The sequence below is a fragment of the Aedes aegypti genome, chromosome 2 (genome assembly GCF_002204515.2).
Source record: "Aedes aegypti strain LVP_AGWG chromosome 2, AaegL5.0 Primary Assembly, whole genome shotgun sequence".
Taxonomy (NCBI): Eukaryota; Metazoa; Arthropoda; class Insecta; order Diptera; family Culicidae; genus Aedes; species Aedes aegypti.
Window position 1 is genome coordinate 96391248 of NC_035108.1, and position 106291 is coordinate 96497538.

Genomic DNA, 106291 nt, shown 5'->3' on the forward strand with positions numbered 1-106291 from the left:
GCAGCCTGATCGCCGCCACCTGGGTGCCCTGCGGGCCCTTTCTATGGTGGATGGCCTTACTGGCTACGTCGATGTCACACTGCGGAGCATGCTCTTTGAGGACAGCCGAGACCTTCGCTGCATCGTTGACCTCATCCAGAGAGTCTGGAGAGTCGCTTCTGCAGTCAGAGATCTTACATCAACCTCGTCGCCAAGTACTTCTTGTGCCAGTTGCTTATAGACTGCACCCTATTGTTGGGCGTTCTTTTTCAAGACTAAGATCATTTCACCAATCCTAGTCCGCCTTATGCTCCACACATCTGCGCACAAATGGCGGAACACTTAGATACAAGAAATGAATGTTATGTTTGAATTTTTACTTATAAAGGATTAAGAAAAAAAAAAGAAAAGTGCAAAATAAAGTTTCTAAGAAGAGATCTACTACCAGCTCGGATTATAGGACTTCTCGCCGTGTAAAAACACCACGTGTTCCTTTCACGAGCAAGTGTTCAAACAAACCACACATACAGCACATAAGACTTGAAAGAGAGACATCTTTGTGATATCCCTCTGAAGGCGCATGCTTTCCAGACACGTGCGAGAGTGGCACCTACACATTCCCAACATACAACGGCGGTCGAAGCACATCGTAAACAAAATAAAGTTACTCGGTACCAACGACCAACAGGTGGACTTCATTTGTTTTCATCACCCGAACTTCTGTAGTATTCTCCCTGTTATAAATGGTGAATATCGAAAAGGATATCAACTTGGTATAGGGAAGGTGTACCGGTATTCACCATGTACCAGTTATTCGCCACCCCAGATTTTATACCGTTTTACTTCATATATGGTTGCCAATTGTTTAGTGTTTGCTAAATTGCTTTGAGATGATACGGAAACATTCTTGGAAACCGCAAAATTTTCTCAGAAAATAATAGAAAAAAATCATTTTCCTTAAACTTTTTGCTCCTTTGCACCTATTTTTCGCCACCTGTTCCTGAATTCGCCACCCTCCATAAGAAATCAACGTAAGTGGCGAATTCAGGAACCGAAATTAAAATCGTGGCGAATACTGGTGCAAGTGGTCCAGTATTCGCCACCACCATTTTTAATACAAAAACAAAGTTTCTGATTAGTTTTTATATTTTCCCTGCTGAGCATGGATTGAAAGCTTTCGTTTAATGTCCAGACAGTAACCAAAGGTCTTTTGATTTATAAATAAACAATATTTTTCCTTAGGGTGGCCAAAACTGGTACACTTACCCTATAGCTACACATATTGCACACCACTGTTGCTTTAGAAAAGGGGATAGAAGGATATAAATCAAATTGTTAAATTTGCATTGAATCTTCGCGTTCGCGTTTGGTTCTTATGCGTAGTCTGTGACGACTGAGCTCTCACTGGTAGACCATGTGACGCGTATATACAGATGTTATCACTCTACCACTCGTCGAATAACGACGTCACAGCATTTCCTCGCCAGCGCTTGTACTAAACATTACAAAAAGTTTACGATAAAGTTCTACTGGTTCTACTACTGTGTTCTCGAGACAGGTGTGTGTAGGTATAGGTGTACGGGCTGCAATCACTGACCACACGTTTCAATAGTGTTTGAATGTGATTTCCAACCACTCTCGCTCGCCACTCTTATTGCGTTGATATAGGCAATATCTCTCATCGTCGTCCAAGTGATGTCATGTAGATTTTTTTTACAGTTCCGCCCTTGTCCTAGGATGAGAACAGTTGTGTATTTGATGAATTAAGTGAACTGTGTTCACATCTGCATTTCGTTGTTTATTCAACATCAGAGATATGGCGTAGTGAATGCTGGTTTCAACAACAACACAATATGACGAAACTGGAAGTGACCAACTCAGATTAGTAAGAAGTCGAGAATGAGTTAGAAACACTTTATGTTTATAAATAAAGAAACATTTAGGTATTCAATTTGTATGTATTGTTACCAATGCTTCATTAGCACATTGTGATAAGATTGAGACTCTCAGGTGATATCTACAAACATCGCGTCATTGTGTTCTCTGAAGAGTGCGAATCTACCAGTTTCAGTGTGCGATCAGAGTGGACTAGCGAGCATTAGCAGAATGAGTGGTTCCAGAACTAAGATATTGCAGAAGCTGCGCAGTCATAGCAGCGACGTCACGTCTGTTGACTTTTTCGGCAATTCGCTGCTTGCTACAGGGTCAAGGTAATATCTGCCAGCCTCAAGGTCACCACAATGTCTGATATTAATTATGAATAAATTGAAGCAGCTATCACGGGTGCATTATAATCTATAATGCAACAAACGTCCCTTTGGGAGCCAGCGTGAACTGTTTGCCGATCGATTTGTTCCGGTCGCAGCTTTCTTTGAACGTGTTCACCTGTCACAAATCCCATATACCTAGCGAAAATGAAACACCATCAGCTGGTGATATCGACACTTTATTCCATTCTTTGTATGAATGCTGGTTGTCCCATGCGTTACTTTCTAACAAGTGAATCCAGTGCACACTGGTCCAGTAAGCTAAGTTAGGCGGACATGCTTCACAGAATATGTTCAGAAATTCCAATACTACAAACAGTACCGTAGCATGCAGTTGGCCAGGTTGGCACTCGCCGAGGGTGTCAGCCTTTTGGGGGCGCCGAAATGCGTTACGCATTTGGTAAATATTGAAAAAGATTTATTAAATAAAATCGCATCTTAAGTCGCAATTTTAAAATAAATTCTTCAACGTAGTAATGGAAAATAGAAACAACTTTTGATTCGCTTTCAGAAATTATTTGATATTTAGGATGATTAATGTACATTCTTTTTAAAATTTAATATTAAATCACAGACAAACGGACGTAACACGTAGAATAAATCACTATCAAAATCATAATCGGGGGAACATATACGCCCAATGCTAAAATCGTTGTGACTTTATTATCTCAGTTATTAAGAAAGAAGGGCCGAGAAAAAGTTTGTTCGGCAAAGTTGTTTCTATGAACATTTGCTACAACTTTGATGAATTTATCAACTTAAATTCGTAGTACTGAAAGTGCCGAACATATCTTCTGAAGCAACTATGGCTGTAAAATCAATAACAACTACCTCATGTCCGCCCAAATCAGCTTTCTGGACCAGTGTGTAGTGGGAGCAAACTGCGAGGCAAATTATTCTCTTGAGCTTAACGCAAATGCAAAGAATCGATATTGCTATCTACACTGGTTCTATTTTTAATAATACCAATCATCCAGCAAAACCGTTGATGGGTTGTATCTATATTGCTCGAATCACAATATGTAATTTCCCTCGTCGTCTCGATGTGTTGTGACACAAAGATTATGGACCGATAAAGCGCAATCGGTTTATAAATGTTTGCCTCCGTTCGTGTAATTAGCAAGAGAACGCACATTTAGCGCTCTTCAGTAGTCATCGTCGTATGGGAAGCACCTGGCGGTGGGTGAATTATGTCCACTTGTTGAACGTGAATTAATTCATGGTGCGTGTGGGAGATCTTCTGGACATCGATGAGTAATTCAGATAATTACGAAAATAAAGTCAAACCTTTATGAATCGATACTAAAGGTATCATCAAATTTCAAAATTAGAGACTAGTCATATTCGCATCGTCGTGAAAATTGCGTCTCTAGTTAGCCTAGTGAGGAATTCTTCGGATAATTATCACTGAGACTGCGGGTCCGATTCTTGTCCAGTCGACGATTTTAGCTGTGATATCATTGTGCTTGCCCCCTATACTTGAAGGACAAAAACTCCTAACTGTTTTGTTGAATAGGCTAGTAACGACCGAGTGTCTTAAAAATAAGGACTTAAGAGACCTTAGGTATGAAAAGACCTTAAATCCTAAATCCTGAAAAGAACTTTGATGAATGATGATTCTGTAAAAGCGTCTGATGAACTCCTGCAAAACTTCTGGACTCTTGTGAAAGTCTTGAAGAATTCTTTCTTTAGATAAATTGCTAATGTTATTATTAATAAAATATAGCAAAACTGATTCAGCCTTCGCTCACGAGAATATATACCAGTACCAGCTCTACCTTCAAGAAGAGAGTCATCAGTATAACATAGTATATTATTTGATGTACTTCTTTCCCAACAGCCAGTCGTCCACTCGTCCCGTGAAGGGAAGTGCTTGATAAATACCCTGTAAGAAAGGTGACAAGTAATTTTGAAATAACTTAGAGCTAGGACAAGTTTGTCCTAAATCACCAAAAGTGTAAACAACGAATACAGTACTGGATGTTTCTCCAGTTGATCCAATACCCATAAACAGTAAGAGCAAGAAAGTGCCTCTTGTTCAATATGCATGTGTAGTGGTGCAAACGTCGAAAAGAATCCCCAGCGCTGCCATGGGAGTCGTAGAGAACGCACCAGATCTCGCCATCAAGCACATCTAAACTAAAGCAAAAAAAAAGACGTATGTTTCCTTAACATTTTCAGAGAAAATTTGTTGAACAACTCCAGTAATATTTTTGCTTTCGAAATTAGCATGGCGGTAAAGGAATCTGTGGAGAAACATTTAGCAAAATAACTTGGAATGGTGAAGGGATTTATTAGGCAGTTAATAAAGAAACTTGTGAAGATCTTACTCAAAACATTTTTTGGTCAATCATTAACAGAAGCCATATTCTGGGATTGAATTCTTGTGCAATTCCAGGGCGGATTCCCTAAAGGCTTTCTGGCAGAATTTAGGGGGAATCCAGAAGCCAAAGAAGAAATTCTGCTAGAAGATTGTAATAGAACTTCTTGAGAAATTTGTGTATTTTTTTTTTATTTTTTAGAAAGATTTCATTTAATCTGTATCATATCTTATCATAATCCAAAAAGCAACATTTTGAATAATTCTCGGAGTTTTAAAAAACTGTAAATTCCTTAAACGTATGTTTCCTAATTTCTAAAATCCATAAACAAATTGTCAAAGTAACTTCCTCCAAGATTTAAATTCAGTGAAATCTTACATTACGAGTTTTACCATGAGAGATCTTTGACAATGTTCTTGAAAAATACCCGCCAATGTTTTCACGTTAAACTCATACAGTTCTACCACTTACTTGATACTTGATGGGCTACAATCCGCTACGTTGAATCTACGCCGAATGGATAATTCTTCTCCACTGGGCTCGGTCCTGAGCCAATCGCTTCCAGTCGCCCTGAACGTTAAGTGCCCTTAAGTCCTCTTCAACTGCAAAAAGCCAACGTGTGCGCGGCCTACCACGAAGCCGACGGCCTCGTCCGGGTTCTCTACTGAATATTATTTTTGCTTGTCGTTCTTCCGGCATTCGTACCACGTGACCAGCCCAACGCAGCCTGCCGTGTTTTATGAGCTTGATAATATCCACTTCTTTATATACTTGGTACAACTCATGATTCATGCGGCGCCGCCAGATGCCATTTTCTTGTTTACCGCCGAGTATTGTTCGCAGCACTTTACGCTCAAAAACTCCAAACGCTTTCCGGTCGACCTCTTTTAACGTCCAGGATTCATGGCCGTATAGGGCAACCGGAAGGATAAGAGTCTTATATAGCGCGAATTTTGTTTTCGTCTGCAGGCTACGGGACTTAAGCTGGTTACGGAGCCCGTAAAAAGCCCTATTCGCAGCTGCAAGACGCCTTTTCACCTCGCGGGTAACATCATTATCGCAAGTCACTAAAGTACCAAGATACACAAATTCTTCCACTACTTCAAATTTTTCACCACCTAGCACCACTTCACTACCAACGTCACGATTGGAACCACGCTGTCTACCAGCGATCATGTATCAGGTATCAGAAGGCCGGCTCCAAAGGCACGTTCCCCGCCATTTGGGAGATTTGTGCCATCGCCATATTTGAGCCTATTTCATCATCTACCCGATGGGAGAGGAAAGGGAAGGGAAAGATGGGAGGAAATAGGAGTGGGGTCCCTTGAAGAGGGAAGATCGCATAAGCGAAATGAGAGCATGTAGCTCCATACCACAATGGGTTCGAACAGCGCCCTAAAAAGGGCACTGCAAAACGCATGAGCGTAAAGAGAGCCTATAGCTCATTACCACAGCGGGTTGATCCTGATGATTCAGGCTTCTGAATTCAGTTTCACTTAGTAAATGTTTACCAAATAATTGGAAACGCATTTGCGCATAAACTGGACAGTTGCATATCAGGTGATACGAAGTTCCATAATCGGAGTCACAACTATCACACACAAATGAGACAACACGCTGAATATTTGCCATGTGATAGTTGAGTCGGCAGTGACCTGTCAACGCTCTGACAAAGAGACTGCAATTCTGCTTTGACAGATTTGTTAAATACTTCGCCACCCTTGGAGATGGCTCAGTTATGTACAATTTTGTTTGACGACACGACTCCAAACTATTCCAATATTGCTTGTGCTGAGTTGCAGCTTTAGAATTAATCTGAAGCTTCACCCAGCACTTCGAAATTGGAATAGCCGGCTCAGGGCCAATGAAGTCATGCGATGCTCCATCGCGAGTTAGCTCATCAGCCAATTCATTTCCAGCGATGGAAGAATGGCTAGGTACCCATACAAGGTTAACAGAGTTGACTGAATTCAGTTCCTCAATTTGAGTTCGACATGCGCTAACAAGCTTCGACATTGAGTTGGCCGAAGCAAGAGCTTTTATAGCAGCCTGACTATCTGACATACTTTACAAACAGCCAGACGTCCACTTCTCCTGTGAAGGGAGTTGTGTAGAAAATTTACCTATAAGCAAAGTGACAAGCAATTATGAGATCACTCGAAGCAAGGACAATTGTGTCCCAACTCACCGGAAGTGGAAACATCCGAAATACTAGGATTTCCAATGGACGGAGAGAATCCATGGAATTTGGTCACAACCAATTCCCAGTGTATGTAGCGATGATCAGATAATGATTCATCATCTGATACATGCCAATTCGTCAACTTGTGACTGATTCTGTTCGAGCAGAGTATCATGTCTAACACTTCTTCACTAGCAGATACCATGAAGGTTGGGCGATTCCCTAAAATAAGTAATCCAAGATTTGAACTACTTAAGCACTTTATCAGACTGGAGCTTCTCAAATTGATAGCTGATCTTCTCCAGATGATGTGATGAGTATCAGCATCACTGCCCACACGGAACAGAAGGCCTTTTCATAGGCAGTGAACAACTCGTTTGAAATCATCCATTGGGATGGTTCATCATGTGGTAAATACACTTCATAACGAAAGACGTATTTCCTATTGAGGTCACCAACAGAAACATCAATTGTGACAGCACATACATCTCTGGTTGTTAACTCAGAAATGAGTGTAGCAATGATAGCGCTATTTACGAGCACGCATGCACGAGGCATGGCACGCGAGTTTGCCATTTCATTTTTCTGAAAGTAGCAAAAACTGGGTCCACAAGGTTACCTAGATAAAAGTTCACAAAAGTAAGGTTTTTGAACTAGCGCCATTTGAGCTGTAGCATTTGCATGAGTCTACAAAGATTGATCATTGCTGATATTTTATGCTGAAGATTGGTCTAACAAAGCTATCCTAACCGTAGCCACTACCCAAACTAGACAGGGTTAAGCTTTTCGCAATCTCAGAACGAAAAAGACCAGCAGCGAAAAAACCATATCGGTATCTCTTAAAAGTCGCCAAAGGCGAAAAGCACAGAACACACTGTGTAATACGCATAATGCGAAACCATAGAGGTGAAAATTTAAACTAAGTTACAACGTATTAATAACCCCACCCTTATTTAGCCTCAGGCTTGAGACTGAAGAAGGGCAGCCGATTATCTCGGAGAAACACAAGGTCACCTGCACCATTGCTCCGGGTAGCACAGGAAGGGCATAATACTGTAGAGGGCGCCCTGGTACTCCACAGGCTCCGTTTGCGGTTAGGTTTTATTTAGACCCCCCTAACCATTCATTCTTAGGCACGGTAAGCTTAAAGCCACATGAATTAGGGGTCACCTGTTAGGTGGACTTTTACCACCGGAACAGGCAGTCCGTAGTGTTAATTCTTAGCCAATTGAAACAACCGCTACCGACACTACGCGGCTATCTAGGCTGATCGGGAAAAGGAAGTTAACATTGATGATTAACTCCTGATGTGCCTAAACAGCCCCCACGCTCAAAAACTCCAAACGCTTTCCGGTCGACCTCTTTTAACGTCCAGGATTCATGGCCGTATAGGGCAACCGGAAGGATAAGAGTCTTATATAGCGCGAATTTTGTTTTCGTCTGCAGGCTACGGGACTTAAGCTGGTTACGGAGCCCGTAAAAAGCCCTATTCGCAGCTGCAAGACGCCTTTTCACCTCGCGGGTAACATCATTATCGCAAGTCACTAAAGTACCAAGATACACAAATTCTTCCACTACTTCAAATTTTTCACCACCTAGCACCACTTCACTACCAACGTCACGATTGGAACCACGCTGTCTACCAGCGATCATGTACTTAGTTTTGCTGGTGTTGACGGTAAGTCCAATCCTCGCTGTCTCCCTTTGAAAAGGCACGAATGCCTCTTCTACGGCTCGACGATCAATTCCGATTATATCGATATCGTCCGCAAAACCCAGGAGCATATGCGACCGGGTGACGATGGTACCGCTTCTTTGCACGCCCGCTCTCCTTATAGCTCCTTCGAGAGCAATGTTGAACAAAAGATTCGAAAGCGCATCTCCTTGCTTCAATCCATCTAAGGTTACGAAGGAGGTTGAAGTCTCATCCGCAACCCGCACACTTGATTTCGATCCATCCAACGTTGCACGAATCAGTCTAATCAGTTTCGCCGGAAAACCGTGTTCTACCATTATCTGCCATAACTCATTTCTCTTTACTGAATCGTACGCCGCCTTGAAATCAATGAACAGATGATGTGTCTGCAAGTTGTATTCCCGGAACTTATCAAGGATTTGTCGCAAGGTAAACATTTGATCCGTCGTTGATCGGCCCTCACGAAAACCAGCTTGGTATTCGCCGACGAAGGACTCCTCCAGCGGTCTCAATCTGTTGAACAGAACACGTGACATTATTTTGTACGCCGAATTGAGGAGCGTTATTCCTCGGTAATTGGCGCACTCCAATCTGTGGCCCTTCTTATACAGAGGGCAGATGAGGCCCTCCAGCCAGCTAGCAGGCAATTCTTCTTCCTCCCATATCCTTAACAGAGTACGGTGCAGCATTTCGTACAGCTGCTCACTACCGTGCTTGAAAAGTTCGGCCGGGAGCTCGTCTTTTCCAGCAGCCTTACAGTTCTTCAACTCCTTAATCGCTCTTCTAACCTCATCTAGCGTCGGGGGCTCCACAGCTTGTCCATCGTTGCTGATGATTAATCTGTTCTCAGACGCGCTCGTGTCCTCTCCATTCAACAATTGCTCGAAGTGTTCTTTCCACCTGGCAGCCACCAAGATTTTGTCTGTCAGCAAGTTACCTTCGCGGTCATTGCACATGACGGGAGACGGCGCAGTTTTTCTCCGTACGCCATTGACAGTTTCGTAAAATCTCCGCATATCGTTTTGTTCGATGCTGTTTTGCGCCTCAGTAATGATGTCTTCTTCATACTGCCTTTTCTTTCTGCGGTGGATTCGTTTCTCGGCTGCTCTAGCTTCCTTGTACCGCTCTCTATTCTGCCGGGTACCAGACACTAACATCCGACTTCTGGCAACATTCTTCTCATCCGTCACATTCTGGCACTCCTCATCAAACCAACCGTTTCTGGGTCGTCTCTGAGCAGTACCTATCACCTCTCGCGCTGCTGTGCTCATCGCACCGTGGATAGACTCCCACAGATTGTTGAGGTTTTCGCATACGTTGTATCCCCTTATCCGCTCATCAAGCTTCCGGCGGTACTCGTCTGCTACACCTTCTGTTGATAAGCGCTGGATATTGAAACGCAACGGTCGCTGTGTTCTTGTGTTCGCCACGGTAGACAACCGTGCACGAATTTTACTAACAACGAGATAGTGATCAGAGTCGATGTTTGGGCCTCTAAAGGTCCTCCTAAAGTTCTACCACAATGATTAAAAATACTCCCTCAAAAATGTTTGTTTGGTGTTTCTGCAAGTAGAAAAATATGGGTTTCTACATCAATCTGTTCGGCATAGTATCATGAAATTTCGGAATTCAGGCCAAACATTTTCTAAAATGTTAGATACAAATACCTTCAGTGAAAATTCCATTGTTGTGATTTTTATGCTATCATTTTGCAACAAAGATATCAACATCAAATCAACAAATGTACAGAGAAGTCGCATAATAATGAACGCACTATATAAGGTTCGAGTAGACCACGGTTCGAAATCGGTATATCTCAAAATCCAGATAATTTCGAAACATGGGGTCTTCAGTAAAGTTGTTCAGGAGGTGAAGCGCTATCTGATGGTACCTCATTTAATTCGGAATTTCACCCCTAGGTGGCACTAATCTCCACTATCACAGAAGGCCGAATCACAAAAGGCCGAATCACAGAAGGCCGAAATTTTAAAATAAATTTTAGAGAAAGCCACATATATTCAGCTCATTTTTCTACAACGTTTGTTTTGCAGATATTTCAAGATCCTGACCATTTAGAAGGATGGCGTGTTCGGCATAGATCTTCAGTAAGTTAAGGACTATCATTGTTCGAGCTAGTTGATTCTAAATTTTGCCACTAGGCGGCGCTAGTGAGCATGAAACTTTTGTTTTGCAGATATCTCAGGAGCCTGACCATTTAGAAAGATAGCGTTTTCGGCAAAGTAGTTCAGTAGCTCAAGGGCTATGATTTATTTCAACCAAGAAATAGGATATTTTGCCACCAGGCGGCGCTAGTGAATATGAAACTTTTGTTTTGCGGATACTTCACGATCTTAAGATGTTGACTGTTCAGAAAAATGGCATCTTCGGCAAATTTGTTCACAAGCTCAGGGGATATCATTATTTTACCCAATCTCGAACTTAAAGGATTGACCAAAGAAAGCATTTGAGTTACTGAACAACTCAGCCGAAGACGCCATCTTTATAGGTGATCAGGCTCCTGAGATATTTGCAAAACATATGTTTTATGCTCACTTGTGCCGCCTTATGGCAAAAATTTGAATCAACTAGCTCGAACAACGATAGTCCTTGAATTACCGAACAACTTTGCCGAAAACGCCATCTTTATCATTCATCAAGTGCTCATGATCCTGAGTTCTGCAAAACAAAAGTTAATTGCTCACTAGCGCCGCCTAGTGGCAAAATCCCAAATTACTTGGTCTAATAATGATAACCCTTGAGCTACTGAACCATTTTGCCGAAAACGCCATCTTTCTAAATGGATATTCGCAAAACTAAGGGTGTTGTACAAAGTACAACGCGCGACTACTCGCGTTACAATAATTCGCGCGACAACCGGAACACCAATTGCAGATTACAACATTACAGAGACGAAGAAAAATTAACAAGATTTTTAAATCCTACAAAAATCGTTTAAGCTTTTCTGTGAGGTATATCCATATCGCTGGGAATTTCGTAAAAAGTTTCAGAAATTCGAATTTTTGAATTTTTTAACAGGAATTTAGTTAACTTAAATTGAATTTGCCCTGGTAGCCGTAGCGTTAAACGCGCAGCTATTCAGCATGACCATGCTGAGGGTCGTGGGTTTGAATCCCGCTGGTCGAGGATCTTTTCGTAAAGGAAATTTTCTCGATTCCCAGGGCATAGAATATCTTCGTACTTGCCACACGATATACACATACAAAAATGTTCATTCGGCAAAGAAAGCTCTCAGTTGATAACTGTGGAAGTGCTCATAAGAACACTAATCTAAGAAGCAGGCTTTGCCCCAGTTGGGACGCCAAAAAGAAGAAGAAGAAGAAGAAATTGAATTTGTAATTGTAATTGCTCAATCCACACCCAGGCAGACAATTATCCGCCAATCTAGACACGGGTTGGGTGAGGACCTACCAAGCCTCCCCCGTTAACATGTCCAATACCGTTTAGCACACCGGGATCTTCCACAAGCAGGCGCCGGAATTAAAACGGTCCCACAAGTTTCAGATACATTAAATAGATATAGTCTTTCTGACACCAAACCGAATGGCGCCCTCCGCTTCACCACTAGTACTGACTCCCTGCACGCCAAACACAATATCGAAAGTAGCGCGTTGTATAGCAAATCAGATGATTTATACAGTACACCACCCCCGACACTATGCCAAACGTACAGAAAAGGCAGCGCCAGTAAAAAAGCGGAAGGCGCGCCACTCGATTTAATGTCAGAGGGACTATATATACAACGAAGAAGAAATGAAAAGATAGAAGAGGTGGTTCGGTTGTTAGACTGCTGAAACAAAACAAAAAAACAGAAACAAAATGTTAACATGAAAACGGGGTTTTATAATTGATAAATGTATCGATAGTTTCTCATCTGTTACGTTTCCTTATCGTAGCGCATTTGATTGTTTCCATCTCTAGGATGTTTGTCTCCGCTCGAGCATTGAGGACCATGATGAAATGAGAATATCAAAATGTGAGCATTAGTGTTGATCTACTAATAAAATAATATAAGGCCGCACGGGACTTTATTATAAACACCCTATCCATTTGAAGAAGCAAATCTCAAGAACATCTCCATATACCGATGCGAAAAATTAATCATTATATCAGGGTGGCCAGTGAAAAGTGAATTTAAAATTCCCGGTTTTCTCCCGGTTTTTTCCCGATATTTCAAAAATATTCCCGGTTTAATTGAAATCTAAAAAAACGTAAATTACAATTTTTACCATTTAAAACGACTTCAAGTACAAGTTTTTTGGTCATTCACCAAAGCATTCCTATTAAGGTTAGATTGAAATCAGATTTTCTTGCATCAAAAATTGTGCCTTACTGTTTCTACTTAATTTCAATATATGGAACGATATTTTATCATCGGTGGATTTGATTTGTTATGAAAATGTTTAGTGTAAAAATAATGACTATAACTTTTAACTAACACACAGTCTTTAAAGACTTAAACGAGTTATCAATTGTCAATAATTTCCCGATCATAAGAAAATAGAGAGCCTCTAACGGAATTTTTTTTGAAAAGTTAGGTAATTTTTTCATAAGTTCATTCCGAAAAATGATTTGAATGATGATGATGATGATGATTATGATGCCATAAATTTTAGCAATAGATATAAAAGTATCAAGTAGTGGGATTTTTAACTAAAATTATTTGAAAGTTGTAGAAAGTTTTTGTCGCGAATTGCAAACTTTTAAGAGAAATGTATTTGATAGCATCCAAACATTATATTTTGAAACATGAAATTCTTGATTAAACGTTATAAAAAAATCATCATTTAAAATTATTTTCTCAAAAAAAAAAGGTTTTAACTTGTTGTCCAATTCATTACTGTATTAGAAAAAGTTTTCGTGTACACTATTTTTTAAAATATCGATCAAATCAGTTCTAATTGAAAACATTTCTATAAAGATTCTGTCCCCATATACTATCTCTGACATTATTGATTAGCTTGGGATTCAAATGTCAAAGCTATGGTAAAAAAATGAAAAAAAAAATGGGAAAATTGTTAGAACGTGAATTCAGCATATAAAATGTTTCCGTAAGTTTATTTTTTGTTAAATTTTGATAAAAAAAATAAGTATAGTAAGAATGACCCATTTGTTCCAAAATATATTTAACATAGGCGAGTGCTCGAGACTGTGAATAATCTCATCCATTGTTGACGTTTTAAAAGCATTCATTGCAAAGATATTCAACTCGATAGCTGCATGATAAAATTTAATGGTTTGCTTGTAAGGAGAAACTAACAGATGAAAACCACCCAGAGTCTGAACAGATTAAACAGTAAAAATAATAAATAACATTTTTGTTTCGTTTTCATTTTCAATTGCGAACTACCCTAACATGACACGATTATTTTCGAATTTTTATGGGCCATACTGTAAGTATCTTTAAAGGGATAATACTGGTTGAAACGTTACGTTGTATGCAAAATTTTCCCGGTATTAATTGAAATTCCCGTATATTTCCCGGTTTTCTCCCGGTGATTTAAAATTCCCGGCTTTTTCCCGGTTTTCCCGATTTCCCGGTGCGCTGGTCACCCTGATTATATTCTATATTTGTAGTATATACAACCCATAAAATGTTCAGCTTCATCGGTTTACTAAAACTCGAGACTGCAAAGTTTTGATGATAATTGTTAGAGTGAGACAAAAGGTAGGGAAAATAACACGGTCTTCCGTGTCACCTTAAAAAGCTTTTCATGTGCTTTTAAGTCCCCGAGTACCTATCTGGTAAACTCCTACGCAATTATGTTTTGTCCGCCTATACGTTACCTAACACACAATCTTTATTTAGCAAACTATTTGGATCCGAGATTTAAAGTGCAAATTTAGCATGTTTAATAAACCAAGCATCCAGTTTTCAGTTGAACAATGTTGAAGAAGTGTTATTTATACCAGCTATATACAAGAATTCACTATTAATGTTCTACACGGATATTAAAAATTTTCAACGCGGATTATGATACTTCAGTATTCGTGCTGTTGTATCGGTGTATGTAGTGGGAAACCGTGCTTGTCGTACATAGTATCAGCTTGGTGGTTCTAACGGTGAAAAATCGCACGACGAACGGAAAGTTGATAATCTATCAGCCTAATTTAATAATACCTACATTGGCTTGCAACAAACATTTTGATGTTGAGATATTGAATTGATTTGCCTAATAAATGATAGTTTCGACAATAGTCACATGCTTACCGTCCCATATGACAGTGCTGATGATTCTATTTTCTATCGCTCATCAGTTTCGCGCTTCCCGGCAGGGACTTGGTCCTCTGTACCCAATACTCTGCTGTTTCTTAACTTCACGCAATACATTCTTTAGATGTGTGATATAGTTTGCGGAATATTATGATTTGTTACTTCATTCAGATGAGAATTTCTGTTATGGTACCATATTCACATATCATTTAACTCCCACCTGGAACAATGTGATGACATGCAGATTTAGATGTATGTATACGATCTATGAGGGATTCCACGGAGGCATGCAAGTCGATTCTGATCGACCATTTCAAAAATATCTGAAACTTTGCACAGTTTTTCAGTTCCATCTAAATCGTCATTTTCCGATATCAAATCTTCAAGTTGAGTCACGACTAACTTTTCAAAAGGGTGTATGTGAAAATGGTTCAAAAATATTCAAAAAGCTGCACAGCAAAAACGGTTCGTTCGATTGTTAGACAACTAAAGAAACAAAGTTAGACAACTAAATAAAGATTCCAAAAAAAAAATACACACAGTAAAAAAAAATTTTTTTTTGCATTAAAAAACATCATTTTTGTCACAAAAACTCAAAAAACAAAAATATCTCAAAACCCTATCGGAATACCAACGTAATTTTTTGAGGGAAAACGGTCCATTATATTAGCTATCTACCATAAAAATTTGGTGATGGTAAGCCAATAAACAAAAAAGTTATGACATTTCAAATATTTCACAAATTTGACACTTAGTGAAAAAAAAATTTTTTTTTTTCATTGTTAATTTTTTTTAGGACCGCGGTTTGTTGCTGAATTTTTTGTTAAGGGTACCACATGAGGTTAACAAGTTGTTTTCATGATATTTTATTTAATTATTCATAACTATTATAGCATCTATTAGAAAGTTAGACGCGATCCAGTGTTGTGATCTAAAGTCTTGATAGTGTCATATTGTTTATTGTACGTAACTGAAGAAAAATTCTCTCAATAGTGTTGAAACCTTTTGATAAAAGAAACCTATAAGAAATCTAATATTGAAGACAAAAGCTACAAAAAAAGTTTTCTATACAGGTATACGACTAGTTTACCTGCAAAAAGTTTACCTCGTAGAGAACAAGGCGGGTCTAAAATTTTTCTTCAGTCAAGCAAACGACACCAAACTAGTCAGTAAAAACTTAAAAGTGATTTTGTTTATTAAAATCTAACGAGCAACATGAGTAGTCGCTTTCTCAACTGTTGCAGGCCGTTTGCAGAAAAAAAGTGTTCGAAAGAGCTACGAAATCTCACTGAAAGCACCATAGATAAACTGAAAGCGGCTGGTTATGCTCCAACGTCTACATTGAATACAAATTTACGCATTTGTACGTCCTGCCGTTTAAACGTTGACAAACGGGCAATCTGTACATCATCGGTGGATCAGGTTGCAGGAAGTTCGAAAACAACAACAACTGAGGAATTACTAGATGCACCGACAACAACTGAGGAGTTACCAGAAGTACCAAGTGCAGATAGTCTTGCCACGGTACCATCAGCGACATCTGTTTCAACAAATCAATCAGAAGATGAGTGCATCCAGAAGGTCAACATCGAACGCTTCAACGAAGGGATAGCTGGAATAAAAGTGACTCCGATTAAATGGACGAAGATGGGTTACGTCAATTATCCCGAGAAAAAATACCGTGAAATCAACGAAGCTGTACGAAGAAACCTCTTCAAATTAGGACCTGAGGATGTGGAAAATACAGACTACGATGAGGTAATTATGAATATGAAGGAAATGTTCTCGAATCTAGCCACGACAAGGAAAGAAAAATTATTGATTTTGTCGATGCTGCCAAGCTCGTGGTCTATTCAAGACGCCAACCAATAGAAAGTTCAAAACCAATAGAAATACAGCAAAAGAGGCAAAACAATTCAAAAATAACTGTCTTGCAACCAAAAATGCTAGGTCGAGTACTTCATTAACAGATGAGACAAAAGAAAACGATTAATGATGACTACTTTGAAAGAAGCGTATACACGCTTCAAGGAAATTAACGAAAATATTAAGGTAGGTTTTTCCTCATTTGCAAGCCTTCGTCCAAGGCAATGCAAGCTTCTATCCAATTCAGGAACACATAATGTTTGTGTGTGCACAACACACGAAAATATTAACCTAATCTTACATAGTTTGAAAAGAATCAATTTATCAAAGGATATTAAAATGTTAACTGGTAGTCTTTTGTGTGAAAATACAACATCAAATTGCTATCTACGATCTTGTTCGGATTGTCCAGATTCTTCATCATTGGAAAATACTTTATTCGCTGAGTTTGAAGAAAATTATATTGATCAGTTATCATTTGAGCAATGGGTGACCACGGATAGGTGTGACCTAAAAACTATTGTAAAACCTGTAGATGAGTTTGTGTCATTTTTTTGCTTGAAATTAGAAAGTTTAATTCCTCACGACTTTATTAAAACAGAGCAATCCCGCTTTTAAAAAAATACGAAAAATACATTACAAGATGGTGAATTTTTAGTCATTTGTGATTTTTCTGAAAACTATAGCTTTGTATTGCAAGATGAAGTGCAGTCCCATCACTGGAACGTACAACAGGCTACAATTCATCCATTCGTTATTTATTTCAATGGAAGTACGCAAATTGAACATTTTAGTTTTATTGTAATTTCCGAAGATTTAAGACACGACTCAGTATCTGTAAATTTGTTCATTGCCAAAATGATTAACTTTTTACGCGTTGATAAGGATAAAGAAATCAGAAAGATATATTTCATGTCTGATGGAGCAGCATCGCAGTACAAAAACCGTAAGAATTTTTCGAGCCTATGTCAATTTAAATCAAAGTACGGAATTGATGCAGAATGGCATTTCTTTGCTACGTCACATGGCAAAGGTCCTTGTGATGCTATTGGAGGAACCATAAAGCGCATGGCCACAAGAGCAAGTTTAGCAAAAGAACGTGAGCATCCAATTAAAACTGCAAAAGAACTATTTGATTGGGCGAATCGCAGAAAAGAAGAAGATTTAACAAAATTATCATTTTGTTTTACTACTACTGAAGAGTACGAATTAACGGCATCAGAGCTCAGCGAGCAATATAATAACGCGAAAACGATCCAAGGAACCCAAAAATTTCACTGTTTCATTCCATTGTCAGAAAATAAAATTAAAGCAAAACTATACTCGAACTGTACTGATAATGATGCAAAAGTGTTCGATATTGTAAAAAAATTGAATAACAATAAATAAATAAATAAGTATTAATAAAATGTTTTCATGATCTCATAACGCATACCCAAATCCAAAACTTTTAAAGTTTATATATAACATTTAGAAACTCATCGATCATACTCTAAAAAAAATATCCTGGTAAAAAAAAAAATTATTTTCGTGTAATCTGTTAATTCATTTTAATTTATACATATATACATATACATATAATATTTATACATATACATAATATTTATACATATAATATACATAATACTAATGAATACATGAAAACGACTTGTTTAATTCACGCAAGACCCTTAACAATAAAATCAGCAACAAACTGCGGTTCCCGTAATAATTTACACCGAAAAAAAATTTATTTTTTCTACTAAATGTGAAAATTGTGACATGTTTGAAATGTCATAACTTTTTTGTTTATTGGTTTACCATCACCAGAATTACGTTGGTATTCCGATAGGGTTTTGAGATATTTGAGTTTTTGTGTCAAAAAATATGTTTTTTAATGCAAAAAAAAATTTTTTTTATTGTGTGTATTTTTTTTGGAATCTTTATTTAGTTGTCTAACTTTGTTTCTTTAGTTGTCTAACAATCGAACGAACCGTTTTTGCTGTGCAGCTTTTTGAATATTTTTGAACCATATTCACATACACCCTTTTGAAAAGTTAGTCGTGACTCAACTTGAAGTTTTGATATCGGAAAATGACGATTTAGATGGAACTGGAAAACTGTGCAAAGTTTCAGCTCAATAGAAAAAAATGAATTAAAAAAATTGGGGTGGGTAATGTCTATTACATTACCGCGGGGTTGACGTAGAACTACGATGATTAATAATTTGATTTGTCATGTGCATGAATTTGTAAGTGTACTAGTTTTGTGTTGTTATTGATCGGATGAAGTTTTCAGAAGTTAACTCTTTTTAAACTCATTTTGGTAGTCCTGAAAAGAACCATTTGTCGTTCTGTGGTTTCGAGAACCAGTGTATGGTGTTCCAGAAATAATGCCAGATGATTAAATTTGTTTGTTTGGTCGTTGCTTCCTTGTGTTGCTTGGTTGGGTGATCGGTTTCTGGCTCCAGCTGTAGTTCACCAAACTCCTCCAGTAGATTAGATGTTTGATAGCTCGGGTGCTTCGATCGTGATAATCGATTGAATCGGTCCAGTGCTTTGGTCTGTAGCAATATCCATTGCATGAGCATTTAGGCTCTGTACATTGATACTCATCAATATGCAGGCTTGGCCGCTATGATCCAGTATTTCACGCAGTTCGTCTCAAAGCGTCACTAATCGATGATTGCCTAAGCGCTGCAGCTCATTCCTCAAGTCAACCCTTGGAATTGCTGCCTTTGGCGTGATGGAACTGGGAAGAATTGGTAGAGTTTGTCAAAAATAGTCCTTGCAGTGAAGTAACCCGCGACAAACCAATATTTTGAACTCTTATAACTGTTTGCTGGTTTAACGAAATTCCTTGAATGGCACCTCAATTGAAAGACAAGACATCAAAGGGTCATGTCGTTTACTTACTGAATCCCACATACCTGTCCAAATAGTTTAATAACTGTTTTAAAAGAGAACGTTGATTTCAAGCAAATCTATAAATAGTGGTGCTAGAGAAAATTTGACGTCATTTGCTTTCAATTCTCCGCTTCGATCGCATCTCAGCAGGCAACAGATCGTCTTGCTCTGACCGGGCGTGCTTCTCAGGCACAGACATCGACAGCGAGGGACCTCCCCGTTTGTCTTGCTTCGCTAAAATCAAACTGTCAAGCGAGTGAGAGAAGAAGCCGTCCGAAGCCAAAGTCATCACCGCTGCCGCCGCCAAGAAGAAGAAGAATATGAAGCAGTCCACAGGAAAATTTGCGGTCGAACTGTGAACACGGTCGGGCAAGTCATTCTCGCTTTGTGCTTCACCGCTTGTTTGCGTTCACCCAGCCAACGTCATCGCCGCCATCATCAGATTTCGACTTAAGCCCGGTGATTCACTACCTGTTACTGTTGTGCGCCATCCATGCCACGAAACTTTCGGTTCGTCGTATAAGCAAATAACTTGCTCAAATTTATACATTTGAGTTGAGGATTCCCCGTTTGACCATGGCAATCAACTGATAACATCCCGCAGTGTTATTTATCTGTAAGAGCATCAAAGCTAACAAAGCCATCGGCCCTTTTCAGGGCCATCAAATTAGTAGAAAAGAGTTAAAAGAGAAATATTTCCGACTTTATATATGACTTCTTATATTCCTAAATCAATTTCACAGCTTCATACAAAATTTCATTTGTCATGAATAATTTATGACTCAACATTTTGAGACTGTAATCGCGGACGCTGCTGCAGTGCCATCGGGGTGAGTGCTCAGCATTCCACAACAATGGTAAAATAGAGTGGCATTTCCAACAGCGTCTTTGATGTTCCATATTTTGTGGGAACACAAAATATAGGGATCAGCAAAATTATCACATGTAACAAAATTGTGACATATTAAGAATGCTTTTGAAAAGACATTTTCATTGAACAATTGTAATAATTTTGGCACCCATGGATCAGAAATTTACCGTCATAATAAAGAAAACTATTGATTATCAATATCTCTTATTGAATATTTAGTTAATGTCAACCCTTCCAGCAATTCATGTTCGACCAATTTCTCACGCATTAGCATTCTCCGCAATTTTCAAGTAATTCTAAGCCCAACACATTATTGGCACATACCCATTTCCCAGATTGGTCAATCAGAAAGCGAAGAGCACAAAAGGGAGGAGCATCATCTGCTATTCTGAGGTTATAAAACATGCTTCCTTCGTCGGATTCAGCTTCATTCTAATTCCGCTTTCGAGCTGGTAAGAGCTCCTCCGAACTTGCTCAGCGAGAAGTACCTCGCTGCTAGAAATCTGCTGAGCTGTCATTCTTCAAGCTGCCAATCCAGCATCTGGTCTGTGAAATCGCTCAAGATTTCTAGGTTGACCGATCCGCGCTTCTAGATTTCGCCTCGTGGTAAACTCGTGGTCACAGCATCCAAGCTAATCGGCCCTTTTCAGGGCCAACATACGTTCATAAAACGGTTTATTGGATGATATTTACTGATTTATCTATAATGGTCTAAATATCGCGGTATACTACAATTTGGTTCACATAATTTACCCCACATAATTACATGAATTTGAGAATTTACCACTGCAGCGCCGTCGGACCGTAATAACATCATGCTACTCAGCATTGTATGGTATTTCTAACAGCATCTTTGATTTATCATATAATGGGGGAACACTTCCTAAATTCTCGAGTATTAAATTGGAAAATGTATTAAAATTGCGACAGATTTTAAATACTGTTCAATAAACTGTTTCCTGACCAATTGTAATAAGCAACTATTGATCTGAAATTTTTCTACATGTTAGTCTATTGCGTTAATCTGAGAAATAGGCTATATGAAATTGATGTCTTGGCAAGGGATGTACAAGATGAGCATTATGTATTAATTTTCCAATTTCCGTACTCGAGAATTTTAGAAGCGGGGGCCGTGATGCTCGGGATGGATTGTCCTCCATGACTGGCCCTGGCTGGAAATATTCGTGGGGAAAAACTCGACCCTTTGCTGCAGGAATTTCATTAACAACTCTTTGGTAAAGCAGAAATTTTCCGAGGAAAAGTCTGCTAAAAGTGAACTTTTTCAAAACAACTCTTATTGATTGGAATATTTATCAACAACTCTTTGTTAAGTAAAATCATCCTTAATAACTCTTTGCTCCATCGCCAAACCAAACCATTTCATTGAATTCATCAAGTACAAGAATATGAATGGTAAGGAGAGGCAGATGGTGTATATTTTGCTGGCGTTACTTTCCAACAGGTCGCCGGTTGGCGCTGACTACTAATCCGTCCACTGAATGATTTTCAGTTGTTGCTTTCGCTCTCTGGTTCCGTTCGCTACTCGCACACTGCTGTGGCTTTCACGCGCTCTTCTTTGCTGCTCCGCTGCTTGATCCGTTCGTTATGCCGTTCGATTTGTGAATGAGCTGGGAGCAGAACAACCAGTGGTTTTATTTGCTCGAGCTTCGTTCACCGATGGCGAGTGGTGGGGCTCTCGCTTGGTTGTTTCGTCACTCCGTTCGCTACTCGCACGCGATTGGTTATTGCTTTCGCGCTATTTTTGTTGATGGTGTGATTCTTCGCTGAGAAATAAAAACTGCAACTCTTTTGATTTTTCATGCAAAGTGACTAACTTTGATAAACTATATCTCAGTTATTTATGGACTGATTTGAATGAAATTTTAACAGAATATCAGAAATAACTTAAATTTTAACATATGTTTTTGAGTGATTTTTAAAATCACACGTTGAAAAGCAGTAACGGTTTGACAAAAGTGAATTTTTTGACGATTTTTTATGATTGACATAACTAAACATATTGAAGGAATAGCTTCATGGTATCTTCAGAAAAGTTGTAGATTTTGACGAGATGAATAAGTTTGCTGAAGACAGTTTTTGTGTAAGGCTATCAGATTTTAAGATAAAAAGTTTTGAATTTTTCGTCGAAAATTACAGTTTAGTCAAACCGTTATTACTTATAAACTTGTGATTGGAAAAATTTTCAAAAATATATGTTAAAATTCAAGTTACATCTGATGTTCTGTGAATGTTTCATTCGAAAATATTTCCATAAATAACTGAGATCTAACTTACCAAAGTTGGTCATTTTGTATGGAAAATCGAAAAAGTTGCAAATGCATGCGAATAAGTTGGGGCCTTCCTTAGCCGAGTGGTTAGAGTCCGCGGCTACAAAGCAAAGCCATGCTGGGTTCGATTCCCGGTCGGTCCAGGATCTTTTCGTAATAGAAATTTTCTTGACTTCCCTGGGCATAGTGTATAATCGTACCTGCCACACGATATACGAATGCAAAAATGGAAACCTTGGCAAAGAAAGCTCTCAGTTAATAACTGTGGAAGTGTCATAAGAACACTAAGCTGAGAAGCAGGCTCTGTCCCAGTGAGGACGTTGATGCCAAGAAGAAGAAGAAGAAGATGTGAATAAGTTCTCTGTTTATTCGACAAACAAGCTTAATATTTCATGGGTACACAACAGCAACAGAGTAGCGTACACAGGGATTTAGTTGAAATCTGGAAACGTAGCTCAATCTTGAAATCTTGAGCGATTTCACAAACCAGATTCTGGATTAACAGCTCAGCAGGCTTCTAGCAGCGAGGTACTTCTCGCTAAGCTCTTACCAGCTCAAAAGCGGAAATGGAATGAAACTGAATCCAACGAAGGCAGCATGTTTTATAACCTTGGAATAGCAGATGATGCTCCTCCCTTTTGTGCTCTTCGCTTTCTGATCAACCAATCTGGGAAATGAGTATGTGCCAATAATGTGTTTTGCTTGGAATTACTTGAAAATTGCGGAGAATACTAATGCGTGAGAAATTGGTCGAGCATGAATTGTTGGAATGATTGGCATTCCCTAAATATTCAAAACGAGCTATTGATAATTAATAGTGTTCTTTATTATGACGGTAAATTTCTGATCCATGGGTGCTAAAATTATTACAATTGTTCAATGAGAATGTCTTTTCAAAAGCATTCTAAATATGTCGCAATTTTGTCACATGGGATAATTTTCCTAATCAAAGTGTTCCCATAAAATATGGAACATAAAAGGCGCTGTTGGAAAAGCCACTCTATTTTGCAATCGTTGTGAAATGTTGAGCACTCACCCCGACGGCACTGCAGCAGCGTCCACGAGTACAATCTCAAATGGTTGAGTCATAAATTATTCACTACAAATGAAATTTTGTATGAGGCCGTGAAATTGATTTAGGAATACTAGAAGTTATAAATAAAGTCGGAAATATTTCTCTTTTAACTCTTTTCCACAAATTTGATGGCTCTGAAAAGAACCGATGGTTTTGTTAGCTTCGATGTTGTTACGAATAACGGCTCGGACCAGCAAAACTCAGGGGGCTTCTGGTATTTGCTCCTAACGGGATTGCTTCTTGACCACCAATGATGATTTCATCACGAGTCGAAATTTCGAAGCGCGGGTCAACAGCTCCTCGGCCGATGAAATTTGCGGCGGCGATGACGATGGCTGGGTGAACGCAAACAAGCGGTGAACCACAAAGCGAGAATGACTCGCCCGACCGTGTTCACAGTTCGACCGCAATTTCACCTGTGGACTGCTTCCTCTTCTTCTTCTAGGCGGCGGCAGCGGTGATGGCTTTAGCTTCGGACGGCATCTTCTCTCGCTCGCTCGACAGTTTGATTTGAGCGAAGCAAGACAAACGGGGGCGTCCTTCGCTATCGATGTCTGTGCCTGTGAAGCACGCCCGGTCAGAACAAGCCGATCTGTCGCCTGCTGAGATGCGAGCCAATCGGAGAGTGAAAAGCAAATGACGTCAAATTTTCTCTAGCCACCCCTATTTATAGATTTGCTTGAAATCAACGTTCTCTTTTAAAACAGTTATTAAACTATTTGGACAGGTATGTGGGATTCAGTAAGTAAACGACATGAAGCTTTGATGTCTTGGTTTTCGATTGAGATGCTAATCAAGAAATTTCGTTAAGCCAGCGAAAAGTTATTAACGTTTAAAATATTTCATGCCAACGTAACGCTCTTGGTTTTGAAATTCCAATTTCACTCCTGTATAGAGAAGAGAGACGTACTTCTACGTCAAAAATTTACCAAATTTTGGTGCTGTTGCTTGGAGTCACTCCTATGCCTAGTTCGGCTCTGATCGACAGGCAATCAGTGTATTCAGTTTTTCCACTAGCTTGAAGTGATGAACGTTTCAAGACAAGCTCTCCACTATATCTGCTAGCAATCACCGGTCGTCGATAGACATTTCGGTTCTTTTCTGCTAAAGAAAGATCCGATTGTGTGCTTTTCAATACAGCTGGAAAAACAAGAACTACACCCAGCACCAAATAGTATGTAACTATGAGGCGGACCGGGAAGTTTGATGAGCAATCCCCACCAAATTTTGTACACTGAGGATACTTCGCTAAATATTTCCATACGATCGTTCTTATGCAATACTTCAGAAAAAATCTCTTTATAAAAACCATACGATCTTTTTTTTTTGTAGCACTCCGTGCGTTTGGTCACTACAATGCCGATTATCATTTTTTTTTAAGGCACTCTGTGCTCGTTGGCACTACTGTGCCGGAATCAGTTGATCTGTAGCTTCTTCTTTACCGATACAGATCTATTTACATCTTATTTTTCACTCTCTCCTACTCTTCTACTCTCACACCGAGCAGGTAGGAGAGAGCTCTGTTGTTAGTGAGGCTAGCTGCCTGCGAAGAGGGTCAGTTTGTCTCAGTCACCATCTGATACTGACGGAGGATGGATGTGCTCCCCAAAGCACGGTCCTCCGTGAGGCGTCTTCTGGTGGCTGGACGGTTTTTTTTGTGGAGGGGCTGGGAATCGAACCCATGACCTTCCGCTTATGAAGCGAAAGCGTAACCTCAAGGCTACAGACCCCCTTGCCGATTATCATATCATCTTACAGAATCTATTTATATCCTTATTGCTATCTCTCTCATACCGAGCAGGTAGAGGAGAGAGCTGCCGTTGGTCCAATCCATATCCATATAGCCGTAGTCCATTGGTGTGCGGTGGTTCATTTTGCCATGTTTCCGTGTCGTGTGAGGCAACAGCCTACAAAGAAAGTCAGTTTGTCTCAGTCACCATCTGATACTGAAGGAGGATGGATGTGTTTCCCCAATACACGGTCCTTCGTGCGGCGTCTTCTGGTGACTGGACGGAGTTTTTTTGTGAGGGAGGATTGAGAATCGAACCCATGACCTTCCGCTTACAAAGCGAAAGCGTAACCTCGAGGCTACGGGACCCCTCCTAACCATACGATCTTATTATGAACCATTATTGCCAAGAATGAATCGCTTCATTGGCTTTTAATCTTCTATTTCCCATGGTTGCTCTAAACTTCCATTGATTTCCGACGAACTCGGGACAAAACGATTCTTACACTCATTACTTCGTGATAATTTTTCAAATTAACTTCCGGTATTTTCCTTATAAGTTCATCCAATGTTTTAAGAACTCCTCCAAAATGTTTGTGCAGGCCATAATGGGAAAACAATTTGGACACAATAGTCTATCCAAGGCAGCAGATAGCCAGCTGTAAACGCGCAGCTATTGAACAAGACCAAGCTGAGGGTTGTTCGAATCCCACCGGTTGAGGATCTTTTGGTAAAGGAAATTTTCTAGACCTCCCAGGGCATAAAATATAGTCATACCTACCAAACAATATACACATGAAAAAACATGGTCAATCGACAAAGAAAGCTCTCAGCTAATAACTGTGAAAGTGTTCATCAGAACACTAAGCTGAGATGCAAGCTTTGTCCCAGTTGGGACGTAACGCCACAAAAGAAGAAGAAGAAGTCTATGCAAAGGTGTAATTTAAATCCATCTCATTTTTTACTATCTTCCAGCGACAAAACGGTTCGCGTCTGGCGTTGGGTGGCAGGTAATGGATTTTGCGAGGAACCGTTCTCACCGCTCCTGGGCCACAAGTACGGAGTGACGAGCGTACGCGTTTCACCCAAGGTAAGAAATGGATTTCGGACCAAATAACCGGGACATTGGAGGCGTCTTATTCAACAACTTCAATTACTGTATTAGAAGAACAAATCCAAATACTCACGTGCCGTCGGGTACTGCTCCTCGATTTGCCGGTACTTGTACGCGTACTTGTTGCGTTCCTCGGGCATCTCCATATCGTTGTAGAACGTGGCGAGGAAAATATACACATCCTTCACCTTGACGTAGCACTCCAACTTTTGGAAGTGCTCGACGGCCTGCTCCAGCATGGGGACACATTTGCCGATTTTGGCAATTTTGTTGGCGGGGCTTTGCTCCACGGCGAGGATACATTTCACGAACAGAAACAGGACCTTGGCCTTGTCGTAGATGCCACCATTGGCCAGGATGTTCTCCAGGCAAGTTCGGACGGATTTCAGTGCCTGGTGCGGGAGTTTCATCGTCAGGAGAACGTGTGCGAAATGCATTTCGATGAGGGCCTTTTCGTAGTCTAGGTAGTTTTTGTTGGCGATGGCCAGGGCCTCGTTCAGGACGTTGACCACCTCCATTTTGGTTGTGGCAGGGGTAAGAGTGAGCAGGTGTGCGGTTAGCAGAAGGGCCCTGGTTCGGGTGAGAGGCTCTATCGTGTCGTCGTCGAGCAATTTACGAAGTAGCAAGTCAGCGGACTTGACGTTGAGTCGAGCCAGCGCTAAGCGGGCTCGCTGCAGAAGAGACAGATGTTTGTCCAAGGTGTAAAGTTGGTAACACGCATTGCTGGCGTCAGTCCACTCTGCTCGGAAAATGGCCTGCATCGAACTGATGAAATGGTCGACGGTCATCCACGATTTCGACAGCGGATACCGCGGGAATCGCTCTCTGGTGTGCTTCAGAACAATCAGAGCTAAATGAAACTCGCCTTGAAGCGCTAACCAAATGATCAACGAGCAGAGAGCTTGGCAAATTCCTTCGCCATTGTAGGTTTTACCCAATGATTTCAGATCCGAGTTGAGCAACAACTGCGAACAGAGCGAGGATACTTCGTTTTTGCCGTACATAGCCCATAGGGCGGCCCTTTCCGCAATTCCGTTGGCGATCAGGTCTATCATGGAAGTTTGGCAGTTGAGGATATCGCTTTTCAGCAATACCTCGAACAATTTAGCCGGTGTGTAACCGGTAGCAGCAGATGATTTCACCAGCGATTGAATTCCGAGAGAAATGGAATGTACCAGCGTAATAAGTTCCTTGTTAGCGATGTTCTTTTCAGAAAAATGGGGCTTACTGGAGTCCAGAAGGCAGAGCCAGGCATGTGCTAACTGCAGGCAGATCTTATCGCTGTTCTCCTGAGCCAGCATGATACACTCTTTAAGACTTGCAAGTGCTTCTTCATTGTGGTTGAACTGAGCATGTAAGATTGCTAAATTCAACGCAGAATACTGATATTCTTTGTTATCCTGAGCAAGGGCCATCGAGTTCAGAGTATTTCTATCGAACGACCGATGTAATGCATCAACAGCATTGAAGAAATCTCTCACTCGAACGCTGTTCAAATAGCTCAGGAAATACGCCTGCGAATACAACGGATGGTCATGAACAATCTCATTCAACCTGGTTTGCATTTCCTTTGGCTTCAACGCATCCATCTCATTACTCTGCAGCAGAGTGCTCTGCTGGGCAACGAACAGTTCCGCCTGTTTTGTTGACCATTTGGAACTGGAATTTCTGTCCTTGTAGACTGTCTGCGCTTCCAGTTTCATGAAGCTCTCGCTGTTCGAGAAAGCACTGCTCGATATCTGCACCGCTCTAACGCCTTTTTCGTAGTAGGCAACCGAATTTTTGTACAGGGCCATAAATTCCGGGAAGTTCATTTTGTCCAATGTGACGAACACGCGGCGCAAGTATAAGCCAACGATTCCGATTTGGTAGCTGCTCGCATTATCTGTGATTAGTTTCTCTATCACGGTGTACAAGTCGAACAAAATCTGAAAGTAAAAGCAAATGTTGGGAAACGTTTCTAAATCCCACTCACCTTACTGTCCAAATGTACTTTAATACATATGAATATCGTTATGAAGGAAATAAGAAATCCAAAAGAGCATAAAATTTCAGTTTTAAGAGTTGTATGTTTGAAGTTTGATAGATGTACAAATATGGAATAGGATAAATTTTAGACACATAATCAATAGGTACTTATCCATTATTTCAAACCACTAATGACCGTGAAATAATAGACAACACCTATGATTTTCATTATTGAAAAAATATTTTAAATTTGATACATAATTTGTTAGTTTTCGACCAACTATGTGAACAGCGCCCTGTACGAATATCAAATAGAGTCACTGTAGCAACCAGCCAATGAATAGTTTATTCATTAATAGTTATTCCACTCACCTCGATTCCCACGGTCTTCAGCATTTTCATCAGCTTTTCAAACTCTTCCAAGTGGGCCCGGTGGATTCCATAAACCGGCGAGGTCAGCAAACCATACAGATCCTTGTACGCCATGTCCGGATACTGGATCAGCTTCAACAACAGCATGCAGAACTTCCGTCTGTCCCGCGCAGTGAATTCCAGCTGCGGCGTGTCTTCGGCGGTCTTTTTCAGCGAGAGATACTCCTGGATCAGGAACACCACGGCCAACTTGTGCGGCGTCAGAATGTCCATCTTCGGAGTGCTGCCGCTCTGGTTCGGCAGCCAGAAGCCAATTGTTTCGGGTTCCTTCTTTGCACTCATCGTTGCCGACAGATTTTACTGCTTCTTTGTCGACGCAAACAACGGCCAGCTACTTGGGCATTAATAATGCATTAAAATATCGATTGATAACACAGTTAGCACTATAATATCGATAAAAACTTGAGAAAAACTAGTTTCTAATTCAAATTATTTAGGAACTACACTCGTTTGTGACCGTTCCGTTTGTTTGTTTTGATCGGTTTGATTTTGACGTCTCGCCGGTTTCGAAACGCTCGAGCGTTTTGAGCTTTTTTTTGAGGGGTGGAAAAGCTCACCCACGAGTGGTTTCACAAACACTAATACAAATGACGGGGGTTGATGAAAGACGAATAGGGTGATGCAAAAAACAATATAAATAATAAAGCAGAGAAGATTACACGCAAAAAAATTGTGCGGTAAAAATTACCATTTTACGGGGTTAACTTAAGCGCTCGCACCGGCAATTTTCAGCAGACCAGAAATGCAATTGATTTTACCATGTCTGTAGTCGAAATCAGATTGGAGGAAATTATTTCTGTCGAATGTACCAGTAATGTGGTGGGCTGTACCGTAAACATGGTAAAATGCCATGAAATCCCATGGTAGTTTTAAGAATGGGCGTAGTCAGCTAAAATAGTAGTTTTTACTACAGAATTTTTTCCCATGTAATATCGCTGGTGTTCCCTTTGTTCTCGCTCAGAAACATTTTGGGTACATAAGTGTCAAACCAAAGACAAATTAAAGACCTCCATGTCCCTTGCAGTTGCCAAAAATTTTATGGCTCATAAGGTAATCTAGAATGCCGTGAAAAGTGTACTGCGATGTGTCAAACTTGGGTACCTTTTGCACTACCGAGGGATAGGGACCAAATGCAGTACTAGAAGTCTCGCATAACTTATGATCTCGCCCTGAGAAAATCCTGTGAGTTCAGTTGCTACGACTGAGCATTATTCTCAACTTTGCTGGCAATCGGAGCAATCCAAGCTGCTTCAGACCTGGTCCAATGAAGCAGCATGATGTAGGCCAAAGCTTGATTGTCGCTCCGTAGGATTCGCGGCTCTTCGCAGTTCTTGTTTTTCAGACGATGGCAGTGTTCTTGTTGTGTGGGGACTGTTTTTGATGTTCAGTGGTGGGCAGGTAGCGGCGGTTCTAGCTCCGGAACATGCTCTGGAAGCGAAGCGGAGCAGGTTGTCTGTTCGCTTCTCAAATTCATCCTGTTCCTAGCCAATCTAGATGAGCAAAATACGATCCATTTTCAATGCTGAATGACGCACAGTACACTTTTATTGAATTAAACCAGGTTCCAACTCACCCAAAGTTTTAATTATTGATTCACTTTAGTAAGATTTCACGTTTTATAGTAGAGAAAACGGAGAAAACAAACATATTTACTTCTTCTTCTTCTTCTTTCTCCTTCGATGCAACATCTGTCACATCTATTTATGGCACAGCAAAAGTTGCTATAACGCCAGTCAGTTTTTATGTCACTTTATGATTTATGTTTGGTCAGTTGGTTTAAACTTGCAGTTTAAGCTCTTTTAGGAAATTAGTTAGCCTTTTTAGAGTGTTTACATCTTTCGTCTCGAACACATCTTGGATTTTAAAGAAAGCGTCTAGCTTGTGTTTATCACGGAGTTGCAGGTGTTTAATCAGGGTGTCTACTACCTGGAAAAACCTGGAAAACCTGGAATTATCAGGGAATTTTATTCAACCTGGAAAAAACCTGGAATTCTCAGGGAATTTCGATCACAATCAGGGAAATTATTTTGAAGCAGCAATTCATGATAGAATATGTTCACGACAAAGGATTTTTGCGTTATAACCTAGAGCTATCATTAATTGCCAGAAAACTATCTTCATTCGAAAAAAATTCGGCTGCGCCGCTCTCCAAAAACTATATGAGCTGTTCAGTGAGAATTCTTTCGAGTATGAAATTTCATCAGCTTATCAAAACATGATTGATATTTTTAATATATCTAAATTTATTCGGTAAAGGATTAACATATCTAGGGCTGGTAGCAGGTTTCTTTTTATATAAGTTACCGCGGGGCAAGTGGGTAAATGGGGTAAGTGAAAATAATGTGTATATTATACTGAATATATGAATTACCGTTTCAAAATCATGCGTAAACCGTTGAGGCCATTCAGAACATTACGGTAGGTAAGTGATTCCTGAGATTTTTCAACCATTAGTGCATAATAGAGCGAAAGATTGTTAACCTGTTAACTGGTACTCCGTAACAAGTTAGCGGCGTGCAACCTTATTTTAATATTTTCAGTGGAAAAAAGTTACGGAAAAAATATTCTGTACCACCAGAGTTGTCCCCTCTGACAATTTTAAACTGCAATAAAAAAAAGTTTTAGAATTAATTCGACATAGACCTAAAAATAACTAAATTGAAACACCGTCAATTTTCCAATCACGTGGAGTAAGTGAAAAGTTTCTCATAAGAGATTGAATTTGTGTTTTCTCTCTAGGTAGCTATAAGTAACAAGGTTCGCAATTATCATAGAACAACAGAACGTGCTTATAATTCAAGAAACACTATACTCAAAGCGTTAAATGCTATTATCATGGCCAAATCATGGAACATCTCTAAAAATAAGGTTGCCAAATATTACGATATTAATATGTTTACTTCGGACAGCCGATTAAATGGAAGACGTTGATTGAGAAGTTCCAATATAAGAGTACGCACGGAAATCTCGTGGAATGTCTATGTAAAGCTAGTTCAAAACATAAAAATGGGGTATAGGTGTATCCACATAAAAAAGTTTCTAAATACTTTATTGACGGATTCCGTTTGATTTCTTAAGAAGAGTTATTCATATCCGATTTTCTTAAAAACAAATAACGAGCGGTGGAAAATCTACAGAGCAGAAATGCAATTGCTGTCCCATGATGTAAGAACTAACATTGGAAATGTTGCAGTTATAATGTTGTCGAATCATTTCAACAAAAATAACTGAACAGAAGAAAATTCAAGTAACAAGATTTTTTTTTGTATACATGTTACTTATGTTATTGTTCATTGGGACGCCTTAACAAATGTTAAAGGTAATAGAAATCGTGAATGTAACTGTTAGTTTTTGGATTTATTGTCCAAAACAATAAACAACCACAGGTGGGGCACGTGAAAAGTAAGGAGACTTTTTTCAAAAACTGTTTCTGTATGTTTTTCTTCAATTTTACATAAAAATCAATTTCAGTATACTGCTTATATTTGGTGGAAGTCAAGCTAAAAAATATACTCGACCTCATTTGTTTTAATTTAAGGTCTCTAGAATTTGATGAATCCTAACTATGCAAAATCCATTACCCACCTGCCCCACAGTACCTTACATTTTTTTTTGCAAGTCTCTAAAAGGCTCTATTTTTGATAAAAGGTGCCTGAAGTCTCTATTTTAACCAAAATAGTATCTAAAGTATCTTTTCTTTCCTTATCTTGCTTGCAGATAACTGAGATGCAAAATTTCTTCTCGTATTTGTCGATAACAGCCGCAGGAAATATCCTTGTGGTTTCTCCAAAGATTTTATTATGAATTCTTCAAGAAATTGCTTCAGCATTTTTTTTCATAGGATGCTTACAGGAGTTCCTCCATAATTTGCTTCAGGAAATCCTTGAACATTTCAACGTTAATACCTCTAGAAATTTTTCTCAGGCAGTACTTTGAACAAAGACTATCTTAGGACTTCCTCCAGATATTTTTTCACTAACTATCCAACCGAATTCTACAGTCGTTAATCAAAGAGATATCCAAAGTTTCCCATAGAATTTCTCCCAAGAAAACTTTCAACGCCATTTCGTCTACGGTTATTCCAAAGAATAGATCCAAAAGCTCCTCGAGGGGTTTTTTCGAGTCAATATATTGAGAACATTTCAAATAATTTCCTCAATTCGAACTGTGTTTCATTATTAAGTTTCTTTAGAGTTTTTTTCTAGGAATTTCTCCAGCATTTCATCCAAGGATCACTGGAGTTCATCCAAACATTTTTCAATGAAGTTCTCAAAAAATCCTCATGGAATATTGAAAAGTTCTTTTAAGGTTCCACACAATTTAACACCACAGCATTTTTTTCTATGAAATTCTTCGACTGTAGGAATGATTATTCCTACACAATTTTCTAGTAATTTCGTCCAGTGTTCCAGGAGATCCTGCGCAATATCCTGCGAGATATTACGATTTTTCTTCTTTTTTTTTTATTATCGTAGCAATAATCTTGGAAATCTTCTAAAAGTTCTTCAAGAGTAAGTCTTCCTGAAAATCCTCTTTAATCAAGGGTGGCCTAAGAAATTACATAAGTAACTGTAACAGAAGATACCCATAAATTTACGTCAAGGATTTTTTTTTAATTCTCAGCTTTCTGGGAAATTACATTCAAATTTCCTTGGTGAAAACTCCTGGAAGAATGCTTGAGAAAAAGGTTTTGAAAACTTCCTTGAGAAATATCTTAGAATTAATAGAAGAATTTCCGAGAAGAAATCCTAGGCGCAATCCTGAAGGTATCCTCAGAGAAATTTGTAGTCAAAATCTTATAAAAATTCTAAAGAACAATTTTGTAGAAAATCCTGAGAAATCCTTGGAGGCATCTGGAGAAGTTTCTAGTTGAATATTACAACATGGTTTAAACGGGAGTCTTAGAGGATGTGTTAGAAAACACTAATTGTAGAATCACCGGATAAAATCCTCGAGGGCTAAGGGTTTTTTCACAAAATATATCTGAAGGAATTTCTGATGAAAGCCTTGTGATATTTTTTGTGATAATGTTTGGAAAAATCTTGGTTCTATTTTGAGATATAAAAAAAACAAAATTTTTGGAGGAATTCCTTAGGAAAATTTTTGGAGAGTGAATTTCTTAAATATAGATATGAATCCATCCCTTTCGTAATGTCGTCGTAATACATCAATGAATGTTTGTCCTTTACTGGCATATACCAGATGTGCTGGTATGTCGTCGTAATGTCGCCAAAAAAAAAAAAAAGTTTTAAACATGTTTTTAGAGAAATGTCTGGTCTGATTAAACTATTTTGTCCTGGTTCCTGTTAGGTTTCGGTTTTTGATTACTGTTTTGTCTCTTTTCGGTCTCTTTTTAATTACTTTTTAATCTCTTTTTTCCTGGAAAGAGGTTTCTTGTTTTCATATTTCATATTTTAAAGAAACTCATTCATTTTTTAAATTATTGGAAAATATTAAACTTCAGAAAAAAAAATTCGAAAAGTAAACTGGAACTTGAACAACAATTCGAAATTTCGTAACAATCATGACTAATTTAGAACTTTTTCGAATGAAATGCAAACATTTATAATTTAATCATATTACCACAGTCAAATGTTATACGGTCGAACGCGATTACCCAGGGGCTTGATAATCCGTGTTTCTATCATAAAAAATGGATCCGGGATCCAAAAGTTTTACGAATTATTTGTGTTAATTTAGATTGTAGATATATTGCCACATATCCAAATAAAGTTTAATTTAGCGCCCATGAAGCTGTCTAAGTTATCCAAACGACCGATGGAAATGAATGGTACATAATCTGTACAAAAAATACTTTCAAGAAGACACATACTGATGCACTTGAAAGTTCCGTTCATTAATTTGTTTTAGACATATAAAATTACAGTATTTCTTGAACCTGGAATTATTTTTTTAAAACCTGGAAATATCAGGGAATTTCATTTTGCTAAACGAGTAGACACCCTGTTAATACAATTAAGAATGATGTGTTCAGAAGTGTTAAGTTGATCGCATATTTCACAGTATCTCTCGTCTTTGATCCGCATGATACTCAACCAGTATGGTGAGAAATCATGTCCTGAGATCAATCTGTTTAGCGTTCTTACTTCCGAGTTGGAGAGAGGCAGGTTTTGATACCAGGGTTTCTCGTTGATGCCAGTTTGATATTGGAAGAATTTTCGTCCTTTTCCAAGTTCCTGAGTGTAGTTAACGTACCAAATTTGCGCATCATCCATTATTGCAGTTTTGCATCTGTTTACAGCATCATGAGGAAATATTTTGTTGCAGGCTTCTTCAACTTGCTCCAAACCAAGTTTGGCCAGCGCGTCTGCCGTTTCATTGCCCTGTACGTTGACATGGCCTGGTATCCACTGTATTCGCGTCGTCATCCTTGCTGCCTTCCTGATTATGTTGTAGATGATTTCATCCTGTTCCTTGCTTCCCATTTGGCTTTTTATCAGCTCGCATCCAGACTTCGAGTCGGTGAGTATTACAGCATTATAGATTTGTCTTCTTTCAAGATATTGAAGTGCCACATACATGGCCTCCAACTCTGCAGACATGCTACAAACGGTGTTCTTCAATTTAAGATTGATTCGGTAGTTGTTGGTTTGATCATAAATGCCAATCCCGCATTTGTCTTCCATTTTGGAGGCATCTGTGTAGATTTTAGTGCATCTTTCGTATTTGCTAGCCAATAATCCTAGGGTTGCTTGTTTCAATACTCTGTCTGAAGTAGTTTTTTTCCTACATTTTATGTTATCTAGCTCGGTTTCAACTTCTATTTTTAAATTTTCCTTCACTGTTACCGTCATTGATATCTGTTCGAAAATATCCTTATACTTGAGGAAGATTGTTTCCAAGTAGGTCATTGTCTTATCTTGAATATCGTTCAATCTCATATTTTCAAGTTGATTCCAGACTGGAGATCCGAATTGAGCGTGTCTAGTGATTTCCTTTGCCGCAACTAGTTCTCTTCTGTATTCTAGCGGCGGCTGGCTAGCAATTGCACATAGGGTATTAATCGGTGTCGTCTTGGTACACCCTGTAACCTTTCTTAGACCTGCATTGTTGGTGATAGTCAATGCTTGTAGGTTTGTCTTGCTGGCGTTTGCATACACTGAAGATCCATAATCTAGGTATCCACGTATTATAGCGTTGTAAATCATCCCCATGGTTTGAGGGTGACCGCCTGGTCTGTTACTGCTAATAACTTTGAGCATGTTCATTCTGTCCATCGCGCCTTTTTTAATTTCTCTGATGTGTGCTCCGAATTTGAAACTTCTGTCGAAATTTAAACCCAGATACCGGTGAACATTTACGGTTTCAATTGCCATATTGTTGATTTTGATGTTTAGCGTTTTGTTGTTCATTTGAAATAACATGGCTTTCGTTTTATCCGGGTTTATCTTCAGGTTCAATTCATTAGCCTTCACTGACAACATGTCAACGAATTTTTGTGCCCTATGATTCACCATCTCTATCGAGTCACCTTCGATGAGTATAGAAAAGTCATCAGCGAACTGCACTAGTTCTACACCTTCTACCTGTATGTTATGTAATGTGATCGTGTACACGTTGAATAGTGTAGGTGACATTACATCGCCCTGGGGTAATCCGTCATTTACCGTGCGTGTTACTGTACCTGATACCGTTTGTACTTGTACCTGTCTGTCTGTCAAGAATGCATATATCCAGGCGCAAATCTCTGGAGGCATGCCGTTCCTGTGGAGAATTCCTTCTAGCGTGCTAGTTATAACTGAGTTATACGCATTACTCAGATCGATAAACACGATCGCAGCAATTTTTCTCCTCCGTTTGATGTTGGCTATTCGATTAGTGATGTAGCTTAATGCTGTGGAAGTCGATCTATGTTTTCGAAACCCGAAAGAATTTTCAGGTAGGATTTTTCTGTCACTGAGGTGGTTTTCGATTTCGTTGAGAACGGCAGTGTTGATTACTTTTAATGTACAGTTGAGCATCGCAATTGGCCTCAGATTATCGACTATTTCCGGATCACGGCCCGGTTTAGGTATGGGCACGACCTTGATAATCTTTAAAGATTGATCAATTCGTCCTGTTCTCCACATATCATTTAACTCAGTTATAAGCATATCTCGAAGGTCCGGTTTGATTTCCTTTAGCATTTCATATGTTATTCCATCAATGCCAGGAGCGGATATTTTTTTCCTACGATTCAGGATTTGGTTCCATTTAACTGAATCTAGGATGTTTTCGGTTATCGGCATGGTTTGTTGTTCCGGATATTCCTCACCTCTCGGAAAGTGTTTTTCCAAGAATCGTTCCGCGATTTCTCTGTCTTGAAGTACCGTTGTGTTGCTGCACTTTCTCCTCTTTCCCGTGAGCGTTCCAATTTTCTTCCATAAGACTTGGGAACTCGTACTAGGATCTATATCTGCTGCAAATTCGAGAAATTTCTCTTTCATAAGTTGCTTCTTCTTGTTGCTGAATATACACTCTCTCTTCCTCATCTCGATCAGGTCGTGTAGGTCTCCGGTTCGGTTGAACTTTTTACGAGCCTCCTCTACTTCGGTGTTCCACCAGTAGTTCGGCTGGTACCTGTTCTTCTGCTTACAATTTTTGATTATTTTTTTCGTTTCGTTTTGTAGTTCTCGCAAGCTGCCTATTTTTGTTGTATCCAATTCTCTTACTCCTTCAATCACTTTTTTCTTATTGATAATTTTGATCTCTGTACTTCGAACGGTACTAGCGATAGTCGTTTTTATTGCCATATGCCTACTTCCGATCCCGTAATCCAGGATCTGCATATTCGTTTCTTGATAGATGGAAGGAGAACATAGGACCAAATCTATGGTCGATGCTCTTTTATTCAGCTCTGCTGGGATGTAGGTTGGTTGTCCGTCGTTCAAGAGTATAATGTTCTCGTTCGTGATGATTTGGTACAGAGCCTCTCCTTTACTATCCGCATGATGCAAATCCCACTGTCTGCTGTGTGCATTCATGTCTCCGCCAATGATGAAATTCTTGATTGTACTGACCGTTTGAATGATTTCCAGTACACCTTCCTTGAATTCAACTAGACTGATTCCTGGAGATACGTATATGGATACAACGGCCAAATCCATGTCTATAACATATCGTCCGACTGCCTGAATGTTCTTACCACTCTTCAACTGGATGCGTCTGCTTCTCAGCGATCTATGTATAATCACCATTGCCCCTCCATATCCGTCCTCTCTAGAGCAATAGTAGTTATTATAGTTTGGTATTCTATATTTACTATCCTCTAACTCTTTTCTCGTCCAACTCTCCGAGATTAACGCTATTTCGTATTCATCTTGTATTAACACTCGTATTAGTTCATTTTTATTCTTAGAGATACTTTGTATATTACATTGAAATATGTTAACTTTTTTCATAGGCTAACTTCTTACTGTTCTGTTTTTATCATAATCTTTCCTTATTATTGTATTATTGACCGTAGTGACAACTGACTGGCTTACCTGCGAGCAATCTGCATTTGCTTCTTCGAAAGTAGACTCCAATCCCAGCTGTGCTTGGCCGGAGTTTTGTTGCATTTGATGCATCTTCCATTGTAGCTTCTCCAACTCGTTCACACGATAACGATTGAAGAGTGCTGTGCCATTTTCCTCCTGCTGGTTCTTCCGCTTCTTGGAGTCGTTGTAGACCGGGACGATCTCTCCTATGTTGACTTCTTCTGATGTTCGCTTGGTGGACTGGGGTGCTCTTCCTTTGCTGTTTTGCTGTTTGGGTCTCGTCGTGTTCATGCTCACACTCGCGTAGGACTCTGGTAGGGCTGGGTATTCTTGAATGTTCTCCAGCAGTGCGTACTGGTTCTCCGTGTAGATCGGGTAGATTTCCCTTGCTTCCATCATTGTCAGGTTGGTTTTTGACAAAATTGTTTTAAGGTTGTTCTGTCATGTTCTCTCTGGACATCCGAAGTCACCAGTTTGGTGTTTCCCTTCCGTCTTGCAGTGTAGGCATTTGATCGATCTTTGGCATTCTTGGTATCCTTCTTCATCGTGCGACAAGGTGCATTTGTCGCATCGCTGGCGTGATCGGCAATTCTGTGTACGATGATTGTACCTCAGGCATTTCTGACAGAATACTGCCTTGCTGACGAATGGTTGTACGGAATTGGTACAACAGAACATCCTTACTTCCTTCGGTAACTGCTTGCTTCGAAACGTTACTCCGATGCGTGTGGCAGGTATCTTGACCCCATTGTCATAACGGTGCAGCCTGGTCACTCCCAAAATTGGGACTGTGCTGCTGATGTTCGCGAGGATTTCTTCAGGCATCATTTCTACTGGAACTCCCGAGATTACCCCGGAAACCGTGAGGAAGTGCTTGGGGATGTACACTGTGTAGTTTTGTTGTTTCAGCGAGTCATCTTCCTGCAACTGGTTGGCCGCTTGTGCTGTCTTCGTCAGTACCATTAACTTTTTCCGGCCGAGTGGCCGTACGTTGATTACATTTTGCTTGTAATCCGTCTTCTTGCTCAGGATTTTGCCCAATGATAGTTTGTTGATTGCCAGGTTTCCATCTTGATTGTCCGTGAGCTCTACCAATACTCGGTAGGGCCCGCTGTCCGTGTCGTTGTACGTGTAGACCGTCCTGTGTTGCGGATTAAATCCTCCACCAGGGTCTTCACCGGGTGGCATTTTGGTGACCACTACCTTACTTCACTGCCAGGAACTACTACTTTTTCTTTCCTGCTCCTACAATAGTTTTTTTGACCGTTTTTCACGAGTTTTTTTTCAATTTATTTCGTACTTGCAAAAAACAACGTGCTAACTTCCAAAATGGCTTCCACTTTTTTCCAACATATTTACTTCGACTGCTGGTGATACCAGAATTGTTTACAAACACCGATTTTTTTTCTTTTCTTTTTTTTTTTGTACTGTCAAAGGGAACCGAGCATTGTTAGGAACCGCTCAATGCTAGCCGCAAAGCGAGCCCATTGAATCAGATAGGGGTGTCAACTGGCTGCCCTAAAAGCCATTGGTAACCATGTGTGTAGCTCATTGTTTCTGAGCATTTGAATGGATTTACACGTTGTTTAACAACTCTATGGTGAAGAAAGGATCATTATCTACCTACCAGTGATGTTGGTTTGGATGTTTATTCCTTCACTTGCTCAGAAATAACTAGCTACACACATAGTTACTAATAACTTTTAGGGCGTTATCTCAGAGTATGCGAGAAGTGGTACCCAATCTGAGCCCGAGTGAGACGGACCTGGTCAAATTGCATACATTTTTGCATTGACATTCATAGCCCCGCCTATCTCCGCCAGCAAAAGTTGTTCCGACAGCGACGCCATCGACATTGCTTTTGCTTTTTCTTCTGCAAACCTGGACATCATTCTCACCGATTTCATGGCAAGAATTTTCTTTGAATCCAAAGCTGGAGCCGGCAGACTCGATGGCGTAATATTGAGCACGATTTTAACTCTGGGTAGATGATTTCACAAATTTTGTTGAAATTGGACAGTAGCAGATATCTCAATTTTCCAGATAACAATCCTTTGAGTGATTTTCATTCGATTTACGGAAATGATGTACCGTACTATATTGTTTCAATAATTTGGCCTGCAGCTCAAATGCAGCGACCATGATCTAAATAAAACCTAAAAAACAAAAATGATTAAAGCATTATCTATGGAAATCGGAATTAGATTTAAGTTTGAGTGACAGAAAAGCAACGGAAATTATTTCAGTGAGTGATGGGTTACTAAGGATTTATTTTCAAGTTTCAGTTCAGCGGCGATGGTCAGCTTCTGTCAAAGATTTTATAGCATGGCTAGAGTAAAAAGCTGGATAGGCTGTTTTTCATCATGCCAATCTGTCATGAAACAGCCTACTTTCCTGCACTGAAGTATGCAGTGCGGGGATAGTCATTACGCAACTGAAACCAGTGCTGTAATGATTCATTACGCAACGCTTTCTCATTACGCAACTGTTTTGAGTTGCGTAATGAATTATAACACAACTTTTTTTTTCAGAAATTGTAAAATATTGGTGCATGCATTCCGATATAATTTATCATACCCTCAAGTGGTCTTCTACGTAATTGCAAAAAATGTTGTACGTAACTCGTTGCAGAACTCGATGTTTACATCACTGTTCGGCCAAATGGCCGGACACCCTTCTATCACATTCTAAAAATTATCATCAAAACATCGCAATAGTAAATCTCGAGTTTTAGAAGACCGATGATATTGAAAATTTGGTTGTGCATATATACAAAATTTGTGAGATTCATTTTCCACCCGATGTGTGGATTTGCAACTTCAAATGGAAGGGTAATAATTGATAACTGCAATGGCATTCCCTGCAATTCCCCAGAATTTCTGGAAAAACCCATGAAAATTTGTTTTGAGGTCTTTTGCCGGAAACCGAATGAAGACCTGAAAATGAAAAATCTTTGTGAAACTGCTAAATATGGTAGTAGTTCCGTGATGGTTTGAGGCTTCATGCCAGCATCTGATGTTAGTAACTTGCACTTTACCGACGGGATCATGGCTCAATACGTCTATCTTGATTCACTGAAGAAGAATCGAAAGCCTAGCGTAAAAAATGGCTTTTAATTTACCTATCTATCTTATCTAAAAAAATGGGCATTACATCTACCAGGATAAAAATCTGAAACACACAGCGGCAAAACCGAAAGCTTGGTTAAAAAAAATGCCCATAAATCATCAATCTGCCGAGACAATCTACAAATCTCGACATCATCAAGAACTTGTGGCATCTGTTAGATGTTTAAATCAGGAAATATCAAATAACGAGCAGATATACTTTGAAAAGTGCGCTTACTATTGAGTGGATTAAGATCGCTAAAACTTAATCAGGGTTCTTGTGCGATCTATGCCAAATCGTCTCAGGAAAGTATTAAAGAGCAAAGGCTTACCTTTACCTTAGTTTATGGGCTGACACCTGAAAAAATGACAATTCTTTTAGATCAACTATAAATTGATATCGGTGGACGATTTTCACTGTGACTTCTATTTGAGGTTTAAATTTACTTTATTATTTTTCAATTCCATTTTGTTTTTAATATTTATAAAAACAGTGCCACAATGAAGTAATGGATATATGCAAATAATTGTATGAATTAGAAAACCACAGCTTTTTTATATATTATTATATTATTATAACAGAACTTTGAAAGGAAAATATGAGGTTGGACGATTTTCACTGTGACTCACTGTACATGTCCTCTTAAGAACTTGTTGAAAGAATCCATGAAGAAATTTTTGGTGCATGCCTGAAAGAATTTCTTTGAGAACCTAGATATAAAATACAATTGTTACAGGAATATTTGAAGCAATTTTTGAAGAAATACCTGAGAAAATCAAAATGAAATATAGGAGTAGTTTTCTGAAGAGATCTTCGATTTGATTCCCTCTTGAAGAATTCCAGGGAGACACCGTAGAGGAATGGGAGACCCTGGTGGGATTTTTCTTTAAATCTCTGGACAAATTTCTATTGGAATGACGAAGTTTTGGAGGAATCTCTGGAAGAATCTTTGAATAAGTTACTTGAGGTTAAGGCAACTCGAAACCAAATCTCAAATTTTCAAGAGCACAAATCTGGAGAACCGAACATACGTTTATGCTGAAAATTTGATCTATTGGTCACCAGCAGCGAGTGACCAATCGATTAAGTTTTCGGCTCAAATGGTTGCTTTGTTCACTATATTTGTGCTCTGTAATATTTGAAATTTGGCTTCAATACAGCTTTACGTTATGGAATCGAAAAAAATCCGGGAGAAATTTCTGGTAAACTTTTTGATGAAATATCAGAAACTATAACTGGAAGTATCATGTAAGGAATACCTGGAACAATGACTGAAAAAAGTTCTGGAAGAATCTCTGGAGGAATCTCTGTAGGATTTTATCCATGAACTTATTCACCGGTGAACTGAATTCACTGGGTGCAAGCGAGGCCAGACACGTGGGGAGCATTCAGAAGCTCATGTGTCAAAATCCTCGGACTAAATGCACTTAAGGACTGTTCATTTTATAAAGTGGACACTTTGTTTATGCTATATCTTTTTTATTTATTGATAAAATCGTAATCGGTTTTCTGTGTATCGTTGACCTATTATTCTAAAATGCTATAAAAATATAAAATCTTTGAAAATGCTTTTGGTTGAAGAGCTAAATATTTTCCAAAAACTCTTAAAAAAGCTGTCCGTCAAAGTTTAACATTATTTTTCGCAAAACAAAAATCCTTTTTTTTATGAACAAATTGTATGTTTGTATCCTTTACTATTCTACTAAAGGTAAAGCTTTAAAAATATCAATTATATTCCACCATTCTATGACATTAGGTAACTTTAGTGATTTACCCATTTATGGCCAAATTTGCTGATACACCATCCTTTCACTCCCAGCAAAAGAGAACAGTAAAAAGCGTGTTCAAAACTAGTTTGGATTACTAAAGAAACTATATTAGTATAAACGAAAGCTAAATCGTGAGATTAAACCACAGTCTTAAGTATAAATTTTACTGTTTATGGTAGTTTTACTAAAAAGTCTCATACTTTTAAAATCATGTACGCATATTTATCGATCTACAGCAAATTGTAAACAGTTTTCTCCGAATTTTTCAATTGGTAATCTCAGAATAACATATTATGAAAATAATATGTGGAAAATAAAATCGATTTCATTACAGCAGTGTTGTCAATTTTGATGATTGTCAATGTACTTTGATAGGTCTTCTAAGAATAAAGCAATTGTGTTTCTGTTGTGCTTTGAATGTGACGTGGGGACTTACTAAGTAACTCTATGAAGGCGTAAGTTATTTTTCATATTAATACTATACTAGGACTTCCGTCAGGACGTACTTTTACACAAAAAATTCTGCTCATATAAATTCCCATCAAATTTAAAAAAAATCTTTAAAAATATACGGGAAAATTGATTTTATTATATCTGTAAAATTGTTGCTCCAAAAATAACTTGATTTTTTCCATCAGGCTTCTGATTGATGATGCTTTCGAAGAACAAGCCTTTTTTGAAAATAGAAAATATAAATTATCGAATTTTCCAGCCAATTTCTTACAATCATTGATTTTGATAACCTCAAAAAATCGACCGATCTAATCGTTGTTCCATATTCGTGTGATCTTTAATTATTTTGGAGAATTTTTATTATCACAACATTGTACAATATTAGTCGAACGATGTGCAAAAAAATTTCATTGATTAATAAGAAAGATACAGCATGCACAAGGTGTCCACTTTATAAAATGAACAGTCCTTAGTTCACTCGTGGATAAATCAGTTCGGTAGAACACTTTTTTTTTTTTTTGAAAAAATCTGTTGAAAGATTTCTGTAATATCTTGAAGAAATTCTTGATAGAATTCCTAAAGCGATTCCCGAAGGAATTTCAAGAGGAAGTTTTGGAGGAATCCCTAGAAACATTTCTAGAGCAACCCCTGAAGGGATACCAGAAGAAATGTTCGGAGGAATCATTAGTTTCCATTATTCGAACCACTACTGAAAGACTAGCGCAACTATTTATCTGTTTTTCGGTCAGATAAAAAGCAGTAATTTGGCAAATTGACAAAACTAGAAGAGATCTATTTGGCTATCATCTAATACCATCTTTTATTTCTCTAATCCCACAGGGTGCGGTACTGGCCTCAGCCTCGGTGGATGGCACCGTGATGCTGTGGAATCTGGCCACTGGCGAAGAAACGAATGTGCTCACGCAAGAAGCCGGTGAGGCAATCCGTGCGTGTATCTTCAGCCCGAATGGAGCCTCGATCGTCAGTTCGGACGATAGTGGCTGCATCTGCGTTTGGGGTCAGGATAAAAGTTTGAAAAGGTAACTGTTCATCTAATCTTGCCGCTCTTAGTATAAGTTGCTCCATATAGATTTCCTAACGACGAATTCACGTGATGGGTACCTATAATAGCGGTTTCGTCACGCCAACGACCTAGGAATGGTTTTGAGCATATCGTATCTAAGGTATAGCTGTAACCGATCCCCCCAAGTTGGCATGTTTGTACTTCGCGTTAGCACATTTGGGCAAGCAGACCACTACACTGCGGTTGCAGTTTTGTGATTCTACAATAGGGGAGACTGGCTCCCCGGGGAGACTTGATCCCATTTTATCATCTCGGGATGTTAAATAGTTTTATTCAAAGTAATTTTATGTAAAACTGTTAACAATTTTATTTATTGATGAAATCACACGGCTTCTCGTCTTTCAACTATTATTCTAAGATTTCCGTATTCTGCTTTCCGGCGGTACGACCCAACTTAAAGCTTTCCTTGTCGATTGATCATTTTTGCATATGTAAATCGTATGGCAGGTACGAAGATACTCTATGCCTTGAGCTTGGTCTTGCTGAATTGCTGTGGCAAATCTTAAAATTCCCTTATTTTAGATGTGTTTATGTTCATTGCGATTTTATTTGAAATATCAAGTCTCCCCTACTCTGCTCATCTTTTTCCATCTGTTTTTTTTTCGCCCGCGATCACCACAGACACATGAAGATTCATGATGAGGCAATTCACACCATGGCTTTCTCCAGCGATTCGAGTATCCTGCTAACCGCCTGCACGCTCGGGAACATTCGATTTTACGCCGTGGAGGATGATTTCGAGGGTACGTAAAATGACACTAATTGGTCGAGTTGTTCGAATTGAATCAGCCTTTGGATAGGTACCGTTTGGAAGCGTTAGAAAGTTATGGAATGAAATCTAGACTTCAAACCTAACTTTTAACTTTCTTCTAAGCACTATGATTAATGATCAAGTTGATCAAAATCGTGACTTATCATATGATTAGTAATTGATGCACTGCTTCAGACTTCCTCTAGGTATTTTCTCTATTTCTTTGAAATACTTAAATGATTTCGTATGCTGATTCTTGCAGACATTTCACAGATTTTTACAGGTAGATTTTTTTCTGAAAATAAAATTAGAAATTTCTTAATGATTTACTCTATTGATTCTTCATATGATTCCCACAGAAAGCGCTTCGAGAATTCCTCAACAATTAATTCCAGAAATTACTCCAAAAATCCTATGATTCCTTTCGAAATTTCGTAATATGTTTTTAGTAAAGTATTAATTTGGGGATTTTACAGGAATTGAAGGAGCCTTCGAAAACGCTTCTTATTCTTCAATTACTCGTGCAATCAAGAAAAGGGATTTTATCAAGAACATCATTAACTGGATTAAAAATTCGCCTACAAGAAGAGAAATCACTTCGTCTATAACAGTAAGGGCTACAAAATGGTGTCCAGTGGATACTGTTCACAAGGAGGAATCCTTTCACCTCTATTGTGGTCTTAAGTAGTAGATGAACTTCTGAAAAGTTTAGAGGAAAAAGGTTTCGATGTTGTTGATACAGTCATTATTGTGAGAGGAAAGCTTAACAATATCATTTCAGAAAGAATGCAACTGGTCCTAAGCTTTACCCAATTCACATAAATCCTTCAAAAGTAGTGATTGTCCCATTCACAATGATTGGCATCAAGGAAGTTCATCCTTAAAGCCTTCAAGCTTTAAGGAGTACAAATTCACCTAGTATAGAATAATTTATATCCTAGAATGCCTGAGAAAAAAACGATGAATCCTGAAAATAAGTCCTAGATCTACAATTCTTTTAGAATTGTATCAAAATACCTTGTAAAAACATCAGGATTTAAAAATAAATGTGGAAAATGCATAGGGAAATGTAAAAAAAAAATATGCTGAGAAATCCTTGAAAGAATTTTTTTTTAATTTATGCAAGTATCCAATTAGGAAACCTCGAGCAGTTCTTAGAGAAAATCTTGAATGATTATTTTTTTAATTGAACAAAGACTAGAAGAAATACTTGCAATCAATCCTGCACTAATTATTGATCCACGAATATCTGGAAAAAATTTATATCTCCAGAAATAAATTTCTTTCTTTGAAGAAATATTGTAATCCTCAAAGGATTTTTTTTTGGAAAAATCTCTTATAAAAATCATGCTTTTCAGAAATTTCTGTGCAAAAATTGCATTGTAATTTCTCTTAAATCATCAGACGAATTTAAAGCAAAATAGGAATTCAGTTAAAATTTCTTAAAAGTTCTTAAAGCAATTATCAGATAAAAATTTGGAAAATTCGTTGAAAAACATACGGAGCGATTCTGGGAAAAAAATTGGTGATGATCCTGGAAGAATCGATAGAAAGATTAAGTTAAAAACCAAATACTTGGTCATAGTTTTGGAATCAAATATTTCTTGAGAGATGTCAATAAGATGTTCTGAAAGAAATAATGAAAGAGTCTACGCACACAATTATTGAAAAATTGGTAGGGAAATCCAATAGTTATATTTAAAAAATCCTGGAAGAAATTGTTTGACTTTTTGGATGTTTTTTGAGAAACTGATAAAGTAAAAATAAGAGTAATATCATGATAAATCGCTGTAGAATTCTTGAACATTACAATGGTAACATTTTCAGAAGACTATCAAAAATTTGCTGGAAGCGATTCTGGAATACTGGGTGAGAATTTTCTTTGAGGATTCAATGAGCCAATTAATGGAAGAAAATTTCAGAGCAACCTAATAACGGAATCTTAAAGCAACTTCCGTAAAATTTCTGAGAATATTCTTGAAAAACCTCTCTACAAAACCTTCGAAAAACGTCATGAAAATTTTGTGAAAAAATATGATGGGCCCAAACGCAAAGTTACTTTTTGTTCGATTTTGAGTTGAGTTAATGAAAAAAAAAATGTTTTTAGCTTACCAACGATATTTAAAATGATTTTCCGTCCAACAGAAAAATTATCATAATTCGTAGAAGATTGGCTTGATTTACTAGCTCCCATATAATTGGCATGGAATTAAAAATTTCTGAAAAACCTTCAAGGCCGATTTTCACAAAACTAGGTTTTTGTCCATTACACCCCTTTGCTTCTAACACCCTAAATTGTGAGGTTATTCTCGAAAATACCTCTACATAGTAGTTTATTCAATTCTACGAACTTTTGTTGAATACGGTTGTATGATTCGAGCAAGTTTAAACATAGTTTGGTTGAGGTTTATGCTTCAAGGTTCTTTAAAAATACTATTTTTGGAGTGGGTTCTTCCTGAAAAACATACCCGTATGAAAATTTCGGATTCTAAACTTCCAGAACATGATGACTATGCATTTCTGAAACTCAATCCCGTTTAAAGATACCTTTTATCTTACGAAAATAAGTTGTAAAAAATAGGTAATTAGGAAGCACATTCGTAAATCCGATGTGGGTGAGCCAAGAACGCCACCATGAGCTTCAAGGAATGTAAAAAATGAACACGTTAGCACTGCTTTTTCTCAGTCGATGATAATGATTGTTTTCAAATCGGTCTGAATGGGGCTCTGCACTGTTTTGATTTTGTATAGGATTTTGACGTTTACTGGCCTTGTTGTTTACTACTGTTAAACCTCCATGAGTTGATGTTCCATTACTCGATATCGACTCATGGAACCATACTAAAAATCAAATTTCATGGTTACTATGATGGACCCCTCAAACGGCTCTCCATAGCATTGCTGTTCCATGACTCGATATTTCCATGAGTCGATGGTCCCTTTAATATCGACTCATGGAGGGTTGACTGTAATTTCATAGTGAGAGATAGATTTTTGTGCAGAGCCCCATAGTCAGTGAAATACGATCAAAACAATCATCACTCGGAAAGAAAAAGCAATGCTAACTTGTTCAATGGATCATTAAAATAACCAAAACGGCCGCTATGGAAAGCATAGATAGCGCCACCGTAGTCTTGTGTGTTTGACAGAACAGCAATGCTGTCACAATGTTAAATTCCATATACAGTGTCGCCTTTGTTTTGATGCGGTGAGCACTTGCAAAAACTACCTTCAATGATCCATTCATTCATCCGACGGTACCTAAGACAAGACGTGTCAGGTCGAAGTACAAAAACGAAGCCAATTGCCTGTCAAAAAAGACCACTTCTCATTGGTCGTTTTGGCAAAGGCCTACTTTCACATCGTTGAGTTGGATTGCAACAGGGCACTTTGTTGCTATCTCGGCCGTGTTGCTAGATCATTAATTTGAATTTTCATGAAGAGTTTGATCATTTTTCATGAAATATTTTTGTTTCAAATCTATTTTTATTCGTTGGTAAGTTTATCTCCCGTGCTCCTACAATACTAAAATAAATGAAAAATACCTAATTGAGAGCAATATAATGAAAATTGTATCAATTTTCTCCAAAAATATCGCCGTTTTTGAATATAAACCTAAATTACAAAAAGAATGCATCCTCTATCGCACTAAATGATTGAATTGTGCAAGAAACAACTAACTTATGACCCTTGATGTTTGAATTTGTTCTCAAGATTTGCTTAAAAATAAAACTGGTAGCACTGGCTTTTGTATCGTCAAGGTTATCGACTGAAAAACAACTGGGCAGTCTTTGTTGAGCTGTCACGTCCTGTCCTAGGGCGGTACATGTGTCATGCACGATTTAACTATCATCAGGTTGGGATAGGTTGTTCGATCTTTGGGCATTTTTTTTTCAATTGATTTCCTAAGGCAACATGTAAGATGTTAATGGTTAATCATTTCATAGATTTATTATGTTTGTTTTCCGTTGACTAGGGCCTGGAAAAATAATGCAAATGTGTGGTTTTTATAGCATACATATTCAGAATACCGTGATTTCTGGGTATTGTGGAGAACAATCCTCGATCAAACAATGTTTAAATTTAATTTTGGGGGAGATCCCCCTGTACCGGACACTTAAGCCACTAAATTCATAATTCGAAAAATATTGATTTTATGTGCTCGTGTTACCCATTTATGATAAATATTATCATTTTTATAGTGTACAAAAATAAATCTGAAAATTTAAGTATGAATTTTGACATTGAATTTTGATGATGTATTTTAGTACCAAATTGATCGATCTTGAAAGGTGGCACCCAATACCGGACACAATCTGGAAATGCCTCGAATTCTGTAAATTTGAACATCATTGAATGTGTTTACTTTAGGAATAGTATATAATTGTTAATTCAATGCATTTGCAATATTTACAAGAACAATTTGAGTATATCATAGTTTGCAAGATGTCCATCAAAAACCTCTTTCTTATATGATGAAAAATAGCACATTTTACGATGTTGTACTGATGGTTCATTTTTCTTAATTTTATTGCATGTTTGATACCATGATCGACGGAATCCATGAAAAATAAATGTATTTTGAGACACTCGTGCAATAATTACAAAGATATCATATAATAAATCAGGCTGTTCGAAACGGGGGGACAGGAGGTGCTTAAACAAAATTGTAATTTGTTTTTATTTAGTCCAATTATGGTACAAAATACATTCATACTATCAAATTAGGATTATGTTCGAATATGCTTGCGTGATCCAAAGTATTTTTTCATATTCAAAATAATTACTAAATAGGCTCAAAAATAAGGCAATACATCAAATTTTTTGAAATTTTCAATCTTTTGTACTTTTTTAAAAAGGCATGCATATTTCAAGGATGTGTTATTCTACGCAAACATTAGTCTCCAGAATAGCTTCCTTTACTACTAATACACCATCTTGATTGGACCATGATTTCTCAATGTTTCGACTTTGTCCGGTATTGGGTGCTGTCCGGTACTGGGGGATCTCCCCCTAATCTTATTGGCGTGTTCGACAAACTATAACAAAATAGAATTAGCTTTCAATAGGTGGTAATAGCAAATGATTTTAATTTAGGATCATTGAGTTATGAATTTTCAAACCTAAAAATAAGCCTAAAAACACATTTTTAACTTGAAGCATAGTGGAATCTCCGTCAAATGAGCTGAAAATTCTCAGCTCATATGAGTGGACTTGGTGTTTTTCAAATTGAAAAACAGTAACAGACGTAACAGTAAATGAGGTATATAAAAGACAAACTTAGGGGAATTCGGGGCATAATGGACACATCAAGCAAATACTTGTTTTTAGACCATACAATGACATTTGTTTCAAAATACTCCCGGCTAGTTTTTAAGTTTTATGTAAATACGACGTGCTACACTGCCCATAAATGCATAACAGTCCCACGTGAGTTTTCGTCAATTTTTTGTTAGTTACGGGAAACTTCATTAAATTGTATGTACTTTCATGGTATTATAAGAAAACACTACGTTTGTTCTAGAAATGTGAAAAACAACATCGAACTTGGTCTGTCCCACGTTACTAATAAACGCATGTCAGTCTCGCGACTTGTGTGATAAGGACTCGCGAGCAATTGTGTTAATAAGGAAGTCAAGTAAGGGAAATATATTTACCCACAATTCGTCCCCTTAATGCTACAACTTTTTAGAGTTCAGTTTGTCGAAACATAAATCCTAATTAAATCTTGCAGATATTCACAGATCATAAGCGTGTGATTTTTTCTTGTACTTGTAGCGATGCCGCCGTCTTTGAACATCCACTTGTTTCACGCTCTGGCAAATATAGCTCTCGTTTGCTCTGGCAAATTAAGCTGGTTTGCTCTCGTGAATCCAATGCCCAGAGCACCGTGTTGAGACGAATACGGTGGTCCTTCGAGATGTTAAGCCCGCAGTTCATTATACACCCATAATCGACAAGCATTAGTTGGTGTGATGAAAGGCTCTTATTGGTGACGGTGTATCTCGCTTTCAATTCTTTTTTTGTTTTTGGCGAGTTCATCAATTGCCGTATAACTTCCGTCTGAGTCCATTTCATCAGTCCCCGCCGCATATTCGGTGTCCTCCAAAGATTTCAAATAGCTTACCCAATGTTCAGGGTACGCCTTCGGTGGAAACTGAAAGGTGTCGTCGCCACCAGCATTGCGGTCACAGCCGTCCTTATTGTTGAAGCCAGCGCAGTTGTCTTCTGAGCCCACGTCATTATCCAACGGGTCGCCATCGGCCAATATCCTGCACTCATCCTCGGAACTAGCAGAAGTACCACAACTTTTCAAATAATCTAGAGCAAACATTTCCGCGACTTTTAATGTGGACACTAAACTGTCAAAACAACAATAATTCACATGTGAAGACCGATGCATCATAGTAAGCACTGATACCGTTATGCGTTTATTCTCGTACATTCAAGAGCAAATAAACGCATATCAGTCACGCGTACATTTTCTCGCAAATTAACTAATTATTTGAGAAAATTAATAAACAAAATGTATGTAATACTGTAATCAATAGTTCATTGCACCATTTGAGTGCAAATTTGGGTGCGAAAACATTGTTTTTTCAACTTAAATGGAGTAAATAGAGCAAAAAAGTGTTCACGACTTCTATCGCGTTTTTCTTAGGTGCGTTGTTTTGCTAGTGGGACTGGTATGCATTTATGGGCAGTACATTCATTCATGGTAATAAAAAATCATATCTTATGCCAGAAAAGTGAGATTGAAAATTAGGTCCAAAACAAAGCTATCGAAAAGGTATCGGGGCAAAATGAACACTTGCATGAAATTTAATGAATCTAAAATATTTTATGTCTGTCAGTCGTTCCGATGTGTAAAAGGGCTCTCCCTCTATCATAGGAGTTAAAAAAAAACCTTTCTGGGTTCGTTATTTTGCTCAAAAATGAGATTCTCCCACCGCCTTGCTTATATGCCAATTTATAGCAGAGAAAAACTTAAAGTCAAATTTCAAAGGACAATTAAAGCAAAACATAAACTTTTTTAGCGTCAAACATTTCAAATGCAATACAGATTTCATGCAGTGTTTGAACTTTTGATGAAGTATGCATATTCTCAGAGATTGAGGGGGTGTCCATTTCGCCCCGGGTGTTCATTATGCCCCTAATCCCACTACTCGTTCTTGGTAAATGTTCTTCATGCAATAAAACACAATTATATCATGTTCTGTTTTCATAACAACCTGTGATATAATTTTGTTATAAAGATGAATGTACCTTAAATTCTGTATTAGTGTGTATGGGGATCTGCACAAAAATCATCCTCTCTCTTTCACTCTTCCCTGAAATTTGTAAACAACAAGGCCAGTAAACGTCAAAATCTCATACATAATCCAAACAATGCAGAGCCCAATTTCATAACATTTTTTGTAATATTAAAACCATCATGACTCATAATAGTAAATTGAAATAATCATTTATTGCGGATTATTCCGTACAATATAATCATTCATGAAATCTTTTGATCTCAAGAATCTTTGCTGAAAGTCTTTCACTGGCATTTTTTTTCATAAATCAGATTATTTGTTCTGCGTTAAGGCCAATAGTTTTTTTTACGAACGTGGGCTTGAACTTAATGCACTCAGGAAAGCTAGTGCTGTCAAAAAGCTAAACAAATCGGAAGATTATATTTTTTCATGCTATTAAATAAACTAAACTTGTTCCGGTATGTTTAAATATGCTTTTACTGGAATTAATAATTATGATAAAGCCCTTTGTTGATTGGTTGTACAGATGAAAAAAACGGTAAATGATAGGTGCCTGAAAAATTAAAGCTTTTTTTTCGTATAGCTCAGCGGTTGTGCGCAGCATAGTTGTCCCACTAGAACGGAAAGTTCAAGCAATCATGGGAAAAATATGCTACATACGATAGTCAGATAATCCAACGAGATGAATTTTGCTATATCTATTTTGTTTTCTAATTAACTCATATTTATGATTCAGCCTATTTCTGAACATTCTGAAGAAAAATAGAAATTTCGAACAAAAAAGAGAAAGTAGTGAGGGAGTTAGAAGAAGTGTGAGTGACAAAAATCTGTTTTTGAGAAAATTGAGTTTAAAGTTTTTTCAGCAATTTTCATACAAATTGTATGGATACCGAAAAAAAAATAAGCCAATCTTCTACGAGTTATTTTATTTTCCCTTTTGGACGGACAAAATCACTTAAAATACCGTCGGTAAGATTGGAAACAGTGGAATTTTTCAGTATATTTAACTCAAAACCGACCAAAATGTCACTTAAACCCCTTTGCGTTTGGGTTCCACTATATAGCATCAGATGAATGATTTTTTTTTGTCTTTATTAAAGTGTTTTTAACTGACGTTAGTTCACATGAATGAAGATATGTTATATGCCATGTTATATTCAAATGCTCGAACTTTTCGTTTGATTCCATGCAAAAGGTTTCGCACAGTACCCTTAGTTACAGTTTGGAATCATTTTTTTTTTAAACAAAATATTTCTCATTATTTGTCTATATTTTCGTTTTCGGTGGCCCAAAATCATCCATTTGGTCGTAGCTCTGGGGTATTTGGAAGAATTCAATCTTTTGGTACAATGTTATTGCTTTCTGCATATAATCCTCCAACACTCTATTTTTGTATGCCAACTTTGTTGAAATGTTTCGCTGAAATATGTCTCCAAATGGCCAGAATATGGGTTTCATTTTGAATACAATTGAAATGTCGTTGAATCTATTTTATATTTTGGGAGATGAAATGATTCTCTAGTTCGAGGTCAGTAGAACTAGCTCAGATTAATTTATTTGCGAAATTATTAATTTTAATACGCCATTAAGCCACTATTCTGTAATAGCATGACGCAAATTATGTTCTTCTGGTTGAACGGCAAGATGCACTTCTGCACACACTTTTTGACGAACGTTTACTGATCAATTGTACCAGTAGTTATGATGAGCTCGACTACATTTTGATCTTGAAATAATTGTCAACTCACCTAGCTAACATGATCTCATTTTTGCATTGACTTCCTGATTTCGCTCCTGGGAGGAGCTCGGACTATTTAGAACAATTTATACTCTGTTGATTTATTCACTTTTTAGGTTGATTACTAGTTTATTCACTAGTATAGGTTTTGATTGCATTATGACAAATTGCAAACATTTAGCTAAAAATTAGTGGCTAGATTTTGCTGTACGCGTATGTACCTTAATCACATTTTACTCCATGAACTACCGAAGTGATCCCATTTTACGGTACCTGAACTAAGCTGTCCAATATCAATTGATATTTTACTGTATTTTAAGATAAATCATCTTCCTATTTGTAGCCGACATTACGAAACCGGACTGCTCAATCGATGCTGCCCATGACATGGGAGTTCTATCTGCAGACTTCTGTAAAGTCGTACATACCGACCGTGAGTACCACATGAGGACTTAAATACAATACTAGAATACACTGATAGGTAAAATAAAGTGCCCACCTTACCAGTTTTTGAATTTCTCTCATTGATTTGGTTCAAAACACACTTAAGTCTTTTTTGATATTCTTTTAAAGTTGCACTTACTAAGTATTGATAAAAAAGAGTTTTACTCAAAGAAAAAGAAAATCAATTTGTATTGACAAAATAAATAGTGACAAGAAAAAGTGCCACTTCCTTCTTGGCCCAAAAAAGATGAATTAAAGAAAAATTAAAAGCAATTTAATAGTTAATGTGTCCTCCTTTGGCCTTAAGGAGGAGGTGAAGCATGTGATGGTCTGGGGGTGTTTTTCATGAAGTGGAGTAGGAAGCCTCGTGAAAATCGACGTGATAATGACGGCAGATTCCTACATCAACATTTTGCGGGAAAATCTGGAGGTTTCGCTGATCCAAACGAGCCTTGAAGAGAAATTCATATTTCAACAGGACAACGATCCGAAGCATACTGCCAAGAAGACCAAGTCTTTCTTCCGGTCTTGTCGGATTGCTTCCACAAAGCCCAGACCTCAACCCCATCGAGAATTTGTGGGCGATTCTCTATGCCAGGGTTGGCAAAACTGGTGTTACCAACAAAAATAAATATTTTGAAGCCTTGGAGCGCGTCTGGGAAGAACTAGATCCACAGCACCTACAAAACCTAGTGAAAAGCATGCCGAAGCGCCTTCAGCAAGTCATTAAGGCCAAAGGAGGACACATTAATTATTAAATTGCTTTTAATTTTTCTTTAACTCATCTTTTCTGGGCCAAGAAGGAAGTGGGACTTTTTTTTTGTCACTATTTTTTGGTCAATACAAATTGATTTTCTTTTTCTTTGAGTAAAACTCTTTTTTTATCAAAACTTAGTAAGTGAAACTTTAAAAGAATATCAAAAATAAAATATCAAAAAAGACTTAAGTGTGTTAACATTTATTTGAACCAAATCAATGAGAGAAATTCGAAAACTGGTAAGGTGGGCACTTTATTTTGACTAGTGTAGCTACTGAAGTATTTTCTTCCCCACAGCCGCCGACAACTTTTCGATCATCTATACGGTGGCAACCTGCGGCACGGACCATTTCATCAAAATCTGGCGCATCTTCTACATTCCTGCCAACGTGGACCGCAGTCGGAAATCTCGCCTGATTCCCGCCACGCCGCAGGAGCACTTTGCTGGCCAGTCGACAATCTACAGCACCGCGGTGATGAACGCCAGCTGCGTGCAAACGATTGCAGCCCACGGCAGTTCGGTGACATGTGTGAGGTAGGTGTAAATATCGAACCCTTCACGGTGTTCCCCAGACCGTTGATACCATAAGAATAATTTCCTTCGAATCCGTGCCCAACCTTTGCTTTTTTATGGCTAAGCTGCATGTATGGGACTACGTTAACAAAAGTAATTTGAGTTTCACTTAGTCTGCAAGTCTGATAAAAACACTTTTTCGATATTATTTTGAATGTTCATTTTTTTTAATTTCGTTATTAGTATCATTCCAAACATTACATTCATTTCCTATAATATAAAATGTTCTGTTTCAGACAACTCTATAATCCAAATTAGATAGAACTAAATTAAGACTTTATGAACATTTTGTTAACCACATGTTACATTTCATTCATTTGCTTTAGCAGAATTTTTACTGGTGAGTTGATTTCACCTACTTATAAGAAAAAAAAACCTTTCAATTAAGTTGACCTAATATAACCTAAACATATAACTGCTCATAATTTAACCAATAACAATTTATTTACAAAGAGTCGGATACCTTGTTTCTGATTATTGTCATCTGAATTCTTTAGTTGTTCACCCATATAGCTATGAAGCTGAAAAGTGGTGCAAGTAACCCCGTTTGGCGATGCATCAAGAGATAAATTTTGCAAATAACTTATCAGTTATAGTAGAATTCTCGCATAATTTGTGATCTCGCCCTAAAAGCCATTGGTAACCGAGTGTGTAGTTCCTTGTTTCTAAGAAAATGAATGGACCAGGGTAAAAACTATCACTACTGGGAGATACAGGAGTATCTTCTCTTCATCATAGCATTGTTGAATAACGTGTAAATCCATTCGTTTGCTCGGTAACAACAAGCTACACACTCGGTTACCAATGGCTTTTAGGGCGAGAATTACAAATCATGCGAGAATTGATAATAACGATCTGGGGAGCACCGTGCACTCTTATCAGCGACGACCCACACACGATGTACTTGTCCGTCCAATCGATCCAATCTGTTAGTGAATTGAACGAGCGTGTTCATTGTCTAATGGTGGTGGCCTAAATTTCCCCAATGCCCTCCTATTTGTTGGCAGGTTTAACAGCACCGGTACGCTGTTGATATCAAGCAGCCTCGATAAGACCATTAAGATTTGGAACCAACAGGGAACGTGCATCAAGACACTGTCGGAGCACTCGCGCTATGTCAACTGTTTGGCCATCAACGGTGACTCGACGGTTATTGCGTCGGGTTCGAACGATCGCTCCGTTATCATCTGGGATTTGACGAACAATCTGACGATCGATTCGCACATCACTGGCATCCGATCGCTGCTGTTCAAGCTGGCATCGAAGACCACGGACATCCCGCTGGAGTTCATATGCCCGATTACGCACGAGATCATGCGGGAACCGGTCTACGCAGAAGGTACAAGATCTATGGTTCTAGGGTCGTAGATCATTCAATTTCTTTTCAACTCCCCAGACGGTTTCACGTACGAGCGATCGGCGATCGAGGAGTGGTTTGGCCGCGAGAAGATCGTATCCCCGATGACCAACGTGGAGCTGTCGACCGACGAGTTGGTGGAAAACGGTAAACTCAAGCAGAAGATCGACGAGTACATCAAGACACTCGATCTGGACAGCTTTGAATAAGAGGGTAGGCGACTACGACTACGAAGCCTTTTGTGGGCCGTATCTTTCATGGGACTGATCATTCTGGATTTTTGTTCATGTTGCGATATTAACTAATATTTTTATATGTAAATGTTGTTACCAACTTCAGAACTGTAGGATTTTTCTATTCTTGTGATAATCTAGCGAATCAACAAATTTCACAGATCCACTGGTCGTACTTTTTTTTAACGTAGATCAACGCAATCAGTAGCGAAGAAGCTTTAGGTGTTAATCATACGTATATAACCGACGATCGTACAGTGAAATATGGGGATCGAGAGGATGGGGAGTAGTAACTGGTCTGTAACCGTTTTGTTCAACTCATTTAGACGTTTTTTGTGTGTGCCCAATCCGTACATGGATGATGGTGATGATAGTCAGCCCCGTCGAAAACGGCTTCGTCAACGCGAATAACGTATACCTAAGCGGGTCGTAAGGGTGATCGTGGAGAGTGATGGTAGAATGCTAATTGAACGATTCGTTTTTCCCCTGATTGAGGTACATCTTTATGATTATTAGGGCGTGCTGGCGTATGCTGTACACTGGTGGGTAAAATATTATTCGAGGAGATTGACCTATGATTTATATTCGAATACTTACAATATAGTGTGGTTCATACACGACTGTTATTATTGTAATTATTTATCGTGGCTTTTCGCCCTTGGTGAGTTCGCCACACACTACACACGACTTTGTTAACGGAAATAGTAATACCTTTCCAGCAAACAACCTTTAATATAGCTTTGTATTTATCTACATGGTATTTTACATTTCACTTGTTATAGTTTTGTTTGAATCAATTAGCTTCCAAATTAGAAATTTTGTTGTAGGAAGAAGTTGTTCGCACATATCTATAGACGAAGCTTGTTATAGCGGCATTGTAAGGGACCGTCGGTATATGGAGATGCCGCTAAAAAAATGTGTCGTTAGAAAGAACTTCGATATTGTTATAAAGAACAAAGGTAAAAAATTCAATATTTTTGAGAACTTTTTTAACATTTTATTTCATTCAGAATAAGGTTCAGTTGACTCTTCATATCTCTACATTTTAGGGACTATCGATATACGGGGAGATCAGGACAAAAACATATTGTTTTCTAATAAATGCTTGATTGGAAAACTAAATCGACGTTTTTGAGTTCTTAACCCCTCTACCGACAAATTCAAATCGTTATAACTTGACCAATGATCAATATCGACACAGATCCTAAAACTAGAAGAGTTGTTCGAGAACCTGTGAAAAAATGGTGCAAAAATATTGAAAAACAAAAAAGTTATAACGATTTGAGTATTTATTTTGTGGTAAAAAATGAAGCTGCCAGTAGAGGGGTTAAATTGTATCAGTAAATTCTTGTCTTGTTACTTTTGATAATGGACCTAAAGTAAATTTGAAAATGGGCGGAAGAAAATCCAGCGTAAAAATTTTGACGCAATGATGATTTTAACAGTACGAGTCGTACAAAACCACTTGAAGATATCAGAAATCAGGACATCATCATTGCACAACATAATCATTTCTGGATCATGTTGTGTAATGATTCATTATACAAACCAAATCATTATGCAACTCATATCGGTTGCCTAATGAACTCATAGGGATGGTACACAAATTATGTCACGCTAAATTTCAACTTTTTCTACCCCCTCCCCCCCCCTTTGTCACGTTTTTTGTATGAGTCCTTCGAAAATTTTGTAAGGCTTGTCACGCTTGGCTTGACCCCCTCCCCCGCTTGGAGCGTGACGTAATTTGTGCATGACCCCATAAGACAATGCACACTTCGGTATGGGAAAATAAGCTGTTTCATGACAGGCATGATAATAAAACAAATTTATGATTTTTGCAATTGATTCTGTGATCATCAGTCATGTATTAATTCATTTTAAAAGATTTCATGGTTTTCTTAGGTTCAAACTCATTTTTTAAATATTTTTTATGCTTTAAAACTGTCCGATCACGGACAGTAGTTGACGAGGGCAATCCTTTCGGTTGAAGGATCCCTGCTTCGGCGGCTAATTCCTCTTTGGAATGCCAGAGATGATCGGCCAATTCCTTCCCCTGAAGGAATGCCTGGGGTGTCGATAGCTCAGACTGTGAATATGATTTCTTAACAACAGTCCTGAAAAGGACTACTAGGTTGGGCTGCTTTCGGTGAGGGAAACGCTTTTGGTATCGGTTTTCGAACTATGACGGTTTATTACACGTGCCATACAACGGCTAAATACTGAATGAATGAATTCTGTGCACGCAAGCTCCTTAAGTAGGCTGCAGGTAGAAGGATTCATTGCATGCACAGTGAAATGGCTGCGGTGGGAAATTTCCACTGTCTTATGTACTACATACTGGATGCTGCAATCGGTGGTCCGGGTGGTGTGATGATGGAGAGCTCAAGCTGGTCGGTCGAGTTACGTGAAGTAGTGTGTGTGTGGTTCAGGTAGGAAAGGGTGTTTGTTAGTGGTGGTAGCCGAAATACTCGCGGCGACTCGAGGTTATTTACATGAATGGGAATAGGGGGGAATGGATTACATAGGCAGGATCAACAACAGGGTGAAAACGATGACTGAACTGATCAGGGTTGAAATGTTGCACACCGTTCGCGTTGTGCGTGAACAAAAACAGATTGCTGAAAAAAACATTTTCGAGTTTTTGTCGAATATTTGTTTGAAATCAGAAGCTGGTTTTGGCAATTAGCCATACTAAATATGAACCTGAATAAAAATGAGTGAAAATAGTAAGTATTTTAAATTTGTCTTGCTTCAAAAAATGTTGGCGTAGGGAAGGTGTACCGGTATTCGCCATTTTACAGTTATTCGCCACCCCGGATTATATACCGTTTTACGACATATATGGTTACCGAAAATGGGGCGTTAAGGGATGAAGAAAAAATTCTACTTAAATTTCGAGCAACTTGTAGTGTGTCAATAACTGAACAAAAAACAGTCCTACCATTCTCCCGACGTGTATATCAAAAGCCAATTACAATGAAGACGATCCTACGGCAGATTTCTGAGATAATTATTAAAATGTGTGAATTTTGACGAAAACACACCAAGGAATTTAAGCTTTGTAAATAAAACTATATTTTGCCAACAGCCAAAAAATAAAATAAAATATTATTTTGCCAAACATCGTTGATGTGTCCCTTCAACTCTATAGCTCTTGTTCAATCTAATGGTGATATTACTTATATATAATTCAAATTGGATTTTCTTAACACGTTAACCGTTTTATTTGCTTAATCTCTCATACATTTTGATTATATTTCCAAGCAAGCTATCAGTGCATCGTACAATTGTCTTGAAAATATGTTTAATACTTATATGTAGTATTCGTATCCTAGAACATTTCAGAGCAACCTTATCATGACTTGTCAAAAGAAGGATAATTTCAACAAGCTTTAAATTTGAAATGGACAAGTGTCCATTTTGCCTTTTAAATAAAACAACACACCAAATAACGGATTTGCATGTAACACCCAGTGGCATGATCGGAAAAAAATCCTAACGAAATGTTTCCAATACAAGCGCGGAAGTCGCACATACTCAAGCTTCCGAATTCTCACTCACTCTCACGATAATGGATTTCTCCATCACCACAATTTTCATCGAAAAGCTGCCTTGCGAAATTATCCGTCTACAAAACAAAGCGAAAATAGATAATGGCACAACTCCACAGCTGTGAGAATTTTATTTTATCATTCTCCTCTCCATGGAGAACTTTTCATGTGTCCATCGCCACAAGCAGCAGTTGCTTTTATGCATCAAATTAACTGCTGTTTCGTCAAGTTGATGTGGTAGTATGGATAGCGTGCACGCATCGCGGCTGTTTTTAGCAATGTTGTAGGTTCGAATCCCGTCGGCGGCACCAGTTTTTGTTTATCCACATAGTGATAATTCTCGGGAGAAGTTGGTGAGCGAAAATATGATGGCGTGAAAAAGAAATTATCCCCGGAGTGGAATGATTTTCAGTTATCCTCCATCGTAACTCTAGGGAAAATAAGTGTGAGCGAAAAAAAATATTCACGTGAGGAAGCGAAAAAGCATTCTCCTTACGTGCGAAAAATCGTAGATTTCGCATCATTGATACGATAATTCAGAACCCTGCACATACTATATCACAATATGTTCAATGCTAGACAACACTTAGCGGCCGTCCATTAAATACGTAAGACAATTTTGGCAGTTTTTCGACTTCCCCTCCCCCATGGTTGGATTTTTTTTGTATGAAAACTAAAAATATGTTGTATGACTTGTAAGAATTCGCGAAAAACCCCCCTCCCCCCATAATCTCTTACGTTATTAATGGGCCGCCCCTTAACACATGCCCACAGAGCCTAAAAAGTTGTCCAAAAAGAGCTCGAAAGAAATACCCTTATATTATTATTGTTCATCTAGGCCATCTAGGCAAATAGATCCCTTAACTTTATATTGCAGGTTATCTTCACGAAACAACCTAAAACTATATTGAAATGTATTACGACATAAATTGAATAAGTTTAGTAACTTAGAAAAGTTAAAATAGATAATCCCTCAACACCCCACTAATTTTCAAAATGAGACTTTTTTCATTAAAGTTCATAAAAATCGAAACCCATATATAATGCCTCTACTATGATCTCAATTAAATTTACTTATCCTCTACATTATCCGCAAAATTTTCTTAAATATATTTCATGGTTTTGTAGATAAATGTATTTAGCCCATAAAATTCGAACAAAAATGTTTTGAAACGTTTTCAATATCTAAAAGCCACAATTCTTCATAATAATAGACAGCTCCTATTACATAATGCAGCTCACAATCCTCCGAACAAATCGAGCATTTCAGATGACTTATACATCGACTTTCAACATTTCTGTGATTTGTCAAACTTGATTGAGAAGTTCGATCCCTTAAAACCCCACGTGTCCTTAACACCCCATTTTACGGTACCAATTGTTTAGTGTTCACTAAATTGCTTTAAGATAATACGGAAACATTCTTGGAAACCGCAAAATTTTCTCAGAAAAAAATCATTTTCCTTAAAATTTTTGCTCCTTTGCACCTATTTTTCGCCATGGTGGTCCTGATTCGCCAATAAGAAATCAACGTAGATGGCGAATTCAGGAACCGAAATTAAAATCGTGGCGAATACTGGTGCAAGTGGTCCAGTATTCGCCACCCCCATTTTTAATACAAAAACAAAGTTTCTGATTAGTTTTTATATTTTCCCTGCTGAGCATGGATAGAAAGCTTTCGTTTAATGTATTGACAGTAACCGAAGGTCGTTTGATTTATGTATAAACAGTATTTTTTCTCAGGGTGGCCAAAACTGGTACACCTCCCCTATAACAATTTTCAAGCAAAATTTCATGCGACATAGACATGTTTTTCAGCACGTAAAGTTACATTTGCATGAGATAGCTTTAAGGCTAAGTAGCCCGTCATTCGTTTTGGCAACAATGATGACTTTTCAGCTTACATTTCAAAGTGATAAAACTTAGTCTTGATAGTTTATATTGACTTGAAAATGTATCACTGTACGCCCTAACATGCATAAGGTATGCGGATACTTTTTCAGCTGTGTCAGTGCAAAACTAACTGATTTTTTTTTCGATTCGAAATCGTGATACGAAATAGCAACAATCATCAACAACGCGTACAAATTTCAATGACGGCCTACTTAAGGCGAAGTCAAGTCAATTTCGTTGGAGAGTGTGAGTTCCATCCATTTGCTTTTCATAAATATCTTTAAAAAGTGAGATAACAACCCGAGAAAAGTCGAATAACAACCCCATAACATAGTGATTTACTTTATTTTATTTACTGGTTCAACGGACTTCTATGGTCTAATTGAACGATTAAACTTAATATTAATATTACCTACATTTCACAGAACTTAAACAGTGAGATGACAAACATTCAAAAAACATAACTAATTATATCTTCGCTAGAGTACACATACATCGCATTTTAGCTTATACAGTCAATCACAGTGGTTCCCAAACATAATCACGAAATTCTCTAAAGCTTAATCCAGCCGACAAGTAGACGACAGTAGTGCGAGCGATTTAAGACGAATGTTGACTCCGACTTTGAATGAGATGTACGGCAATGACGTAGTATCCTTCCAAGCGGGAACTAGTTTCTTGATTACAACATCTTCTGTACCTAGCGAATCGGTAACCAGCTTCAGTATTTGTTGCTCGGTAACGCAGTTTTTTACTTTAGTAATGAATAGCCAGAAACGATCATTTGGCGACCTCTCTTTCTCTATGCTGCCCAGACAGTCTACGGGTTTTGTGCTTGGTGAAGTTTCAGGTAGAGACAATAGGGATGACTCTGCAAGCGGACGGTTTGCTTTTGATTTCTCGTCACTGGTTTCGACACGGGTTGCAGTCGCAGTACCATTTAAAAGCGATTGATGTAAGGCTACTATTTGCTCCTTCAGCTCAGCAATTTCACCATCGATGCGTTCAATTTCGGTAGGCTTCGGTGTGGTGGCTTGAACGGTCATGTTGTTGAGATCAATGCGATGATTCCTCATTTTGCGGATCGTATCGATACGCTGATCACACATCCACCAGAAATTTGAGATTTGACGGTACTGTATGAGATCTTCGCGACTCAACTTCACACAAAAAAAAAAGTAACAAGATATCCATTATGCATTCATTTTGTTATTTTTAGTTATCAATAGGAAGATTATTGTTATCAACGAATTTCGAGCTGTCAAATCGAGGATGCCACCGAAGCAACGATGGTAGAAACAAAGTTTTATTATGAAAATGAAAGCAAATTTTCTCAGGAATAAAACAAAAATAACTGGAAAAAGTTTTCCACAAAATTTTCCACCGTTGAGAAAATTCGTAAAGAAAAGCCGGAAAAACTATGTTCCAATTGGTGGAAAATTTTCAAAAATATATTTATGAGAAGGTAATTTCATAAGCTTTAAGGTGAAGATAAATCGAAGCCAAAATTCAAATTTTCAAGAGCACGGATCTGGAAAACCAAACATCCGTTTAAGCTGAAAACTTAATCGATTGGTCACCACCAGCGACTGACCAATAGATTAGGTTTTCAGCTTGAACGGATGTTTGGATCTCCAGATCCGTGCTCTTGAAAATTTGAAGTTTGGCTTCGATTTATCTTCACCTTAATCGCTGAAATTTTTGAAATGTACTTTTTTTTCGTTTTTGAGTTATGGCCAATTTTGTGGAAAATGACCATATAAGCCTTTTCTTTGAAAACCCATATTTCAATCGAAGCATCGGAAAAACAAAGATTTTTTATCAAAGCAATTGCAAATTTTCTAAAACATCTGAAAAAAAAAAATATATGGGATTGGTTTTAATGAAGTATAAGTCGGAAAGGATGATATTTTTCATGAAAAATTACACCGCTAAGAAAAACTGAAAAAAACTGTTTCTGCCTCAATTTTTCATTACACTGAAAAGGGATTCTTTCTTTTCTATGGAACAAATAAGATTATTATTATTATTATTTTAATTTTATTTATCCAATTATTCTGTATATAACTTACATTTTCATCTTAATACTATCTATTTTTTCAACCGGGAAGATTGTCTTTGGTTGCTAACTCCAGAAGATTTTCGTTTCTGGTTAATCATAATCATGCACTTCAGGCAGATTTTCATCTTTTCCGTAATCCACCGAACTCCATTCGAATGAAACTTGGTCATGAGACCATGGTTAATCGAGCGTAAATTTGTCCTTACTGATTTGTGGCCGTCCAGTCCGAAGGGGTTACAGCATAGCGAATAGTATTCGTAGTATTGAACTTTGTACATTTCAACAGCTTCGGTAATAACGAGTAATATACAGCTGACAACACTTGCACTTTCTCACTGCTCTTTGTTAGTTTTTTGGTAAACTTATGATTCTCAAGCCATTTCAACGCTTTAAACCAGAATTGGTAAATACATAATTGCCATATTGTCTACTCATTGATTAAACTGTCAATTTTGTAGTTACCTAACAGGTAGCTGGAAAAAATGCCTACATTATGATTGAAGAAATCTTTGTTTCTATGCTGTTTCGTTCTTAAGTAGTTTTGTTTATAAACATATAAATTTGAAAAAAAGCCTTATAAACTTACAAATGTATAAATTTGTAAACAGCTCATCTTGGCAATATTTGATCATGTTTTGGGAACGAAAAATGAACGTAATTAAAAAATGTTTAGAATTGGATCTTATTGATCGCTCTTTTCAAATATACTTTGTTTGTAAGCTGGAATAGCTAATCGGGTTATCATTATTTATTTTCCTTAACGGTGAAAAATGTCCTGGGAAACTTATTCCATTTCAAAATATCTCAAAGTTTTGAGAAAATTTGATTCCGATTTGACAAAAAAAAATATTTCTGTGACGCTTTTATCTTCAGTTATGATTTTCGAACGAAAAGACTTGTACGAGAAATCTAAATTATAATTAAAAAGTAGTACATCTTAAAAATTTCAGTGATTGAAATTTATAAAATTCTGTTCTTAAAAATATTTCTTTGAAAATCTTACACGAGTTGGAACATAGTTTTCCCGGCTTTTCTTTACGAATTTTCTCAACGGTGGAAAATTTTGTGGAAAACTTTTTCCAGTTAACATTTTTTTCTATTTCTTAGAAAATTTTCTTTCATTTTCATAAAAAAAAACTTTGTTTCTACGATGCTTCTTTCTTGAGCTATGATTTTTCAAAGAAAAGCCTCAAAATGGCACATTTGCACATTTTTTACAAAATTGGCCATAACTCAAAAACGAAAAAAATACCACGTCAAAAATTTCAGCGATTAAAGCTTATGAAATTACCTTCTCAAAAATATTTTTTTGAAAATTTTCCATGAGTTGGAGCATAGTTTTTCCGGCTTTTTTTTTACGAATTTTCTCAACGGTGGAAAATTTTGCAGAAAACTTTTTCCAGTAATTTCAATTTTTCTGTCTTGAGTTATGATTTTTCAAAGTAAGTAGTGTCAGGGGAAAACAAAAAAATTCCAATTGAGTTTTCCGGGAAAATAGGCGACTCTGAATTTTTCTTTTTTTTTCATTCATATATTGATGAGCGCTGCCTGTGGAAAAAGATTCATGAAAATCTGAGACCTTTCGGCCCAAACCCGTACGGAAATAAAAAAAATATCCCCATGAGTTATAACTCAAACGTGAAAAATCTCAAGCATAAGAAATGAGAATTTGAAATTTTCGCAATGCTAGATGGTTATTTAGTGTCACGAGTTTCAGAAATAACAGAACAACTCACTTCAATATCCAACGCTAGTCAACGAATGACATAGCTGTACTGCAGTTAGACAAGCAGTTGGAAACAACCAACGTTGATAGAGATGTTAACTACTTGTAGGATACAATCCATAAAGCTGTGATCACAGCGGCACAAAATGTGATTGGCATTACCTAGTCAAAGACGAAACGAATTGTTCGAAGAAGAGTAGAGTGATGAACTGAACAATGTCGTCAAAAGCCTTATGATAGTGGCCAGCACTCGACTGCACAGAAAGCGTTGATAAAAAGTGAATCTACCGCAGGAAAACCAAGCAACACGAAGAAAGCATGATGGCTGAAGCACAAGATAACATGGACCGGAATGCTATGCGGAGAATCTATATGCGATGGCCGACGGTGCGGCTCAACACCGCGTGCAAGTGTCCATCATGTGCAATGACCGTGAAGAAGAATGCTGAAAATGTGAATACCGCGAGAAAGAGAGATAATTATGATCGATTAGCAAACCCTCAAGCCATAGGAGATATGAAAAAAGCTATAAGGGAGCTGAAAAACTGTAAAGCTGCTGAGAATGTTGGAATCCTGGTCTAGCTTCACTAGCACGAATGTGAGTAACAATTTCTGTAGATTCATGGCTGCAGGAAAAAACAGAGGCTAGCTTTGTGGTAGTGTTGCTGAGTTTGATGGTCATGTGTGACGCAGACGCAAGAACCACGAGTTATTGCTGTCACTCAGTGAGAATTTCGGAAGTAAATCATACGCATATACAATTAAGCAGGGAACCTTATAGAGGTCAACGATTTTGTGAGAAGCCAAGAATACGTTGGCCACACGCAATGGATGAGGCATTAAATGCTTGCTACAAACAATTAAAAATTCATTCCTGTCATACATTTTAAAATCGTTTCGATGAAAACTTTCAAGTAACAGAAATAATTCTATCAAAAATTCTTAATTGGGTTTTACGACCGTGTCATCAATCCACCAAGAAATCATATAGCTTTTCAATTACCACAGAAATTACGACACAAATTACACTTGAATTACTCCATAAATTTCGACAGACAATAGTTTCCGGGAATTTCATAGTTGTTATTTTTTTTTTAATTTTGATTGATTCAGTTTTTTTTTTCTCTGCCTTTAGGCTGATGCAAATATTAATTTTCTTTTATGTCCGAGACCACTTGGAAGGTACGAGGGGGAGGGGGGATAAAAATAAATAAAAAACAAAAAATAAAATGCAAAAAAAATTAATTCCACAATTTTTCTTTAATTACTTTTTAAAAAAGGTGACAATAAATAAACCTCATGCTTGACATTCATTTAGGTTTTCCATAGGGTAGTTGTTTCAACGGTTTCTTTGCCTGGAAAACTTTATAAAGTCTAACAAAAGCAAAAGAACTTTTTTTCTCCCCTTCAATATTTTCGACTTTTTGAGGGGGGTGGGGACATAAAAGAAAACTAATATTTGTATCAGCCTTATTATGTTGTCTTTTTTCAAAGGGTTTCAGCCGAATGCTGATTCATCTCCCTGGCTTCATATTTGATTAATTTAATTTATGTATTGAAGTTTGCATCATTTTGCAAACATTTATATCAAAATATTTTGCGGAAGGTCAGACAGCCAAATAATAGTGAGTTTTTTGACTTAACTGATAAAAAAGTGACTTCAAAACTACAAACATAAGTCCCAGAAAAATGTTGAAACGACAATATGTTCCTTATAACTATGCCTGGATACCAACCAGTATATACTGCCCATGTTTGCATAGTCGACGTAAGCGGCATTGAAATTTTCAGCAAGCTGTTCTAACCCTCATTTAAATACCTGCGAGGAAGAAACCGTCAGTGGCGCTCACGTCGGCTATGCAAATATGGGCAGTATAATGGGGCCGTCCATAAATGACGTAGCATTTTTTCACTGAATTTTTTACACCCCCTCCCCCCTCGTAGCATTTCGTCACAAATGCTGGTACCCCCCCCCCCCCCCCCCCTGGAAAATACGTTGCATATCGAGCAACCCACCACCCCCCCCCCCTCTATTTTTTATTTGGTTTCCTTAGTGACTGGGTTGAAACAAAAAATGTGAATTGAGAAGTTCAATACAAAGTTATTGAGAAGTTCAAAACAAAGTTTGATATTAATAACTGACTGAAATGAAAGAATAATCTATTCTAACAGTTTAATATACAATAGCGCTCAAAAGTAATTTGTAAAAATTTTAAATTACCATTTTCCTTGGTTTCTTATAGACTAAATTATATTACTATTGCTGTTCTTACCACAAAAATTAAGTTTACTATAAAATATGTGAAAAAAAATTGATTGGATTCACGAAACTCGTTACTGTCGAGTTAGGGTCCAATATATTTTATAATATATTGAACAAATATTTCGTTATATTAGGAGATAGTTTTTTTTTTAATTATTCGTTGTTTGGAAATAGATTTCAATGAAGATGAACAAGAAAATAGATTAATTTGAAATGAATCATCGTCAATTTAAAATCATTTTAGCAAACAGTGGCCAGATACATAAAAGATTACACTTGAAATATTTGGAATGTTTAGAAAATTATACAAATACAATAACCTCTATTCATATTTCAGTTGATTTTCATTATCGTTTCCATACTGAAATAATCTTACGCAACCTATAATGAAATAATAAAAATTCTTCAAATTACCGAGTTATTAACAAAATTTAATGATAGGGCAATTTTGTTAACACTCGAATCCATTATTCTCATTAATCTTTAGGCTATTCCATCAAGAGCATTGATATATCAAACCAAATGATGAGTTGATTGGGTGAAGATCTTCTGCAACAATGAAGGCATAATTCACGGAATAAATATCTTGCTTTAAATGTAATATTTACCAAGAAGAGCATATTTTATTTTCTGCAAGAAATAAAGCCCCCACAGAAAATATGGATAAAACTAAAACGGCTGACTTTATGTCATGTTAACAAATGGCAAAAAAATGTTCTCCAAGTAGTTAGAGCATTGATTTTTATTCAATTCATTAAACTTATTTTGTTTATTTATAAATTTATTAATTTAGACGCGAATATAATATAATGTTCACATAATTATTTAAAGCTTTAAAACATCTGTTTGATTGCATTTATCAAGAAAATCTAAAGTTTCATAGATATATTTTTAATCTTGTCATATGAATGTTTTGAAGCTTAATCATAATTTTATAATCCAAGTTTATAAGTAAAAAAAAAGGATTGATAAAAAAATAATTGTATGCAATTTTTTCAGCGCCTTTCTTTTTACGGACTTGATTCAAAATGCTACGTCCACTAGATAGGACCCCTCCCTCCCCCTCGTCACACTTCGTCACAAATTCGTGAAGATCCCCTCCCCCCTAAAAAGTTACGTCATTTATGGACGACCCCTAATATGAAGTTTAAAATCGGATTTATCGGATAATAGTGTATAGATGTCGAAAAATATCGGGCCTCCAATCCAATAAAAGCTATATTTGTACAGCCCTACATAAATCCATCAAGTCCAGAAAAAAACTTGAAAAAGAAATTTTAGCGATATTTCTTAATGTCCATTCAAAATCAGTTTTCCAATTCCTGCACGGGAAAAAATTCTGGGGTAATAATTACTATTGTAGCTGACTACGCCCATTCTTGAAACTACCATGGAATTTTAGACCAATTTACTATGTTTACGGTACATCACACCATATAACTGGTACATTCGACAGAAATAATTTACAACAATCTGATTTCGACATGGTAAACTCAAGCGCGTTTCTGGTCTGCTGAAAATTGCCGGTGCGAGCGCTTAAGTTAACCCCCTAAAATAGTAGTTCTTACCGCACATTTTTTTTGCATGTGGATTTTTCCCGGATGTCCAAGAAATTAAAAAAAAAACAAATTGCAAAAGGATCCTGCCTTTTGATATATTTGTTTTTTTTTTTCATACGGTGTTGACAAATTTGGAGGACTAGATCTTACTTATTTATGAATTATTTTTAATACAATTTAAAAAGGTATACATTTTAAAAGAGTTTTGGACAAAAAAGGGCTTCTTCAGATATTATTTCCACATTCTTCAACTTTGAGGATTTGTAACTCTAAGAAAATGGATAGATTTCGATAATTCTTGCATATATCTAAGTTGTATACACACGTAACCAATGTGCACAATATGAGGAAAATCCATCAATAAATAAAAAGTTGAGGGGGGTCTGTAGCCTTGAGGTTACGCTTTCGCTTCATACGCGGAAGGTCATGGGTTCGATTCCCAGCCCCTCCACAAAAAACCCGTCCAGCCACCCGAAGACGCCTCACGGAGGACCGTGCTTTGGGGAGCACATCCATCCTCCGTCAGTATCAGATGGTGACTGAAACAAACTGACCCTCTTCGCAGGCAGCTAGCTTCACTAACAACAGAGCTCTCTCCTACCTGCTCGGTGTAAGAGAAAGAGCAGAAGAGAGTGAAAGAAGATGTAAATATAGATAAGTTGAAAATATATCGTATCGGTTAAGAAGCTACAGATCAACTGATTCCGGCACAGTATTGGCCACGAGCACAGAGTGCCTTAAAAAAAATAATAATAAAAAAGTTGCTTGAATAGCGAAAAATATGTGTCCTTCAAGACAAAAAAGGGGCTACTTTGGACACTTTTAGAACTTAATACTTTTTGATAATTAAATGTTTTTAACCATAAATTTCAAACTGCTTCTATTGATTATCGTCCATTGTGGGGTTTTCGAATGTTTTTCAGTGATAAACATAATTTAGAAAATTGTAAAGCTCGAAAAAAAAAACACATATGAATAATATGTAGAGGAAGCTAATTAATTCCTGTAATTAAAAGTAATTTTTATTCAAAGTGCAATCCATGAAGTATAAGAATAATGATTCACAAGATCTTAAACAATTAAAAATTTGCTTTGGTTAGATGCATTTTGGTTGTCAGTAGTTATGAGATGCCGTAAGAGTAGTTTATTGTTAGCAGTTGGAGGATGCCTTTGCTTTGTACAACAGATTCAGGTAAAAAAAAAAAATTTCAGGTTTATGTTGTGAGTTTACTGTTTATACGAATCGAATTATATATGTTTTATATTTATCCACTTCTCTTAAGGTGATTATAGAAAGAAGCCACACCTCAAATTTTCAAGAGCACAAGACTTGAGAACCAAACAGCGCTTCGCGTTGAAAATCTATCCCATTGGTCACCACCAGCAACCAAGCAAGTTGATTGGTTTTCAACGCGAAATGTTGTCAGATACTCTCGTCTTGTGCACTTGAAAATTCAAAGTTTGGCTTCGTTTTATAATCACCTTAATCCTTTGCTTATTTTTTATTGTGTTGTAAAATAAAGAAACAAACACTTTATAATAAAATAAGAGTCGTAAAATTAAGACATTTGATCATTTGGTTTTATAAAACAACAACTTTCAACATAAAACTATCACAAATTTCTTTGAAACATGACGATTCGATAGTTTTGTGATGTTCCCAACAGCTTTCCACGATATGTAGAAAATTTAAACAATGTTTTGTAGCTTATGAATATTTCTTTGGAATTTTTTGATATATTTTCTTGTTCATCCTGTTATTGTTGTTCCAAAAAATATTTATTCTTGATGGTATAGCATATGTTGGTTAATAGAAGTGCTGAAGAAACAAAATGGCTCAGATTAATATTTATGCTGGAAATAAATTAAAAACGTGAGTGTCCAAAGTAGCCCCCGGAATCAAAACTAGCCCCATCTGACGGTATTTGTTGAAATATCTAAAAGACCGTTACCCCCTGAAGTTGATAGGAAGTCCAGAGAGATTTTGGAATGATATAAATAAATGTCTGCTTTGTGTATCTAAACTTGCACTAAAGGGCAAAGTTCAAAAGCCAACCTATTACCTTCTAAGAATGCTTTAAGAATTGTGCGTTAGACATGGCTTATGCCTGGTTCATGCAGAAATTGTTGATCTGATGAATCTGATGTTGGATCCAAGAATAGATCTTTTAACAGAAACAATATTTCCAAATACATGTTATTGTGCTCCTATGAAGCTGGCTAAAACTTTTGACATAAATGCAAGATTGCATCTTCCAAGTACCTAATCTTTAAAAGATTTTATCAACATATCAAGAATCTTGTCAAATACTTAACAAAAATCTTACCAAGAATACCTGAAGGGCCTAGTTTTTTTTATTTATCCATCAAAGAACTAGCCATGAAATTTGGATTATTGAAAGAATTCGCTGTCAATCTGCAGAAATCTATACAAAATTTCATCAGAGGCCTCATAAGAGCTTTGTCGTAGATCAAGGACTAGTCAAACTAGTAATCCAGACAAGGCTTCATCAAGAATCAGTATCATTAACAACCCCAGAAATCCGCCAAACGGAACTCTTAATGAATCTGTCCAGGATTTCAGAAGATCTCCCAAGAAAAGCTTTTTTGTTTAGCTTCTGGATAACCTTGACGAGTCTACTAAAAATTTCAAGCAAAATCAGCCAAGGACCTTTTCTAGAATCCACTGAAAATCTTATTAGCAATTTTCAGTGATCTCTTAGAAATAATTGTTAACCCTCTAATACCCAAATTTTTGTTTTTCGATCTAAATATTATTTTTCGTTATCTAAAATCATTCTAAACACGGTTTGGGCAATGATTTATTTTTCTTCGCAAATTTATGAATTTTGGTTTTTTGATTTTTATTGTTTTTATTTTTGAACATCCCTATCCTTTTAATTTTTTTCTTGAAGCCTCTTCTGGATACTGATTTTTGACAATAATAAAAAATTGAGTTTTTACTATACTTTTGAAAATATGATTTTTGAAATTTTATTCTGGAACATTTTTTATTTTCCGTGTAACTAACGGAAAAAACAGATTTGAAATCATTTCAATACCATCAGGCTCTTCTTCTGTGATAGGTTGATCGTAGAAAAATATAATATTTTATAATACACCTTAAATGAATCCCAGGCATTTGTAGGTTATATAAGAATACAATTTTTCAAACAATTTTTAATAATACAAATAAGTTTCAAAAATCATAAAAAAAACGTTAAAGTTAAGGTTTAAGCCAAAAATAAAATCATTTTAATTTCCGAGCTATGAAAAAATACACAAAATTCCAAAGTGTACCCCGTCTAAAGGTGGGGTTGGGTATTAGAGGGTTAAATAGTGGTCAATTGACGGTTCAATACTGGTTCAAAGATCTCATATAAAATTTGCCATGAATTCAAATGGAAATCTCACAAGCATCTCGCCAAAAATTTTGCCAGAAATCCTTAAATAATCTTCTAGAAATGTTTCAAAGATCCTAATCGTTAACTATCTCTCTATCACCAAAAATAATCATAATGCGAAGTACGAATTACAGACGGTGGTGCACCTCCTGGGAAAATATCTAGTTTTACCCCATAATACTTGAAATTTAAATAAACCGGTAGTCTTATGTTTGAAATACATTTTTCCCGGGGAATTCGTCAAATTCCCGGGTATTTCCCGTATTTTCCCGGTCATTTGTAATTCCCGGGTTTTTCCCGGTTTTCCCGGATTACCCGAATGGATGGACTGGACACCCTGTTAATGTCTTAATGACACAAATTAACGGGAGATTTTTCAAATGTCGTAAAGATACAAATAAATGTTCTGGAAAATATTCTTTTGAAGTTTTAAGACAAATTTATGGTTCAGTTTGACATATTTTTAGCAGAAATTATTGTAGAATCTATATAAATAAAAATGGAATGGTATTTGCAGAGCCGTAGCGTGGCCTCGCGGCGCCCTTGGCGAACCTCCATTTCAGCGCCCCTTGGTAGAAACTTATCTTAATATATAATTAAAATGGAAATTTTCTCGACTTCCCAGGGCATAGAGTATCTTCGTACCTGCCACACGATATACGCATGCAAAAATGGTCATCGGCATAGTAAGCTCTCAGTTAATAACTGTGGAAGTGCTCATAAGAACACTAAGCTGAGAAGCAGGCTCTGTCCCAGTGGGGACGTAACGCCAGAAAGAAGAAGTAAGTGAAATAAAAAAAAATCATCAAAGATTTCAAGGGAATTCGCGTAGATTCAGTCAAGGTTTTCTCTAGAAGTTGCATTGCAAAATGAATGCATGCTTGGAACTAAATCATACATTTTGCCATTAATCAATGAAATAGTTTACTTAAACATATCCAAGAATTTTCAACTTATTGTCTAGAAATTGGTGTTACAAATGAAATCATAATCTTTTTGTACAGTCGGTAATCAGAAGATGGAATATTTACGAATATTCCAAGACCTGTTTTTAAGAACGTTATAATTAAATTTTACTTGTCGGTGGCAGAGAAATTTTGTCGAGGATCATCAAATATAATTACCCTATATATATTTTCGAAAATATATACCTAAAACCACCGAATGAATGAGAAACTTTTAGAAAGATGCTCGAAATTTGAAAACAATGTTGTCTAAATAGTTACAAGCGTACTATTTACATCGAAAATCTTCGTAACACCTTCGTTTTTTGTTATAAAAAATGTATTACAGATTTTTAAACAAAGTCTGCTGTGAGAATTTTTTAACAGGTTGACCTTTTTTTAATATTCTGTGAAAAAGCAGTCGAGCAGTTTAAAATGATGATCAAAGTTATCGGTATCCTCTCCTTGATTTTATGAAAATCTTGTCCTATTTTCTATTGAAACCCTGCCCAGAGTATCGTGGATCCCGCCCAGGAAAAAGTTATAAAGTTTGAATCATGTACAGTATTCAATGAAAATTTTATAACTCAGCTTGAGATTCTGTGAGATCGTATTTGACGAATTTACTCTGTATGCAGCAACCTTTATTTAAGCTCAATATAATTTCAATTTTACCTGTCAACTTCTCGTAGGTGGGGAAGTGTTTATTGTATTTTAATAAAAAAAAAATCGAGTGATCGGAACATACACTCCAGACTTACATACAAATCTGAATAATAAAAACCTTCGTTTCTGCTAATTTACAAACTTAATTCATGTGTAATTGTTCAAAAAAAAATACTTTGAAAGTGCTTATTGCATGTTTTGTATAAGCCTTACAAAAATTGTTTAAATCCTTTTGAAATGGGGTAACTGATAAGAAGCCTTAATTATATATGCATCTTTCAAAATTTTACCAAATGATTCACGGATTTTGGCGCCCCCTTTAGGCTGGCGCCCTTGGCGGGTGCCAACCTGGCCAACCGCAATCTACGGCACTGGGTATTTGTATGTCACGAAATGGCTTGACAACGGGCTATCAGATTTTGATAATTCTCTCATAGTTATGTCCCTGAAGTTCTCCGATCTGTTTATGTGTATACAAAGTTCATGACATTCGCAGGGAAAATAAAAAAAAACGAGAGTCAAAAACACAGCCTTTTTGTATGGAACGTTTCATGGCGTTTTTCAATAGCCTACTTGATGGCAATACAAAGTTTGCCGGGATCACTAGTTTTTAATGAAATAAAAAAATGGGTTAAATTGTAGTTTTTTTTTGTGAACCTTTTGATAAAAACAAGGGAGAAAAAATCCCAGTAGGTATTATAAGGAAGAATTTTTGACAGAAAGCTTAAAATCTGAGAGAGTTGTCAGGACCAATTCCCAAAAGAATATCTTGAGGGATTACCGAGAAAAAAAAACTGGAAAAATTGTTCAAGCAACAAAAGAAAAAATATCCTGAAATGATTCTTTAGAAAACATATAATAAAGCATGTTATGGGTACGATTTCTATCAAGTTCGAGAGGGGATACATGAAGAAATTTCCTTAATTTATGTATTAGAATTCTCGATGGTGGGATCTTAGACTTATACTTGAAGAAATCTCTACAAACCTCGCAGTTTGTTTAATTCCTTGTATTTTGAAAAAAAAAAAAAGAAATCTTGAAAGTGTCTTGAGAGAAATTCTTTGTGAAATATTTGTGAAAATTTCAAAGAAATTTTCGAATGAAATCAAAAATAAACTTCTGGAAAAATATTGAAAGACAAAAAACATCGTGAGATATTGCTGAGGGAAATTCAATTTACTTTCTTATACTCTTCCTGGAAAAAATTGTTGATATTATTATTGAAGATATTCCTTGAACAATCTAAAGCAAAATATGTGGTGGAAAATGAAGAGGAATCCAAAGAGTCGAAAGAGTTATTCTAAAAATTTATCATGACAAATAAACATGAATTTTGAAGACCATCATTCGAAAAGTCGAACACCATTGTAACAAACCAGTTGATTTTGATTTTTTTCTGGCAGACAGATGGGGGGCGGGGTTTGAAAAACAAATTGGCAAATTGAAGATCTCACGCCAAATGTGAACTTACTAGTGTCACATGATGCCAAAAATCATTCGAGATAACCGCAATGATTGGGGGGGTGATGAAATATCTACCTTTTGCCCACCAGTGTAACAGCAATAACTATGAAGAGCCCTAACAATGATAACAAAAGAGTACAGCAGCTATGATGACGAAATCCGCCACGGCCTTAGGGTAAGTGGGTGCGCGATAGCGCAGTGTGCAGGCTTGTAAGAGGTGGTACCAACCAATATCAGAGACGGTGACGGACGCTGATGGCAAATAAAGAATGATGACACCGCATTGTGTGTACACACCACACTATCGCTGCTGTAATGACACTCTGGCTGGAATGGTGGGATAGAAAAAAAAAACGGGACGTGAAAAAAATCAATCTACAAGTGCCTAAACATTTAACTAATAATGTACTTTACCGTGTAGCATGGCATACAATTATAGGTGAAAACTAGTTGCTAATAGATTTAGGTTTTTTGTGCTGTTTGTGAGATTTTTTTTGTACGATAAATACATACATACCAGTTTTTACTTATCGTAGTGATATGGCAAAATAGAACACTCAACAGGTTTCTGATTCGATCTTGAAGGTGTGATATAACAGCTGTGATGACAGTCCCTGGCCATCACGTGAAAGGTAGAACTGTAGGTGGGCACATGTTGAATATCGAATTGTACATAAAGAGAGCAATTCCATGACAGTGAATCATATCCCTACTGTCGACGGATAGCTCTCTTTATTTTCATATTCGAAACCAGCGAAAGAACAAAATGAACAAAAAAATCCCACGTCAACGCATCAATAAAGTTAGAACGTGGCCCTTGTGGGTGACAACGTGGAGCAGATGCCCCCCAGTAAATTAATGCTGTTGCGCATCCACATCCGCTCGCGTCTAGTCGTAAACTGGCGCACGTTGCCGGTGTGGTTGGCTTTATCGCATGTGGTGAGACATTTTCAGCTTTATCATAGTGTTATCACATGTTTATCGCACTTTCGGCTCCCTCTCGTGCTGCCACCTGTTCTCCTCGCCGCATTCCAACCAAGGCTTATCAATCGCTGTAAAGTACCTGTGCGTGGTACTTGTTCCAACAGAACAAATTTCCGCTCGCCCCCAACTCCATCCCTTCGGGTTGGGGCTTTCTGGAGAAGTACTTACACTACCCGCCAAAAGTATGGAAACACTTCACCGAGTATTGCACCACCACCGAAAAGTTTAGAATCATTACAACAGCAACTGACAATCTGCGTTGAAGGTAGGAATCACTACAATAGCCACTTATGCTTACCGGTGATTTAAAACTTTTTAAGGTTTTGCAATTCTGAGAAGTGTAGCAATACTTGGTAACTCGATTCCATAGTTTTGGCGGGTAGTGTACACTACTCATCGAAACTTTGGAATCGATTCACCAAGTATTGCACCACTCGCTCCTAATATTACAACACCCCAGAAAAGTTCGAATCACTACAACAGCAACTTTTGCTTACCGGTAATTCAAAACTTTTTGGGGTATTGCAATTGTAAAAACGGTTGTAGCAATACTCAATAAACCGATTCCATACTTTTCGTGTGTACTGTACACTACCAGCCTAAATTATGGATCGTTTTATCGAGTATTACAACACTCTCGGAAAGTTTAAAATCACTACAACATCAACTGACGGTCTCCGGTGATATTAAAATTCCTGAGGGGATGCACTATTGAAAAAAATGTTCCAATACGTGAAGCGACCTCATACTTTTGGTGGGTAGTGTATATTGTTCCCCCATCTGATCATCGCGCCGAACCGCTCACCGATCGAGCAAACAAACTTCTCCGAAAATGAGCTCCAGCAACGTGGTGGGTGCATTCTCGCATGTGTACATTGTACTCTCGGCCGGAACAGTAAACCCATGTGAGCATTGGATGATTACCGAGACCAACTCGCACTCGCGGTACAAAATATCACATCACGACTTCCAACTTTAGAAAAACGATCACCTCCAAAGAACACAGAACACACAGAATCCAAATCACTCTTAGGATTGATCTTCTCCTCACTCAGACAGGAGAGGCACATCTTGAGTGCTCCACGTTTCGGAACTGAATGAGCTGCCAGATTGGGCCAGGAGCGCTCTATAGAGGTGCTTCTTCTGCAGTGGAGGAAGCCCTGGAAACCACCGCGCGGTCCCCCAACCTGCTCCATCGCTGCAGCGCGGTGCGCAGAGACACTTGTGAAATAAACAAATATGTGATAATTGATAAGATATCCTCGACGACGACTACGAAGACGTCGGAGTCAGTGCGGTGTTGGTCTTGTACAATACCACAAGATCTACGATTCCGGCGAGGGGTTCCACCATATCGTACTGCACGGAGCACTTGATAGATATAGGAGAGTTGTATAATGGGTTTCCTAAATTTCGCTGTCAAGATTTTTCCCAAGGATTCCTGAAGTATTTTTTCCATAAGCTTTAAAGTGAGGCGAAAACCACAATGGAATAGCTTGTAATAATTATCCAGGAGTTCCTCTAAGGGTAATTCGTTAAGACAGCGTCAATTTATTACGTAACGCTTAAGCTGAAGATGAATCGAAGCTAAACCTCAAATTTTCAAAAGCGCAGATCTGGAGAACCAAACATCCGTTAATGCTGAAAACTTGATCGATTGGTCACTATCGACTAAGTTTTCAGCTCAAACGGGTGTTCGGTTTTCCAGATTTACTCTAGAAAATTTAAAGTTTGGCTTCGATTTATCTTCACCCAAAACTGACAAGTTTTGACCCCCCGACGCATAAGGAATGCCAAACGAAAATTTTCAGAAATATTTATATAGCTCACGTATTTTGCATGATGTTTATTTTACCACCAACAGCTGTTCATATTACCCACATAGTGCAAGTAAAATGAACATTTGGATCGTGTTTTGCTAGCGATAAAAATATGTTAAAAATTTAGCTATTTTAGTGTGAATTCGTGTCGCTGCTTCTGATAACATCCCTATTTTTGATGTTGTGCGATAGAACTACAATCGACTTCCCACATCTCGATGTTCTATATCTCGATATCCCTCCGTATGTCGATGATTTTCTCGGTCCCTTCATTTTGCGTACATTTTCACTCTCCATATCTCGATATCCTCCTTATCTCGATATATCCCTATCTCGATGTCTTTTTATTCATGTTTTTCTCTCCGTATGTCGATATTTCCACTATTAAAGGTTAATAGACTAGATTTTAGCGGTTTGCGAAGATGAAATAACGTATGTTTGTTTTCAGTTTTCTCGATAACGGAGTGGTTTTCAATCTAGTATTCACTAAAAATTTGTTCTATGTCTCCACGGTAAAAAGACACAAGGTATTATACTGCGAAAAATGACATTTGGCAGTGACGTCATTCCTATCGCAACATCGAACGAGTGCAAAAGAAAGCAAGGTTTGCTCTCCTTTACTATCCTCAAGGGCTCATGCTTGACGATAGAAATGACGACACATGTTTTGATGGAAAAGCGTTGTTTACACGTGGGAATAGCCTATCTTGTTGTGTATACCGTGTATGTCTCTATCTCTCCCTATCTCGATGGTCCCTTCGATATCGAAATGTGGAGTGTCAGCTGTATACAAATTCCTCGTTTTTCTATTCGAAACAAGATGATATTCTTAAGGTGTTCATTTTACCACCTCTTTCCCTATTCAAAAATCATGTAATGGTGATGTTATGTCAAAAAATCGCATCTGGCCAAGAAAAACTTACACACCTCAAATAAAGTTTAATTGTTAAAAAATGGGTTAAATTTCTAAAACGAAAGTTAGGGATGGTACTCAAATTATGTCACGCTAAATTTCAACTTTTTCGAACAATCCCCCACCCAATTTGTCACGTTTTTTGCATGCGTCCTCAGAAATTTTTGTTAGGCTTGTCACGCTTGGCCCCCATTGGAGCGTGACGTAATTTGTGCATGACTCCTTATATGTTTATGCTAATTTATTCTTTGGCACAATTCTTATGACAGTGAACAAAATATGTCAACACAAAAATCATTACCCAACATTTGAGAGCAAATTAAAAAAAAAAACAAAAAAAGTGGATTTTTAAGAACCTTGTTTTTTGATATTCGGTTTACACACGTTAATGACAACATTGACCAATAGAAACGGAATTGTTTGATTGGAAAAGTTTTTACGCATAATTGACAGCGTCCATACATTACGAAACGCTAAAATCGGAAAATTTTGACACCCTCCCCGCCCTTCCGAAACGCTTTTTGTATGGAAATTTTAAAATTTTTGTGTGGGTCGTAGCACTCGAGCCTACCCCCCTTTCCATTTGTGGAGTATCGTAAGCAGAAAATGGTACGCCAAATGGTACGTATATATATTTGGTAGAGCCTTAAAAAAAGATTATAAAAAGGGCCTTTTGGAAACAGACTTTATTCCAGAGCGATTCTCGATGAAACCAGGCTGCCAAATATTTTTCGCTAGAATTCCATTTTTATGTATCTGATCGCTAGTATATGCTTAAATTAAAGGTTGCACTATGGGCGGTTTCCATACGAACTGGCGGCCAAACATATTTTTTCCAACTCATGTCGTATACATGAGCTTTGTAATACAAATTTGATGTTTTATTTTCAAAAACAAGTTTTTGGAACTAACTGTTGAATAGGGTCTATAGCGAAATAATAAGTTTTGTTAGTAATGATGCATATAAGACACTTATGCGATTACAGTTGTGCAAACCATTATAAATATTAGAACTTACATAGAAAGGATAATATGAATGATTTAGCGATATTTAGTTATTCACTGAATTATATTTTAGCTGTTTTTGATAGGAAATGGTATAAAATATTGGAAAAATTCGAAAAGCCCTAAATTAAAAAAGTGCAAATTTGTGTAGCTAAATTCTTCACGATCCTTTAATTTACATCTCAAAGTACCCTTGGAAATAAATTTTAGCCTGGGACAACTTGGGACAAACAAGTATGGGATGTGTAAAGTTTCGATATAAAATCAAATATATATTTTTCAATGCATTCCCCGCATTTTTTCGACCTAAAGTACGAATTTTTATTTCATATTATTTTTCTAAGATACCTTTTTGAATAAGCTTTCGGACAGTGTACAAAGATCTGTATAAAATATTACGATTATGCAGTCTAGTATATTCAATGTGTACCTTGTGTTTGCACTGAATTCTTCATTTATCTTGAAAACTCTAACTTTGACGTACTGTATCAATTATAATATAAAAGATCTTGCCCTGATATTCCAGGAATATCTTAATAGAAGTGTTTGTTATGGAATGATGTACATGAAAAACCTATCAGAACAAGTCATTTCGATTATTGGCCGCCTGATCGCCCATAGTGGGTTGGTCCTTTCGATTTTCTCAAATTGGTGGACCCCTCATACGCTAGCTAGCTAAACAGTTTGCAAAAAGACCATTTTTTGATAAATTTTAGGTATTTCTTTGTGTGATATGTCTCATATTTTCCTTGGAACACATTGAAAAATAAGAAGCAACGTATAGAGGAAAGATATAGCTTTCAATTGTTCGAGTCTCGGTGGGGACTACGGCAGGGCTATGGATTGGCATACCCGTTGTTCAATATTGTGCTTGAAGATGTCATGTGGAGAGCCGGACTTAACAGTCGAGGCACGATTTTCACGAGATCCGGACAATTTGTTTGCTTCGCAGACGACATGGATATGGTTGGGAGAAAATTTGAAACGGTGGCAGGAACAAGAGTCGGGCTAATGGTGAATGCGTCGAAAACAAAGTACATGCTGCACAGTGGCCGCATTCCATACAAATGCTGGCCAAAAGTACAATTATCACTCAAAACGTTCAAAATTGCTAATTATTTGACAAAACATGATTTTTAGAGGTAATTTGATAGAAATAGTCGCTGAAACAGAAAATCGATATTTCCGGTACATTTGACAGAATTTCTTTGAAATAGCACATTTTTGTAATTCAATCAATGAAATCCGTATCCAGATCAAAATCAAATGAAACGTCATTCTTTGGATGCCAATTTGAAGTTAAATATCGTGGGCAAGCTCGAGGTGGTTTTTTAATCTATTCGGGAGCTTATAAACGTAAAAATTGCGATATTTGTATCAAGTATGATGATCTAATGGGTTGATTTGTAGTGTAACTAAAAAATATTTTTTCATATCTTGGCGCAAAAAAGCGCAAGTGTAGCCATAGTACATCGAATATTATGGAATATTTGCCACACATTGAGGGGTAAATGATCATTTTAGAGCGTTTCCCAGATATCTTGCACTGCCTTTGAAAAAATGCCTTATTTTTGAAGGAGCTCTATGTTATACACTTCTTGACATATTCAAATGGTAAACATGTCAAATATGGTTTAAAATATCTTCAAAACAAAGCTTAAGGTATATTCTTTCAAATGAGACCGGTTGAGAAAGGTTTGGTCATGATCTAGTACAGAAACTGCAATTTCTGTAAAACAACCTTCACGACATTTGAAGAATTTCAAAGGGTCAATTTCAGCTGACATCTCTCCAGGTCACATGCTGTGAAAATCGAAATATACACCGATCGATCTGAAACTTTGAGGAATTGTTATTCAATACTGAAGAAATCAAGAAAAAATATTCGAGAAGGAATTTGCAAACTTCATTTTTTTGACTTTTGGCCAGCTTTGGGCCACTGTGTGCTGGAAGGCGGAACTGAGCGCAACAGGGCCCGCCTAGGAAGCAGTGTTACGATAGACGGGGATACCTTTGAGGTGGTGGACGAGTTTGTCTACCTCGGATCCTTGCTGACGGCTGACAACAATGTTAGTCGGAAAATACGAAGGCGCATCATCAGTGGAGGCCGTGCCTACTATGGGCTCTAGAAGAAACTGCGGTCAAGAAAAGTTCACCCCCGCACCAATTGCACAATGTACAAAACGCTCATAAGACTGGTAGTTCTTTAAGGGCATGAGACGTGGACTATGCTCGAGGAGTATTTGCAAACTCTTGGGGTTTTCGAACGATCTTCGGCGGCGAAGAATGAAATACGAGCTCAACCAACTCTATGGCGACCCCAGTATCCTAAAAGTGGCTAAAGCTGGTAGGATACGCTAGTCAGCATATTGCAGGAATGCTGGACAACAGCCCTGTAAAGATGGTGTTCACCACGAATCCGTCGGAACAAGAAGGCGTGGGGCGCAGCGAGCTAGGTGGATTGACCAGGTGCACCATGGCCTGGAGAGCGAGGGTCGTAGTCGAGGATGGAGAGAAGCGGCCATGAACCGAGTGAATTGGCGAAACATTGTTGGCGAGGTTTTATCAAGCTAATTGTTGTAAAACCAAATAAAAAAAAAATAAGAATTTTTATCTTTGTTGCTAATGTAAATTCTGAATGAATTTTAGGAGGAATGCCCGGATGAATTTCGGGGGAAACCCTGAACGAATCATTTGAGGCGTTATTAAAAGTACGACTGAGCAATAATTTTAGGGAATCTTTATTTTGTTACACATATTTCATCAAATGGATAAAAATTTACAGCAAATAATAATATGCTGTTCTACACACTTAAGGTGAAGAAGCATCGAAGCCAAATCTCGAATTTTCAATAGCACAAATTTAGAGAACCTGATAATCGTTCGCGCTGAAAAGTTGATCTATCATCACCAGCGAGTGACCGGTGACTGGCGTTTTACATAATTAAAAAAAACGCTTGGTTCCGTCTGAACCTGATACAAATCAGTTTACGAAGATTTTTTTAAACTACAATCTGGAACAAGTCATGAAGTAATTTCTTGTATATAAATACAATGTCTTTGAAGCAAATCCTAAAAATTATCCAAAGAAAAAGATTTAGCTGACAGTATACCAGAACGAGTTTATGAAGAAATTGATAAAAATCCCAAAAGAATTTGTTAAAAATCCTCTAAAAAACCTTTTGAAGTATGCCTATTGAAATTTTCAAATCTTTTCTTTAAAAAAAGTTCAGGTAGATTGAGGTTTACTGGAAGATTTTTCGAAGAATGGTTTATATCTTTGTGTAATTCAATATTCACCTACCGTAAGATGTTATGCTAAGCCCTGATCTTTTACAGGCCAACAATCGATTCACCTTTAACTTCGAAAATATTGTAAACAATAAGAACACGTCAGTGACGACTTCCTTCGGAAGGGAAGTAAAGCCGTTGGTCCCGAGATGAACTAGCCCAGGGCTAAAAATCTCGTTAATAAAGATAAAAAAAAAAAAAAACGTCAGGAGGACATAGATATATCCATATAACCATAAATTGTCAAAAACAAAACATTGATACAGGGACATACTTCGCGATTGGAATATAATCTTATTATTTTTATCAGTATGATTCACCAAGGAGCCTAATATGCGAACTGCACCGTCATGCAACTACACTGAAACCCCCTAACACCTAAGATTATGAACAATCGAGGCACAATGACAAGTCGCTGAGCGGTGCACTCAGTGGACCTCTGTGCCTCTTTTCGCTCCAGATTCCGAAATGTGTAACGGTTAACAATATTGCACGGTGTGTACAAGGATGGATGACACGAATGGGTCCAGTTAAACCCGTTCTAGCTGCCAACTGCACAATGTACAGGTGATCAACAACCGTGCACGTATTACTAATCCAAACAATACCTTCTCATCGGGAGACACCACAAGAAGGGATGGTAAATTTCCGTTAATATTTGCGGCTGTCACATTGTTTTAATCCGGTGGCTGATAATGGGATGTGAAGAAGCAATGCATTACAATCCAAGACATTTCTCGAAATTGAAACAAAAGGATTATTCTCGATTCTTGAGTAGAATTCTAAAATATTGCAGGAGTTTATTATTATCACAAAGTTTCTCCAAACCATTACTTACCACAACATGTGATAAAGTGTCAGCAAGGGTGCAAGATAATCGTTCCGTAAGCTACAAATATGATTCACAGCTATTTAGATTAGAACATTTGGCTTAACTGCATCACATGTACGAACTCATATAGCCTTCGATGAATCAAAATGTTTTATACCCAAAGTTGAAAGGCATTTTACGTTGACAAATGAGAACTTTCAACATAGGTATACCAGATTCTTTGGACTGGTTTCTGTAAGACTCTAGGAATTCCCGATAAGATGTTTCTAGAAATTCATCCATAGGTTAATCCATAAATTTCTTTATTAACGAGGATTTCACCAGAAAATTCTACATGAATAGCTAAATGGATTCATAGATGAATGACCAAAGTAATGCTTCTACAAATTTCTCCATATGAGCACTGTATTTTTCCTGGAATACTTTCAAAAATATCTTCAATGACTCCTCTAGGAGCTGTTGGAATTCTTGCAGAAGGCTTCTAATTACTTTTCCGAGAATAATTCAGAGCAACCCACTGTGGTGATCCTACAGGAATTCTGCTAGGAATAGCTCCATAGATTCCTTTAGTGGTTCCCCCAGAAATTTTTATTCGGGTTGCTTCAAGAAAGCTTTCAATAGCATGAATTCTTGCAGTCATTGTCTCAGGAATCCTTATTATTCATGATTTCGGCAAGGAACACCTTCAGGAATCCTTAAGAATTCCTTCAGGTGTTCCTCGCTGAACAATTTTTCCAGGGGTTTTTTGTTTCATAAGTTTCTCCAATAATTTCTTCATATATTCTTCCAAAATCCCTTAACAATGTTTCACAGAACTCTTTAAACAATTCCTTCCAGCAATTTATTACATAAAAATTTCAATAAATTGATTTTTCAATTCATTTTGCTAATTACCTCAAGAACCCTCACAGAAAATTCTCCAGGGTTTCCACCTTCAGGTTTTCCAGAAATTCCTCTAGCGGTTACTGTATAGATTGCATCATAAAATTATTTTTGGGAGCCCAGCAGGAATTCTTCCTGAAGTTCATTCTCCAGAAATGGCGCTAGGAGACCTACTAGTGATTCATGCAGACTCTGGACTCAAAAAAAATGAGACAGACAAAAATGACCACCAAAAACTCATTTTGAATTGGATACTTCTCAAATTTTCAGGGATTGAATAACTATATATTAGCTATGTAATAATAATATATAGTTTATTTATTGTATTTTTCTCCCCAAAGCTGAATGCTCGTATATTTCTCTTAAAACTGCTCATGAGATCTTGGGCGAGGCTTGGCCCATCTATCTTACACAATTTCTCTTAGTTGTTATTCAAAGCTTCATCAGTTTTGAATGTTTTTTTCTGCTTGTTTTCAACTTCTACTTCATTTTCGCCCAAAACTTTTCGATCGGACGACGTTCTGGTGTATTTGGCGGGTTCGCCTCTTTCAGGACCACATTAACGCCCTTTGCTTCGTACCAATCCATTACAGGGTTGGAGTAATGGCACGAAGCGAGATTGAGCCAGAACAGCGTGGAACCACGGTGAGAGCGGCGGAAGGACAGCAAGAGCTTCTACAAGATCAGACATATCGAGAGAAAATCGGGAATGAAAATCACATCAAGATAGGGAGATATCCGGTTGGTAAATGGCTGGGCATGGCGTACCATTGGTACCTCGCGTACCTGAAGGAATACAATAGACCCCTCTGTGCGGTCCTTAGCTTCTTGCACAGCACAGATACGAGTAACCTTAGGGAAGATCGGGTAACCAACCCCCGGTGGGAACTTTGCTCGTATGCTGACAGGGAGGGGGGGGGGGTTTGCTTTTGCTTTTGCTTCTGCAAACCTTGAGAGTCTGTACTCCATGTTAGGAGCGGCTCACAACAGCGTCTGTTCCCCATGTCAGGGGCGGCTGATCATCGTCCGAGTGCCAGAGAAGGACTCAAAGCTAAACTGTGCACTATGGTTCTCCAAACATTTAGGGGGAATGGTTCTCCGGAAATCTAGGAGGTCGGTGTCAGGCCCTGCAAGCCAGCCGTAAAAAAATCAAGCAACGAATAATCAACGAGAGAATACGAACCGGGACAATCGGAGAAGACCACAGCGACGAAAAGGGACTAGCGATTGGAAGCTCGGTACGTGGAACTGTAAATCTCTCAACTTCATCGGGAGCACACGCATACTCGCCGACGTGCTGAAGGACCGCGGATTCGGCATCGTAGCGTTGCAGGAAGTGTATTGGAAGGGGATCCATGGTGCGAACGTTTAGAGGTAACCATACCATCTACCAGAGCTGCGGCAATACACATGAGCTGGGAACAGCTTTTATAGTGATGGGTGATATGCAGAGGCGCGTGATCGGGTGGTGGACGATCAATGAGAGAATGTGCAAGTTGAGGATCAAAGGCCGGTTCTTCAAAGACGCTTTTTACGCGCAGCTCGAACGCGAGTACGACAGGAGTAGTGTTTGATCCTGTGCTCGCGTCGCTTGCTCCTGCGGGGGCGTGTGATGTGAACAGGATCAATCGTGTTGCGCGTCGCTCGCGCGGCATGAATAAATAGTGGCGTGATTCGCGGATAGGGTCAGTAGTGTTTGATCCTTTGCTCGTGTCGCTTGCTCCTGCGGGGGCGGGTGATGTGAGCAGGATCAATCGTGTTGCGCGTCGCTCGCGCGGCATGAATAAATAGTGGCGTTAAACAGGTTAGGCGTGAATGTATCATGGATCGCAACACCAACCGTTGGTGACTCCTAGATCTTTACCTTATCCCACTAACCGAATATCCTTTCCACGGCAACTGTGGAGATGCAGAAGATTCTACGGTCTCTAGTAACAACGGTTGTCAAGCTAACATTCCTTCCCTTCCCCGATGATCGTAAGGACGTGGCCGGCGCCGTTATTGACTTTTAAAATGTGAGCTCTCGATTTGTGCACATTGAAGAATGATTAGCTAATCCCAAGCCCCATTCATTGATTCCCTGTGCAACTTCGATTGCTCTAGTCAATCACGGAGTAGCAGCTACGAATTGTACGATCATATATGCTCATGCTCATGCTCAGCTCGAACGCGAGTACGACAGCTGCCCAAGCCACGACGTCAAAATCATCATAGGAGATCTTAACGCTCAGGTTGGCCAGGAGGAGGAATTCAGACCGACGATTGGAAAGTTCAGCGCCCACCGGCTGACGAACGAAAACGGCCTACGACTAATTGATTTTGCCGCCTCCAAGAATATGGGCATTCGTAGCACCTACTTCCAGCACAGCCTTCCATACCGATACACCTGGAGATCACCACAGCAGACAGAATCGCAAATCGACCACTTTCTGATTGATGGTCGACACTTCTCCGACATTATCGACGTCAGAACCTATCGTGGCGCTAACATCGACTCTGACCACTATCTGGTGATGGTCAAACTGCGCCCAAAACTCTCCGTCGTTAACAACGTACGGTACCGACGGCCGCTCCGGTATGACCTAGAGCGGCTCAAGCAACCGGATGTCGCAGAGGCATACGCGCAGCACCTCGAGGCTGCAACACCGGAAGAGGGTGAGCTGGACGAAGCCCCTCTTGAGGACTACTGGAGAACGGTAAAAGCAGCCATCAACGATGCAGCTGATAGCAACGTCGGGTACGTGGGACGGAGTCGACGGAACGATTGGTTCGACAAAGAGTGCCAGGAGCTTTTGGAGGAGAAGAATGCAGCGCGGGCGGTCATGCTGCAGCAAGGGACTCGGCAGAACGTGGAACGCTATAGACGGAAAGGGCAACAGCAGACCCGCCTCTTTCGGGAGAAAAAACGCCGCCTGGAGGAGACGGAGTGAAAGGAGATGGAACAGCTGTGCCGGTCTCAAGAAACGCGTAAGTTCTATCAGAAGCTCAACGCATCCCGCAACGGCTTCGTGCAGTGAGCCGAGATGTGCAGGGATAAGGATGGGAGCATTCTGACGGACGAGCGTGAGGTGATCGAAAGGTGGAAGCAGCACTTTGACGAGCACCTGAATGGCGCTGAGAGCACAGGCAATGAACGACGGGACAACGGAGGAAATGCCTTCGTCAGTACTTCGGAGGATGGAAACCAACCAGCTTCCACTTTGAGAGAGGTTAAGGATGCCATTCACCAGCTCAAGAACAATAAAGCTGCTAGTAAGGATGGTATCGGAGCTGAACTCATAAAGATGGGTCCGGAGAGGCTGGCCATTTGTCTGCACCAACTGATAGGCACAATCTTGGAAACAGAACAGCTACCGGAGGAGTGGAAGTAAGGAGTAATATACCCCATCTACAAGAAAGGCGACAAGTTAGATTGTGAGAACTTTCGAGCGATCACCATTCTAAATGCGGCCTACAAAGTATTATCCCAGATCATCTTCCGTCGTCTGTCACCTGTAGTAAACGAGTTCGTGGGAAGTTATCAAGCCGGCTTCGTTGACGGCCAATCGACAACGGACCAGATCTTTACTGTACGGCAAATCCTCCAAAAATACCGTGAATACCAAGTCCCAACGCATCACCTTTTCATCGATTTCAAGGCGGCATACGACAGTATCGACCGCGTAGAGCTATAGAAAATCATGGACGAGAACAGCTTTCCCGGGAAGCTCACGAGACTGATAAGAGCAACGATGGAAGATGTGCAAAATTGTGTTAAGGTTTAAGGCGAACACTCTAGTTCGTTTGGATCCCACCGAGGACTACGACAAGGTGTTGGACTTTCGTGCCTGTTGTTCAATATTGCGCTAGAAGGTGTTGTGCGGAGAGCCGGGCTTAACAGCCGGGGTACGATTTTTACGAGATCCAGTCAATTTGTTTGCTTCGCGGATGATATGGACATCGTCGGCCGAACATTTGAAAAGGTGGCAGACCTGTACACCCGCCTGAAACGCGAGGCAGCAAAAGTTGGACTGGTGGTGAATGCGGTCAAGACAAAGTACATGCTAGGTGGTGGGGCCGAGCGCGACAGGGCTTGCCTAGGTAGCAGTGTTACGATAGACGGGGATACTTTCGAGGTGGTCGACGAGTTCGTCTACCTTGGATCCTTGCTGACGGCTGACAATAACGTTAGCCGTGAAATATGGAGGCGCATCATCAGTGGAAGTCGGGCCTACTATGGCCTCCAGAAGAAGCTGCGGTCAAAAAAGATTCACGCCCGCACCAAATGTACCATGTACAAAACGCTCATAAGGCCGGTAGTCCTCTACGGGCATGAAACGTGGACGATGCTCGAGGAAGACCTGCAAGCACTTGAAGTCTTCGAACGTAGGACGATTTTCGGCTGTGTGCAGGAGAACGGTGTGTGGCAGCGAAGGATGAACCACGAGCTCGCCCAACTCTACGGCGAAACCAGTATCCAGAAGTTGGCCAAAACTGGAAGGATACGATGGGCAGGGTATGTTGCAAGAATGCCGGACAGCAACCCTGCAAAGATAGTGTTCGCTTCGCATCCGGTTGGAACAAGAAGGCGTGGAGCGCAGCGAGCTAGCTGGGCGGATCAAGTGCGTATCGATTTGGCGAGCATGGGGCAGAACCGAGGATGGAGAGATGCGGCCACGAAAATTGGTGTGAAATTATTGATTCAGTGTTATCTGTGTAGATGTTAACTAAATAAATGAATAGGGAGATATCGAAATATGGAGAGTGAAAATGTATGCAGAATGAAGGGACCCAAGAAATCATCGACGTAGGGAGAGATATCGAGATGTAGAGAGTTGACTGTATATTGAAATTTTTACCGGCAGTTAGTGGAGATTTTTGGAAGGGTTCTGATGAAAATTCTCAAAGTAGTGTGATTAGAATCCTGGAAGGATTCTGATTAGAACGATGGATGTATTCTGAAGAGAAATTTGGAAGGGTTTTGATGGAAATCCTGGAGCAATGGTGATTAGTATCCTGGAACGATTCCGATGAGTATATTGGAAGGGTTCCAATGCAAATCCTGGAACGATCCTGATAATATTACTGGAACGCTTTGGATGAGAATTCGGTATGGATGCTGAGAGGATTCTGATGAGAACTTTGAAAGGATTCTGATGAGAATCCTGGTAAGATTCCTGATGCTTGTTGTACTAGGATTCTGATAAGAATGCTGAAAAGATTATGCTAAGAATCTTGAGAGAATTCTGATGAGATACCGCGAATTTCAAAGAGATTTTTTAAAGAATTTTAATGAAATACTTGAGACGAGTCCGATGTAAATTCTTACAGGAGACACTTAGAAAGAGAATCCTTAAAGAATTTTGTTGAGAATACTGAGTTCTGATTTGATGAAACAGTGTTATTTGATTTTCGCATAATGGGTGTTTTCTAATGATAAAACTAAAAACTAGACTTAAAACTGTCATCTGTATTCAAAATAGAGAGATCTCTATTTATGTCTAGAGATATTTCTAAAGCAATCTCTAGAGAATTGCTGGAGCACTCTTTTGAGAAATTCTTGGGAAAATCTCAAAAACACTACTTGATACAATAGTGAACAGTATTGTAGGTTGTATGACGATTAAAATTGAGAAGTTGATGTTTTAACTATCTGAAGTAGATTTTCAATACTGCTTAGTGTTCCTTTAACATAGCTGGGTGGTAGCCAATAAGCGCATCATAGCCGCCTATGACGCTGGGCGAGCTGCGGTACAAGATACATGCATATATGTGATTTTACGGGAGTGGTGAACTAAGCCTAAATTTTAACGACTCAAAGGTTAATGAAAATGAGCTTAAATCCAGATACAACCTTCTGCTACTATGTTTATTAGGGTATCAACTAGTGGATTTGTGATTCTGGGTTCAATTGAACGCGATCAACTAGTATACGGAACGAAACAGTGACATAGGGTCAATTTTGAATATATTTGAAACAAATATCTTATACAAATTTCGAATTAAATGCGCCAGCGTTCCCCGCTGATCAGAAATTCGATTGTGTATGTATATCTATTGGTTAAAGATTACAAAAATCGATTAAAATACCTATGGATTTGAGAGCGTTCCAAAGTCAATGACTTTTAGACCCTTAATGTATATTGTGTAACTTTTTCGCTCTGCACTAGGAAAGTTAATTATAATATTATTTTTGTTTTATGGCTGTAGCAGTCATGCGACTCAAAGGTAAAGGAAGTCTATAGAAGCAAATGATGGAAACGAATAAGTGCATAGGCGTCGCAAGGCCTGTGTTGGTAGCAAAGCTCAAAGCTTTGAGCCAAACCTTTTCCAGTAGAGAAGTTAGGCAAAATACAGGATGCTTCGATGCTTACTGACTTTAAAATGGCTTGCTCAATTTTCACCACCTAATTAAAATTTCAATCTTGTCGCTCCCTTGCGACGCCTATGCACCTATTCGCTTCTATAGACTCCCTTTACCTTTGAGTCGCATGACCGTTACAGCCATAAAACAAAAAGAATACAAAAACAATCACGGTCGAAACCTTTTCCTATGTTAATAATAATAGTATTTTCCACGAATTTCAAAGAATACAGCGATTCGTTCGGTTCTTCCAGATATCCTTTCTACCAGAAAATACGCAATCTTTCAATGATATTTGTAAAATTTCTTCATTTCTACAAACATTGAGAAATTTTTATTAAATGATCATTTTGTAATTCCGGTCATGATAACAGAATTTTGAAAAGATATCTTCAGCAATGTATTTAAGAATTCGAAATACAGTCAGGTCTTTTATTAGATGCTGCCACCCACTATACTCCAACCGCAATTTCTCAGCTACTGTCCAATCGGTTCTGATTAAACTTGGTAGGTAATAAGCTCATACTATGCCTCAGTCACATACAAAAAATCAGCTTCATCCCATAAACAACTGCTGAGACATTGCCGTGGGAGCAAAGTGGGTGGCAGCGTTTTATAGGAGACCTGACTGAACAAATTTATCAGATTTGTAATTTCCGTATACAATACCTGCAGAAACGTTTCAGAAAATTAATCCAAGAGTTACTCTATAGATATTTCAAGGATTTTTTGTTGGAATTTCTACAGGAGTTCCTTGGAAATCCTTGCTTCTTTCTGTTCTTCTTCTTTTTGACATTATTCACCCATTGGGATAGAGAATGCTTTTTAGCTTAGTGTACCTTGATAATTGTAAACCGAGAATTTTGTTTACTAGAGTTGCCATCGTAGCATAAGCATATCGTGTGTCATGCACAATAATGTTTCATGTCCAGGGAAGTCAAAAAAAATTCCCTTTACGAAAAGATATCGAATCGAACTTAGACATTTCCAGTATGGTTTCTCTTTGTAGCCCCGCGGACGTTACACAAGCTATTCAGTATGATCATGCTGAGGGCGATGGATTCGAATCCAATCGAAAATCCATTCGTTAAAAATTCTACTTGACTCCCTTCGCATGTCACAAAATACGCAAATGCAAATATTACTAAATTATTGAAAAAGCTTTTTGTAAATAACAGTAGATGTGCTCGTAGAACAGTAATCAGAGAAGAATGTTCTATACCTGGAGGAAATAAATGAAAGAAAAAGGAATGGAATGAAAAAGACTGATTCTAGAAAGGACGAAATGTTGAAATTTTAGGATAGTTACCAACCGGTATTAGTCACAGCGTTAAGCACACGATTGTGTTCGCCTAGATGCAACAAGATAGTTCAGAGATGTCTTTGGTTACCTTGTCATAATGATATAAAAGCAACACGTCTCTCGTAGAAATATGAGCATTATTAAAAGACTCATTCTTATCTTATCACATCGGAGTTCGTCAGTATTGCAGGTCGTATAAATATGGCAACCATCTCGCTTACCGTTACGAGACAATATTTGTCCGATTTTAGGGGGTTTACAGTTTTACAATTTTTTAGGGGGTTTTTATTTTTATTTTAATATTTAGGGACATATTTTACAAATATTCACATCGAGAAACACACTTTTTTTTTCAGAAAAGACCTGAAAGTATTCATTTTTTTTTCTTTTATCAAGTTCAGATCTGTGCCGAATGTGGAGCTACCACGGTACTTTAGCCCAAAGTGGGTCGTCTTATGGCGGCCGGTGATGATTTTTCATCGTCACTATCATGGCAGTCACGACAATGGCGCGACAATCTGTCAAGAAAGGGTTTGTTTTAAAGATGTTCTACAAATACCCTGCCCGGAAGGTATCCGACCGTTAACCGGCGCCGAGATGCTCGTAACAATAAACTAATTCATATAAATTATCCTTGTGTCGCTTAGACGGTTGGTTTTTCGAATTATATTTGCATCTCTAGCATTCCCAGGTCTTGTTATCATTGTGCACAGGTCTGACAGTGTTATCGCTTCAATTTGACCACGTTTTTCGGCTTTGACGATGGTAACGCAGATACGGACTCATTCGGTCGTAAATCACCGGTTGTAATTTAATGGTGCATTGCAGCTTCTCGCATTCCTCCTCGTTGGAGTAATCACAGTAAATTCGTTAGGAATTTATATATTCGCAATTGAATCAGAAAGAACCTAAGCACAGTCAAATAAAAAAAAGGATTGAGAAATTTACATTTTTTAAAGTAAAGTTAGACATATCCTTTTTCTTGGCGTATCATTCCCACTATGATAAAGTTTTCTTTTCAGCTTCTTTCTTATTTTATGAACACATTCACAGTTGCTAACTAAGCGTTGTCTTTGCTTAAGTTGCCATTTTGCATTCGTATATCGTGTTTCAGATACGATGATACTTTATGCACAAGCAAGACAAGAGATTTTTCGCAGCCGAAATGAAAATACTTTAAATGTTATATTTTCGAAATAAGTAGCGAAAAAAAAAACAAAAAGAAAAGCACTAATTTCGACCTACAAAAATTTTGAGCCAATTTTCGGTTTTTCATACAAAAAAGGCCAAAATCGTAAGAATGGGTCGAAAATTAGTGCATGATCGTAAAAATGGTGTTCTTCCCCTACTGGTACCTAAAGCTCATAACAATATACACTCCAACCTCTTTTTACGACCGTTTTTTTACCGACTATTCAGCAAGACCAAGCTGAGGTTCGTGGGTTCGAATCCCACTGGTAGCGAATCTTTCCGGGTTGGAAATTTTCTCGACTTCCCAGGGCAGATAGTAGGCTGAGAAGCATGCTCTGTCCCAGTTGGGACGTAACGCTAGAAAGAAGAAGAAGAAGCTGTTCAATCGGAAGTCATGAAATTATATGATACCTACTTAAATAGAGGCCAGCGACGTACCGAAGCCCTCATAGATGTTAGAAAGGCAAATAATATCAAAGGGGTTTCCACGATAATCTGACGTCCTGTCGCTAATTGTATGATACCTCCAAAAAAATGGAAGGCTTCTCACATTGTATTTATTTTCGCCCCCTATGAAGTGTGACATAATTTGTCCATGACCCCTAATCTCAGGACAAATTCCGGAAGAACATCGGACGGATTTCCGTAATGTAAAGAAAGAATCCCAGGAGCATATTTGGAAGAATCCCTGAAGACTTTTCGAAACAATCCTCAAAAATATCTGGAAAAAATCCAGCAGGAAACATCCCAGGGGATGGCCCATTTTGCATAGGGACATCTCACATAAAAACGTTCGGCATAAAGAAGTTAAGAAGTTTCATACAAAAACAAGTAGTATTTCAAATAAGGTATATAATTATCATTATGCCAAAAGTTCGTTATGTCTAACGTCCATAATGTCAAACGTTCTTATACGAAATGTATTTATGCGAAAACTCCCATCCTCAATCCCAGGGAGATGTGCGAAATAATCACAGGGAGATTTCTGGAAGAACCCCAAAGAGATTTCCGAAAATTATCTCAGAGGAATATCCAGATGAATCGCAAAACTAATTCTGGAAGATTCAAAGGAGGATTTCCGGATGAATCCTTGAAAAATGGTCTGGAGAATTTCAACAGGATTTCCAGAAGAATCCTAGAAGATTTCTAGAAGTATTTCAGTAGCATTTCCGTAAAAATTTCTTAGATATTTTCGGAAGAATTCTAAAAGGATTTCCGGGAGAATCCCAGATATATGTCCGGAACAAAACATTTGTGTTTTTTTTTTTTAAGATTTTCACATAGAAAAATACGAAAATATAATCTGCACCATAATAATCTGTCAAGTAGTTTTCACGACCATTCGAAACAAGAAGAGCTACGCCAGCAAATCTTGGGCGCGTTGATCGATAATCCTGGTCAGTTGCACAGATGGATCGGCAAAAGGCTTGGAATCCACCATTGCACCGTGTCCCGCGTTGTGAACATGTTCCAGGAGACGAAGACCATCGAGCCGACAATTAAAGCTCTTAGATGATAATTACAGCGAAAAAGCAGAATACTTTGAAAATTGCTTTCATGTTCATCCCACTTTCCATTAACAGTGTATAACACGATAGATAACCGAATTAGAATTTTTTACACAAACATGCATGGATACTTGAACTCAGCACGGTAGTTCTATTTCACAACAAGTTTGTGTAGATAGAACATGTAGTGTTTCTGATAATTTATCTAAGATTTCATAGATATTACAGTTTTTAGCTAACAAGTTGACAGTCATTCCTTCAGATTCAGACCATGAAATGTAGATCACAGTCGTACAGCCATCAGCTGAAATAGACAATTCCGTGCTCGTTAGGTAAAGCATGCTAAGTTTTTGAGCAAACATTTCAAGAAGCGCAGATTCTTCTATCTCTTCGCATATGCTCTGTTTTTTCAGATCGTTCGACCTTCAGATTGAGGCGTCTTCACGGCTTCATCGAAGTTCTCCAATCATTAAAATGTTTCGTGAGACCAACTAGCAATATAAATGTTAGTTAAAAAAACCTGACTTAATCCACCGATGGTGAGACTGAACCCTTCTTACATTTCCATACAGGTATGAGATAATTATTATTCATCATTCATTTGGAACCTTGTACCAGTACAGTGGGGATTCGCTCGTTGGGGTTCCGCTACATGGAATGACTCGATGGTTAGATGTTCGCTGGTTGGTAAATATTCCAAATCAAAGCACTCAAATGTCAACAGAAAATGTCAAACTGACTTTGACGTCTGAGTATCGTCGCTTTGAAGTCTCCATATATAGAACAAATTCGTATGTATATGTGCGTTTTGTGGCGATTTGCTGTCCAGATGCGTTCGTGTGGAGCCTTTTTACCAGCTGTCAGTCTTTCCTACTAACGGGTCGGATTCGCTAGATGGAAGGCAGTCGTGTTCCAACCAGCGAATCCCCGGTGTATAACTAAACTTTAGGATGTTGTGACTATGTTCTATCTGCCCTAATAGTTTAATGGTTTGCGAAAAAGTCCAGGAAACTGCACGTCAAAAGGCGGATATCGAACTTTATTAGTTTTCATACGCTTATTATCATAGTTTAAGAGGGTCTATAAACCCATGTTGCCATCCTGTAAAATAATATCGAAAAATGAAAAATTGATGTCCTAAAATGATTTTGCCAGCGATTTTTTTAAGATTTATGTGCAGGTTTAAATTAAAAAAGGGGAATTTTAGAGATTTTTGAAAATAATGATTTTTATCTCTGTAATTTATAATTCGATTGCAATATGGTTGTGAATGATATTCGAGCTTTCAATCGACGAAAAAAGAGCTTAAATTGGATTTAAAATAGCTGAGAAATTGATCAAAATGTAAAAAAATGAATATTTCAGAGAAATTTTTTTTTTCCAGTACTTTAAAAAATTCTTCCAATGATATCTCTGAAACTAGTAATCCGATTTCAATGAAAATTTGAAGGCTTATGATTGAATGTCAGAGCTTTCATTAGCCGATAAAAGAACTTAAATTGGTTCAAAAATGGCTGAGATATCGATCAAAATGCAGACAGTTGAAAATATTAGAATATGCTTTTTCTAGTACTTCACGATACTGTTTGAATCATAACTCTGTAACGAAATGTCCGATCGCAATGAAATTCAATAGCGTTCTATGGGAATGTTGTAGCTTTCTTTTAGAGCTAAAAGTGTTTAAATCGGTTGACAAACGGCTGAGATAATTGAGTGACATTTTTTGTAACACACACACACACACATACACACACATACACACACACATACGCACACACATACACACACACACGGTAGCGGACGGCAGTTGGAAGCACGTGCGATCCCTTCGAAAGAGCGGAGGTGGAAAACGTCGCAGTTTGACAAGGAGGTGTTTGTTGAGGCGTTGAGACTGGAGCGCAATGTTCAACACGCTACTGCGAATGAGTTGACAGCGGCATTAGCACGAGCGTGCGATGCAACCATGCAGAGGGAAGGTAAACCGCGACATGGTCGCCGCCCAGCTTACTGGTGGAACTCGACGATTGCCGACCTGCGTACAAGCTGCTTTCGGGCTAGGAGAATGATGCAGAGAGCCCGCAACGACGCTGAAAGAGCAGATCGAAGACCAGCGTACAAGGCGGCGAAAACCGCTCTCAACAAGGAAATTCGGCTCAGCAAGAAAGCCTGTCTGGAGGAGCTCTGTCGCAACGCCAATTCAAACCCGTGGGGTGACGCCTACAGAGTTGCAATGGCGAAGTTGAAGGGCCCAGCTGTACCACCCGATAGGTGTCCGGAGAAGATGAAGACCATCATTGAAGCGCTATTCCCCCGGCACGAACCGACGAGCTGGCCGTCCACACCTTACGGAGCTCAGGATAACGACGAAGAAGAAGCCCAGGTAACGAATGATGAGCTGATCGCGGTGGCGAAAGCCTTAAAAACCAGGAAGGCTCCGGGACCAGACGGTATCCCCAACGTAGCTCTGCAAGCAGCAATCCAAGAAAACCCAGATATGTTCAGGATCGTACTGCAAAAATGTATCGAGGAGGGTAACTTCCCCGACATTTGGAAGCGACAAAAGCTGGTGCTGCTGCCTAAACCAGGCAAGCCTCCTGGAGATCCTTCAGCATATAGACCGATATGTCTGCTGGACACAGTTGGCAAAGTGCTGGAGCGAGTAATCCTAAACAGGCTTACGAAATACACGGAGGGAGAAAACGGCCTGTGTGACATGCAGTTCGGCTTTCGGAAAGGTAGATCAACCGTTGATGCCATCCGAACGGTCGTGGAAGCTATGGATACGGCGCGGAAGCAAAAGAGGAGAGGAAATCGGTACTGCGGTGTGGTCACTCTAGACGTAAAAAATGCCTTCAACAGTGCCAGTTGGGCTGCGATCGCCGAATCGCTGCACAGATTGGAGGTCCCCGAGTATCTTTGTAAGATTTTGAGGAGCTACTTTCAAAATCGTACACTGATCTACGAAACAGACGCTGGGAAAAGGTGCACGACAGTCACAGCGGGCGTCCCACAGGGTTCTATTCTTGGCCCGACTCTCTGGAACGCTATGTATGATGGAGTGTTGAAGCTGAGCTTCCCCCGGGGTGTGAAGATCGTCGGCTTCGCGGATGACGTGGTGCTCGTAGTCATCGGCGAATCACTAGAGGAAGTAGAGATACTTGCTACCGAAGCAGTAGACGCCGTGGAAGAATGGATGCGAGGGAAGAAGCTTGTGTTAGCCCATCACAAAACCGAAGTTGTGATGATAAGCAACCGAAAGGCAGTGCAGAAGGCGAGAATCTCGGTTGGACAGTGTACCATCGACTCAAAGCGGGAAGTCAGACACCTGGGAGTGATGATCGATGATCGGCTGAGCTTCAACAGCCATGTCGATTATGCATGTGAGAGGGCCGTGAAGGTGATATCAGCTCTATCCCGGATCATGCCCAACAACTCAGCGATCAGCAGCAGCAAGAAGCGACTACTGGCGAGCGTGTCGACGTCGGTACTCAGATACGCTGGTCCCGTGTGGGTGACAGCACTGCAGACGAAGAGGAACCGCTCCCGGCTGAACAGTACGTTCAGACTGATGGCCATGCGTGTGGCGAGCGCGTATCGTACGATATCATCTGAGGCAGCCTGTGTGATTGCAGGATTGATCCCTATAAGCCTTCAACTCGAAGAGGACAGCGAGTGCTACAGGGACCGACGCACGCGGGGAATTCGGAAAAGAGCCCGGGATGAAACCATGAGGAAATGGCAACAGCAATGGGATAGCGCTGAGAACGGTAGATGGACCCACCGTCTAATTCCGTGCCTGTCGACGTGGGTAAACAGAAAACACGGAGAAGTGAATTTCCACTTGACGCAGTTTTTGTCTGGCCATGGCTGTTTCAAGAAATACCTCAATAGGTTTGGACACGCAAGATCGCCGTTATGCACCGGGTGCGGCGATGTTGACGAAACCCCTGAGCACGTGGTCTTCGAATGTCCGCGCTTCGAGCATGAGCGAGCCGAGATGACATCCGTCGTCGGCAATGACGTTAATGTGCACAATATCGTCCAACGAATGTGTGCCGACGAAGAGAAATGGGACGCGGTAAACAGAACTATCGTTCAGATGATGTCTCTTTTACAACGAAGATGGCGAGAGGAGCAGCGGCACTCTACACAGCGGACAGCACATGGCTCTGAATCGTTGGGGCAGCCGGAATCGTCGGACCGACCTTGGCGCTTGACAAGTCAGCCTGTTGAAGAGAGCATATGAAGGAGACCAACGGGCGCGACCGGAGTAGGCTAGATCCTCCGCCGGGGACTAGACCGAGTAGAGCGGGCGTAGCGTAATATCGGTAATAAGTCGTCAAGGCGCCTGCAAACCGGAAGTCATCCTCCAACCGGAATTGCAGGACCGACCTCGGCACTTACCGACCAACATCGCGTCGGAGTAGGCTATGTCCTTCCGCCGGGGACTAGCCGAGTAGATCGCGAAACAGCTCCGGCAAATGGTAGTCGGGGCGCCTGTGAACCGGAAGTTTCCCACCACCGGAATCGCAGGACCGACCTCGGCATCAGCCCGGAAAGCATCGGTTCGGGAGATCTTCCGCCGTCGGGGAAATCTTCGTCGGAGTAGGATAGATCCACCGTCGGGGACTATTCTGAGTAGTCCGTAGCGAGTCACCGGCTTAAGTCGTCGGGGCACCAGTGAACCGGAAGCCATCTTCCAACCGGAATCGCTGGATCGACCTCGGCACTTCACCGGTCAGCAGCAGTGATGCGGGAACAAACGCGTAACGTTATCGGTTTCGGGAGACATTCCTACGTTAGGAACTCTCCGCTGGAGTAGGCTAGCTCCACCGTCGGGGACTATGCCGAGTAGCGATCGTGACAACCACCAGTTTTGGGTCGTCGGGGCGCCAGTGAACCGGAAGCTACCCTCCAACCGGAATCGCTGGACCGACCTCGGCATCCAACTGGTCCAACCTGGAGAACTCGAGAATCGGCGGATTAACAGCAGGCGCAACAGTTGCGCAGGGCTCTGGCGAGATGTCAGCCCCAAACACGTCGTAGCAGAGCAACGAAGCGTAGCAATGACAGAAGCGGTAGTAGAAACATGGCCCTGGCGCGATGCCAGCAGTACGAAGAGAGCAAGGGAAGTACAGGAGCGTAAGAAGGAGCAGTGCAGTGCTTAGCACAATAGCCTCCCCCATGAAGTAATGCCAAGAGGCAGTTCCGGGGGGAATGGCTCGTGGGCGAAGGTGGACTTTAGTCGGTATAAAGGAGTCCGACACTCTGGCGCACGATGGACGAATTCGATATGACTAGCCTCCATATCGAACGTGAAACGCTGGGTTAGTTCGTAAATGTAATTTACCACCTTCTAAAACTAAAAAAAAAAAAAAAAAAAAAAAAAAAAAACATACACACACACACATACACACACATACACACACACATACACACACATACACACACACATACACACACATACACACACACGGACATGTGCACAGATTGGAGGTTCCCGAGTACCTTTGTAAGATTTTGAGGAGCTACTTTCAAAATCGTACACTGATCTATGAAACAGACGCTGGGAAAAGGTGCACGACAGTCACAGCGGGCGTCCCACAGGGTTCTATTCTTGGCCCGACTCTCTGGAACGCTATGTATGATGGAGTGTTGAAGCTGAGCTTCCCCCGGGGTGTGAAGATCGTCGGCTTCGCGGATGACGTGGTGCTCGTAGTCATCGGCGAATCACTAGAGGAAGTAGAGATACTTGCTACCGAAGCAGTAGACGCCGTGGAAGAATGGATGCGAGGGAAGAAGCTTGTGTTAGCCCATCACAAAACCGAAGTTGTGATGATAAGCAACCGAAAGGCAGTGCAGAAGGCGAGAATCTCGGTTGGACAGTGTACCATCGACTCAAAGCGGGAAGTCAGACACCTGGGAGTGATGATCGATGATCGGCTGAGCTTCAACAGCCATGTCGATTATACATGTGAGAGGGCCGTGAAGGTGATATCAGCTCTATCCCGGATCATGCCCAACAACTCAGCGATCAGCAGGAGCAAGAAGCGACTACTGGCGAGCGTGTCGACGTCGGTACTCAGATACGCTGGCCCCGTGTGGGTGACAGCACTGCAGACGAAGAGGAACCGCTCCCGGCTGAACAGTACGTTCAGACTGATGGCCATGCGTGTGGCGAGCGCGTATCGTACGATTTCATCGGAGGCAGTCTGTGTGATTGCAGGATTGATCCCTATAAGCCTTCAACTCGAAGAGGACAGCGAGTGCTACAGGGACCGAAGCACGCAGGGAATTCGGAAAAGAGCCCGGGATGAAACCATGAGGAAATGGCAACAGCAGTGGGATAGCGCTGAGAACGGTAGATGGACCCACCGTCTAATTCCGTGCCTGTCGACGTGGGTAAACAGAAAACACGGAGAAGTGAATTTCCACTTGACGCAGTTTTTGTCTGGTCATGGCTGTTTCAAGAAATACCTCAATAGGTTTGGACACGCAAGATCGCCGTTATGCACCGGGTGCGGCAATGCTGACGAAACCCCTGAGCACGTGGTCTTCGAATGTCCGCGCTTCGAGCATGAGCGAGCCGAGATGACATCCGTCGTCGGCAATGACGTTAATGTGCACAATATCGTCCAACGAATGTGTGCCGACGAAGAGAAATGGGACGCGGTAAACACGACTATCGTTCAGATGATGTCTCTTTTACAACGAAGATGGCGAGAGGAGCAGCGGAACTCAACACAGCGGACAGCACATGGCTCTGAATCGTTGGGGCAGCCGGAATCGGCGGACCGACCTTGGCGTTTGACAAGCCAGCCTGTTGAAGCGAGCATATGAAGGAGACCTACGGGCGCGACCGGAGTAGGCTAGATCCTCCGCCGGGGACTAGACCGAGTAGAGCGGGAGTAACGTAATATCGGTAATAAGTCGTCGAGGCGCCTGCAAACCGGAAGTCATCCTCCAACCGGAATTGCAGGACCGACCTCGGCACTTACCGACCAACATCGCGTCGGAGTAGGCTATGTCCTTCCGCCGGGGACTAGCCGAGTAGATCGCGAAACAGCTCCGGCAAATGGTCGTCGGGGCGCCTGTGAACCGGAAGTTTCCCTCCACCGGAATCGCAGGGCCGACCTCGGCATCTGCCCGGTCAGCTTCGGAGTAGGTTAAGTTCACCGTCGGGGACTAACTGAGTAGAACGCGTAGTTGCACCGGCAAATGGTCGTCGAGGCGCCTGTGAACCGGAAGTTTCTCTCCACCGGAATCGCAGAACCGACCTCGGCATCAGCCCGGAAAGCATCGGTTCGGGAGATCTTCCGCCGTCGGGGAAATCTTCGTCGGAGTAGGATAGATCCACCGTCGGGGACTATTCTGAGTAGTCCGTAGCGAGTCACCGGCTTAAGTCGTCGGGGCACCAGTGAACCGGAAGCCATCCTCCAACCGGAATCGCTGGATCGACCTCGGCACTTCACCGGTCAGCAGCAGTGAAGCGGGAACAAACGCGTAACGTTAACGGTTTCGGGAGACATTCCTACGTTAGGAACTCTCCGCTGGTGTAGGCTAGATCCACCGTCGGGGACTATGCCGAGTAGCGATCGTGACAACCACCAGTTTTGGGTCGTCGGGGCGCCAGTGAACCGGAAGCTACCCTCCAACCGGAATCGCTGGACCGACCTCGGCATCCAACTGGTCCAACCTGGAGAACTCGAGAATCGGCGGATTAGCAGCAGGCGCAAAAGTTGCGCAGGGCTCTGGCGAGATGCCAGCCCCAAACACGTCGCAGTAGAGCAACGAAACGTAGCAATGACAGAAGCGGCAGCAGAAACATGGCCCTGGCGTGATGCCAGCAGTACGAAGAGAGCAAGGGAAGTACAGGAGCGTAAGAAGCAAGGAGCAGTGCAGTGGTTAGCACAATAGCCTCCCCCATGAAGTAATGCCAAGAGGCAGTTCCGGGGGGAATGGCTCGTGGGCGAAGGTGGACTTTAGTCGGTATAAAAGAGTCCGACACTCTGGCGCACGATGGACGAATTCGATATGACTAGCCTCCATATCGAACGTGAAACGCTGGGTTAGTTCGTAAATGTAATTTACCACCTTCTAAAACTAAAAAAAAAAAAAAAAAAAAAAAAAAAAAAAAAAAAAAAAAAAAAAAAAAAAAAAAAAAAAAACACGGACATGTGCTCAGTTCGTCGAGCTCTATCGATTGGTATATGAGACTTGGCCCTCCGGGCCTCGGATCAAAAGTCGGTTTTTCAAGCGATCTTTATACCCTTCTTATGGTTGTAAGAAGGGTAAAAATACAGAATATATCAACCTTTTACTTGTTTTGGCTAAATATTGAATTCTACTTAGTTTTAATCGAATGATTATTTTTTCTTAGTACTAACCCAACTAGATTTGATAGAGAATAACTTCAGTTCAAATTGTTTTACAACAGATATTTTTTTCGCAGTGATGGACCAAGCTAAAAATGTCATTACAAAATTATATCATTTCTTCATTTTTCATAATAAAACGACTTGAACGTGTTAAGCAACATTTCATAAATTATCTGTAAAAATCCATCCGGTCATCAGATTGAGGCAAATTGAAGATCGAACATCTCGAGATAACAACCACATGTTTTTCTTTCAAGCCCAGATTTTTCTCCTACCAACTTCGGCCGCCTTGAAGTTGTGCCCAAATGGTACAAGAAGACTGTGGACTGGATGCTGTACCACACGGCGAGATAAGATAAGCAGAGCAAATAGACTGAATTTAATTAACAATGCTAATTGTG

General features: G+C 39.0%; 2 protein-coding genes across 4 annotated transcripts; one reads left to right on the forward strand and one right to left on the reverse strand.

Moving 5' to 3' along the window:
- Window positions 1-1656: 1656 nt before the first annotated feature.
- On the forward strand, window positions 1657-59030 carry LOC110675803 (WD repeat, SAM and U-box domain-containing protein 1-like). Of its 3 annotated transcripts, XM_021841610.1 has the most exons (9): window positions 1658-1933; window positions 1990-2189; window positions 26367-26481; window positions 44555-44754; window positions 45420-45541; window positions 54887-54976; window positions 56042-56279; window positions 57326-57657; window positions 57715-59030. In XM_021841610.1, exons 2-9 carry the CDS (start codon window positions 2086-2088, stop codon window positions 57882-57884), a joined length of 1371 nt encoding a protein of 456 aa, XP_021697302.1. In that variant the 5' UTR covers window positions 1658-1933; window positions 1990-2085; the 3' UTR covers window positions 57885-59030. The 3 variants fall into 3 exon arrangements, with proteins under 3 accessions (XP_021697303.1, XP_021697302.1, XP_021697301.1); XM_021841611.1 differs by lacking the exon at window positions 1990-2189 and having other exon boundaries at window positions 1657-1864; XM_021841609.1 differs by having other exon boundaries at window positions 1658-2189.
- LOC5575897 (anaphase-promoting complex subunit 5) lies at window positions 26526-29432 on the reverse strand. The gene is made up of 2 exons (XM_021841608.1): window positions 28846-29432; window positions 26526-28433 (listed from the first exon to the last, which is right to left on the reverse strand). The coding sequence occupies exons 1-2, from the start codon at window positions 29185-29187 to the stop codon at window positions 26553-26555; spliced, it is 2223 nt and encodes a 740-aa protein (XP_021697300.1). The 5' UTR covers window positions 29188-29432; the 3' UTR covers window positions 26526-26552.
- Window positions 59031-106291: the final 47261 nt, after the last annotated feature.

What these genes read in the sequence shown, in the direction of transcription:
- LOC110675803 (XM_021841609.1), top strand. Translation starts at nt 2,086, where the DNA reads ATGAGTGGTTCCAGAACTAAGATATTGCAGAAGCTGCGCAGTCATAGC. An exon ending in CAGGATAAAAGTTTGAAAAG is followed by an intron (nt 44,755 to 45,419) that starts GTAACTGTTCAT and finishes CGATCACCACAG; the next exon opens with ACACATGAAGATTCATGATG. An exon ending in CGTGGAGGATGATTTCGAGG is followed by an intron (nt 45,542 to 54,886) that starts GTACGTAAAATG and finishes TCCTATTTGTAG; the next exon opens with CCGACATTACGAAACCGGAC.
- LOC5575897 (XM_021841608.1), bottom strand. Translation starts at nt 29,187, where the DNA reads ATGAGTGCAAAGAAGGAACCCGAAACAATTGGCTTCTGGCTGCCGAAC. An exon ending in TGAAGACCGTGGGAATCGAG is followed by an intron (nt 28,434 to 28,845) that starts GTGAGTGGAATA and finishes TTTTACTTTCAG; the next exon opens with ATTTTGTTCGACTTGTACAC.